Below are 111,432 nucleotides of genomic sequence, written 5' to 3' on the forward strand. Positions count from 1 at the left end.
AACAAAGACACAAACACAGACACAAATTCAGGTATCTAAAACATAATTTCATTTATTTACTTCCCAAAAAATAAATTTACTTTTGATGCAAAATTCAAATGAAACATACATACCTTTTGTTATTAATATAATTCAAATATTTCTTGAACTTTTGGGGAAAAGATATGCAAGAACTAAAAGGCAGTCATTTTGGTAATATTGTTTTGTCATAAATCTATTTTGTCTTTGCCAAGAACTTAAAATTTCACTTTGTCTTTCTCTGTACGGACTGGAAAAGTCAGGACAGTTTCAGAGCTTTTTGTAAGGCGAGTACAAGCTTAAGAAAGTGCTCACTTTCTCATGGGAATAAATGACTTGTCCAAGCATGTAGATGCCTCAGAATGGAGTTCATGGTGTTTCCTACTCCTTTGCAGCAAAACAAAATGCCAAACTTCAAAATTCTCTTCTGACTGAGTATAGGGCCTACTTCAAGTTTTTCACATCTAGACTTGAAATGTGGTGTGAACATACGGGAGGGGGCCATGGGAGGGATAACCCCCCCCCCCCCCTTGCATGGGCGTCGCCAGGATTTTTTCTAGAGGGGGGCAAAAAAAATTTTGCCAAAAAAATGCCTGTATTTCTCAACACATTCTCGATTTATCAGTTTTAGAGGGGGTCAGGCACATTTTGCCCCCCCCCCCCCCAACCCATTAAATTTACACCACTATGTCTTCGCGCCTCTTTTTCTTCTTTTTTTGCTTTTCCAGGGGGGGGGGGCAAGTGCCCCCCTTGGCCCCCCCTCCCGCGACGCCATGCCCCCTTGTGCCTGTGGCCCATACCCCACTCAGAAATGCAAAAAATAAGCTTTTCATTGTTAAAATCCCACTGAGTGCCCATACCCCCCCCCCCCCCCCTTACACACACAAATTTGTTGGACGGTTGAAACAGCGCCCCCAGTTGGCAATATACAGAGCAGGTAACAGCACAACCCTCCGGCATCAGTGCTGTACACTTGCTAATGTGGGTACACAACTACACGTCCTTGTTTTCCCATTGGTGGTGACCACACACGGGTTGTACGGTGGTCATTATGGGACCAAAAACGTTGGGATCCAACTCTCCAAAGTACCCGCAAGTTGCTTGACATTTTTTTCAAATAGAAATCTTGCCCCAAGCACTGCATGTCCCTGCCAGGGCACTAATTGCATACCAGCTTTGACAAAAAAACTTTGTTATCAGTGACAGTTTTGTAAATAAATCAACATACGACTGATGTTGAAACTTCGCCATCGGTTTTGCTGGATCTTTTCATGTCCACTGGTACCTCGTAGTAGGGATCAACTCGGTCAGCTCTCTCAAACAGTATGACCAGCTCACAGTGTTTGGTGTGTGGGAAGAGGTCAACGGCCACTGCCTTGGTCGGCCGGAATGGGATTCCCTTGATTCGATTTGAAATCGGTTGACGGAGACTGGGGAGGACAGAACATAAATGAGTAACTACCCCGAGGAGAATGTCATAACTAGTCATCCAGTCTCAAGTTAAGTCACAAGCTATTCAAATGAACTGTGAAAAGGGAATATAAGATTGTGATTGACTTGTGACTGGCTTGCGATTGGCTTGTGATTGAGTTGTGATTGACTTGTGATTGGTTTGTGATTGAGTTGTGATAAGTTTGTGATGCCTGTGATTGACTTGCGATTGACTTGTGATTGACAGGGGTGTGAGTGACCACTGATAAAAATAGCTGAAAACAGCTGGAAAAGGTGCAAAAAAGCTGAACTTTGGAAATCTCCTATACTTTTGAACACAGCAAGTGAGGGAAAAAAGCTGAAATCCAAAACAAAAAAAGCTGTAATCAGCTTTAAGCTGAGATTTCACACCCCTGGATTGACTTATGATTGACTTGTGATTGACTTGTGTTTGACTTGTGATCAGTTTGTGATTGGTATGTGATTACCTGCGATTGACTTGTGATTGAATTGTGATTGACTTGTGATGGACTTATGATGGACTTGTGATTGGCTTGTGATTGACTTGAATACATCTCAGTTTCACAATATCCAGAATCTTTGTTCAGGGTTCAAAAACTTTCCTACTGAGTAAGCTTGAAAAATCAGTGACAATTTATCTTTTGCCCGAATATTTTCCAAAAAGTTGTCTTCTTGTCTTCTAACAAAGTGAAGTTGTGACATCTCAGACTGGGATTCCAATTTTTGTATTAAAAGCTTGTGAAATTTGCTTTTGCTTTATTATAACTTGAGTACTGAGGTGGAAAATGGACATGCTGGGTTTGGGTTATACAGTTGTAGCCAGAACAGGAATTGTAACATTTTAGACATTTGATTAAGGGAAAAAGTCAACTTCTACAGAGATTTGACAGAGTTTGAATTTACCTTGCACCATTAATAGAATTCTGATGTACATGCACAAGTATTTGCAAACAGCAGGGTTTAGTCCATGTATCCATATTGCGTTTTTGTGCAACACATGCAATGTACAAGTATCACTTTGTGTGAAAAAGAAATATGTGCTCGCTCAGGGGCGGCGGAACCGGGGGGGGGGGGGGGGGGGGGGCATTTGCCCCCCTAGATTTTCCCAAGTGCCCCTTTTGCTGCCATAAATGTGCCCCCTCGAACAGTAAAGTGCCCCCTCAAGATACAAACAAAATGCCCTTAAAGTATCTTACTATTTCTTAGAAGTAACCATTTCCCAATAATGGTATAGTTATTTTTGATATAAACGAGGAATATGAAAACCAAGTCCCAAAACCCATACAATACGGCCCGAAAATGGGCACATAATGCATATTTAGCATATAATCATTGGTTTGGAAGAGCGCCCCTATGTTGAAGATGGTACCAGACCCCCCCCCCCCTCCCACTTTTTGATTTTACGGAGGCCAAGTGTCCGGTTAAAAAAATGTGGGTTTTTTTCAAGTTTCAATAAAAAAAGGTTCATTTTCTATTGGTCGCGAGCCCGTTACCTGGCTGGTCTAAAACGGATGATAAAGACATGGCTAGCTGGTCTTAAACACTTTTCCAGTGTCACATGAAATTTGGACTCCCATGAAATCCAGTGCCTTTTAACGTTTCATTGGTTGAACGTTCACATTTCTCACGTATGCATGCGCAATACTACCAGTGAATCAGTATTTCATGGTCCGAAATTCACACTACACCACAGTGTTGGAGCAAAGGCTTTGACCCTCAAGGCCAAGGCCAAGGCCAAGGCCAAGGCCAAGACTTTGACCCTCAAGGCCAAGGCTTTGACCCTCAAGCCTCGAGGACAAGGCCAAGGCTTAACCCTCAAGGCCAAGGCCAAGACCCTGTTTTATGAAATGACCATTGATATAGAACTAATTATAGTCACATGAGTGACACATCATCACGCAAGGGCGGATCCAGAACACAATTTGGGGGGGGGGGGCAACGAAATTTTGCCCCCACCCCCAAAAAAAGTGGGTCAAACAATTACGGCTTGGGCTTTGGGGCCCGCTCAAGGGCCCAAAAAAATGTTTGGATTCGAGATGCTCTGTGGTGCGATTTGAGGCAATTTCTGACCATTTTAACCGATGATTTTTGAGGAAAAGATGGTGGTGTACTCATTGCCTGCCTTTATTACGACGTCACATAAAAAAATGGTTTCATTTTTTTTGGGGGGGGGGGGGGGGGGCATGACCCCTTTTGGCCCCCTGGATCCGCCCTTATCATCACGAATTGCTCGTTACAAAGAACAACATTTCTTTAATTGCAATCAACATGCTCGCATAGGCCTACACCGTTTTATGACTGCACTGTATCTATTAAAGTATAAGTTCAGGTCTTCAATATGGTTTAACTAAAACAAAATAAAGATTTACTTCTATATTGACACACAATTCTCCCAAGTGTAACAAAAGGGGATCCAAGAAACTGATTTGGGAAATTTTTATTTGCTGGCCCAACATGGTCAGAAATATCAGCATTATCTAAAACAGATACATGCAAATCCTTAGCACTTATCAGGGAGACATATACAACAAATCAAATCTATTCCATAGTTATATGCAATTAAAGTGATCATCTCATTAGCCCCACAAGTGTACGGAATATTTTTGCAGCAAATCTACTACAATAGTAACAAAATGTGATGCTATAAAAGTGGAAGTGTACCCAACACACACATCTTTAGGGTGCTTCCCTCCTCCATGGTAATACGATTAAAATGGTAACAGCAAAATTTCGAACAGATTTATCTGGAAAATGCAAAAATCTATGGGCCTTGAAGAGTCTTGACTCAAGATTGCAAGGCCCTGAACCCTCAAGGCCAAGGCTTTTGCCCTCAAGCCTCGAGGCCAAGGCCAAGGCCCTAAAATCCAGCCTTAAGGCAGCCTTAAGGCCAAGGCCCAGCATCAAGGCACTACATCACTGCTACACCAGCCCAGCTGCGTTTTGCATGACATCGCGCAGTACGCCCAACATGCACGCCAATGTCCTTATAAGGTAACGAGTTGTGGAGTTGTGGAGGGGCATTCCATATTATAGTCAGAGGGGTGTTTCGTAAAACATGAAGTAAAATTGTTGAACACAATGGTTGGCAACATCTAGTTTTTGACTTGTTTTGATTTTTGGACCGAAAAGATTCGTTTTTTTGACCGAAAAGGTATTATGAATGGGAATAAATATGTGTTCGGTGGGTATTAAACACTCTGTTTAAGACCGGTTTGAGTCTGGATGGGCGATAATTACCCTCGGCTTCGCCTCGGGTAATTATCGCCCATCCAGACTCCCACCGGTCTTAAACAGAGTGTTATAATACCTCCCGGACACACGTTTATTCCCTTATTAAACGTTGCCTGACTTTGATTAAGTTCTCACGTGGAAGACTGTTTCCCGCCACTATCAGAATTTAAGTGAATGTTACTTTCCATAATCAGGAACATGAACAGAGGATTACACAATATGCATGCACGAAGGTATCATCTGAAGCAAATAATAAAAACTGAAACAAATTTAATTCTCAGATTTCATGTCAATGGCAGTAGCGAAACTGAGCTGTCTGCTTTGGTTACAGCTACTGCTATCATGAGATAAGTCACGTGCATATGTCTAAGAGAAATTAGGAAAAATAGGGGGAAACTTTCAAGAAACTTTCTGTTTTGACTACGCATTTCTTGAGGTCTTATATTTCCTGTTAGTATAAAACTGGAGTGATCTTGAAATAGGGCAGACTACATCTGAACAAAATGTTGGACGCACGAAATCAATGCCACACTGTACACGAACTATGGGTGATGGCTACCAAAACAGCTCCACTCCATCAACTGAAGTACAAAAGCATCTTGAGAACTTATACAAGAGTGACAAAAGAAGTCTTCAAATAATATGGTTAAGTGCTGAAATCATTGCACCAATCGGCCTCCTCATCAACTTTGTCTTTCTCTTCACAGTCATTCGAGTGAAGTCCATGCGTACAATCATCAACATCTACTTATCCAATCTGGCTGTGGCTGACTCGCTCTTCCTTTTGAACGACTTTATATTGGCATTGTTCTCACCCACAGAGTCCAATTTCTTAGCCAAAAGAACATTCACAAGTGTCCGATACATGTTCCTAGCTGCTTCTAATTTCTTTGTGATTACCATAGCAGCTGAGAGATTCTCTGCAGTGTGCAATCCTCTGACATTCAAAGAAAAAGCCTCTAAATCTCGAGCAGCAAAGATATCAGCAGGACTCTGGGTGCCAACAATTGTTGGTTGTGTGATTCTGATATTCTTGCTTGAAATTGTCTCCTATGATATCTTCATTTGGTTGCCTTCCATTTTCACCATTGTTTGTGTAGTTGCAACTCTTGCTTTGTACATCTATGTAGTACTGAAAGTACGCAAGCAATCAGCCCTGTTACCAAACCGTCCCAAGCTAGCAGGCAAGGTCCTCCGTATGGTTATCATCAATACTGCTGTTTTTTTTGCCTTGAACTCACTGCATACTGCAACTGGAATAATTACAATAGTGGCAAGAACTTATCCATTGCCTGCCCAGATTGTTGCCTTTCAAAAACTTGAAGAAATAGTCAATATTCTCATTATATGCACAGAAATTTTGCAAATTGTAAATAGCTCAATCAATTCCTTAGTCTACAGTGCCACAAACGCTGACTATCGTGCAGCTGTAGTTGAGGCTTTCTCATTCCTGAAACTGTGCTGTCGTTGCTGCCCAAGACGGAATCCCAGCCGACCATCGCAGCCAGGGAAGCAGATCGAGTTTCATGTGATTCCACAGGCAGAAAATGACCAAGAGCACCATGCTGCCAAGCCAAGCAGCAGCAAGCCACCAAGCCAAGGGCATGCACAACACACAGAGAGACATCAGTCACTGGAAAGTTGTCAAGAACAATGTTCCAGGCAAAGAAGCAGCAAGGCATCCATGCACGCTCAGCAGCATGTTCAAGTGCATGTTGAGGTACATGCAGAACCAGTGGGGACCCCAGCGCTTGCAAGTTCTCATCAGGAACAATGCTCTAGTCTGACTGACTGCAAGCCATCCATGCAAGAGGAACAGTGTGTACATCCAGAACCAGCAGAGAGCCAGCAGTCACTTGCAAGTACTCAGGAACAATGGCCTGGGTTGACTGGCACCGAGCCATCGACACAAGGGCAGCATTATGCACATCCAGAACCAGAAGGGAGTCAATCATTTGAAAGTTGTCAAGAACAATGTTCTCTGGTAACTGATGAGTGCAAACCATCCATATAAGGGAGCAGTGTATAAGGCCCAGAGCAGATTGCAACCAACTATCAGTGAAGGGAACATCTGGAACTCATTCAATGCATGCGTGCAAATGGTTCAGAAATTGCAAATTCCATATTGTAATTGTTAGTTGAATGAGGTTTTGTGTACAAGTTTCTTTCTTTTTTCTGTGTGAATATGTATTGGTACTAACATATGGAGAAACCTGGCATTTTCCACTGTAAAATACTTTTTAAGTGCATTTGAAACAGATTTTGTGGTTTTGATTCCAGGAAATGCACCTCTGTAATTTACGTCTGAGGATGTTTCAGGTTTTTAAATATTGTTATGTTATGACAGTGCCAAGTTGCATATTCATGAGCAATAGTGATGTCATGAGATGGAACTTCAGTGTCACTGCTGTTTGACGACAAAAAGTTACAAAAGTGCTTTTGTTGAGGTTGATGTCACTGATTTGTTCATTATTTAGCACATGGCAGGTAGTCAATGACATACTTTAATATATGCACAAACTGATATCTCTGCATGTATAAATTTTAGGGTCATAAATGACAAAGAAAATTCCAAAGCTGTAAAGAGTACAATACCTAACTCGACATCACAGCTACATTAGAAACAATTGTGCAAGTGCACAGGCATTGCATAAAGTGCGCTTAAAAAAGATACCAAGTGTGCAGCTATTTACTTTCATATATGATTATATTTCATGTTTCAGTGAAATTCATTCCACGGCCCTTTAATTCAGTTGCTGTATGATTATCGTTATCGAGTGTTGAATGTTTAGGGAGCAAACTCACTGCGAATCCAAAATGTCTTGGGACTCCCAAGACATTTTGGATTTGCGGTGAGTTTTGCTCCCTTAACATTCAACCCTCGATAACGATTTTGGGAGGTTTTGGATCTCAATCTTGAATATCTCTGAGGTGAAGTGCTGTTGCATCAGATAGTAATAAGGATCCATTATGGCAGCGCCAGTCACCGGTACGTCAGAGGTGCTGGTGGAATGGTTCTCTTGTGGGTCAAGACGTGATACACATATGAACAGATTAAAAGACCAACTCCAATTAGAGAAGAAAAAAAATTAACTTGGGGACGACAGCCCCCCCCCCCCCCCCCCCCCCCCACTGAGATTTTGAGTTTCTAAAAAAATTATCATTCATCTACATGACGTCCCCCCCCATGAAATGTTCCAGCCCCGCCCCCCTGAAAAATTCCTGGCTACACCACTGCTATAAAATATGAACATCCTTGCAAAATTAGTATCAGATAAGGTTGTATTTGTATATATGTATCTTAATTTGGACAGTATCCAAGGAATTGCTGCTTTCTACATGTTCATTAAAGCTGATATTTCCGACACTTAGCAATATTCGATTGTTCATTTTGCTGGCCGGCAGCAGGATGCAAACCATGTTTCTAAAAGTCACATTCTTTTACAGGACAAACAAATTTGCTTGTAAAGCAAGATCAGTGATAAATTAAATGTGCATGTACACTAGCAACTTTTAATGAAGCAGTGATTTTCCTGAATGTTGTAACCTCAATCTTGGTTGTAATTGTTGAAAATCCCTATTTAGTAAAAGTGTTTGCTGGTCAATGTACAAATATATACCCTTAATATTCATGCCACAAAAGTAAGTCAACATTGGTTAGGAAAAGCAATGAAAAGGGTTAAACTCTTACGTGGCTTGTTTCTTTCTTTTCAATAATTAATTCCCGACAGACATATTAGACAATGCACAATATGTACACCTGTCAATCTTTCTGTGTGCTGCATTCTGATTGGTTGGAGTTGATCAGCAGTATAGTAACTAATAGGCCACGCCCCTTGACAGCCGATCCAATCAAACATGAAAGCTGATCTACAGCTTTTGCAAAAAGGAAAGTTCAAAGAAAATACTTACCATTGTAAGCACCAAGCCGGAAACCAACAGTGTTATCTGTCAATGAAAATAATAATTTTCCCAAAATATTGCTGTAAATAGTCAATGTAATGTACATGTACTTCTCATGTACTGTAATTTGTATATTGGGATATAACACGATTTTTAAAGTTTCTCAACTTGTAAAGATGTTTGAACTCTAAAATAAGTTTTGTAATCTGGATTGCGGAGTTTGAAATTGTATGTGTAAATAACTGATTTATACATGAAATTCTGTCAAAATTTAATGTGAACATTGAAGAATCTTACATAAATGAGGTATCATCTTAAACATGAATCCATATTGTACAGTCAGTAGTTATAATTCTTATCAGGAAAAACAACATAATTTAACCTTGCCTTGATTTTAATCATGATTTCCCACACTTAGTGCCAACATCTACACCATTATTATGTAATGTAGAAAATCTGCTAGAGTCGTGTGACTGATTCAAATACTATATTATGTACTGATTATAAGCACCATTACATATATGGATATCTGCAGCAATTTGCTGTTTAACAGGATTGCAATCAGCCAGCTGACTCCAGCAAGCTTGGTGGTGGAGTTGGTTAAGATGCCTGCACTCTAAGCTGAACGTTCTGTGTTCACATCCAGTCCACATAGTAAGTTCTTTGAGTCCTACATTATGTACGCTACTGATTATCAGCACCACTCCATGTACATGGATATCTGCAGCAATTTGCTGTTCAACAAGATTCCAATCAGCCAGCTGACTTCAAGGGCGGATCCAGGGGGGGGGGGGGCCAAAGGGGGCCATGCCCCCCCCCCCCCCCAAAACGAAACCAATTTTTTTTTTTATGTGACATCGCAATAAAGGCAGGCAATGAGTACACCACCATCTTTTCCCCAAAAAAACATTGGTTAAAGTGGTCAGAAATTACCTCAGATCGCACCACAGAGCATCTAGAATCCAAAAATTTTTTGGGGCCATTAAGCGGGCCCCGAACCCCACGCCGTAATTTTTTTGACCCACTTTTTTGGGGGACCAAAATATTTTTTTGGCCCCCCCCAAAATTGTGTTCTGGATCTGCCCTTGGCTGACTTCAGCAAACTTGGTGGTGGAGCTGGTTAAGATGCCTGCACTCTATGCAGAAGGTTCTGGGTTCACATCCAGAAGTAGTAAGCCCTTGCAATCTCTCTTACAAAGACATTCCGTCAACAAAACTGAGAATATGACATCAACTTGAATGTCAGGCAAGGCAGAGTCTGATTTCAGATGACAACCAGCATCAGCTCCAGAAAGAAAAAAAGCAACAAATGAACAGAAATCAAATGATTATTTTAGAATGAAACTTTCATTTAAACTTTATTCCTTATCAGATCACATTGATTATCAAACAGAATAGAAGTACTGAATTGTTGTGATGTACGTGTAAAAAGATCAACATCCAAGGGTAGGACACAATTCATAAAAAAGACAGCATGGAATTTCAATAATAAAAGTTGTCTTTTTCATAGTTACCTACATTTCAATGTAAAATGTGAACTTAGTGGTTAAAGAAGTTTTGAGTAAGTGTTACTCTCCATAATCAGTAACATGAACAAAATTTAAACCAAACAATGGGAGGCTTTTGAGAATTGGTGGCAGCAAACACATTGGTCCTGTTTCCGTTGTTTGCGTCATAGTGAGCATGTGTGCTTTAGCTTAAACGTGACATAAACAATTGAAAAGGACCGGTGCGTTTGCTGTCAGCAACGCTTCAAAAGTCTCCTAATTTCACACTTGCATGTACAAATATATTGGTAGGCCTATAATCTGGAGCAAATGCTTTAAACTGAAACAAATTTAAATCTCAGATTTCATGTCAATACAGTAACGAAACCAACTTGTCTGCTTTGGTTACAGCTACTGCTGTCATGAGATATGTCATGTGCATTACAATGCGTCTAAGATAAATGCAGGAAAAAAGTAAGAAAATATGGAAAAACTTTCTGTTTCAACTGCCCATTTCTCAAGGTCTAATATTCCCTGTGCAGTATGTATATTCCCTGTTTGTATAAAACTTTAATGATCTTGAAATAGAGAAGAACTTTCTTGGCTGTATCTGAATAAAATGTACATGTAGGACACAGGGATTAATTGTACACTGTACATGAACTATATGGGTGATGACTACCAAGACAGCTCCACTCTATCAATTGTAGTTGAAAAGCATCTTGAGAACTATTCCAAGAGCGAAGAAAGGAATGAACATATGAACCACGACTTTGGAGACAGCAATCAATGTTACACTGTACATGAACTATGGGTGATGGCTACCAAAACAGCTCAACACTATCAACTGAAGTACAAAAGCATCTTCTGAGCTACTACAAGAGTGATAAAAGAAATCAACAAATAACATGGTTAAGTACTGAAATCATTGCACCCATTGGTATCCTCCTCAACATAGTCTTTCTCTTCACAGTCATTCGAGTGAAGTCCATGCGTACAATCATCAACATCTACTTATCCAATCTGGCTGTGGCTGACTTGCTCTACGTTGTGACTGAGTTTATATTGGCATTGTTCTCACCTATAACGTACAACATCCCTGGGCAAAAAGCAGTATTGAATATCCCATACATATTCCAAGAGACTTCTAATTTCTTTGTGGTTACCATAGCAGCTGAGAGATTCTCTGCAGTGCGCAATCCTCTGATATTCAAGGTAAAAGCCTCTGAATCTCGAGCAGCAAAGATATCAGCAGGACTCTGGGTGTCAACAAGTATTGTTGCTGTCAGTCTGATATTCTTACCAATAACAGAAATTATCTTTGCTCAAATACTCTTTTGGCTTGTTTCCATTATCAACACTGGCTGTTTAATAGCAACTCTCGCTTTGTACATCTATGTAGTAGTGAAGATACGTAACCAATCAGCCCTGTTGCCAAACCGTCCCAAGCCAACAGGCAAGGTCCTCTGTATGGTTATCATCAATACCGCTGTTTTCTTCATTCTGAACTCACTGAACATTGCAGCTGCAATTATTGTCATTGTCTCAAGGACAAGTGTGCCTTCCCAGAGTATTGAATTGATACAACTTTCAGAAAAGGCAAACACAGTGGCACTGGGTGCAATAATCATGCAACTTATCAATTGCTCAATCAATTCCCTGGTTTACAGTGCCACAAATGCTGAATATCGTGAAGCTGTAGTCAAGGCTTTCTCATTCCTGAAACTGTGCTGTCGTTGCTGCCCAAGACGGAATCCCAGCCGACCATCGCAGTCTGGGAAGCAGATTGAGCTTCGTGTGATTCCACAGGCAGAAAATGACCAAGAGCACCGTGCTGCCAGGCCAAGCAGCAGCAAGCCACCAAGCCAAGGGCATGCACAACACATAGATAGTCAGCAGTCACTGGACAGCTGTAAAAAACAATGTTCCAGGCAAAGCAGCAGCAAGGCATTTGTGCACAGTCAGCAGCATGTTCAAGTGCATGTTGAGGTACATGCAGAACCAGCAGGGACCTCAGCGCTTGCAAGTTCTCATCAGGAACAATGCTCTAGTCTGACTGACTGCAAGCCATCCATGCAAGGGGAGCAGTGTGTACATCCAGAACCAGCAGAGAGCCAGCAGTCACTTGCAAGTACTCAGGAACAATGTCCTGGGCTGACTGGCACCGAGCCATCAGCACAAGGGCAGCAGTATGCACATCCAGAGCCAGAAGGGAGTCAATCGTTGGAAAGTGGTCAAGAGCAAAGTTCTCTGGTAATTGAGTGTGAGACGTCCAAGTGAGGGGAGCACATGTGTGCTTTTGAACTGCTCTGGAATGTTCAAACTGTAGAGCAGTTTTAAGGCCTTTTCATACCTGTACTGTACACTTTCTTCATTGGAAAGCCAAATAGATTTGACGTCGAGAAACATTAACAGCATAATATGGTGGAGTTGAAATGTGTTTTACTTTAGTGGATTGCAATACATGAACCCACCATGACATCATTAATGTGCAGGCCCAGAGCAGATTGCAACCAACTATCACTAAAGGGAATAGCTGGAACTCATCCAATGTATGTATGCAAGTGGTTCAGAAATTACAAATCGCATTACGTTAATTGCTAGTTGAATGAGGATTTTGTGTGTTTCTAAATGAGCAAGTTTGTTTGTTTTCTGTGAGAACAAAAAACATAAACATGTATTGGCACTGGATAACCATGACATTTTCCACTTTAAAAATATTGTTTTAAATGCCTTTGAAACAGATTTTGAGGTTTATATTTTGGGACGTGCACCTCTTAATAAGTTCCAGGATGTTTCAGGCTTTTAAATATTTTCATGACAGTGCCAAGTTGCATATTCATGAGCAATACAGCGATGTCATGAGCTGGAACTTCAGTGTCACTGCTGTTTGACGACAAAAAGTTACAAAAGTGTTTTGGTTGAGGTTGACTGTATAGCACAGGGTCATAATGCACAAAGTGCTATGTGTGCATGCACAATGCAAAGAATTTTTGGTTCATAAATTTCACAGAAAATCCCAAAGCTGTACAGTGAAAATACCTATATTGACATCACAGCAACATAAGAAACAATTGTGAAAGTGCACAGGCCTTGTAAAAAGGTATGCAGTTGTTTACCAGTTTATGATTATTTCCATGTTTCAGGGAAATTCATTCCATAGCCCTTTAATTCGGTTAATCTATTTTAAAGGAGCCTGAAAGACAAATGAACAGATAAAAGACCAACTCCTATTAGAGAAGAAAATAGACTGATTTGCTATCTTTTTGTTAGCATTAGGTATTTTTAAGTCTAATATGAGCTTGCAAGTGAGATGTCTATGGCTACTGTCTAGGTCTTCACCCATTACAATTACATGGGAACAATCTGACAATAGCCGTAGCCATAGCTCTAGCAGCCTGTTTCAGACACAGCCTAAGTAGCAGACAAAACAAGTTGCAAGTTATACATTAGGAGCATCTGATTCCAAATACATTACCAAACTTTAGGCATACAATTAGAACGACGTGGAAAATGGGCTTTATTCACGAGTCGGCCATACTAAATTGAAAGCGAGGTAAATTGGAACTTGCGAAGAGAAATGAAAGCAATGACATAAACTAAATTACAAATTAAAACCAGTCTGCTGTGATTTAAAATTTGAGATTAAAAAATAAACATACCCTAATGTTTTAAGCCACATTTAAAGAAAAAGACAAAAGTGAGGATAGAATGCACAAATAGTCTGGCACCATCCCACTCAACAGTTCACAATTAGAACAAATACATGTACATGCAGGGAACACGACCAAAATGGCTTCCTCATGAAAAAAAGTCCATATAGTCTCAAGACCAAATTAAGTGCAGACCTTTCGTTCAAAGTTTTTAAAAATTTGTTTTAGCGAGGAAAAATCTATTAATGATGTGGGTTTTTTTTTCAGCAGAGCACAGACATATTGTAGGCTTTAAATGTACAGTATGGGATTTAATCTGCTTTCTTCATAGCTACTACATTCAGCTGGAAAAAATGTAGTTGATAGTTTAAGTCAGCAATTTGTACTCCACTTCTGTCGATAGAGCATGGCACCATGTATTATTGGAGCTACAACGTGTGTAACATCCTATTTGTGTGCATTTATTTTGTGTCCTGACTAGGTTTATCCAGTCAATGGCAATGAATGGGTTCTGAAAAAGAAAAGAATCATTCCAATTTACCAACACATTCAAAATATTGCCCATTGATTAGGTCTGTACCATAATCAATTGAAAAAATGTTGACTTCCGTTCAATCGATTACACAGACAACTATTGGGCAAATTCAAACACGGAAATCTGTGACTAGACTAGTCAGTGTTTAGTGCCAAGTTCACATGAAAAGTGAATGTGATCTGACAAGACTTGCACGCTCTAGAATTGTACATAAACTGTGTAGCACCAGTAGTCTGTTGTATTACATTCATGAGCTCCGTGTCTGTATGATGTTTAAATGCAAAGCAATATTTTACAATTCTTTCAGATGGACTCAAGTTTACTTAAAATTTGGACAATTGAAAAATCAATGCTATAAAATATGAATGTCTTTGTACAGTTAGCACAGACAAGGTTGTATATACTTGTATCTTAATTTGGACAGTATCCAAGGAATTGCTGCTTTCTACACGTTCATTAAAGCTGCTATTTCCTTGTGTAATTTAACACACTAAACACAAATAATACAGCAATGTACTATCAGCAATTCGGTGTTAGAGCTCTTACATCTTTCTGATACCCAGTAATATTTGATTGTTGGTTTTGTTGGCTGGCAGCAGGATGCAAACCATGTTTCTAAAAGTCACATCCTTTTATAGGACAAACAAATTTGCTTGTAAAAGCAAGATCAGTGATAAATTAAATGTGCATGTACACTAGCAACATTTAATGAAGCAGTGATTTTTCTCAATTTTGTAACCTCAATCTTGGTTGTAATTGTTAAAAAATCCCTATTAAGTAAAAGTGCTTGCTGGTCAATGTTGAAAGTACAAATACACAATCTTAATATTCATGCCACAAAAGTAAACCAACATATTGTTTAGAAAAGGGATTTTTCCTGACGAGGGCTAAAATATTTTGTGGCTTGTTTCATTCTTTTCAATAATTAAATCCTGACAGATAGATTAGACAATGCCCAATATGTACATCTGTCAATATTTCTGTATGCTGCACTCTTATTGGATGGTAACTTATCAAGTCCTTCGTGCGTAATAAATCAGCGTTATCTACTAATAGGCCACACCCCTCGACAGCCGATCCAATCAAAAATAAAAGCTGATCTACATCTTTTGCAAAAAGGAAACTTCAGAGGAAATACTTACCTTCGTAAGCACCAAGCCGGAAACCAACAGTGTTATCTGTCAATGAAAATAATAAGACATGAAACTAAAACGTTTGCACAACTTATCCAGGGCCAAGTTTCATGAAGACCTAACAAAAATTAGGGGAATAACTGAAAAAATCCTAAAACTTTCTGTTGCGATATTCAAAAGAGGCTCATTATATGCACTTGTACATGTATGCACAATTAATGTGCATTTAACATAATAATATAGTGCCAGGAGCACCAATAGTTGTGGACTGAACTCACTGGTGTGCTTCAATAACAAAAATGTGAAAAGAAACGATTTGAAATTTTATTTCATTGAACCAGTTCGCGCCGGTTGACGTGTTTGTATACATCCAAAGGTTTTGCGGGATTCGGAATGGATGACGGACAAACACGCTGACATATCTGTCAGCGACCTGCTCACAGCGAGCGAGGCCGGAAATATGAGTGTGCTGCCCGAGGGTGATGGCTTCAACCCGCCTGGCTTGAGGTTGAGTGAAAATAAATCCTGCGCCTCGATCCGTTCTTGTCAAAATATTCCTGGTTGAATTAGTTACGAGTCCCTAGGGTTGCTCTTTGCTTCTCTCAGAACTACAATCATTTTTCCCCAACACACATGATGATCGCATTGTCAAAACATGGGATGGCCGTGAGACCCAGTTTGCCAGTAAGTCCAGGGACAGTTGGTCTCAATCTGCCCCTGAATAAGAGAGTTTCTATAAGCAGGGGGTTGGGGTTCACATCCCACCAATGACACTTCAGAGTTGCCCAGAAATCATCCAATCCAAAGAATGCAGAACAAGAAAAATGAAGAGGTTGGATGAATAAAAATGAATGCCAGTTTCACTCACCGATGCCATCTACACTCTTGCCGATGGTAAACTCACACTTGTTGCGATAACTCTCTAATACTGGCTGTGATTTGGCACACAAGCAACGAAAATTTAAGGAACAAATGAGCCATCTCCAATGTCAGGAATATTTATCCCACAAAAGCTTCACACACTGTAACGTTTATCTAACAAGAAATCCAGGTTGAAATATTAATTCAAAGTAAAAGTAAGGTGACTCATCTATCTACCCAAGTTCACACCAGTCAAGCTAACCTAGCACTAACTATGTGAAAAAGTAAACTAACGTTGATATTATAATTCATAGAATCATTCAAAATACTACAGATAAATTTACATAAAAATCATGTCTTTGTTGGTGGTCAAGTGGTTAAAACATTTGCACCAGGAAGCAGAGGGTTGCTGGTGCGAGTCCCACTCAAGCAGTTTGTGAATTGATTAGGTTTGGGTTGAGGTTTTTCCAATGTTTTTGTTTTTTTCTTTTAATTCTTTGTGAGTTTTGTGTGCGGGGAAGAGAGCTTATTTCAGAAAATTGGACACAAACTTTGGTGATGAATTTTTACTGATTCTAACATTTTCTGGAGCTTTAACAAATGTTCAGGGCAGCTATACATGTAAGTCCACTTGCCAGAAAAAGTTGTCTGAAAACAGTTTTTGTCAAAGGAATTTACATTTCCATTCTGGCCCACAACCATCCTGTGTCTTTGGTGAGTAGCTCACCTTTGTTGCTTCAGCCAGGGAGACATCTCCCCAATATTCCGTCGCACCATCTTGGATAAATTCCTCAAAAACTCCCTGGTGTTGGTCTGTTTGGTGGATAGCTGGTCCTCATACGGCTGGTTCCATGGTGGAGTCACTGTGTTGTTTAACCTGCAGATTGGGAAAGGAGGCAAAAACTGCACTCAGTCAGAGTCTTGAAAATTGTCATTATCGTGAATAGTTCAACTGCTATTAGCCTTTTCGAGATAAGGCAGACACAATATCAAGGTGCTTGTGGGTTTGGGTAAATTTGGGGTCAATACAAAATACCTGACCCAAACCAAATAGCACCAATATCCATGATATCCGAGTTTAGAACTGCCGTAAATTTTTAATGAACGGTGGTTCGAATCCAGCCCAACCCTGCATTCTATCACAATGTCTTCACCTCTCTTCTACTGGTAAGCTGTCCTCCTCCTTCCTCCTCTTAGCTTCTTGGGTGTTTCCATCAGTTTCCTCTTGACTTCTCTTCAGAGCAAGGCTCTTAGTGTACGGGTCCTCAACTGGCTTGGCGAGCTACAGGAAAAAGTCAGTGTGGGAATGTGAACCCATAACCACAGCAATAGCAGCCACTAGACCCCTTGCACTGGTAGCCAATGCTGAGACAGTTTTTAGTAATTGAAATTCAATGACTAGTGCCAACAGAAGCAAGTGCCAATAGTAAAACCACAATAAGCACTTTCACGGTCATTGAGCCATCTTGCTTACGGGGCAAATTTACCAGTGTTGCTGTGTAATCATTGTCAATCAAAAACTTTCACGCTTTCAAGTCATGCGTTCCAAAATGTGCTTGCGTCTAGCAAATGAACAAGATGACGCATATACCGTGAAAGTGCTTATTGACTTTGTGAATACCTTGGTTCTCAGCACTTGTCCTTTCGTGTGTCCGTTGAGTAGTTTCAAGGCCTCCTCCTTATCTTCTTGGCAGCTGAGAGATAAAAATATTGATAGACAGTCGGTAATCACTTTGATTATTATCGATCAATCCATCACAAGCCACTGAGTATAACAGGAAAGGAGATCACTATCTGTACATTTGAATGTTTGTGTCAGGGGTGGGAGTGTACTTAAAGTTGCATGCAGGCCCCATGCTTTTTTTGAGTTTCATACCAAAAAAATAAATTTCTTTTTTAAATTGCTATTTTGCAAGCAATAAATAAGTTATTCCTTTTTGAATGAGACATTAAAAAATGACACAGTTTTAGCTTAGCATCTTTTCAAATATGGACACTCGACTGGGTGTAGATGCCTACTTAATTTTACAAGCAACAACTGATGACCTTGGAAGCAAAAATCAATAGAGAGTTAACATTCTTTACCTGAATGTCACAAAAGCATAGGTTGCCTTGTTGACTGCCTTGACTTTCTCGGGTTTCAGTTGAAGACCAGTCAACATCTTCAGTTGCTGTAAAAAAACAAAATTGCCAAATTGCCAATTGAGCTTGAGTCTTGCCAGTTCATGGTAACTTTTTATGGGAATGTCTTGGAAACAAACACTGATTAGTCTGGCCTCTGACCCAAACCTTTGAAATATAATAAGTTAACAATAAAAAAACGCACTAAATGTTGGAGACATTGAGATGTGCACCTTTATTGTGTTTATTTCTTGAGACCTAATTGGGTTTAAAGAACAGTGTGCACTATCTTGAGGGAAACACACACACAAACTTAAAAACGCATGTACCGAGCAGAAACAAAAAGTGGAAAATTCATGCCAATGACAATATAGTGTAAAAGTGTTGACTGTTTTGGTTACACTGCTGTCAAAATAATGGACAAAATTATCCTTGAATATCTTATAGATAAAGGCAAAGCTGGGAGAAAATATGAAGAAGCTTTTAGTTTCAATTTCAAATTGCTCGATGTCTTATATACTCGGTTAGTATAAAACCTGAGTCATCTTGAAATAGGACAGACTACATGTACCAATAATCTATCCGTATGGAATGTTGCAAATAGTTACACTGTACATGAACTATGGGTGATGGCTACCAAGACAGCTCCACTCCAACAACTGAAGTACAAAAGCATCTTGAGAACTTTAGCAAGAGTCTAGATAGAAGTGAACAAATAATATGGTTGAGTATTAAAATCATTGCAACAATCGGCCTCCTCATCAACTTTGTCTTTCTCTTCACAGTCATTCGAGTGAAGTCCATGCGTACAATCATCAACATCTACTTATCCAATCTGGCTGTGGCTGACTCACTCTACCTTATGAATGACTTTCAAGTTGCATTGTTTTCACATATAGAGTTCAGCATCCTTGTCCTAAATGCAGTCCAAGCTTTACGATACATGTTCCCAGCTGCTTCTAATTTCTTTGTGGTTACCATAGCAGCTGAGAGATTCTCTGCAGTGCGCAATCCTCTGACATTCAAAGAAAAAGCCTCTAAATCTCGAGCAGCAAAGATATCAGCAGGACTCTGGGTGCCAACCATTATCGTTGGTGTGATTCTGATATTCTTACCAATAGAGTACGTCTTCACTGACATCATCTTTTGGATGAATTTCATCATCAACACTGTCTGTTTAATAGCAACTCTTGCTTTGTATATCTATGTAGTAGTGAAAGTGCGCAAGCAATCAGCCCTGTTGCCAAACCGTCCCAAGCTAGCAGGCAAGGTCCTCCGTATGGTTATAATCAATACTGCTGTTTTCTTCATTCTGAACTCACTGGCCATTGCAGCTTCAAATATTCTCATTGTGGAAATGACTTATTCTATGAGTGTGCCTTCCCAGGCTGTTGAAAATCTCAAACTTGGAGAAAAACTACATATTGTGGTTACGTGCACAACAATCATGTATCTTATCAATGGCTAAATCAATTCCCTGGTCTACAGTGCCACAAATGCTGAGTATCGTGAAGCTGTAGTCGAGGCTTTCTCATTCCTGAAACTGTGCTGTAATTGCTGCCCAAGACGGAATCCCAGCCGATCATCGCAGCCAGGGAAGCAGATTGAGCTTCGTGTGATTCCACAGGCAGAAAACGACCAAGAGCACCGTGCTGCTAGGCCAAGCAGCAGCAAGCCACCAAGCCAAGGGCATGCACAACACACAGAGAGTCAGCAGTCACTGAACAGCTGTCAAGAACAATGTTCCAGGCAAAGCAGCAGCAAGGCATTCATGCACAGTCAGCAGCATGTTCAAGTGCATGTTGAGGTACATGCAGAGCCAGCAGGGACCCCAGCGCTTGCAAATGATTCTCATCAGAAACAATGCCCTAGTCTGACTGACTGCAAGCCATCCATGCAAGGGGAACAGTGTGTACATCCAGAACCCACAGAGAGCCAGCAGTCACTTGCAAGTACTCAGGAACAATGGCCTGGGCTGACTGGCACAGAGCCATCAGCACAAGGGCAGCAGTATGCACATCCAGAGCCAGAAGGGAGTCAATCGTTGGAAAGATGTCAAGAGCAAAGTTCTCTGGTAATTGAGTGTGAAACGTCCAAGTGATCAGGGAGCACATGTGTGCTTTTGAACTGCTCTGGGATGTTCTAACTGTAGAGCAGTTTTAGGCCTTTTCATACCTGTACTGTACATTTTTTTCATTGGAAAGCCAAATAGATTTGAGGTCGAGAAACATTAACAGCATAATATGGTGGAGTTGAAATGTGTTTTACTTTAGTGGATCATGCCAATAACTGTACATGTACCTGCCATGACATCATTAATGTGCAGCCCCAGAGCAGATTGCCACCAACTATCAGTGAAGGGACCAGCTGGAACTCATTCAATGTATGTATGCAAGTGGTTCAGAAATTACAAATTGCATTACGTTCATTGCTAATTGAATGAGGATTTTGTGTGTGCCTTAATGAGTAAGTTTGTTTGTTTTCTGTGAGAACAAAATACGTAAACATGTATTGGCACTGGATAACTATGACATTTTCCACTTTTAACATATTTTTTTAAGTGCCTTTGAAACAGATTTGGAGGTTTTTATTTTGGGACATGCACCTCTTAATAAGCTTTGAGGATGTTTCAGGCTTTTAAATATTTTCATGAAAGTGCCAAGTACCATATTCATGAGCAATACAGTGATGTCATGAGCTGGAACTTCAGTGTCACTTGCTGTTTGACGACAAAAAGTTACAAAAGTGTTTTGGTCGAGGTTGACTGTATTTAGCATGATCATAGCACAGGGTCATAATGCACGAAGTGCTATGTGTGCATGCACAATGCAATGAATTTTTGGTTCATAAATTTCACAGAAAATCCCTAAGCTGTACAGTGTAAACTACCTATATTGACATCACAGCAACATAAGAAAGAATTGTGAAAGTGCACAGGCCTTGCAAAAAGTATGCAGCTGTTTACCATTATATGATTATTTTCATGTTTCGTGGAAATTCATTCCACGGCCCATTTAATTTGGTTAATCTATTTTAAAAGAGCCTGAAAAATCCCAACCATGGTTGGCAATATGAACTCTTAAAAAGGGCAAACTGTATGATTATCGTTATCGAGGGTTCAATGTTAAGAGAGAAAACTCACCGCAAATCAAAAATGTCTTGGGAGGTTTGGGATCTCAATCTTGAAGATCTCTGAGGTGAAGTGCTGTTGCATCAGATCGTGATAAGGATCTGTTGTGGGACAAGACCTGATATGCAAATGAACAGATTATAAAAAGACCAACTCCAATTAGAGAAGAAAATAGACTGAATTTTTAGCTTTAGGTATGTTTAAGTGAAATACAAATGTATGAGCTTGCAAGTGAGATGTCTATGGCTATTGTCTGGGTCTTCACCCATTACAATTACATGGGAACAATAGCCATAGCCATAGCTCTAGAAGCCCGTTTCAGACAGTCTAAGTATTAGACAACACAAGTTGCAAGTTATGGATAAGGAGCGTCTGATTCCAAATACATTGTAGCAATCTTTGTGAATACATGTAGCACAACATGGAACATATTTTTTGAAGACCAAATTAAGTGCAGACCTTACGTTCAAAGTTTCTTGAAAAAATATTTTTGAGGATAAATCTATTACATATATGGTTTTTTGTGCAGAGCACAGACAAATGTTGACCTCTACTTCCGTTCAATCTATTATGCAGACAACTATTGGGTAAATTCAGTTTTTAGTAACAAGAAGTTCACATAAAAAGTGAATGTGATCTGGCGAGACTTGCACGCTCTAGAATTGTACATAAACTGTGTAGCATCAGTATTATGAGCTCCATCTTTTTATGATGTTTAAATGTAAAGCAATATTCTAATATTTCTTTAAGATTGACTCAAGTCAAGGGTACTAAAAATTTGGACAATTGAAAAATTAATGCTATAAAATATGAAGGTCTTTGTACAGTTGTTTTTGCATCAGACAAGATTGTATATGTACCTTAATTTGGACAGTATCTAAGGAATTGCTGCTTTCTACATGTTCATTAAAGCTGCTAATTCCTTGTGTAATTTCACACTCTAAACACACCTAATACAGCAATGTACTATCACCCAATGGGTATTTGAGCTTGTATGTCTTTCTGATATCTAGTAATATTTGATTGTTCGTTTTGTTGGCCGGCAGCAGGATGCAAACCATGTTTCTAAAAGTCACATCCTTTTATAAGACAAACAAATTTGCTTGTAAAAGCAAGATCAGTGATAAATTAAATGTGCATGTACATTGTACACTAGCAACATTTAATGAAGCAGTGATTTTTCTCAATTTTGTAACCTCAATCTTGGTTGTAATTGTTGAAAAATCCCTATTGAGTAATAGAGCTGGCTGGTCAATGTTGAAAGTACAAATGTATACCCTCAATATTCATGCCACAAAAGTAAGCCAACATTGGTTAGGAAAGGGGATGACAGTGGTTAAAGTCTTTTGTAGCTTGTTTCTTTCTTTTTAATAATTAAATCCTGACAGATAGATTAGACAATGCACAATATGTACATCTGTCAATCTTCTGTGTACTGCATTCTGATTGGTAGGTAACTAATCAAGTCCTTCGTGCGTCATCTACTTATAGGCCATGCCCCTCAACAGCCCGTCCAATCAAACATGAAAGCTGATCTACGTCTTTTACAAAAAGGAAACTCAAGTGGAAATACGTACATGTAACTTCGTAAGCACCAAGCCGGAAACCAACAGTGTTATCTGTCAATGAAAATAATAAGACATGAAACTGAAATGTTTGCACAATTTATCCAGGGCCAAGTTTCATGAAGACCCGATCTTAAATGACAAGAAATTAGGGGAATAACTAAGAAAATTCCTGAAACTTTCTCTTGCGGTGTTCATAAATGGCACATCACATGCACATCTCACATGTGTACACACTGCATGTCCATTCTAGGCAATGTGCACTTTTTGCCTAGAGCACCAATACCAGAGGCTAGGGTGCTCTAGCTGATCTTTAAAAAAAAAGGAACAAAACAGAAAAGTAACGCTATGATTTCCATTGAAGAGTGCCCCCTATGATTGCTCTTTGCTTCTCTCAGAACTACTTCAACGTCATGTTCACAGAATTTAATGATCAGCATTTTTTGTCAACACGTGATGATCCCATTGCAAATCCCTCCCCCCCCCCACGTACCTCTTGTCAAAACACGCAAGGAGGCGGAATAAATCCCCCACCTGGGGCATGCCGTGATTTTGGATTCTAGGTGCTCTGTGGTGCAATCTGAGGCAATTTTTGACCATTTATGTTTCTGAGCAAAAGATCATAATTTAAACATCATTTACGAGTTTGGAGTAATTGAATCAGCTATTCTGAGCTATAGAATCATATGTAGGCTACAAAAAGTGGGGAGGGGAGCAAACGATATGATATCCCCCCACTTTAAAAGGTGGGGGGATTTGTCCTCCCCCCCCCCACCACTCCCCCTTCCTCCAACGATTGACGAGATTGGAACCAGCCAGCCAGCCCCAGCAAGCTTGTTTGTCAAGTGGTTAAGACATCTGCACTAGGAAGCAGAAGGTTGCAGTCCCACTTGGGTAACTTGGGTAACTTGTGAGTTTAAAATTTTAGTTTTTCATTGGGGGGGGGGGGTTGCTTTATTCTGTTTTCCTTTTTTTTTCAAAAACCTTTGGGAATTTCGCGTGCGTGTGGACTATACTTCAGAAGATTTGATAATTTTTTTTTGTTAATCTTAAATAATTCTTAAGAAAGATAGGCAACATTTTCTGGAGCTTTAACAAGTTTTTCTGGGCAACCGCACATGTTAGTCGGCTGTGTCTGGAAGCAGTTTGTCAAGGAAGATCACATTTCCATTCTGGCCCGTAACCATCCCGTGTCTTTGGTGAGTAGCTCACCTTTGTTGCTTCAGCCAGGGAGACATCTCCCCAATGTTCCGTTGCAGCATCTTGGATAAATTCCTCAGAAACTCCCTGGTGTCGGTCTGTTTGGTGGATAGCTGGTCCTCATACGGCTGGTTCCACAGTGGAGTCACTGTGTTGTTTAACCTGCAGATTGGAGAAGGATGAAAACATTGCTCTTACTCAAGAGTCTTGAGAAACGTCATAATCGTGAACAGTTCAACTGCTATTAGCCTGTAAGTTCCTGACGTGTTTCATGTGTGGGACACTTCATGCATGCAACCGTTTCTCCTGCATGAAATATACATTTACACAAGTAATTATTTCAATTGAATTGAGCGCAAAGCCATATTGTATGTGCAACTGACAGAAATTACTATCTACTGTACAATACCTTCATGGCTTTTAAAGATATACAGTCTAAACTGTTTTCAAGGTTCAATAAAGAATATAGATTCATTGTTTAACTGTGATTTTTCCAGCAATACAAGAGTTATTCGCTTTTGAGACATCAAACAAAGAATCAATTCTTATTATTTAGTTTTTCGCATGGTAGACTGTTTCCCAATCCTATCACAATATGACATGTAGGGGAATGGGCCAGGAACCAGACCACTCACTCACCAGCAGGATCTCATTGTGTGCAAATGCAAGTGAATAAGTTTTTTTTTCAGAGGGTTGCAGAGAAGACCAAAATATCCAAAAAAGTAGGAGTTTTTCTCAAAATAAAACATAAAACGTGAAATAGGCCTATTCATCAGTAAAAAAAAAAACCATGAAATTCTTGATGAGGACAGGCAGCATGGATTTTTAATAATGAAAGTTGTCTTTTTGTTAACATAGGTCTACATGTACAATGTTAAGTTGGTGATTAATGAAAGAAGTTTTGAGTGAATGTTACTTTGCATAATCAGTAACTTTAACAATGTAAAAAGAATTCTGGAGCAAATACACGTCATAAAAACTGAAACAAACTTAATTCTGCGCGTTCATGTCAATTGCCCGAGTACAAAACTGAGTTGTCTACTTTGGTTACAGCTACTACTGTCATGTGCATTACATTATGTCTAGAGAATAGGAAGAAAATATGAAGAAACTTTCTGTTTCAACTACACATTTCTCATGATCTTATATTCCCTGTTAGTATAAAACTGGAGTGATCTTGAAATAAGACAGAACACTCCTTGCTGCATCTGAACAAAATGTTGGATATGGAGATCAATGCTACACTGTACATGAACTATGGGTGATGGCTACCAAAACAGCTCAACTCAATCAATTGAAGTACAAAAGCATCTTGAGAACTATTACAAGAGTGAAGACAGAAATCAACAAATACTATGGTTAAGTGCTGAAATCATTGCACCAATCGGCCTCCTCATTAACTTTGTCTTTCTCTTCATAGTCATTCGAGTGAAGTCCATGCGTACAATCATCAACATCTACCTATCCAATCTGGCAGTGGCTGACTCACTCTTCCTTACGACTCAATTTATATTTGCATTGTTTATTTCACCAATAGAATACAACATCTTTGTCCAAAAGGCAATCAGAGTTTTACGATGCATGTTCCTAGCTGCTTCTAATTTCTTTGTGGTTACCATAGCAGCTGAGAGATTCTCCGCAGTGCACAATCCTCTGACATTCAAAGCAAAAGCCTCTAAATCTCGAGCAGCAAAGATATCAGCAGGACTCTGGGTGCCAACAATTATTGTTGGTGTGATTCTAGTATTCTTACCAATAACACGGGACGTCTTCACTGACATCATCTTTTGGATTCCTTCCATTATCAACATTGTCTGTTTAATAGCAACTATTGCTTTGTACATCTATGTAGTATTGAAAGTACGCAAGCAATCAGCCCTGATGCCAAACTGTCCCAAACAAGCAGGCAAGGTCCTCTGTATGGTCATCATCAATACTGCTGTTTTTTTCATTCTGAACTCATTGGACACTGCAGTTGTAATTATTGTCATTGTGGCAGGGACTTATTTTACAAGTGTGCCTTCCCAGGCTGTTGAATTTCTAAAACTTGGAGAAAAAATAATTATTCTGAGAATATGCCTAGTAATCTTCCAACTGATCAATAGCTCCATCAATTCCCTGGTCTACAGTGCCACAAATGCTGACTATCGTGAAGCTGTAGTCGAGACTTTTTCATTCCTCAAACTGTGCTGTCGTTGCTGTCCAAGACAGAATCCTAGCCAACGATCGCAGCCAGGGAAGCAGATTGAGCTTCGTGTGATTCCACAGGCAGAAAATGAGCAAGAGCACCGTGCTGCCAGGCCAAGCAGCAGCAAGCCACCAAGCCAAGGGCATGCACAATACACAGAGAGTCAGCAGTCACTGGGCAGATGTCAAGAACAATGTTCCAGGCAAAGCAGCAGCAAGGCATCCATGCACAGTCAGCAGCATTTTCAAGTGCATGTTGAGGTACATGCAGAACCAGCGGGGACCCCAGCGCTTGCAAGTTCTCATCAGGAACAATGCTCTAGTCTGACTGACTGCAAGCCATCCATGCAAGGGGAACAGTGTGTACATCCAGAACCAGCAGAGAGCCAGCAGTCACTTGCAAGTACTCAGGAACAATGTCCTGGGCTGACTGGCACCGAGCCATCAGCACAAGGGCAGCAGCATGCACATCCAGAACCAGAAGGGAGTCAATCGTTGGAAAGGTGTCAAGAACAATGTTCCCAGGTAACTGATGAGTGCAAGCCATCCATGTAAAGGAAGCAGTGTGAACAGTCAGTGTGCTTTTGAACTTGCTGTGTAGTGTTCAAACCGACGAGCAATTTTAAGGCTTTTTCATACATCTTCTTCATTTGAATGCCAAGTGGATTTGATGTCGAGAAACATTAATTAACAGTTATCATGCTGGAGTTGAAATGTGTTTTACTTGAGCGGATTTCCAATACATGTATGCACCATGACATCATTAATGTGCAGGCCCAGAGCAGATTGCAACCAACTCTCAGTAAAGGGAACAGCTGGAACTCATTCCATGTATGCAAATGGATCAGAAATTACAACTTCTATTCATTTTAATTGTTAATTGAATGAGATTTGTGTGTGTGTTTCTATGAGCAAGTTTGTTACTTTTCATGTGAAAATATACATGTATTGGCACTAACATACAGATAACCCCGACATTTTTCCACTGTAAGTATACTTTTTTAAGTGCCTAATTGAAACAGATTTTGAGGTTTTTATTTTGGGAAATGCACCTCTGTATATTAAGTCATAGGATGCTTCAGGCTTTTAAATATTTTCATATAAGAGCCAAGTTGTATATTCATGAGCAATACAGTGATGTCATGAGCTGGAACTTTAGTGCCACTGCTGTTTGAAGACAAAAAGTTACAAAAGTGTTTTGGCCGAGTTCGATTATTTTTGTTCATTTAGCACATGGCAGGCAGGCATACTTTAACGTACAAACTGCTATGTGTGCATTTATGTACAATGCAATGAATTTTAGGTTCACAAATTACATAGAAAATCCCAAAGCTGTAAACTGTCAAATACATGTACATATACCTATATCGACATCACAGCAGCATACAAACAATTGTGAACGAGGTTTGGATATTGTAAAAATGCAAAAATGCACTTGACAAAAAAAGGATGTACATGTAGTTCTTACTTTCATAAAACAGGAGGCTTGGCTATTAAAGGGAATATACAACATTTGCAAACATCGAAAAATAAAACTACCAAGTTTTTGCGAAATACCTTAATAGGATGTTGGTAAATGACAGTCTAAAGCATCCTGTAAAATTATGGCACCTGGTATACTGTCATTTTCAAGAAAAGTGGTATTTTTGTATCAATTTCCAACGCTGATCGGCCGATCAGCGTTGGAAACAACTGGCTTTTTTTTCAAATACTGGCCCCAATTGACCATTGCACTTGTTTGCAATCGATTACAAACCTATGAACGGGTACGAGCCAGCTAGACTGGTTCCCTGACCTTACAATTCCCCAATGTATGTAAACTGCTCTGTTTCTTCTTATATGGAGTCAGGGGACCAGACTACAGGAAAATGATCGTTTTTCTTGGTTTTTATAGCATTTTCGAACCCAAAACCTCCAAAAAGTCAGTGTAACTATATTTGCTTTATATTTCCAACCCCCCAATTCCATCCATTTCTGAAAATTACAGCAAAAGCAAATGATGTATATTCCCTTTAAGGGCTGTGGAATGAATTTCACTAAAATACATGTATTACTAATACATGTATTTTAGTGAAATTCATTCCACAGCCCTTTAGTTTTGTTATATTATTAAAAGACCTTAAGACCCCCCAAAAAAGTCTCTGGTTTCTGGTATGGAGCTTGCCCCAAAAGTAGTGCGGCGACGCGGCTTTTTTTCCCTTCTCTTATGTCGGCTGATGACTGCAAATGGTGCCAGACTAAAGTTAGTGCAAAATATGGGAGTCCAGAGAGGCTTATACTCGATCATAACCCCATCTAAAAACACGTTAAAATTGTGCAGCAGCAGGATTCCAGTCAGACCAGTGAGTTTGGCAGTTTTTAGACATAGGCCTATCACCTTACATTGAAAAACTATCTTTTTCATTTTGCCATGGTGACCGTTTCAGCCGATTTTCGGCTAACTTTGACTTAATTTTTTGTTAAAGAAAACGAGTTTGACAGAAAATTTGACAGAATGGATTTTTTAGCAGATTTCTGGCAGAATTCTGCAAAAATGGTTATTAGACAGAAAAACATAGAAAATTTGAAAAAAAAGGGTACACTTGTTTAAAAAAGCTTCAATCTTTTCAAACACACCCTTCCATAATGGGACAGGTTTGCTGGTCTAGGTGCTGAGGTTCACTGGGAACCGGACTTCGTCGTGATGCAACCGCATTTTGCCTGAAATTTACGCAATTTCATAACATCTGCATGTGACTATAGATTGCCTATATTTGTAATTTGAGCCTTAATTTAGGCAATACTACAACATCTGCATGTGATATTTAGTGTTTGTAGTGTATTTTGAGTAACTATGGGGAATTTGGCAGATTTTTGATAAATCTGACAGCCGGATTTTTGAAGTGCATTTAGCAGAATTTGGCCATGACCTTACGGTCACCCTGCATTTTGCTGACAGGCATGGCTACAGCGATGCGCGCACATACCAGAAACTTAATTTTTTTGGCCTAAGACATTTGAAGTCCAACCATGGTTGGCAATGGCAACTCTTCAAAGAGCACAAACTGTATGATTATCATTATTGGGGGTTCAATGTTTAGGGAGCAAACTCACCGCAAATCCAAAATGTCTTTGGGAGGTTTTGGATCTCAATCTTGAAGATCTCCGAGGTGAAATGATGTCACGTCAGATAGTGATAATATGATCTGTTATACATCAATGGTGCTGGTGGAATGGTTATCTCGTGAGTCAAGACCTGATAGACAAATGAACACATTAAGAAAATAGATTGAATTGTTCTTTTTTTTAGCATTAAATATATTTGTAAGTTTAAATATGAGTTTTCAAGTAAGCAATGCACAACAAAATAATCCCACAGACACAAGCAGATCAATAAACTTCAAACTTTGAATTAGAAGCATTCCAAAGTTCAAAAGTCTTAATATGTACCCATGAACTTGAGATTGACTCAGGCGTATTTACATTTGGATAAGTGAAACATCAATGCTATAAAATATGTCTTTGTGAACTTAGCAGACAAGGTTGTACATATGTATCTCAATTTGAATGTTTACCCAGAATTTACCTTCTTTCTTAAGAACGAGCGCGCATTCATAAGAATGAACACGCTATCTGAAAATTGAGCACTCATTCTTACGATTGCGTAGGAATATCACGTGCGCAATCTATGGATTTTGCACAATCTTAACAACATTGCACGGCATAATTGTTAAATGAAATGTATAGCGGTTAAAGGGGAAATAATTCATATAGCGAGGAAAGAAAATGATCTATGCTTCTGTATACTAGTACAACTACGATAATTTGAATCAAATTTAACCTGCCTTATTGCTTTTTTTTCTGCCCACATATGGGAAGTTTTGTAATAACGGAGGACTGGGAACTAGTCAGGTTTGCATAGGCCGTGCTAGACAAGTTACAAGTCCCTGTATGTATCATATGCATGCTGAGAGAACACATGAGGAACACGTTATACATTCCAGTAAGCAATGTTTTATAATATGACTCTGACAAGGAGAATGGGAACATATTGTCATTGTAGTACGTTTAAGTGGTTTTGTAGGTTAATAATAATAGGTATATAGTACAAATTAAAAATATTTTACGGTTTCTAAAAACGTCATTCATGTGCGCGTGTAACCGTGAAAAATGACAGACTTGGGGATTCAACTCGACACAAATAATTTAATACAAGACCAGGATCTAAGAACAAGTCGCGAACTATTTTATTAAGAAAAGGATTTTAAAATGAAACAAACTTGAGACCAAAAACAACCAAGTTAAAACTACAAAAACTGAGATAAAACACTAAAACCAAAAACCAACAGTAAAACCAACTTAAAAACCAACTTAAAACCAACTCAAACCCAAAACCAACACAGAGCGTCAAAATAGTGAACTTTAAATGCACTCTGACTGAAACCAGGTGACTTGAGCAGATAAACACACAGGGCAGGCGCTCCCAAGGAAAGGAGAAAGAGAGCAACTCGCCAATAAAACAACTCTCTTCTATGCCGCTGGTCCGCTAAGTGAGGGGCTTTGGACTTACAGGGTGGCAGAGCACATGGTCTTATCAAAGGGGCCATTGTTCTAAGGGATAACTGGGGAAGAGGGAAAAGTTAATCAGGGGTATACACTTCTATGAAAGGGTAGGGGACATCTAATAAAAAGGGGTGATTTATGCAGGGGAGCTACACCTATACTTCAACACTAAAAGCAATACAGTAAAAACTACAAGTTAAATTTGGCCCTGCCACACGCGCACACCACCAAAGTGGGTCAGCGTGCATACGCGGCACCTACCATTCATAATGCGGGGTTTTAGTTAATTACATCCGTCAAGCAATTCGTGAAGATTGTGTGTCAGGTAGTGTTTGGTCAGGGTAAATTAGTGTTTAATCACATTTTGGGCTAAATTGTACACTTTCCCGTCCTTGTATCCATGTTCTTTCATTTACTCAAACCAATCTCTCAATTTCACTTTCACACCCACGGCAACTCACCCAGCTACACGAACTACATGTACGTGGCCGGCGCCATGCGCATAGGCAAAGTGCAGCACTGCCAGCAGAAGAAACTACATTATAACAGCTACCTTAAGCTTCGGGGTGGGTGGTGGCATGCCCCCCCCCCTCCCCCCCCCCCCCCCCCCAGGCCCTCCGCCCGGCCCCTGGGCATTACCATGATCCACTGGAACTGAGAGAGCCAACCTCTGACACTCTGAAGGTCATTTTTTTTTCTCGCGGTTAATCCTTGACCCCCACAAAATGTAATCAGAATTCCAGAAAATCCTATTTAACCTACATTTTCACGCAAAAAAAACCGATGTCCAGAAGCTGCCAAAATTGCTCATTTGACTAGACAGAATCCAGCTCTGCGGCGTAATGGTGGGGGTGTGAACAATTAATTGGAGGCAAGGTGGCAAATACTACGCTATGGGATGTCACAGTTTTTATTCTCATTCTTCACATTCTTCATTTTTAGGTTCCCCCCCCCCACCCCCACCCCGCTTTTGTTATCCCAAAAATCAGAATTCTTTCTTTGTCATGTCTATTATTTTTTTCCCGGTCCCCCGAATACGTGTAGTCGTGTTCCCTAATGTGGCACACTTCGAAGCTTACCCAACTTTCCTCGTGTAGTGTTGCCAAAGCTCTTTGTTGACAAACCTCAAATTCATGCAGTTAAATACTGGTACTTTTACCTTATTAATGCTTGCTATTTAACCCCTGTGAACAATTTCGGTTTCATAAAATTAAGGCCGAAATTTAAAAAAACGGTGGCGTCCGGAAATTGGGCACAAATTGGCGGAGTGTTCTCTAACGTGGCGCACTTAAATAAATCTCGGAAAATTCCAAATTAACATTTAAGAATTTTTGTAAACTTGATAAATTCTGATAAATCATTATTATCTCTACTTACATACCCAGCCAGATGTTTGTCAGAAAATTATTTTCTTATTTTTCGGGGCATTTTCAAAGGGTTCACTTTGCACTTGAAAATAAAATCGGAAAATCACGCCAAAATACATTTTTCTTTTAACTTTGTAGCAGGTAAATTTACCCGCGATTTATGAACGGGAGTGTTTCGAACTTGATGAAATTTCACTTTCGGTGAAATTTCAGTTAAAACTTTTGCTCTAGCTAGGCGCTACAGGCGAAAAATCAAAGTGCGCCACATTTAGGGGCCACGCCACGTTAGGGTACATCAACAATGTATACTTTCATATCCACTCTACTTTTCATCGTTAAGTCTTTATCTAGGTAAGTGACCTTGTGTTCCAAAAGTATAATTATTAAGAATCAGTGAACGAGGATGCACTTGCCAAGCGCAGCCGGTGCTCGGCATCGACAAGCCTGTTATCTTGTTCCGCATTCTTAAGAATGTGCGCTCAATCTGGAAGATTTTTTCTTCGAAGATTGCACAAGGATCCAGTTGCACAATTATAAGAATGCGCATTCTTATGTGATAGCACAAATCACAACGGAAAGCCACAACAGGGTCATCCCTACCCGGACTAGATAAAACTTAAAACAAAACAGCTCTGATGGAGAAAAATCCATACTGGGCCACCACTCATATTCCTTAATGACCTGAAAAGTACCAAAAGTTGTAAATCTGATGAAGAAACACTGTTTAAGGAGTACAAACATTCTTTGATAATATAGTAAATGTTCTGTCACTGTCAGTGTCATGGCCCATAGACTTTGTGCAGGGAGCAATCTGTGGTGGCCCAGTAGTATGGATTTTTTTCCCCGTTAGTTCTATCTATCATTTTAAACAAATCTCTTTACTGACTTTATTTATAGCAGCAGTGCCGACTGTGATCAATTCGGTGTTTCTAGCCAACAACGCGGTCATATCGCGATGTATATGACTGATGACAGTTTGACCGCTGGTACAGTCATGACAGTTGACTGACAAAAAGCCACGTGTTTATGTTTTCATTATGCTGCCCTCATGCGTCGCTCGAAAGGCATTTGAGAACTTTCCAAAGCTCGGCTTCGTTCCAGCTGAGCTTCATCACTGGCATCACTCAATTTCCACACAAAATTTATATAAATGACTGTAATCTCTAAAAAGCCACACCGCAAACCAAGCTGACGTTTTGCAAATGGTGTACAAAAGTTGAGTTCAAACATTTTCGTGAAGGGGTGGTTTGGAAGAGAGAAATGCATTTTCCACCAAATGACAATGATTTATATGTCAGAAATATGAACCAAATATTAAGTGGCTTTAAATTATGAAATGGGAGGAATATTATCGCTCGGTAAAATCTGGACTTTTCCAGTTCACTCGGCTTCGCCTCGTGAAATGGAAAACTCCAGATTTTACCTTGCGATTATATTCCTCCCATTTCATAATTTAAAGCCACTCAATGTTTATGTACCATGTGACTCGCTATCGGCCAATCAAGACATAGAATGTGTGGGCGAGTGGTTATAATATTTCCCATTCCCCATGGGCGAATGGGACGTTTTGACCCCCGGCGTGAATGGGAGCAATAACGAATGCCACGTGATGTGAGTTCCACCAATCAAATGACAAGGATCTGTCTGTCGGTTATATAAATACAACTATAATAATTTCTAATTCTCGTGGTAGGCTTCTGCTTCATGTTTTGTTTCACATTGGCGGTGGACAGTGCACGCGCACGCATTATGCATTATAATTCTACGGTTCATAATTCCCCCCCCCCCCAAAAAAAAAAACCCCCCCAAATTTTGACAATGTGTAAGGCTATGAACTGAGACTTTTGTCTTCTCTATTGTCTTCTGTATGGTTAGTCGCATTTTGTAATGGTTCGCCACGATATACATTGTTTTTTACCGTCTACGTGTACAGGCACATCCTGGCTTTTGTATCCTGTCGCACGTAGGCCCAAATGTTCATTCTTACCCGAAAAGGAAATAAATGTTCCAAATTCACTTTAGATTAAAACCAAACGGCATCCGTTGATACAATTTTGCCAGGAACGATGCAACCAAAACATCCGGTGGATTTCTTAAAAAGCCCAGGTTTAATAGGACTTCGACAGAAACACGTCACCAGTTAAAAAATTCCAAAAATATTTGGGTTGCAAAGCTGTAAATTATAGTCATTCTCATGCCAGGCTAAATACTTTAAACGCAAGCCATTCCAAAACAATGAATACAATTAATGTTTGAAACGATTTAGTTGATTGGTATACAATATGCTGGTATCCCGTTACGGTATAACAATATTGACATTTGGAGGATTTCTAATTAAAAGTAGAAAATGTCCCGTCAAGCTTGCAGCACCCTTCGTGTACTAATTAAACGCGCAGCGCTCGTTCTATATACGTGTTATTAACTTAGACTTGAATTCCAGCCATCTCAAAACACGACTGGTGGACGCTGAGGGAAATAATAACCGGTACGATAATGTTGCGACTGAATGCAAAAAGTTCAGACTGGATGTGAAGTCTATAGCGAGAAACTGAGTGGTGGTATTCCGGGTAATATTGGATTAGTACTGGTACCGAACGTTGTTTGGGGAACATTATCATCATCATCGCATTACTGTCAACTCGGATATCATAAACTTGCCATTGGAGCAGATTCGGGCGGAAACGGTGTTGCCGGTTCTATGATGTTAAAATTGGCCATTTTGTTCATAATAGTGGGTTTTGTGGCCAAGCTTAACTGCGACCCAGCGCGATATGATGGGTGAGTATCTTCGTTGTTCTAAAATGTTGACGAGCAGTTGTCAGTCGGATTAGTAAACCAAACATATGTTTGATACTAATTTAAGTCCTCTGTGTAATCTTTATCAATAACATCTGCGGAGCTTCAGGAGCGGATCTAGCTTTCAGATAAGTCGATTTGAGTGAAGGCGTGCCGAAAGCACGGTCCAGTCCGGGGCATCCCCAACCGGAAAATTTCTGAAATCTACGATGCTTTCTCCTGCATTCTAAGGCAATTTTAGAATAACTTTAGAATGTTTTTCGTTTTCAATGTATCATAACATCAGTAAGCGGCAGTGAACGGTGGGGGGGGGGGGGGGGGGGGGGTGCAACCCCCATCTTCTCTTCACATGAATTTAAAAATAAAACGACAAAACCCAAATATTATGTAGTAGTATGTACCAGATAACAGACAGACAAAGCAGTAATATGCACACGAAGCAATCGAAGTGAAACAAAAACAAAACTCCTAAAAAAACAACAATCCGGTTTCAGTTACTACAATTAACATATACACAGGGTGCAGATTACACCAAATCCCTTAAGAAATCATTATGAAAACAAATTGCCATCACATGGGGAAAAAGTGATTTCAGACATCCACCAATGCAATCACTAATGCGGTCATCCATAGAGGAACCCATACGAACTGTGATAACTATTGTTTTGACAATTTTTTGTTGTTGCTTATATTCTTACCATGTAGTCTTTTTTGCCATGTAAAATACTGTACCTATACTTCGGGTAATTCCATTGGACACACTTCCGCATTGCAATAAAAAAAACATAACGCACTTCTTCATTGAAATAAACATATAACACACTTTGTTGCTAGAATTGGTCGATATTTAATACTGTGTGACGGAATACAGGGTTAGTCAGAAAGATATAGGTACCTGTAAAAAGGATTTAATTTTTTCGTCAACTTAAAGAAAAGCAATTTAAAGAAAAAACACAAACTACAAGGTTTTAACAATCATCTGTTTTTTTGTTTCATCAGTTTTGCTTTTGTCGGGTTCGAGAGACACAGAGTTCACCCCCCCCCCCCTCCCAAAAAAACCCGTAAAATAATGAAAATCAATTTTGTCCACTCGGATCATTGAATCAGGCGGGGGAAAAAAGCCGCGCACTTTAAACCTTACACATGAAGGGAATGGCTATTGATTGAGTCAATCCCTGCGGTATGTTTCTGATTATTGCAGAGCTGATAGATTACAAACATTTGTCACGAATGCAGCTTTCTGAAACCACTTTCGTCTCCTTTTCGTTTTCCTTTCACATGACCGAGAATGATTAAGGATCACATGTAACTATGTGCGTATGTCATTCATGCCTAGTCTGGAGTAAAACCGACACGTCTTTCTGTGGACAACTTTGTTTTTCCCCTATTAGGATTTCGAAACTTGTAAATTTCAGAAATTGTGTCGCATCGTATTATCCATTTCACCAGATGACAGCTAATTAATAGGGGTTTCCTATGATGTACTATTTTCAATCGCATGTCTACAAAAAATGTTTCAAATATTTTTTTTTTTGAAATCGGGTAGGCCTATCCATCTTTCACAAAACTACATGCATGCAGTTTTGTGAATGTCCTTTCTGTTACATAATTATTATGTTAAGTTCGACGAGACAAGGTGCCTTTCTTGGTTAGTTACAGTATAACGTCCTTTTTCAAACCCTTTTTCTCCATAGAGACGTTTCTTCTAGCTTTGTAAAAAAAAAATGCACAAGCGCACAACATTGTAACCAAATATCCTAGAGAAGTCCATGCTCAAAAAGATTAGCCACAACATACTCATTTTTGCAGAGCGGGTCCAGTGGCGTCGCCAAGGGGGGGCCAGGGGGGGCACGTGCCCCCCCTGGAAAACCTAGTGCCCCCCCCCCCCCCCGAGTGCCCCCCATCTGAGATTTGGGTTGGTAAAAAAATATATGTATATTTTGTTATATTCAACTCCCATCATTTGAGTTGGTTAACTTAATAGCAATTTCTGGAGATATCTTCAGATCGAATTTAGCATCAAATGTGGCACCATTTTGCATCTAGCCCATCCTCCGTATGCGAAAATTTTCCAAAGGGGAGGGGGGCACCCCCTCCCCTTAGACCCCTCCCCCAGGACGGCGATCCGTATCCACCTAAGTGCCCCCCATCAAATGCTGGTGTCCCCCCTGTGCCCCCCCAGACTGAAAAGTCTGGTGACGCCACTGAGCGGGTCACAATGTCATATAGGATTTAGATTTCAAAAAATGATAGGAGTTTGAAATGTGATTACCACGTAACGTCAATTAATGAATGGGCTAAATCCAGAAAAAAATTCGAGTGAAAAATATTTCTCAATCCCCCCTCCCTCTCCCCTCTCATTCCCCTGTCTCATCAGCTACAAGCTTCTCAGGGTGCATACCCGTCATAGGAGGGACCTGGAGGCAGTGAAGAGGATCCACGATGCGGCGGATGAAAGAGTGCGTATAGCTTTGAACTACGGTCATTTCATAAATTCGGGGTCCATTTGTGTTTCGTGTATATGTTACATCTGCCATTAGATTTTGTAAATGCAAGACACATTCTTTAATGCTTTCTATCTCCAAGAGTGATTATGCAAAGCAAAACACATAAAACATGTTGGAAGTCAATTTTAATGATACTTGTATGGCAACTAACACAGGTCAGGTGTAACATAATATACACACACAAAAAGTCACACTTTTGGACCCCACAGTATGGTAAAGCACTAAGGAAGCTAGTACATGCATTTGGTAAAGGAGAACTTGTATTCAGTTGCATTTATACCAAAGTGCACAAAATGTGCACTCAAAACGCCCATCATTTCCTCTCAAACCGAGCTTGATGGACATCGTTTCAGTAACGGATTCTAAGTTTGAATAAAGACACGTTGAAACCATTTTAACTACACCCCATTCCCGGCTTAGTCTAAGGATCAGACATTCGCGTGATATGCAGAGCCACACGAACTAACGTCTGATAGCATGTACATTTTACGCGACCCCGCGAACCAGCCAGTCGGAGTCGACTTTAGAAACTGTTTAGTCATTCCGATCAGAAATGTGGACCAAGCTGTTGATTGGTCAGTTTAGCTGCCATGTTTCTGTAACACAACAACGGGTTACGGATAACTTATAGAATTAGAAGGCGACAGCTGAATGGTCAGAATCTCGAGGTCAAGGCGCAGTTCAGATACCGTGACATCTTTCGATCAGAAACGTGAACTAAGCTGTTGATTGCAGGGTGACCGTTTTAGCCGATTTTCGGCTAACTTTGACAGAATTTTTGTTAAAAAATAAGTTTGACAGAAAATTTGACAGGATGGATATTTTTTGGCAGATTTCTGGCAGAATTCTGCAAAAATGGTTAATTGACAGAAAAACAGCAAATTTGAACAAAAAAGTGTACATTTGTTTAAAAACGCTTCAATCCTTTCAAACAAACCCTTGCATAATGGGACACGAATGGCTGGTCTAGGTGCGTGCTGAGGTTCACTGGGAAACAGACTTGATCGTGGCCTGATCTGCGTTTTGCCCGAAATTTAGCAATAATTTCACATCTTTATGTGACTAGTAGATTGTTTATTATGTAATTTGAATCTAAAATTAAGGCAATACTACCTACATGTGATTTTATGTGGTTATAGTGTATTTCGAGTAATTCTGGGGAATTTGGCAGATTTTTGATAAATCTGACAGATTTTTGATTTGCATTTAGCAGAATTTTGCTCTGACCTTACGGTCACCCTGGTTGATTGGTCAATTTGGCTGCCGTGTTTTTGTAATACAACAACGGGTTTACAGAAAATCAGACAGAAGGCGCCCGCTGAATGGTCAGAATCTCGAGGTCAAGACGCAGACTTGTTTTGCATAAGTTATCGCCGATTCTGCTCGCAGTATCATAGACCCTTGCTGTGCAAGAGGATATTCGATAGACTATTCCCGGCTATGGTATCCTCGATACTGGAAGTGCCTTATTCCTCCGTGTTTTGGCCTTACTAAAATGCACGAAATGCGGTTTACTCCTCAAACACTGCTATGTGGTCCATAGGCATAATCATTACTCTAACGTATATATGCCAATATTAGCGGAAACAAAACTGTTATTTACATCCACCACAGGTTCAGTAAAATTGTGGATATTAAGGACGTGCATATACGGCGCCCACAGATGCTGACAAATAGGCAAACAAGTTTTATATAAACAGGGTATGGATATTTTTCACGAGGTGGCCAAAATGTCTTAATATTATTCAAGTACTTATGAGCGTGCCTTAATTCACTAATGCGCAAAGTTGCCATACAAATATGTGACGATGGTAGTGCTCATCTCGCATCCAAATTATTATTTTACTCTCGAAATGATAAAATGATATATTTTTTTCATCCATAATGACAATTATTCGTCAGGGCACAAACTCGTGGTCCTATGATATACGGTGTTGGACCAATGGTAAATGGGTTCGAACCTTGACGGGGAACACGGTGCTATAGTGTCCTTGGGAAAGACACTTTACTACAATTGCATCTCTCCACCCAGGAGTATAAATGGGTACTTCTGATACCAGATTGCGCTGATCGCTGCTGCAAAAAAAGTGGTCTCATGGCCCAATGAACAGAGTTAATAATCCTGAAGTGCTTTAGGACCTACCTTTGGTATAAAGCGCTATATATAAGCACCACACATTATCTCACTCATAGAGGAATTTCGAATTGGAACTGAAGCCGATGGCCTTAGTGTTGTCTTTTGTTGAGGGGATTTTCTTTTTTTTAAATGTCCTCAATTCATACAGTGGTTTAGCACTGAGAGCCTCTCTTTCAGAGCTAAGTTTGGGATTCGTCTGTTATCATCCGTTTTTATAACATATTCCTAGCTCCATGTACTCACGTTGGGTGGGTTTTTTTTGGGGGGGGGTGAAAATTATTTTACAACTTGCGGTTATTTTCTTTATTTTAAATGAGGCCATTCAGTATTGGGTTAATATACGTGACTGTTCAAGTTTACTTGGGTGTCTAAACAGACCGAACCCTCACAGCCCCCTCTTTTTCACAGCTTTAGAAAAATACCTCGCAACTATCGAAACATATCTGGAGAGTGCAGTTCATGAGCTTTTCACCCAACGAAACAATCTTTCCAATCAGGTAAATACTTATTGATTTATGACGAATTCAAAACAAGTGCCGATTTTTCAATCTGTCCATCCACGGTCTCAATTGTCATTTATTAGGAATGTAATAGATTTGGGGTGAGGGTAGTTTTGCTTTCTTTAATGTTTAAATTTATTGTCTTTCTTTATTTCGTTGTTTTTTTTTATGTCTTACTATTTGTTAACAATAGTCAATATCCTTTTGGAAATAATGGTAGTCCTGAAAAGGACTGTTTGGTTATTTTTCTTAGATGTTTTACTGTGCTGCTCTGTCGCTACCCCCAACTTGGTATAGCCTTTTTTACAAATGCAAGTTTCGGACTTTTTTTTTGTTGTTGCGGCATGCAAAATATCAGTCGTCGTGGACAAAACGAAAAAGCGGTACTTGTATTCAATTGATCATAACTCAATAAATAGTTACCCGATTGGAAAGATTTTTCTGTGTTGAAAAGCTAATGAATTATACTCGCTAAATGTAAATCAATATTTGCGATGCATTTTTTGAAAGATGTGAAAAAGAGGGGGCTTTGAGGGGTCGTTTTTCTTTTGTGTGGGACACCCTATATTTTATGATTTTTAGTTGGATTTTTGGCGGGAGCCGAGGTCGGTGCACGGGGATGTGGACATCATGGTCTCTGCCGAGCACCAAGACTACCTCAGCGACCTCCTCCAAGATGGCGGCCTGGAAGCTAAGACGATCATAGAGGACATACAGGAAGCCTTTGAGGAGCAGAGCGCGATCAACACCGAGGAGGAGAAAGAGTTCTTTGGAAGTTACCAAAATCTCTCCCAGGTATGGATCGTTTCAAACTCTTCTTGCGAAATTTGAATCACCAAAGTGGGTGGACTTAGAATTTGGAAGGATTTTCGAAGTACACAGATATACATTTTCTACTCGAATAAATCTAATTCATTTCTGATATGATTAGAAACAAATTTGCTACATCTGCATTAAAAAAAAGAAGGTTACATTACATGTATATACCAGTGAGGGTTTGTGGATATCTGCATGGAATAATATGTTTTGAGAAGATGTGTAGTTCTGAAAAGAACCGGTTGAGAGATTCGTCCACATGATGTTGCCGCAAACCCTCATTAGTTTACACCACCGCCATGCAAGGTTTCAAATCTTATTTATATTATATACCAACAGTTATATTTTGTAAATATAAATTAAACAAGAAAATGCAAGCCTAGTAAGCTGGTCCCAAAGCTCACAAAATGTTATTGGATCGTTTCAAAATGTCTATTCGCTGCATGGGAGTCTTTTCAAGCATCTTGTTTACACAATGGGTCGGATTTAGTCTGGCCCCTCTTCACCAGCCAACATCCAGTTTGTCACGAGTGGTAGTCAGTAAGTGAGTCCGGGAGCCAGTCGGGTAAAAAGTGGTTTATAATAGGCTGTCCCCTCTGGTACTAGCAACAATAAATACATATAATAACAAATTAGACCCACTTTTACTATGACGGAAATTAAAGTGCATGTATCCGTACAAATCCATTTTAAATCAGTTTATATACATAAATTTGACATCATAACTAAACTCTGCTCAAGGCTTTTATAAAGAGAGATCGTTGAAGAAAAAAGGTTCAACTCGTTTCTAGATGTTTAATTTCCATGTTGATTTTGTTCTTTGGCTCATAAGATCAACGAATGGATGTTCACGTTGGGCGCCGATTATCCTGACATCGTAACAGTTTACGAGATAGCGACGTCGTACGAAGGGCGACCCATACACTGCCTAAAGGTATGTGATACATCCATCATCCAAATTACGATATTTTTAGGCACAGATTGGAACGCGTGTTGAAGTGTATAACTTGTCGCGCTTCTGGAAAGATACTAAGTGGTTTAAATTTTTGTAGATACGACTAGAGCATTCCGACTTGAGTCAAGTCTTAGTAAGGAGAAGACAACGTGAAGAAATTGCAGTTTAAGACGTGATGGGGGAAAACCCCAGAAGAATAGTCTGAGGAAAACCCATCAGGCAGGGTCTAAGAACCAATCCATGCACACATTGGCCTAGGCTCGACTACAACAACACTGGTATATGAAGATACTATCCCCATTGGTTGACCCGGGTAGGAGCAGAGTAATTTTTCCATCCACTTTGTTTTCAGAAAGAAAATGAAACCCGAAAATATTGGCCCCTAAAATGTAAGTTGCTCGTACACAGTCATGTACTAAGAGTTTAACAACCCACATTCCGCCGATTCTGCATCCTACCCCAAACGAATGATGTCACACCACGGAGGGGTGATATTACAACAAATCTGTCGACAGACCGCCATGCTAACAGACCCCCGCGATAAAAGGTAGACATGATTTTTTTCCCGGTGAAAAACCCAGCCTCCATAAAATCGAAACACGGAAGGGGGGTATAGGCTATAGACACCATCTTTCTATAGGGTGCGATGTTCAAATCGGACGGTCGTGTGCCAAACTGATCAGCAATTAACATGTGTTAGAATGATCAGCAGCACTTTCAGTTCCTTAATTTCAGTTTCTTATTTACTTTGCGACTCCATCTTCTGCAAGATGTCTTTTTGAGGTTTACATATCGCGTGCGGGCATAACCCCATGACGTTGAGGAAGTTAAGGAAAACTGTAGCTTGTTCTCAACCTCATGGTAACAGTGCAAGACCTGCTGATGTCGTGCTGGCTTTGACTAATTTACCAAACGCAATATCAACTTCAGACGAACTAGACAAGCCGCTGTGAATGAAACAGCGAAGTCGCACCTGATTGGTTAATTCGTCACTGATGCATGACGTGGGCAGGTTGACGCGACGCATGATTGGCCGGCTTATTAGAGTTACTGCGCATGTTAAAACAAGCGTATCACGATGTAGGTTTTTCAAAACGCATTGAAAAACACATGATATTTACATTACAAGATATAATTTGTAGAATAAAGATTGAGTAAGCGTACTTGAACTCATTTTTGTTCGTCTTATAAAGGCGTCGCCCAGCATGGCTTTTTGGCCATTAGAGTAATCCATACTTTCTGTGAAGACAAAATTCTTCTTTTTTTTGGCAAATTCTTTTTGCAAAATACATATTCTAATAAAGGTTAATTTTTCAAGTCAAATAATACCACTGCAAACTGTTTTTCAATTGGAGTGCACTTATTGTACCAAAATAATAATCATTTTTAAAGGCCTTTAAGGTATCATGACATGAATTTTACTTAGGACACATTTTTGCAACTTTCCAATCCCTAAAATTTGTGAATACTATTTGACGTACCTTTTTTGGTACAATGGCTTTATTTTGTTTTAAAAAGTGCACTCCCTTAAACATTAAAAACGGTCCATGCTTTCCTGAGGGCGCTCTTGCCGCGTACGGCACACTTTTCAGTTGAGGGTTTTCTGTTCAAATTGTGAACACGAAAAAAAATGCTCATTGAAAACATTAAATTGTGAGAATCCGTTTGCTCATTGACTTACTGTTATGTATTAAAACAACAACAAATCACAAAAAACAGAAAATATCCAAAATTCTGGCAAATTTTGGTGCTGTAATAGGCCCTAGCTACAATGAGGTTTCTACATAAGTGGCATCTCACTTTTTATCATGAATAATGGCAATTCACACTTATCATAGAAACCAAAAAGGCACCAAAATACCCTTGAAAAAACAAGTCAACTCTTTTTTCTTTTTTTTGAATTATTGATGGCGATTTTTGTCCGTCTTTTCCCTTAGTTTGGTTCATTCATGGAGGTGGGAAAACGTCCATGTTTCATTGTATGTTTGTATTTAATGGGAACTCATCAGTTCAAAGAACGGTAAATGACTCGGTGGTTGACAGCTGAATTTTGTTATCTTTTTTGGCATAACTACAGAGCTGCCAACTTTGCATCAATCAGGGAGATTTTGTACAACAATCAGGGAGATACTTAGAATTATGAATATGATACAAGGGGAAAAGTTCCATTATCAGGGAGATTTTCAAATTGTGTTCATCAGAACATGGAAAGATTAGTTTATTTTCAGGGAACTTTCTGCAGAATCAGGGAGAATTGGCAGTTCTGTAACTAGTACGCAAATTACATTAAACTTTCAGAGTAATGCCCCCCCCCCCCGAAAAAAATAGTTCTACCCTACCTCCCCTATGTTGACAGCCCCTACCCTAATTTCTTTTGGGGAATATGATGGAAAGAACCAAAACCATCAATTACTAACTTTTACTCTTACTACACGCAGACACCTCACACCTCCATGAGCTTGTACACAAAAAGAATCCCCCCCCCCCCGAAAAAAATCCCTACCTATCTATACCCTATTTTCAAATGGGAAGCAGAACTATTTTTTGGTCATACTGGTCAATATTACGTACTTTGTCCCTACGTTAATTATATGAAATGGAGCGAGCCAGATATACCTTTGTTTAATATTTGTTTTTCTAATTCGGTCACTTTCTTTATTGACTCACATAGGCCTATGGCTCAATATTGGTGCCAGTGCAAGTTTGACCATAGGGAACAGGTGTTTAAAATGAGTCCGTGTATAAACAATATTCGTAGTTACTATAAGACATATATTATATTATTTCTGTCATGAAAACTCGGCCATGATGGATTGGGGGTGGACGTCATAAACCCAATCAACCAATCATCCGTTCATCCCTTAAAGGGAATATACATCATTTGCTTTTGCTGTAATTTTCAGAAATGGATGGAACTGGGGGGTTGGAAATATAAAGCAAATATAGTTACACTGACTTTTTGGAGGTTTTGGGTTCGAAAATGCTATAAAAAACAAGAAAAACGATCATTTTCCTGTAGTCTGGTTCCCTGACTCCATATAAGAAGAAACAGAGCAGTTTACATACATTGGGGAATTGTAAGGTCACGGAACCAGTCTAGCTGGCTCGTACCCGTTCATAGGTTTGTAATCGATTGCAAACAAGTGCAATGGTCAATTGGGGCCAGTATTTGAAAAAAAAGCCAGTTGTTTCCAACGCTGATCGGCCGATCAGCGTTGGAAATTGATACAAAAATACCACTTTTCTTGAAAATGACAGTATACCAGGTGCCATAATTTTACAGGATGCTTTAGACTGTCATTTACCAACATCCTATTAAGGTATTTCGCAAAAACTTGGTAGTTTTATTTTTCGATTTTTGCAAATGTTGTATATTCCCTTTAATAATGATTTACAAAGTGACGCAAAGCCTTAAACTGCATGCTTGGATGCGGATACATAAAACATGCACGCAGAAAATATCACAGACACAGCAGACACGTTATCGCGGCTCACATGCATTTCTTTACAATCAAATTACCAAACTGTGCTTCCAATATATTGTTTTCCGGATCCATTGGCTGGAGTAGGCCTATGTGTTAAATAATAACTGAGTTACATTTTCCGCGAGGTTGCTATATTAAGCACAAATACACACAAAAATGCTTATTAAAAAATGGTCACCATGCAAACGGTGACCATTTTTTTTGGCAGGCCAATTATACATATATGACTGTTTTTCCACTTCAACTAAGCCTAAATTACTTGGGCTTGGCAGTAAATGTTCAGACCAGCTGAAAAAGCCTGTTTCCTTACAGAAACTACAACTAAGGCAAAAACACATTTTGTGCGACTCCCGAGCGCCAGCCAATCGGAGCTGCCTTTAGAAGTTGTGACGTCATTTCGAGCGCAAATTCGGCCAAAGCTGTTGATTGGTCAATAGCTGCAATGTTTTTTCTCATACAACACCGGGTTACCGAAGACAAGATAGAAGACGCCCGCTGAATGGTCAGAGTTTGAAGGCCAAGCGTCCATTTCATAGAATAGAGGTCAGGGGAGGGGGAGAATCCCAGTACATACCGTTATTTCGTTTGACCGTTTGGGTTTTCCTCAAAAACAAAAACAGTAAAACAACCATTGACCGTTTTGTCGTTTTACAGTTTTGTAAAACCGTCAAACGGGGACAAATACGGTTATTCCGTTTTATCAGTTCAGTAAAATTCATTACAGAACAGGCCCTAACGATTTTTGTTTTACAGTTTTTCGCAAATAACTTTGAAAAACAGCAAAACGGTCAGTATTGAATGCTGACTTTTTCTGCTTTTAAAACATCTTGGTTTGGAATATACTTTGATGACAGTAACATCTGTAGTTCTGCAGATATCGAAGCAGCATGATTCAGGAACCACAATTTTGAAAGGCCATGGTGCGTTTTACTTCTACGCGAACAATGCTGTAACGTTGCCAGTCGTTGGCAACGTTTGCGCAAGTGGGGCAGACTGGTCAGTGCTACCGTAACGTTCGGGGACGTTAGATACCAACGCGAACGGTCTTACTATAAGTCGTTCGCTACTTTTGTTTTTCCAAAATGGTTGACACACACAATTAACGTCATGACTCTTTCGGGGCTGAACATTTCCCGTTTTCTACACCCCAAGTCATTTCATAAAAATACTGGCACCATTTCACCTCCAGTCACAATTAATTTTCGAGGAGTATAGAACAGTGACAAACTGTACTATGACTATGATTGGCATACAGGGCGCCACCATTTTTGACAACAGTTGTTTGCGTTGACATGATCGTTCCAGTTGAGGTTGGCACGTTCGCATGGGCCGAGCTAACGAACGCAAACAGGTTTCTGAAACGCACATGACTGAAACGCACGTGTTTGGAACTATAACACAACCAAGGAGGTCGGTTAAGCACCCAGGCCCGTCCTGTGCACACAACTCCAATGATTTAAAAATAAAAAGATTATAATTCTGTTTTACACTATAAGGTGTCCGATCCGTACCAAGCCGCAGAGAGCACGAAGCCAGCCATCTTCATCATGGGAGGGATCCATTCCAGAGAATGGCTGTCACCGGCTACCGTCATGTTCATAACCAATGAGGTAAAACCGGTAAAATGAGGTCATGCACGGTCATGGTATCATAATCACTGTTCTCCATGCAAAAAAAATCTGGATAGCCCATTGACTGTTAGAAGTGAATTCACCGTCCGCCATATTGCTGCTCCAAAAAAACAATAGATTTGTTTGCAAACATTATGCAAAGAAAGATATCTTATTAAATTGACATATTACAATGTACACTTTTTTGCCCAGCGTATTATTTTTTATTGACAAATGTATAAATGACAACTGCGTAATATGTTTTATATGCAGTTTCTGTTTAAAAAAAAAAGTTTGTAAACTTTAAGACAAGTCTATTTTTAGGTGTTTTTTTTATCGATGGGTGTGGTTGAGACTGGTTCCCTCCACATATTCGAATGACGGGATCGGGAACCAGCGCGTACCTTTAATTCTTTGAACAAATGGCCAACGAGCAATCCAGACTTTTTACATGGAGATCAGTCGCATCATTATAACTGCTCGAGATAGCTTAAATCATTGCTTATAGTACGTGTATTCACTAAGCAGGCAATCAGCTGGGGACCAGCTATATGCAATAGGCAGCCTGTGATATTTCACTTGTGACCTGTTTTGCTAAGCAGATACTTTCTGTACTTAGCAAATTTCTGTGATTAACAGCTGCATGACTTTGGCCCTCTGATTCTTTTGAGCTGCACAGCAAAAAAAAATTGCAACGCGAATTTTCGGTAGTCGATCGTGTAGTATAGCGCCATGGTGTATACTTTAGGACCCCGGTCCATAAGAGAACAAAAAGATACTTTTATGTTTTGGGACTTAATACCTAAACATTTGGCTGTGATACAAGCAGGAAAAGTAACTTTAGGTGTTTGAATCATCTACAATAGTTCGCTAAGATATCATATTGAAAATCAGCTACCTTAATTTTGTGGAAGGAGGGCAGGGTTTTGAACGGAACTTGTAAAACATACGAGGTGTTCTAACTACACGACTACCAAATGTTCGTACAAATATCAGGAACAGTATAGGGTGTTGCCTCAATTTTTTTTCTGGAAACCAAGAATTCTTCTTATGAAATCTATGATGTTCAGTAATTATTAAAAGCTCTCGTAATATCCGTACACAGTTAGTGGAAAACTACGGCATTGATTCTGAGATCAAGGAACTGCTGGAAGGATTGGATTGGTACATCGTGCCCGTCTTCAACGTGGATGGATATGTCTTCAGTTGGGAGAAGGTGATTTATTTCCGAATGCACTCTATGTGGATTGATTGTCCACTCTGTCACTCGATTGGTGCCGTGTAGACTGAACATGGCCTCAGTAATGAGACAGATGACGGCTAGTCTTAGTTCAAGTCTGGATTTTTGTTGGTTTTTTTTGTTCACGGGTCCTTGGCAAGCGCAGTCGCTAAGGGGGGAGGGGGTCCAGTGGGGCCGGGACCCCGGCGAGCAACTGGCCCCCATCGGCAAAAACCATAAGCGTAAAAATTGTTTGCAATTGTGTTTTGCTCTTGTGGTGTGCCCCCCCCCCCCAATGCCAGGAGCTGGCGACGCCGCTGGGTAGAGGGCGCTATTCCAGTCTTTGGAACTTCGGCAACGCTACCCAAAATGAACTTAACAGTATTTCGTGCCGCGTCCGCGCCTATATTATATTAGCAAATCACAATATTTATTTTCCAGTTTGCTGATTACTTGTGGCTTGATTGTCAAACATTGTTTTTCGTCCCTATGCAGTACAGATTTTGGAGGAAGACGCGATCGGAGTACGATCACAATCGATGCAAAGGGGCCGATCCGAACAGAAACTGGGACTTCGAATGGGGAGGTCGGTAAATGAAATCAACAAACAAAAAGACAATTCAACTTATTTCCATATTTTATTTCATCACAATTACAAAACTTTAACGGTGAAATTCATCGTCCCTATAATGTGCACATAAAACAGTACACTTAATTGAAACACATAAGAATTTACATTAGGCGAAAAAAACCCAATTTTTCAGAAATTTGACAGAAATAAACCTTTTATATACGACACAAGTTCATTTTAAACATTATAGATCTAGAAGGTATGAATCACTTATAACAGGATGGGCGAAAATCCCGCAAAAACCCTTTCGGGAAAAACACGGGGAAATTCCCGATCCGGCTCCACCAGTTGCAACCAATTTTATAACTCCGTAGATCAGCGCATTTTTGAACTAGCGTGACACCTTTGTACATGACGGATGACTGACTGACTGATTGTCACGTGTTAGCCGGGCAGTGCTGTCATACATGATTACCCCGCAACGCCAACTGAATGTGGTAAATCCGGCCCAATGCGTGACAAGACTTCCAGTGAATAGCCAATATGAATCAAATGAGTATAAAATATTCTGTGCCCTGGATGGAACCGGCTTTACTAGGGCTACGTGGAGTGTCATGGCCTAGCGGTTAAGAGCACCGGACTCATGCTCTGGTGTTTCAGAGGCAACAGTGGCGTGGGTTCGAGCCCGGGCCCGGACACTTGTGCCCTTAAGCAAGGCACTTAACCATGATTGCTTCGTCCTTCGGATGGGACGTCAAGCCGGAGGTCCCGTGTGTTGTATATGGCCTAACGCACGTAAAAGAACCAAGTAACACTCCCTTGTGGAAGTCCTTATACTCCCTTGTGGAAGTCCTTAGGAGAAGAACCAACCAAGTATACATTGTCTTGTTATCGCCTCACAGTCAGCGGCGTGAGTGACATGAGCTGTGACGACACCTACGCGGGACCCTTCGCCTTCTCGGAGACCGAGGTCCGTCAGATAGCCGACTACCTGACGGATCTGAACGCCAGGCAACCCATCAACGGCTTCATCGACTTCCATGCCTACAGCCAGCTGTGGATGACACCATACGGCTATGACACGGTGCTACCTGACAACTACCAAGAACAGGTGATTGTGAAAGTTCTGCTTAAAGCTGTCTACGCTATATAATTAGGAGTCCTCTTTTATGCAACTTTTGTACGGATTGTTTTTTTTTATTATTAATTGAAAATAAAACAAATAAAAAGAGAGGGACGTTTTGTAATTACCCGGAAACGATTTAACGAGGAAACTCTCGCTCAAAGTGAAGATAGGGCTGGTACTAAATACTCTTTTAAATTATTCCACTTGAAGTGTCTTTTTTTTAACGTACATTTTTACCATCATGATAGTTATTTTTTTTATTCTTATTATCTTCATTGTTAATTGTTAATTTTATTATTTTATCATTTTAATTGCTGTTTTTTTCTCTTTTTTAAATGTTTTTATTTCTTATCACAGGACCATAATGTAAAATAGCCTTTGAGCTGATATTTTGTATCCTGTATAAAGATTTTGAAATAAATAAATAAATAAATAAGTGGTATCAATTGGAAGAAACTCAGTGCACACGGGCACCGATTTTTAAGTGCGTTTGCAGCGAATCAGTTATACGAGCCACATAATTGTGTACGCAGGCTACAGTATCAACTGAGCTGAGAATTCAACAACTTAGTAGTTATTCACACTTTTTAAAGCTATAGTCCATCATTTGCAGCCATCCGAAAAGTAACTGGCGTAATTATTGTTGAAAAACAAACTTGGTTGAAAGATAGTAAGGGAACTAAACTCCCTGTGAAATTATTCTTTCTGGGAAGCTGTCATTTTGAAGTAATCAACGAAAGAAGGCATTTCCAACGGTGATTCTTAAGAAGCACCGTAGGAAAATTTAAATTAGTAGTTCGTTTGTTATGCAGCGCAGCGCGCACAAGTATTGGAACGACGCACACGCGCGCGCGGTTGTTATAATTCGTCGGATCAGTGCGCTACGTCGCGTATAGCTGCAATTCAAAACAATTCAAAACATGATTCAGTAACTTTTGATTTGAAATTGAGATCTTAGAATGCTGTTTTTCTCGGAAAGTACAACTGAAACTTAGCTGAAACTTCATCAGGTTAGTTGTTCAGTATCCTTCATTAGATTTTGAACTCTTTTGTTGCTTCAAACGAACAAAATGCACAAATTACAAATGATGGACTATAGCTTTAAGTATTTGAACACACTTCTACGCGCGAGATCGAAATGCGTCAGTCCACAATTATCATATTGCGGCCGTCTTGATTTTTCCCATTCAAATCAACGTAACCAAAGCGAGGCTGGAAGGAAAAATAGTCTTGTTCCTTTTTGCACCAAAAACATTATCATTCAGTACTGTTATTGGATAAAGAGCACGTCATGGTGGCAGCGTGATAAAGTGCATGACGCAGCTAAGTCCTAATTTGAAATTAAGTTCTTCTCAATTAGTCTGTTCGTTATTTTTTTCTGATATTTCTTTCGTTTATTATTCACAGTATAACTTAGCAAAGGACGCAACAGACGCCTTGAGGAAAGTCAACGGAACAGACTACACCGTCGGCAACATTGCAGACGTTATATGTAAGTCCTTCAAGTATTTTGATAAATCTCTACAGAAGTATTTCCATTTTGGCATTTCTGATGGCAACTGCTGTTCTAACATCTTCAGTGGGTAAAACTTGTTATATCACAACTTCAGTTTGTCTTAGCGAGAAGGTCCAGTGCGGTCACAGAGGAAAGAGGTCATGGCCAAACGGATGTGGGCATGTTATTAATTTTAAAATATCGCAATGGCAATAATTACTATTATTCAAATGCAAAGTCTGCTTACTTTTAATTAATATGCGTTTAATTAATGGTTTTATCAATTCAAATAAAGTAATTCTATATCCCTTTATTTGCTTTATTGTACAGACAAGGCATCTGGCAACAGCGTAGACTGGGCCCGCGGAAAGCTCCGTGTCCCTTACACCTACGCAGTCGAGTTACCAGACAAGGGACGGTACGGCTTCCTGATGCCTCCCCGCTACATCATCCCGACTGGAGAGGAGACTATGGAAGCCATCAGGGTCATAGGTCAAGGGGTCATGGCGTATAAGGGGTCGGCATCCAAGTTGGACGCTGGTTTACCGACGGCTTGATTTGCCTACGTGTGCTTTAGAGTGCTTCGTGAAGTGATCCCTGTGTGACGTCATCTGGTTATACCCGCAATAAATGCTGCACTTTTAACTAAATTATGCAAAATAAGTTCGCAATTCACATCCCGACCGCACAAAATGTACTTACAAAGTATAAGTGTAAATACATGTGTAGGTACATGTAAATACAACAGGATTATGTATTGTTTGTTGAGCTTTTGAGAAATTATTTTGAAAGGTGCATTATAGGCCCTATAGGCCAATAAGTTTAAACACGTACAATTTCACAACCGTTTCTGCACTCATGATCTTGCCAATATAATTTTATTATCCAAATGCCACAAAATTAATGACTTCAATCGGAATTCATTAATTAACCCATTATTTAAAGGAATTCATGTTTGAAACCAAATCAAATCAATCCACCTTTAATAGCGGCGCAAGGCCGACTTGTGGTTGGATGTTTGGAAAACGATAATTAGATCTTAGCTAAAGTCTCAAATCTCGCGAGAGTATCTCCCAAAGTCCCAGATTACGTCACACACACTCACTTCTAAATAAATCAGGCTTGTTTCTTTCCTTCTTACACTCCAGTTAGTAACGAGCGTTAGGGGGACTTGAACAAGTCGAATACGAAGCACTTTAGTGCGCGTGGCGGCAAATAACGCAGCCGATAAACGAATCTATTATACAAGTCGTAGTTTTGTGGACGAATGGAAAAAGCAGTAAAACAATGGCCTTAATTCGTCGACCACAAAAATACAACTGGCAACGCCGCACCCGCATACCCACCGCAATAATTTAATTATTAGACTGATGAAACTGAAGATTAGTTGCAAGTTAAGTGCGATATTAACAGGGCTGTAAATATCGCCACCACGGATATAAGCCTTATATACGAGTCGGCCATCTCAAATTGAAAGTGAGGTTAAACCTTCCTTTTTTGGGACTTGCGGAAGAAATGGAAGCAATGAAATAAAGGTAATTACTAATAATACCAGTCTGCTCTGATTAATACTTTAAAATTGTGATTAAACATTGCCTACCCTAATGTTTTAGGCCACAATTTAACAAAAACTGAAAGTGAGGATTGGAATGCTTAGATAGTTCACAATTTATAAACTATATTCAGGAAAAACAATCAGAATGGCTTCCTCGTGCATAAGGTTTATATAGGGCCTATTATTGTTAAACTTTAGGCTGTCTGAATACGGGCTTCCAGCGCTATGGCTACGGCTACTGCCAGCTTGTGCCCACGGTAGTTGTAATGGGCGAAGACCGTGTATAAAATCTAGACATTACCTTTTGCTAATCAACGTCAACCTCCACCTCAGAGTCTACCTCATCAAGCAGAGAGCGGACTTGATTATTGTACATGTGTAGTAATTGTGGAACTCGTACTCGTACATTTTTTTTTTATCATGCCTTCGTGTTCGCACTGCTCTAAAGGCTATTCTCGTACTCGAGCTCACACACGCATTCGTATTCGTTCTCATGACAAGGTACCGTAGCCACATGGCAAAGTACTCGTACCCGTACTATATACCCGAACTCGTACTTGTACTCGTACCCGCTAATACCCGTACTCGTACCCATAAACAGTCGTACCCGTATTCGTACTTACGGAAATGCATTCGACTACGTCAGTGTCATACTGTGTAATGAGTTTGGAATACGAGGCACGAGCCTTATTATGTATACTATTATGTTTCCCGGCTATTAAAAACATTTTTCGTTCGAATTCACCGATGCTCATATTCAAATTCGTTCGGCAACATTGATTTTGTGCGCCCCCAGTGTTTAATTTCGTCTTTTGTGTCAGACAATTTCAAATTTAGTTCAACAATGAGCACACGCTTTTGACCCGGAGTTTTCGATTACCTTCAGAGGCATATCTAATAATTTAATATAAGAATAAGTCTTTACTTTTTTCTTTCCGTATTTCTTTATTACTCCTTGTGGTTTATCTTCTTCACTAATGTTACAGACTCAAATAGGCATTTTGCACATGGATATATGGGTTATCGATTTTGTGGCTTTTTACATTTCCTTTTTTTCATTGTAAGGCTTTTAATTCTTTTCTTTCGTTTGTTTTTAATAACGTTGTATTTCAGTGCTCTGCTTTGGTCCGAAAAAATCACGCGAACGAATGTGCCAATTGTGCTTGGGGACACAAGGAAAGTGCTTTAGAACACACCAGACTAATGCACCTTTTACAAGTTTTAAATTGATTGAGAAAATAGTAAAAGAGCGATGTGCTCTCTGAATGCTGTCATTCTGCAACAGCCTAGACAACTTTGATCTGTAATGACGAATATTCTCGACCCGGAAACTAAAGAGGGTGACCAAACTTTGAAATTGAATGGTACATGACTAAATTGGTTTTGTTAAAAGCGTGTGGATTTTTTTCTCGGACGAAATGGAATATTATAGAGTTGGTGAATTTGCATGAGTATGTTTCAAAATAGCCGGGAAAATATATTTTAAGAAAATGCATGTTACCTGTCATTAGAGAAAAACAATTCACTTTTTCAAGTTTTCTTGAGGTATGGTAACTTGAATTACACCGCAATGTCGTGTTAATGGTCTTCTACTTAGTATAAATGAAGAAATCCTTGTAACACTGAAATCACCTTGTAATACTGTCTGTATTTAATAGGCCAAAAAAGTCTCCAGTTTCTGGTATGGAGCTTGCCCAAAAAGTGGTGCAGCGACGCGGCTTTTTTTTTCTTTTTTACCTGATTTTTTTGCTTCAAATGTCGGCTGATGACTGCAAAAATGGTGCCCGACTAAACTTAGTGCAAATATATGGGAGTCCAGAGAGGCCACATAAAGCTTATTCTCGACCACAACCCAGTCTAAAAACACGTTAAAATTGTGCAGCAGCAGGATTCCAGTCAAACCAGTGAGTTTGGCGGTTTTGAGACATCATCTTTCATTGAAAAAAAAACTTTTTCATTTTGCTGACGCGCATGGCTACGGCGACGCGCACGCATACCAGAAACCGGAGACTTTTTGGGGGGCCTTAATTATACGATCTCTGTTCTTTCTCATCTCTAACTGAAATCTCAACTATATACAGTCTGTACCATGCAAGATCTGTATTATATAATCTTGAATAGTCTATAAGACAACTCCATACAGCCGTAGGCCTACGTATGTGTGCAATTAAACTTAATTATGAAATGCAAACGCTATAGCTTCTGGAATTTTTTGTTGCAGGCATAGAGAAATTTTGTTTGCAAGAGTATTGTGTGCATTTCTTGCGACACACAATTATTTGAAATAATTTTGTGAGTAAACCATCAAAATAATCATTTTTGTTAGGCCAACAAAAAATATACTCGGTCTCTGGTCAGCGCGCGCGTCGATTTTAATCATGGGCGTCAACCTTTTTTTTCTTCAAATTGACACGGAAGCTACAACAGCCGCACCTCCTCAAATTTTTGAACCAAGGAGCACCAAAGAATGGGGAAATTGCACCAAGGCAAATGATAAAGGGGAACAAGGCAAATTATGGAGGACACCAATGTATAATGAGGACACAAAAAAGCAAAATAAAGTACCCACCTTGTCTGTACAATTCAAGCTTGAAAAAAAAAGCCACCAACCCCCCCCCCCCAAAAAAAACCGCGTCACTGCATCAATTCCGGAACTGCGGTCTGACCAGAGACCGATTGTTTTGGGGTTTTTTTTTTTGGCCTTACTCCGGACTATAACGCGCACATGGTGGTGCATGCCTACCTCATGATTCCTCGCCGAACCGGCCCCTGGCTATAGCTTCGATTCGGCCCAACCCACTAGCGTCCAGCTAATGCCGGCCTCAGCCTCATATAAGCTGTGTTTTAAAAGATTATCACATGATTTCGTTGCATGATGGTCTACCTAACTAAGTGTTTTGATCAGATTCTAGTCGAGTGCACCAAAACTGCAATTTAGTACATAATTAATAGCGCACCGTGCAAAGGCGTGTGGTTAAAATCCAGCGCACAAGGCACGTGGCTAAAGTAATTGCAGTCACCAATTGAGGGCGCCCTTCCAGCCTACTCATCATTGTTTACTTCCGGGGTAGTTTTTGATCATCGTTCATGTGTCACACACGAGTCATTTATTCGCGGGACTGAATCCAGGTTGCAGTCATACATTGTTTGGGGTCCTACTAAAGCGCGTCAACAAGCGTCAACAAGCGTCAACAAGTTTTAGTAGTCGTTAAGTGCGCGTCAACAAATTTTGTATAGGCCTTTGAACAATAAAAACAGCTTTATATGGTAGAAAAAGCAATAATGAACATCTTCTGCATATCAATTAAAGTTAAAATTACTTAAAAAGTGGTTTTCCAGCGCGAAATCTACGACGGGTTTTTCGGTTTAGTATTGGCCGCCATCTTGTTTGAGATCTACATACTACGCATGCGTGGAGTGTACCATTCACGCATAGGGGTTTCTTTGCAGGGAATTTCTTAAAATAGCACTAAAATGTCTCTGTACTTACCACAAGTAGCAGTAATCATGACTATCATATCAGACATTGAACTTTCTTGAGCTTCTGAATGTTGTCCTCAGAACAGCTGGCAGTCCAATTAGCCCTCTGTTGCCGAAAATATTCAATTCTAGAAATTAGGAAAACTATTTATTTTTTTCAATTATAAATTATGCAAAACTTGGTCACGGTACTTGGCTAATTATTTGAAAAATATGCCGACTGACACTGTTCACAATGTCTGCCAAAAAATCCCAATGCAAAAACCAAACGAGGTTTCGCAAAGCGTATAGTATAAAGAAACCCCTATGTGTGAATGGTACACTCCACGCATGCGTAGTATGTAGATCTCAAACAAGATGGCGGCCAATACAAAACCGAAAAACCCGTCGTAGATTTCGCGCTGGAAAACCACTTTTTAAGTAATTTTAACTTTAATTGATATGCAGAAGATGTTCATTATTGCTTTTTCTACCATATAAAGCTGTTTTTATTGTTCAAAGGCCTATACAAAATTTGTTGACGCGCACTTAACGACTACTAAAACTTGTTGACGCTTGTTGACGCTTGTTGACGCTTGTTGACGCGCTTTAGTAGGACCGATTGTTTGCAACCATTTTGAGATTTAGATGAAGCACAATGGGTGCTAAAGAATCCCATCAAAGACATGAAGCAGGCAAGGGATCGCGGGAGAACAACAGTCAATTGAACCACTTCTTTGCGGTAAGTCACAACGGGTTAATATGGATCAGAAATTTCACTAAAGTTGTCGTTTTATCATTTTTATGGAGAAATAAAACTTATGAGTGACTTGCACTTTATTGCAGTAAAGTTCTTCAGCATTACATCCGTCTTTGAAATGCATGCTTTTGTGCCACAGGGATATGCATAAGGTGACTCATTCTCATATTACTAGTGGCCGTAGAAACCTACCATTCTTCAAATTAGGTTTTGCCCTTCACCGAAGTACAAACAATGTATACTCATTGTTTGTACGTCAGTGAAGGGCAAAACCTAATTTGATTTACATCACCCTGACGCAAAATTCCATCTACATACCATTCTTTTTGTTTTAAGTATGGAAAATTTGATTAGAGTCCAAACTGATCCATCTAAAATCACCTGACAACAGTTGATTGATTATATCAAATAAAGTCATGGTAGGGGCAAGTTCTCAGGAATAACTCTTCAATCTCGTCATCTTTCCTTTCCTCCAGGTTGTTTCACATAGTGACAGAGTAAGCAGAGACGATTTCATTGTAAGTAACATTGAGCAAACCAACCAATTTTGAATTTTAAAAAAATGAACAAACAAACTCTGATGGTGACAGAACCTTCACAGTCACTGCAGCAAAGAATATGCTGCCCTCGTCAATTAAACATGCAAAACTGTTGAGCAATTTAACTACGCAGTGGCTATCGTTACGGCAGCCGTTGCTTAGCGCCCTCTACGATACTTTTTTGATACGCACGCAGGTATATAATTATTTGTTTCCCCACGTTTTAGCGAGCAGTGCGACAGCAATGGCCAAGTTCGGGCAAGGACCATTAGTCGACTAGTGGTTGATTTGTGACGTACCTTACGCCTGCGCACTAATAGCAAAGTGCGAACGTCTCTAGTCGAACGCTGGTCAAAATGTCATCGCAAAACGTCTGGATCCTGGCTCCCTGCTGTACGTTATGAACGCGCGCGGCTATGGTTACCAGCGAAGCAACCAACCCCAGTAGGTTGGTTCCAAATAGTCGACTAGCGTAGTTAACCATCGTCGACTAGACAGAGTTCGGGCAAGCGTTAGTCGACCAATGGTTAACTATAGTCCTTGCGCGAACTTGCCCTCAGTCGATAGAGGGTAGGATTTTGCACCGCGAGGTTGCGGGTTCGCATCTCAGTTTTGCACTTGAATTTTTTTCCTTTCTAACCTGAGGCTTTGGAGGATTTTTTTTAAAAGGGAAATAAAGTCCGAATTTCATAACGTTCAAATTCAATTTTTTTCCTTCTAATTTTATATTTTCTTCTCATGCTTTTATAAAAGTTGCAGTACTACTGTAACGATAGAAAATGGGAAATGCGTTACGGCTGCCGTAACGATAGCCTAGCCACTGCAATTTAACTACATGTATTGAATTCAATCCAATTTTTTTTCAAAGTAAGGCAGTTCTTTTTCTTCTGTGAGTTTTCTTTTTGTGGTTATCAAATTTTTGATTATTAATTTAATTTTAATTACTTGTTTCATTTCATCACATAATCATTTAGGTTTTGAAGACACTGTTTTCCTAATAAGATATATTTAAATCCATATTATTTTTATTATTACCATTGTTTTTGTTTTAGTAAGCTACTCTATATGAAAATCGATCAATGAATCTTTGTATTATGTAGCAAAGTAAATAAAGCAAACACCTCGTCCTTGCCTGCTTAATTTTTTCCTGCCTGCCTCCTTTTTAATTGTTTTTTAAATTCATACATTTGCAGTGTATTTTGCAAATATATTGTCAATAAAGTGTCTTTTTCTGTGTTTCCAACAAAATTGCTGCTATGTAGAAAGGATAACGGCTCCTTTGGACACAATTTTATATCAGTAAAAATCAAGAAAATGGAAGAATTCATCTGCAATAATGGAAAACCCGACATCTTAGAGGGAAAAAAATAGAAAAACACAAGCTCCCACCTCCTACATTTTTCCAAAAAGCCAGGACGAGAAACTGTTTTATTTTTTACTCGGCCTAAGGCCAATTATACAAAGTTTAGTTTCCCTTTTTGAGAATAGCAAGGAGGAGGCCCTTTTTTATTCCTCAAGATAGCAGATATTTCAAGATGGCAAATGGATTCTTCGATTTTGTCGACTCCAAAGAACACAGCCCTTTCTATCCGATAACTTGCATACCTGGCTCAAAGTTTGCTGGAAACAAATACAAAATAGATATTGCAAATGTATGATTAAAAAAAAGTGGAGGGAGGCTCATTTTTTTGATTTGGCATAAATTATTTAAATAAAAGTACTTTTTTTTTGTATTTTCAGAATTATTTCCCGGAGGTTGGTCGACCACTCGCAGGGAGACTGTTCACACGGATAAGTCCTTCAGACTCTGAATGCACAAAACTGAAATGCACCGAACCGTTATCCCAGATCCTCTCTGTAGCCACAACGTCGGCACAGAATAGCTTGTATATTGCTGTTTTCAGTGGTATAAGTCTCAAACTTCAAGGTGAGATCAATGGTTTGTTTGGCCAAGAGAAAAATACATATGTTTTCTGTTATCCCATCCAACCTAGAAAATTATGCAGAACCTGAAGGCACCATATGTTCGTGCAGATTCAGAAAAAAAGAAGTCACGCATGCTTTGCACCGTATGAGCGCGCAACAGTACGCTCATGTGGGGAGTCCCTCCCATTGGGGCTTTCGAAACTAGTTACAAAGTGTCGTCTACCATATGCGCACAGAGTTCGGAAGTGGGATTAAAGTCTCAAAATTATATCACTGACATTGTAGATGTGACCAACCTTCTGGAAACGGCCCTCATGTTCTTCCTCAACAATGCCGGGGTTCCGGCGCGGCGCAGCGGTGCGGACGACACAGCCATTCAGGCACTAGCGAAGGTGCTGACTTCCAAAGGCATGGTAACGACGGCGGCCGAATGGATGGATGCTATCTGCCCGGAGCTCTTCACCGAGATGCACAGGTGCCTCGTGGGATGGCTGCGGGGAGAGGAGGTAGGGCATTAGTCGATGGTACTTGTGTGGATCATAAGTCATTGCAAGTAAATCATAAGTCATTCAGTCCCAAGTCAACTCACAAGCTATGCAGTCGAACTCTGACAAATAGAGACATTCTAGCTACTCCATGTGACAAATAAGTGAACATTTGCCTGCTAGGCTCATTTCATTGGATCCGGTCACATGTGTGTTGAGCTTACAACATTGGGGTGTCAGTTTATAATAATAATAATAATGTGGGGCTTATTCATAAAGTGCTTTATACCAAAGGTGTCAAAACGCTTCACAAAAAAGTACCCTTGTTAATCAGGCCATGAGACCAGTTTTTGCAGCAGCTCGAGATCAGTGCATTCTGGTCTCTACCTTCACAGGTACCCATTTATACTCCTGGGTGGAGAGAAGCAATTGTAGTAAAGTGTCTTGCCCAAAAACACAAGCACCATGTTCCTCGTCACGTACCACGGCACGAGTCGAACACTGTGACCATTGGACCACAGCGCTCCAGGTTTGGGAGTCAGGTTGGCGTAGCAGTACTTTCCTCCTTCCACTGCTGTGACCCGGGTTCCATTCCTGCCTGGGCCATTTTATGGATTGGGTTTTCAGTCCCTACTTGATTCTGTGGGTTTTCCCCAGAATGTTCTTCTGGGGTTCTCCTCCCACCTCTAAAACTGTTATTTCTTCACATTGTCTTCTCTCTGTGGGTTTCTTCAGGTACAGTGCCTGTGGCGGTTCTGAGGAATCCTGGGTTTCATTACCAGAAATAAATATTGATAATTAATAATAATGACATATTTGTCAAAGAGGAACCTCTTACAGGATTCATTTAATTCTTGCATCTTGAGCAGAAGCCTTCTGATGTTTCCGGTGTTGAGGATGAATTCTCGGGACGGTTGCTATGCAGAGCCTGGTGGTGGATTCTCCAGTCATCTCTCTCAAGTGTCTTCACTAAGAAGAGCAAGGCTAGGTCAGCTCAACAGTCTGAGGAGGCTGCAGAAGTAAGTTAATTTTAACATTTTTTTGCCGGACAAGAAGGGCAAGCCTGTTGCCCCCTGACTGACTGAGTCACTGACTGACTCCCTCTTACCCCCCAGTACTTCCCCAGGACTACCCTGCTAAATCCAACAGAGTCTGATGGTTACTCATATGAGTTTCCTGCTCAATCCAACACAGTCCCACGCAAACGCTCTTGTTTTACTTTACTCCCGAGGACAATGCTTTGTGTTTTCCTTTGTCCCTGTAATATAACAAACTCCCATAGACTAAGCCCACAAACCTACCACAGAGGATTGTTTTGAACAACAGACCCAACTCCCAAGGACTGAAAGGATCTGTTGTTCTCCCTTTGTGTGTTTGTCCTCGGGGGTTATGTAGAACAAGTACAACCCAACTTGCCAAGTTGTTGGGTACCTGAAAATATCAAATGACTGGCATGCTCAATCCAACAGAATCCAACTGTCCCTTATTTTTCTGTTTGCTGCTGGATCCAACAGAGTCCAACTTGGCGTTATTTACCAGTACCCAACAGAATCCGACTCTGAATGTTTTCAGTTGCTTGCTGAATCCAACAGATTTCAACAGGAATACATACAAGGGTTTACTGCTCAATCCAACACGACCCAGCAGGTATGTCAGATAGTTGGATCCTGTTGGATTGAGCAGGTTTAAGGAATGCATCCAAATTATAAAATCTAAGATGTCAGATGTAACAGGGACAGAAAATTCTTTTTTAGAATGACCGACATCTTAATCATTGAACACATTCTCTAGAGTACTGAATCCATTAAACAGGTGCTACTCACCATTGTACATGTATGTCATCTATTCCTAGGAGTCAGCTTTGGACAGTGTATGGGATCTTCTCTACAGCAGCTCGGACCACGGCCTGAGCACCAATCGTCTACAGCACCACGTGTTCGGCTACCGGGGGCCGACGCTCATGATACTGAGCTGTGACCAGGGGGACGTGTACGCGGTGGCAGTGGACACAGAGTGGAGGTACGCATATGGGAACCGGTTGAATCGGGAACCGGGGTAGTGAGTGCAATTGCAGCTGTAGGCTCAGGCTTTCCGAATAAAATTTTTTTTTTGAAAAAGACAAATATGTATTTGCAGGAATTTGAGCGACATTGTGTGATGTGCCCCTTTGCGTGTAATGGTTAGCGCTTACAAATGTGGAGCGTGCATGGCCAGGGATGTGTTCTAATCATGCTTACATGTTAAATAATCATACAGGATTTCTATAGCACCATTCCATCTAGATCATGGCGCTTAGAGCAACAACAACCAATGATAAAGGGAAAAGAACCACGAATTGGCTGCAGTGTAAAAGATCTATTGCAAACAATGTTTTGCATTATGGACAGTGTTGTAGTACTCGTACTCGGTACTCAAGTACTACTCGAGTACTTTTTTGGAGTACTCGTACTCGAATGTCAGAGTACTCTTACTCGAAATGACGGTACTCGTACTCGGGCAGCAAAGTACTCGTCATGTCAAAACTGCTTGATCATCAAAGTACTTGTACTCAAATAGCAGTACTCGGGGGGGGGGGGGGGGGAATGGTAAAGCTTGACTTACCACGGCCTTATTTTATCAGTACTTTCAGTTTGAAATGGTTGATTGGCTTGTGGAGAAATTACAGTTTCCTGATTTTCCTCTGGGCACGTCGGGTCTGTATATCGGTCTGACTGGGCCTGGGCCAATTAGGCACAAACCATTTGCCGTATGGCTGTATTTGGAAGTACAAGTACTCGTACTCGTACTCGGAAGTACGAGTACTCGTACTCGTACTCGTACTCGGAAGTACAAGTACTCGTCCTCTGAGACCTGTTCTTGTAGTCGGAGGTACAAGTACTTGTACTCCGTAACCTAAGTACTCGGCAGTACTTGGTACTCGGAAAAAGTACTTGACTTCATCACTGATTATGGAGTTCAGCAAATTTTACGGTAGAATTTAAATTTTGCTTCCGCTCATAATCCTCTTTTTCAGGGAAGGAACGCAGTCTTGGGGAGGCAGTAGTTGCTGTGTCATGAGGCTAATGCCAGATCTGCAGAAACTTGAAGGTAAGCAAGGCTCAATAGACCTGATACATAATGACATCACGTTGTGTTTACATGTGCGCTTCCTATGGAAGCCAGGTGGGCACGAGAGCCCACAAGGTCCCATAGGAAAGCGTAAAGAAAGCGTGATGTAAGTAACCAGGGAACTGCAATCCGTTCTCTCCAGTTTCTTTAATAATAATAGTGGGTAATTATAAAGCGCACATATCCACCAGGACTGGTGCTCAAGGCGCTAGATCATTATTACCCTGCTCATCATTGGGCCCATGAAACATTCCAAATACCATCTCAGCTCCCTGGGGAGTATACAGCTCGATGCAGCCTGTTAGGCGCAGGGAAGCTAATTCAATCTCAATAGCCATCTCTGCCCTCACAGGTACCCATTTACTCCTGGGTGGAGAGAAGCAATGAGTGACAAAGTGACTTGCCCAAAGCTGGACTCGAACCCACAACCTGCAGCTTTAACTGCAGACCACGAATCCAATGCCCTTAACCACGAGGCCACAGCACTCCATTTTAACCCTTAGCATATGATAAAGCCAACTTATATCGGCTCAAAATTACACTGACTTGAGACGGAAAGTTACAGTGCCAGTTACAGTGTCACAGGGCATCGTTTGAATTCCTAATTTTGTCCTAAAGAAATTAATTCCGTAGTCAAAAGAGTTTGCGAAAGCGAACTGCTTGGCATCAACTTGGTACCACAATCAATAACAGATGACAGAAATATAAAATCTTTTACAATTTTACAATGTTATAGAATTAAAATGTATTATTATCGACAATGTTGTCATGGAATTTCTTAAATGTACTTTTTTTCCCTTAGAGGGTGAAAACATGATTTTTTTCAACGATCGATCACGCAACATGCCCCGTGGTATAAGTATCGGACGGAACCCCAAAAAGAAGATTTTGACTTTCAAGGAAGGAATGGAAGTTGTTGAACACAACCACAGGAGTGAATCAGTGCGTACGCTGGAGGTGAGTTTGATTCAGTAGATTACCAAAACATGTCCAGTCAAATCTAGCCCCATATAGACCGTTATCATGCTGCCACCATTTCAGTCATGTTCCCTGTCTCCAATAACAGTACTGAATGATAATGTTTTTTGTTCAAAAAGGAACCAGACTATTTTTCCTTCCAGCCTCGCTTTGGTTACGTTGATTGAATGGGAAAAATCCAACTGGCCGCAACATGATAATGGTCTGTTGTGTCTCCAGTACTGGATGTCCTCCAGATTAAGAGCCATAGAGCAATACATGCTCAATTTTCTGAAAGTTGCGCACGTGAATTTGAAATAGAGACTGTATTTTCACTTGATATTCGCTACATACCCAGTAAATAATCAGGGAAAAATCAACAGATTAAAGGTCCATGACCTCGAGAAAAGTCCAGCAGTCATTTCAGACTCTCTCGGTACTTCCCCTGAAAATTACAGGATAATGTTTAGAGGTACAGAATTCAATTTTACGTAGTCGCTAACATGGTCAGTAGCTTGCATAGCAAATATTAAGTAAAAATGAAGTACAGACTTTGAATTCAGGAAACACAACTTTTTTCAGGAAATTCAGTATGCATCACTGTGTGGCTCTAAATACGGAGGACAACTGAGACACATTTATTGGGCTTAGTTAAAACCAGAGGTCATTAGTTGAATTCATGCTGCTTTTCTTTGGGGACCCATACACAGTCCTGATATTGCATCTTATATGTTATTTAATTCTTATATCTTATTTTCACTGGGTAGCCCATTCAGTGGAATCCACTGGTCTCCAGTAAAGAGAAGACTAGTATACCAATGCAGATATAAAAACTGTGTACAATTATAGTTGATATACATTACAGCGTTCATGAAGAGATATTTAACTTGTTTGCTGTTTTTGTTCCATATGGTGTTTAGATTTGGGGTTGTGGCGACTCTGGAACAAGAACAGCCCAAGCTAAACTGAAAAAGATGGAAATGAAGGATGCTGAGAGAGCAGCAAAGGTAAGTTGGCAGAATACTACAAGATGGACTTTTCTTTTTGATAAAGATAATGAATTTTTGATAATGAAGATTGCAAAGTTCAAAGCAAAAGTTCCTGTCATGTGAAAGTTACCGTTACTGTCATGTGATGTGAAAGTTACTGTGATGTGAGAGTTACTGTCATGTACCAAATTTAAGTGTCATGCGAAAGTTAGTGTCATGTGAAAGTTGCCATCATGTTAAAGTTGCTTTCATGTGAAAGTTGCTGTCATGTGAAAGTTGCTGTCATGAATGTGAAAGTTGCTGTCATGTGAAAAGGTACTGTCATTTGAGAGGTTCTGTCATGTGAAAGGTACTGTCATGTGAAAGGTACTGTCATGTGAAAGGTACTGTCATGTGAAAGGTACTGTCATGTGAAAGGTACTGTCATGTGAAAGGTACTGTCATGTGAAAGTTACCGTCATGTGAAAGTTAATGTCATGTGAAAGGTACTGTCATGTGAAAGTTACCGTCATGTGAAAGTTACCGTCATGTGAAAAGTAGTCATGTAAAAGTTAATGTCATGTGAAAATAATACCTTGTAGCTCAATGGGCTGAAATTTTGGTAATTTGTAGAAATTGTGGGGCCCACTTCAAGCCAGGTAATTGCTAAGCTTGTATCTGTGAGTAGGACACTGCTTAGAACTGCTTGGAATCTTTCCTACCAGAAAAAGATCCCAAGTTAGGGCTGTGGTGGCTGTGGGTTTTGTAAGTCAAAACTTGTAGTTAGAATTGTATGCTCTTTACTTTCGAGAGATTACTCATTAGGTTTAAGTACATGACTGATTGGCTTAATTGCTGTAGGGATAATAGTGAAACATCTTCAACACCACATCCTAGGCCAAGTTCGGGCGCAGGTATATTAGTCGACTAGTGATTGATTTGTGACGTACCTTACGCCTGCGCACAAATAGCAACGTGCGAACGTCTTCTAGTCAAACGCTGGTCAAAATGTCATCGCAAAACTTCAGGATCCTGGCTCTCTGCTAGCGTTATGAATGCGCAAGGCTATTGGTTACCAGCAATGCAACCAGCCCCAGTAGGTTGGTTCCAAATAGTTGACTAGCGTAGTCAACCACCGTCGACTAGACAGAGTTCGGGCAAGCGTTAGTTAACCATTGGTCAACTATAGTCCTTGCGCGAACTTGGCCCTATTTGAGTATGTGGGTATATTTAATTGCACTGGTGTACGAATTGAGCGAATTGTGGCAATGATTGGGTATATACCTTGTTAGCATTCTGCCTTTCTCCCACCTATTGCTAATGCCTGTCCATATTTGATTGCTATTTGCCATTTCCTTTTTTCTATCACGTAGGTGAAGTTGCCTGGTCAGTGGGAGGACAGTCCCGACAGGATGTTACTGGAGATGGGGGGAGTCAAAGTCAACCACGCTGAGCAATTTACCAGGGATTGAAAACAATCTGATATCAATTGATAACCAAGCTGAATGTGGTTGAAATCTCAGCAATGTACACCAAAAGCAATGGACTATGGGCAGGACACACTGCTTCCGCACACTGGTTCATGCGCATGGCAGGAAATGGTGTGACATTTATATTCTGAATATGTATTTATATATAGGATGGCTTTGAGGGGGATACAAGAATATATTGCTCGAGCTATTTTGGCATGAGTCGAAAACGAGTTCAGTTTGTATCTCCCCCCAAAAAATCCTATATTATTATTATTATTTATATCAGGCTGCAGGCTGCAGGCATGCAACTGGGAAGTCACAAAAAAAGAGGAAATTCAAATCTTTCCAAGACTTTGTACAGTGTTTTTCTATTTTCAATGGCACACATGGGAAGTAAAAAAAGAGGAAATCAGCAGATCCGAGGAAAAGTTACATGCCTGAGGCTGACTTGATCCGCAAGAAAGAAATTTCAGGACAGTGTCTTCATTTCTCAAATTTTGTCGAATATTTGTCGCTTACCAAAATATATTTCGCGCCGCTCGAAGCTGCCATTGTGGTTGACAACAGTACGTGTACACCCTACAGCGTGTTGCATCTGCGTGTGAAGGTACCGCACCGCGTGCTACGCTCTGTTGACTGGTTGACGACCGTGAGTTTCTACTTTCTTGATTGTGCGGGAACCAGCGAAATGCATTAAAATGCACAGGTGCTGACAATATCAAAAATAATATCGTCCTCATCCAGGTACTTTTACTGACATATTATTGCAGTCGTCCGGGTACTATTTACAACAGCACACAATACGCTGATATATTTTCACCACTGGAAACCTGATATCACAGCAGTCAACAATTGTTTTGTTATATCATGCCAATAAATCAAAAAGATAAATGGTTGTAACTTACTATGCACAAAATAAATTAAATCACTGCAGTGTAATCTTTTGGTTACTGTGAGCTTTCCTGCCAGACCTGAGGATTGAAAGGTTGTAGTTCTCTGTTGCAAGGTGCCTGGGTCCTACACACGCACCCAATTTAGGTAGTGTAAATGATGTAATTTATAATTATGCAACACGGTGTATATGAGGTAATTTACATGCAACACAGTGTATGTGAAGTAAACAGTCATTATTATAGACCAATGAAATTACAATATCCAAGACACGATATAACAAACTTTGATGTTGAATATACATGTACAGTTGAGTCTCGTAACAAACTCGTTCGGACCTAGCCAAATTGTTTGTTATATCAGAATTTTGTATTAAGAGGAACATCAGTCCCATTCATTGTGCACATGAATGCACAGTCGGGACTAAGGCTTTATGTTTGTTATAACCAGAATTTTGTATTAACAGAGTGTGTACTAAGGAGAGTCAACTGTACATTCCGTGTTCAAAGTTTTTTACTCTTGGAGAAGATCTTGGTACCTGTAATCTGATAATGAAAAATCATGAAATGGACAAAAACGATAGTGAACTAGTGCAATGCTGCAACGGATGAAATTGAACTTCAGTGATTGGATTAGCATTTTGTCATAATAATATTACAACACCTCGCCCACAGGTTCTGATATCATGATTGGCCGAGAGTGAGTCACATGGTATTCGCTATTTTTGCTATCTTGCTGTGCACGGCCGAACAGTACTCTGCACATAACAACAAAAATACTATATGCATAGCAAAAGCACAAGGGCGTTCGTGTTGCGCGTATCGTTCCCAAGTACTAGCGCTACAGAGCTGGGTTCAAACAGTTTGTGAAGGAGTGGTTTGGAAAATGTTCAAGTGAATTTTCAACCAATTTCTTATTGAAATAGAAATACATTTTAATTGCATTTAAATTAATTAACTATCGCTTAAAATCAACAGAATCTGTGAGCGAGGTGCTATGAAGCAAATATTGACTGCTTTAACTTGTGGTATGGTAAAACTCGGTGATCCATGGAAAATTCTATTTCAGAAGGTAGATAGAACACTCCAAGGATCAGGTCCGGTTTTACTAAACTACTCGAAAGCAGTCAATATTTCTATAATACACTCAACCAAAAAAGGAAGTCCCCCTTCCAATACTTTTTTGTCTAACTCAAAAACTACTGGGCACATCTTGCTCAAATTACGACTGATCAGTACAGAAATTCCTTAGCAATCCAGCCATACTCTTTGTTTGGCCCAAAACAGTAATAATGTGTACGAATTTATGTAATTTATGACAAATGATACCGAAAACAGTTGCACTTTTGTATACGTGCATGTTGCGGTTCACACTCACCTTGCAAGTGTGTACAAAAGTGCAACTTTTGTTTCGGTACCACTTGTCATAAATTGCATCATTTTGTACACATTATCACTGTTTTCGGCCAAACAAAGAGTATGGCTGGATTGCTAAGGAATTTTTGTACTGATCAGTCGTAGTTTGGGCAAGATGTGCCCAGTAGTTTTTGAGTTAAGACACAAAAGGATTAAGGCCAAAAAAAAAAGTCTCTGGTTTCTGGTTTGGAGGTTGCCCAAAAAGTGGTGCGGCGACGCTGCTTTTTTTTTTTTACCTGATTTTTTTGCTTCAAATGTCGGCTGATGACTGCAAATGGTGCCCAACTAAACTTAGTGCAAATATATAGGAGTCCAGAGAGGCCACATAAACCTTATTCTCGACCATAACCCAATCTAAAAACACGTTAAAATTGTGCAGCAGCAGGATTCCAGTCAAACCAGTGAGTTTGGCGGTTTTGAGACATCATCTTTCATTGAAAAAAAAACTTTTTCATTTTGCCGACGCGCATGGCTACGGCGACGCGCGCGCATACCAGAAACCGGATACTTTTTTTTTTGGCCTAAGGGGGGACTTTCTGTTTTGGTTGAGTGTAGCTGTGTATGTCATTTGTAGTGCAGCTTTTGGCAAGGTGAAGTCCCAGGGAGCAAAAAACTGAAAATTGTGCAATGTTGTAATGCAAAAAGAGTTCATATTGGAAGTAAAGTGCATGTATTTTATAAAAAAAAATAATGGTTTGATGATAAGGGAATAAATGTGTGCTCCGGAGGTTTTATCACTCGTTTAATACCGCTTAGAGTCTGGGTGCTGATAATTACCCGAGCCGGAGGCGAGGGTAATTATCAGCACCCAGACTCTAAGCGGTATTAAACAGAGTGATAAATACCGACCGAGCACATATTTATTCCCATTCATAAATACCTTATCCATAAAAAAATATCAAATAATTCGTTCAAAAAATCCCGATTTTGTTCAACAAGTTCACTTCATGCTTTTTGAAACATCCCTCTAGCAAAATAATGGAGTGTTCAGCTGGCGAGTAAGATGTAAACAACCCTTTTATGGAGATTGACGCGCGCGTAACATGTTCTGCGCGATGTCACGCAGAACGCACCTGGGGCGTTGCGTTTTGAATTTAGAACTATAAAATTCTGACTCGCTTGTAGTGTTGCGCATGCCTACGTGAGGATTGTGAACGTTCAACCAATGAAACGGTAAGAGGCACTGGATTTTTTAGGAGTCCACATTTTATTGTGACACTGGAAAAGTGTTTAAGACCAGCTAGTCATGTCTTTATCATCCGTTTAAGACCGGCCACGTGACGGGCTCTCGACCAATAGGAATAGCTAAACTGTCTGAGGTATTTATGAATATTAAATAAAACTGCCAAGTGACAACACATAGCTTCCACGGTGGTATTTATTTCGAAATGGTACAGAAGCGTGACTCTTTATTTAAACGCACAAAACAGTGTAAGTTTTGGAGACCTTTTTCCATGTAGGGAATTTCAAGTTTGTGGAAGTCAAATTGGAATTATTTTTTTAACAAAATGTTAAGGTGAAAAAGGCCTGTTTAAGTTGACAACTATAGGTTGTTAACAGGGATGCCAGTGGGTTTTGCTCCAAGGTCTGAAAAATTTGACATGCAAAAGATGAGCAAATGCACAAAACGATTGCAATACACCATAAACACATTGCAATACCACGCACGTGTACATATACATGTGTGTGTCTGTAGACATTAGGGAGGTTTCGCAAGCCAACAGATACGCTTACACTTACGCTTAGCTATCCGTATCCGTTTTTTACTTACGTGTAGCGAGCGAGATATGCGTGTCGTCTGCACGTTTAGCGGATAGTGAGTGGCGTATGACGTCATACGTGCAGACGACACGCATATCTCGCTCGCTACACGTAAGTAAGAAACGGATACGGATAGCTAAACGTAAGTGTAAGCGTATCCGTTTGCTTGCAAAACCTCCCTATTGAACTTACAATTCATACTGTTAGTTATCCCACGAGCGCGAGTAGAACACGGAATAATGTAGCGCGTCTGTGGCCCACATCTGGCCGGATAGTCTGTGGGACACAGACGCACTACATTTTCCATGTTTCATGAGCGGGAATGCGTTAACGAATTTATCTTTAAGCAAACGTGACGCGAAGCGGGCACGGTCAAGTTGGAACTAGCACACTTTACACCGAACACATGCAGCTGGAATGTCGCTCGCATCTTGGAATAGCGCAATAAGCAGAGTATGGTACAGACTGTGCGATTAGGTATATCACACTGTTGCCATGGATCCACCAATCAGGATCAAGTGGTCAAGTGTTCTTGAAGATAAATTCGTGTATCGAGCTAGCATGGGGATTGCCATGGGGCATCGCATGCGCAATATTTTTTCTGTGCGTGTTACACATGATTTTTCCAGCCTGCAAAGGGATGGAATGCCTGAGTTTGTTTTTCCAAAACATGAAAAAGCCTGAATTCAGGCTATGGGCTCCGTGCGCCAACAAAAAAGGGTGCCCTTCTACCTAGCAACGACGTCCCATGGGTGGGACAATACATTTTGCTGGTTGACCCGCGCGCACTGTTCCTTGTGTGTGACGCACACGTACACCAGGGGATTTGTACTATGTACACGCAGTGGCTGTGCTTCGCAGCAAAATATTGCAGTCAGGCAAGATGGCGTCGATCGGTCACCCCCAACTGTACTTTCTTTGCCGGTGAGGGGGTACTTGTGAACAGAGCAGATAGCCTGACAACTGGCATCCCTGTGTTCATTCATTCCTAAGGAGTATCTTTTTTGTTTTTTTCACAGAGCAAAACACGTCCATCAAAAGTGGGCCAGAATTAGCAAGCAGCTCTTTTGCCAAATCTAATTCCCAACAGAGAGAGGTTTGCAAAGTTTGAATTGGCATACGGCAATTCAAGTCTTGCAAATGAAATGCCTGCAACAAAACACATAATTGTACAAACGACTTCCCATTGACAGCTTGTCGTTCCTTTCGTCTTACAGCTCAACTTAAATAGAAAAACACAATGAAATGTAACAGCTTTAAAGTGCTTTTTTCTATCATATGTATCGTGATAAAGTATAAAGAACAAATAACATGCAAATCATAACATTGTTATTTAGGCTCTGAAGTTTAACAAAACTAGAACAAAACAAAAGTTAAAAGAACAAAATAATAAGTGATGAAGGTTTTCAAATACATGTACAAGACTGTTACGTGTAAATATTATCTTCTGAATAACATTTGATGTGAATACAACAGAAATAGAGCAACTTGCTTTTTACCTGCAAATAGTGAAATCAAATTTAATAGCTGTTTCTGTTCAGTATTTCGAAGCGACGGTGATGGCAAAAAAGAGTAATGGTTGTAAGATTAAAGATACCATCTTTTAAGGTAGAAGCACTATCAGGGTGATGTCATTAGGTGATGCTTTATCAGGTGATGCTGTATCAGGTGATGCCACATCAGTTGATACCATAATCAGGTGACTCCAAATCAAGTGACAGTATCAGGTGAATCCACATCAGGTGATACGGTATCACATGATGCAGTATCAGGTGATAACCCTATTAGGTGATGCAGTATCAGGTGGTGCTGTATCAAGTGATGCCACATCAGTTGATACCATAATCAGAAGACTCCAAATCAAGTGATGCAGTATCAGGTGATACAGTATCAGGTGAATCCACATCAGGTGATACGGTATCACATGATGCAGTATCAGGTGATATCCTATTAGATGATGGAGTATCAGGTGGTGCCATTTCAGGTAATGCTTTATCGGTTGATGTAGCATCAGGAAATGCAGTATCAGGTAATGAGTACCAGGTGATGCCATATCAGGTGATGTATCAGGTGATGCCTTGTCAGGTGATATATGGTTTAGGCTGCAGCCAAGGTCCTGATGTCCATGATCAGCTTCTTGGATTGTTCCTTGACGTCGATGGGCTTGACACTCATGCATGTGCACTTCAGACGAGCCTCCTCCTATGGTGAGTTTAATCAAACCAAATGATTCAGAACTTGGAGCCATTTCAACATACTTTCTGACCTTTGAGTATGTTTAACTCCATTACCCAGAATATACATGTTATTACAATCGCAAAGAGGTTTGTAAAAGTAGCATTTCGTTCACATCAACACGTCTTGTCAGTGCAACAAGGTCGTAACTCGGATTTCACTCATCTGGAATAATTCCCATGTTAAGCCCGGTTCATACTTCACACAGAAGTGAAATTTGTGACATCAACAATACGTTAGAAGCGTGTCTACTGTAGTTGACGACATGTCAACACTTGCTTTTGTGTGAAGTATGAACCCGACTTTAAACTCTTGTGGTACCATGTGAATTTTTCTTGCTGTGAATAATGTACAATAGTCTACGTTTCATATCAAAGAAACATTTACGTTGTGCCACAAAACTTGAAAATGGGAAATATTCCAGACGAGTGAAATCCGAGTTGCGACCTTGTTGCACTGGCAAAATGTTCAGATTGCAGATGACCCAAGTAAGCATCAAACTAATACCCCATTGTGCTTAGCAATGCCAGTGTCTTAACTTATCAATGTGGCAGCTATTGGCAATTTATGGACTATTTTATTGCCATCTTGGTGATAGGATGGGGACAAATTATCACCTACAGAAAAAGTCAGTTGCACCAGCGCAAATCATGTGATTGGTTCTCTAAAAAGAAAAAAGAAAAATTGTATTGACTTTTTATTTTCAGGGTCTTTTCACAACTATTTTGTGTGTGAACTTCAAAGTTTCTTGTTTCCTCAATCATCTTTCCAATAAAACTCACATTATAAGACTCCATCTTGATGCGCATGCGGAAGACGTAGGATTCAAAGCTGGCCTTCTCGAAGACGTGATTGAAGGCTTGCTCGTCCTAATGGTACAAATCACAAAATGACAAAAACGAGTGCAGCTGACAAAAATGTCTGATTGCTAGTGCATGAAAAATTACACTATCTCATGTATTTCTTTCTTTAAGCACGTTTAACCAGTTTTTGTTCCCGGGTCTAAACTGACCTCCAACTTGAGACGTCCCAATTCGTCTGCCTTCATGCCCAGGATGGTTTCTGCTGTCTCCTGGAAGCAAGTTGTCCACTGGGTGTCGGTGGGATCAGCAACGTTGGCCTGATGATGGAAAGCATGTAATGCATACCACATGAAAGGTTTCCAGACAGATATCACAAGAAGCAATTACAGGATTCGTTAAAGCCCAACACCAAGTGTGTCCCAAACTCATGGACTCTGAACGATATGAAAGGGCTATTCCAGCGTTATGTAAAGCCATTGACAGAGCTTTTAAAGAGGTTGTGGAATGCTCGAAGTCATTTCTGTCATTTTTCGGGTATATGTAGCCTCAGGTGTGATGAAATAAAAACGACTATTGTTTCTGTCATGAAATGAGTACAAAAGGTACTTTTGAGAGCTGTTTTCCAGGTCCTGTTTCGACCTGAACGTGCAATTTGTGTAAAAGTCGTCGGGGGGGGGGGGGGGGGGGGGGGCAGCAAACAAAACATAGTAAATCGTGACGTAATAAACAGGATTCTCGATGCAGCGTAGTATACGAGTCCTGTTTATTACATAACGATTTTCTATATTTTGTTTGCTGCCCCCAAAGACAACTTAACACAAATTGCACATTCGGGTCAAAACAGGACCTGAAAAACAGCTCTCAAAAGTACCTTTTGTACTCATTTCATGACAGACAAAATAGTCGTTTTTATTTCATCACACCTTATGCTACATATACCCGAAAAATGACGGAAATGTCTTCGAGCATTCCACAACCTCTTTAAAAGCAGTTATGCACGCAAGGGGGGGGGGGGGGGCTCCCCTCCCCCCAAGAGGTTGTCCATTTTTTCAAAAGTAAAACCTAAGTAAAGTAAAGTAAAACCTATATTTTTGCCTTAGAAATATTTCCTGACATAAAGTTGGCTGATGAAAACAGAAAAATTGAATTATTCAAATACAGCGAATACTCACTGAAAGCAGAAGTCTGTACTGGAAGTCAGGGTAGTCCTTGCCACATTTCTCACAGTGGTACGATCCATCCCCGTTATCGCTGACTTTCTTGTTGCATTCTGAAGACGGGCAGGCCTGATGAAGCAAGGAAACATTTGATTAGATTTAAAATTGCATATTGCTTTGAACTGGCACATTTTATGTCTTACTCTACTACTCGTGTGATTCTTAAAATCGATCAATGTGTTGAGCAGTAACATAAACAATAGGTCTCGTTCAAATGACATCATTTCCTACAGACCATCCACGTGCATCGGCATTTAGAGCGTCAACTTGCATAACGCTGCGTCGTGTTTCGAACGCATTTGGAGCAACAAGCGTGTGTGTTTGGAACATTTTCAACTCTGCGCAATGCGTGCTTGATTGCGTAAAATACGCAGTTGCAGTTCTCCTACTGAGATGGCCATCATTGAATGAGCCCTATACATACATGTAAGGACCTTAATTTGGCGAAGCGAGTGAATATGTTTAACGGATATGACAAAGCTAAAGACAGGGTTGTCAATAATGACAAGATTTACGTACCATGTACATGCTGTTTTCCTTTCTCATGAATATAATTGTTCCCTTGGTGGTAAAGTAGTCAGGCTGTAAAGTGGAAACCAAAACAACACTGAAAGAACATTGTCACATACAGTGGAAGTCGCTATAACGAACATCGTGGTATCCACAGAAATTGTTCGTAATAGCGATCGTTCGGTATAGCGATTTTCACAATTGTTCGCGCCCTCTTTTGATGATTGAGTCGCCAAACTTGTCCATTACTATTTTCAATTCCGCAGCAGAACTTCACCAAGTTCGCCCTGGTAGTTACTGAAAGACGACTTCGAACACATGCGACTATTGAATCATGTAATTACACAGTTTTTAATAATAGCCATTTGTCGCTCTTCTGTTGACATTTCCAACAACAATGTTCAGTACTTTTGAACACAAAAATTGGGAGCCAAGGATGATGTTTGGTATAGCCGAATGTTCGGTATAGCGGTGTTCGGTATAGCGACGTTCCACTGTATTTGGTCAAAAATTACGTTGTCAGACCACAAAATGGTGCATCATAGATAGCTATCACCAAGAAGTGAAGCACAAAGTTCATAGAAGATCCATCACTTCAAGTGTGAAACACCATGTTTTCAACCCCGCACCAACCCCGAGATTTGTCGAGTGTGAAATGCCTAATAGTAGTTTAAAATTGGACTTTTTGAACCATTGGATCTTGTTTTTCTGAACAGGCTTCTCACTTGGGCAGGGTTTAAAGACAAAATGTACCCTGGATGCTCTTCTACCCATCCCCATCATTCCTACCTTCTCTCCCTGGCCTAGATTCTGTGAGTAGACCTCTTCCAGTGTCAGCCAGTTGGAGTTGGCCCCAGCCCCGGCTCCCATTCTCTGCTCCGAGATGGACTGGGCATCTTGCGTGTGGCCAACAGTATCGTACCTTTATCAAACAGCAAAACAACAACAAAACTTTAGATAAACAGATTCATATTTCACAGTCCACCGACCTCCAATTTGCAAATGAGTTTTTTTTTACAGATGCAACTGCGCTGCCTGGGATATCCTGGGAGAGGTGATCTTAATGGTAGAGTATATCATTTGTCCTTCTTTTTTTTTTTTCGTTTGGAGCAACAAAAGTGCTCAAAACCTAAAGAAGGGTGCTTAACAACTAACCTGATAAAGTGTTTGCCAGGGGTGTGAGTGACCACTGATAAAAAATAGCTGAAAACAGCTTTAAAATGTGTAAAAAAGCTGAACTTTGGAAATATCCTATACTTTTGTACACAGCAAGTGAGGGAAAAAAAGCGGAAATCCAAAACAAAAAAAGCTGAAATCAGCTTTAAAGCTGAAATTTCACACCCCTGGTTTGCTCAGTGAATGCTGTATATTTAGAGAAAACAATATTCTAGGATCTCGATTCAATTCAAATTGCAAAGTCATGTTTTGAATTGTGGTCGAAATCAGCATCCGGGACACGTTCTCAATCAGCCGATTACTGCTACATGATGTCACGCACTAAACCAAGGAATAATAGCGACCACACACGTATGCATCATGTCAACGCTTGCACGCACCCATTCACGGCTTCGCTGAATTAAAAAGGATGCATCTTTAGATGCATCTTTGGAAATAACATTCTTTTATTGCTTTCTTCAAAATGACAGCATGCCAGAAAGAATAATTTCACAGGGAGTTTAGTGCCATTACTATCTTTAAACCAAGTATGATTTTCAATGAAACAATAATTTCGTCAGTTACTTTTTGGATAGCTGCAAATGATATACTCTACCTTTAAGTTGAATTCATCAGTATTTGATGAATCAAGCAGTTGCTAATGAATTTTTTTCCCCAACACGTCCGGGACAAATGCAGAGCTTCTTCCAGACAAAAGGAATGATTTTACCAGCAACCTGTCCGGAACTCGTCCCGGATATGAAATGAGACGGGCCCTAAGCAACAGCTTACCAGCCTTTCAGGTGATGTGCCCTGGGTATGTCTGGGTTGATCATCAGGGTACTGGACATCAGAACAGACAGGGAGCGGCCACCAAAGTCCGACAGTCTAGCGCCCTTGACTGCAATGACTGGGTTGCTGGTCCCGTCAAACTTTTCAGCCTGCCAACAGGTCAGAATGTACAAACACATCAGAGTTCTCCAACTTTGAAAATTAAAGGTCGGTGCGCCGTCAAAAAGCGGATGTTAGGGGCGCAGTCATACATTTCTTTATGCTAGGGGGCGTTATTTGCAGATGAACATGTAACTTATGTATGGATAACACATCTTAGGCCATTTCTAACACAGTAACACTATAACTCTAACAGTTAAGTACAATACTGGCTCAGCATCATCTTTTTTAACACATCAGTGACCAGGGACTCTGAGGCAGTTTGGCCTTGAGACTTTTGATCTGAGGGACTGCTACAATGGGCAGGCTTGTCAGTTTGACAAGTGTTGCATGTTTGACAAGTGTTGCAAACTTTTGGCAGAGTTTCTGGCCAAAATATACCATGGAGGGAAAGGGTAGTCCCACTTGTTTGCCTTTTTTATTATTTTTTCCTTTTCTTAAAGCATCTCAGCAGCTTTTGAAGCATGGCGGGTGCCTCGGAAAGCTTGGTTATTTTTACAGGTTGGAGAACAATGAGTTATAGAAATACATTTTGAGGTAGGGGTGTACATTTACAGGTAGTACGGGAATTGGGGACCCGATTGAAAAACAAAACAAAAAACATGGGTACATGTTAAAGAAACCCAAGCCCAAAATTTAAATCTCGGAAATCGCTGTACAGATTAACCATAAAGGTCCGCACGATAGTACTACCGCATCAGTGCGTCGATACAGCAAGATACAAGTGTGTACAGTGAGCTCAATAGGCCAACATGTAGCTTTTAGGTGTAAATTGCAACATTGTTTTTTCACGTAGCCTGGTTTTCATTTTGAAAATTCCCCACAAATTTTATTCACAACCTTTCGTTTTCACCGTCTGAGAAGTTTCTATTAAAGTAGTATGTAAAGTTGTTTACGGGTACTCGATTCCATAATCTGGAACCGGTTCCCGACATCAGCGGTCGGGTACTCAGGTACCCGGTTCCGATGCACAGCCCTATTCTAGAATGCTTGCTTCAATAACAACAATAATTTAAAGGATCTGTTTCGGGGCACAAAAGTAACCCGAAATAGATTCACATGCCCAAATTAGCAAAAAACAAAAGGATTTTTTTGGGGGGGGGGGGGGTTAAAATAAACCACAGAGTGAACAAAAGTTAGCAGCAGAAAAAAAATTATCAAATTTGTTGCAGAGCACGGGATGACCAACTCAAATTTAAAAATAAAAGGTCTTTCAAATGAACAAGAAGTCCAAGATAAAACTTTTGTTTTACCTCATTCCCCCAGAGTGTGAGCGTGACCACCTTACTGCTGTCATCAATGATGTGCAGTTCTCTCTTTGTCAGTTCCCGGTTTGTCGTCTTTGTGGTGATCGTCGTCACGTCGCTAGCACTCTTGACAACACCAATGACGTCTGAAATATCAATCCAAAGTCAACGTGATGAATGGCAACAACTTCTTTATCTGAGGCAAACGGGAACAACATTTCAGTGCCCTGCTTCTGACTGTGTTGCGGTCGATTCCACCACAATTCCTTGACAAAAGTCTTAAAAAATCATCCAGTCCCTTGTCAAGTCACAATAGGGCTCTCTCAAAGACGACCATCTCTGTAGAACAACTGCAACTGCGTATTTTACGCAATCAAGCCTGCATTGGCAGTGTTGAAAATGTTCCAAACACGCGCGCTTGTTGCTCGAAATGTGTTCGAAATACAACGCAGCCGATGCGCATTATGCAAGTTGATGCTCAAAATGCCGATACACGTGGATGGTCTGTAGGAAATGACGATTTGAGAGAGACCTATAGGGCTGTCCATTTTTGAATAATTTGGTATTCCATTATTCGAAACAGCGTTTGACCGAATATTCAAACATTGGAAAATCGGCGGTCATAAAGTTTACACATGCCAGCTGCAACTGCATGCCGCACACGTCAAAAGTTGCACGCAACGCACGCTGGTGATCAATGTGATGGGCCATATGAGTGCTTTGCAGTAAGTATTATATAACTGTCAAGGGTTTTAAGCTGCTAAACGGATAGAACCATGAACCGCCGTCGACAAAAAAAGTTACTGTCAACATAAAGTGGCATCTGACAATAAAGTGCAGCAAGTTTACGATTAAATTAACATCAGTCGTATGTGTGCATGCGTAGTTTTTTTATCTTTCGAATATTTGAACCAGCAAAAAGCTACTGGAATATTTGGTTGATGATCCACAATTCAGGACAGCCCTATCAAGTCACAAGCTATTAAATGCACAATGACAAAGTCATTGTTTTGGTTTTGCAGCTATCCAAAAGGTAACGGACGTAATTATTGTTGAAAAGTTTACTTGGTTTATAGATAGTAATGGGACTAAATGCCCCGTGAAATGATTCTTTCTTGCAAGCTGTCACTTTGAAGAATTCAATGCAAGAAGGTCTTTGAAAGTTCCCTTAGTAGTTCATTTTTTTATTCTATTTGGCAAAGCATGCATGCGCAAGCGTTGACAGTCACACTTGCGCACTCGATTGCTATAATTCGTAAGTTCAGTGCGCGACATCGCGCAGCTGCAATCGATTCAGTGAGAACGTGTCTTGGACGCTGAATTCAGGCCCAATTCAAAAAATGACTCGGCAACTTTTGATTTGAATCAAGATCCTAGAATGTTGTTTTTCTCGAAATATACAGCTAAAGCTGAGCTGAAACTTCATCAGGTTAGTTGTTCAGCAACCTTCTTTAGATTTTGAGCACTTTTGTTGCTTCAAATGAACATAATGCACAAATTACAAATGATGGACGCTACCTTTAAAAAAGTGGTCAATCAGACTTAGAACAAAAAGAAAGCAGTTGAGGTATTTTCTTGTGATATACTCATGACATTTTAATTGTACAATCAAATCCACTATGCACTTTAATGCATGCATACAGTCCAGTAAAAATCAAATTCCTCCTTTTTTTTCTCTCAATAATGTAATAATAATTTCTGGATACGTTTGTTACTTGTCAAGAACTAATCTATGTGTTCATAGGTAATATGAATTCCAATGATTGTATGAGTTTCAATATCTGTAGCAGGGATCACACAAGACAAGATCACTTTTGGGGCTGCACAGTACGCATATGAAATGTTCCCCTTAATTCATTGGCTCCCTCCATTATTTTTAAGTCTAAGCAAGAAGCAAATTATTATTTTGTTTACAGCAGTTGCAGCAAAAGTTAGAAGCTAGGGTGGCAGCACCCCTTAATGACTTCAGGCAATAAACTACATACCTAATAGGCTTGGGCGGTATATCAAATTTGAGATTCCACGGTATACCGTCACAAAAATACTGATATTCGGTATTACCGGGTACTTTTCTGGGTAGACTATTATGTCATTGAAATACAATAAGACAACATGATGATAGGTAAACTGCCAACAGGCAGCATGGGCAAAACTTCAAAGGACAACTGGATGACTTGTAAGCACAATTTTCATCCTATCTAGACACCGCGATCACAAGGAATTTAAACAATAATGGCCTATACAAATTACAAGGAAGTGCAGATTTGGTCCAGTTGTCTCTGTCGCTCATTTCTTTTTCTTTCAAAGGGCTTATACCCACATCAGGTCAAATTTAAGAGGGAAAATGGAAGTAATGAAATTACTCTCCGAGATTGTTGGTGTTTCGGTATTTTGACATTGTTCGGTATTTTGACATCATTTGGTACTGTATGGTATCAATAAACATATTGGTAAAATACAGTATTATTGAAATATACAATGTAGTTCAAGCCTAATATCTACATGTACTTTTCTTGTCCAGTGTTAGAAACCAGCGAAGCAGATCAGAGTAAAAGGGGCACTAGGTCCTGGAATCCCCGAAAATTTCATGTTTTGGATTGTTTATTTATCATCTTTCAAACATCTGGTTGAAAGGAAACCAACCTAATGTCTTACCATTCCCGAGAAAAGACAAAAAACCTGGTTGTTTATATCGGAGTATCGGAGTACGATTGCATTTTTTCCTGTCGATATCAGTCAATGTACGATACACGTTGTGTGTGTCTATACAGCACCGTGCTCGCGAACAGCGGTGACCAATCACCATGTGCACAAAATATGGTTTCTTACACGTCCGCAAACAGTGAACACTTTATGGATGAAATCACAAACTAGCACCCAAACAGCTCGACTTTTTGGGGTCACAAAAGTGGACGCCGAAAGTCGTTCTCACATACATCATGCAGGAATAACACAAAAACGCCCAGTTTTTAAAGGATAGTTGTGTGGATCGTTATATTCTTCTTTTAAATGTTCTTTTCCAGTAACATCATTTTGTTCAAAATCGCGTTTCGTAGCCCAATTTGGCTGTTCCAGGACGCAGTGTCCCTTTTACACTTAAAGGAACATGAGAATTTAATGGACAATTTAAAATATTCAAACAGAATGTTTACAACGGCCACAAACTGCTGCCATAGGCACATGTGAACAGCAGTTTTTGAACATACTTTCGATAATGCAGATTTAACGCTTCCAATAGTTACAATAAAGACTCCTGACAGAAAAAGTCTCACTGATTTCATTTCAAGATTATTTGTTGTAAATGAACAGCAAACTTAAACATCACATCCTTTACATAAAAATGAACAGATTTTGTTTTTATTATTCATACTATAAACTCAACAACTGAACATTTTAAAAGTAATACTTCTCACGCAATTTTATTTTCTATGACTGATGCATGCTGAGGTACAATAGTTGCAGTAATGGTTACCCTCAACGACTGATGCCACAATCACTTGAAACTTGACTTTACTTACCGACCATTTTTTTCTTTGATATGTATGTTTTAAATCTGTCTATCACAAAAGCCTGACATTAGTCATATTATAGACTGATATTTATATTCTAACAAATTAAAGCATTGTACCGTATTTTATTTCAATAAAAAAAATTTGGTCAAAGTTTATTTTACTCAAAATTAACAAATACCATAATAACATGTAGGGTAAAAGATATTATACTCAGCGAATTATTGTCCCATTTTTGCGGCAGTGTCTTTAATAAATGAACAAATTTATTCCAGCTTCGGCACTATGCATGTACAAACAAACCTTTCAACATGGCCGCTATTACAACTTTTAACAGACGGGCGGGCAAGTGGTCGGCACGGCGCGGCCTTTACTTCCATAAAGTAAGGTCGCGCAATGGCGTCTTTCCTTCAAGGGTGTAAGTTTGAGTCTGTGGTTAATGAACTGCAGCTCTACAATATTAATTCATTCACAGAATTTTGCATATGGATAAAAAGCATACATACTTACAAGCATACATTGCTTCGACAACCAAGTGAAAAAAATGAAAAAAAAAAAAATTCCAGCATTAAGGCCAAAAAATAAAAGTCTCCGGTTTCTGGTATGCGCGCGCGTCGCCGTAGCCATGCGCGTCGGCAAAATGAAAAAGGTTTTTTTTCAATAAAAGATGATGTCTCAAAACCGCCAAACGCACTGGTTTGACTGGAATCCTTCTGCTGCACAGTTTTAACGTGTTTTTAGATGGGGTTATGATCGAGAATAAGCTTTATGTGGCCTCTCTGCACTCCCATATATTTGCACTAAGTTTAGTCGGGCACCATTTGCGGTCATCAGCCGACATTTGAAGCAAAAAAAAACAGGTAAAAAAACAAAAAAAACCGTGTCGCGCACCACTTTTTGGGCAAGCTCCATACCAGGAACCGGAGACTTTTTTGGGGGGCCTAAACTTCACTGCTGACTTTGATCTTATGAGGATTCTTTCACTTTTTAGGATCCGTTTTTGGCTCATGCTGCTTCCAATGCTTTCTATCGCGCCCCCTTCGACTATCCGGCCGTCCTTGTCTGTACTCTCTCCGATTTGGATTTTGCCTAGTTCCCTGTCTCCCTTGTATGCTGCTCAGTCCATGTACAGGTGACAAACTCCGACCTTCACCTGACTTCTGCGCCATGCCAGGCTTTTTACCCTTGAAGTCCCCACTAGGTTCTTTGGAGCATTCAGTTTTTACTAAGTGTTGCACTTGATGTGTTGAAGCATCAGGAGGCATTTCTGGACTTGGTGCGGCCGGCTCGGGGGGCCAACCACCTTGTGCCAAGGTATCAGCGGTTCCTTGAGACGCTATAGAACCTTCTGGTGTGGACCAATCCTGGACGCCTGAATGCAAACTATCATGCTGATGTGATGATGTTCGCGTCCTACCCACAACTGTCCACTCATCTCCCGAGTCTTCGGGAATTTCTTCATCCGAGTTGAATGTACCTCCACCTACAGCACCTTCTCCAGGGATGTTTGTGTCTTCAACAGGCCATGCCCCTTGTGGTTCGACTTCCAAAAAGCTCTGCTGCTGCATGTACTCATTAGCACTTCCTTCAGCTGTCTCGTAGGACATTGGGAAGCCATACCCCTGGAGAGAGAGATTGACGGACATCTGGAGAGTCTGACTGATCTCCTGCAAGCTCTGAAGAACCATCTTGGAGTCCTCACCGCGCTGCTCCTCTCCTTGGAGGCGGTGGCGTTCGACTTGGAGACGTTCTCGATTGACCTCGAGATGGTCCCGCTCCAGATCAAGACGGTTTCTATCCAGTTCAAGTTGGTCTCGCTGTAGCCTCACCTGTTCCTGCAGGGCCTCCAGTCTTTCCCGCTCAGTCTGAAAACGATCTTGCTCGATCTGCAGTCTCTCTTCTTTGAGCAGGAGATTCTGCCGTTCGCAGTCTAGACGGTGGCGGTCAAGAGCAAGCTGCTTGCGCTCCAATTTGAGATGATCTCTTTGCAGTTCAGCATTATTATCCTGTTGACTGTGCTGTTCTGAAGATGGAGTCAATAATGGCTCAACTTGTGGGCCTTGTGATGGTCTTTGAGTCAAAGTCGCACCTACTGGGTCTAGTTGAGAGCTAGGGACTCCATCAGTGTCCTTAGTGGATACATTTTTAGACACAGCACTTGTCTTTTTGTTTGATTTTGCTTTAGGTTTTATGCTTTTCTGTGAAACATCACCAGACTCTAAACTCTTAGTTATTTCTAAGATTTCAACAGTTGCTTCAGACTGTGTATCTATGGATGATGTCACATTGGGAGCCAAGACAGCTGTATCTGATCCAGGACCACATTCAGAGGCCTGTCGTTTTTCATTATCTGAGCTGTGATTTATGCCCAGCTCAGGTTTGATTTCAACACTGGTGTTTCCATCTTGAATGGTTTCCTGAATTGGCACAATGGCAGCTGTTTCTTCCAGGTCGTTTTCCTTTGAAGGATGAGCAATTGGATCAGATTGAGACCTGCTTCCAGAAGGTTCCTCAGAACTGGCCGGTGGATCTACTTGGGCATCAGGAGCATGATTAGAGCCAGGGGCCAAGGCTTCCTGTTTTTTAGTAATGCTAGTTGTGAGCTGTTTAGTTGAGTGCTCAATTGATACATGGTCCCCACTAGCTTCAGGTGATGACTGTTGTCTAACATTTGAATCTGTCATTTGTTCAGTGTTTGAAGCAGCGGCACTGTCTTTGAGTGCATTGCTAGGTTGAGAGCTGAGCTGGGTACAGACTGTGTTTTCAGCAAAGGAGGGTGAGATGGACCTATCAACAATGGGACAGGCTGGTTCAGGGCTAGCCCTTGAGTTTTCATCAAGAGTTTTTACCTCTTCACTATCAGATTCTGAGCTGGTACCATCATCTGAAGCACATGCAGGATTTTCTTCATCAACAGGTTTGGAGCTGGGTACCAACTTGGTATCAACTTCTGGCTGAGTCTTGTCTCCCAGTATGGACTCTTCCTTTTCTGGATCAGAGTTGGTCTTGGCATCTTTGACAGAAGATTCCGAAATACTGTTCTGCTGGGATTCATCAGGGATTTGCAATTGTTGCTTGCCTCGCTTGCGCCGTTTACGTCGTCGATTAGAATCGTTGCTGCTGCTGCTAATCTCTGAAGCTTCAGCATCAGGTGCAGGTAAGTCAGTGGATTCAGGTTCCTTGGCACTTTGAGAGTCTGTTGCAGCGTCATCTGCTTGATGGGTCTTGCTCTTGGCCTTAATTTCCTTCCTTCTGGCACTGCTGGCCTCGGCAGCCTCTCTCCGCTGCCTCTCTCTGGGATCCAGGGGTACTCCCCTACTGCCTGGTTTGATGGTCTTAACGTCAGCTGAGATGTTTCGGATACGTTGTGCCAACTCAGCCAGTTCTGGCTTGTCATCTGGCTTGTCATCTTGTGGTCCTGACGTCCTTTGGGGGAGGACTTGACTCTGACCTGATGTTGTTTGCTGGGCTCCTTGAGGAGATGGTGTTGCTGCTGCTGCAGCCGATGCCGCAGATGCCACTGCTGCTGCAACTGGAGCTGGTACTACAGGTGGATTTGGGGACTGTGTTGAGATGCGAGTTCTGGTGGGTGGAGCTGGCGTGGATTGTGCTGTAGTGGCTGGTGTTGGGGTTCTAAACACTGGCTGTCCATCGTGGGCATGGGAGCATCTGTGGACCCCTGGTGGGGGAGGGGGCCCATCCTGAACTAAACGAATCACAGGTTGTGGGGGGTATCCAGGACGATGATGGAAATGGATATGAAATGCCTGACCCGGGCCAGCTACAGTGGATGTGGTGGTTGTTTCCGATGCAGTGCCAGTCACGGACGATGGTGTCGTGGGTGTACCTGGAGGTGGTGGTGGACCCCTCGGGCCCGGCATGCCGGGGTGATGGTGGACAAAACGTATCACCGGGGGGGCAGATCCACGGAATGCAAACGTCTGTTGGAACACACCCGGTCCAGGGGCCCGTTGTGAGGTGAAAACAGGATACCCAGGGAGCATTTGCTGATTTGGGCCGACCCCCTCAGACATGGGTCTGATGAAAGCCACCTGGTGGGCTTGGACTTGTGGTTGCATCTGAGGACCTGGTGTCCGGCTTGAGGTTGTTGGTGTTAAGACAGCAACGGGGGTAGCTGGGTTTGAGGTTGCTGGTGCTAGAACAGCGACAGGGGTTACCGTTGCAGTTGGCTTAGCAGTAGTAGTTGAGGGATTAGCAACTGTGTCTTGGTCTGTTGAATCTGCAAGAAAATGTGAAAAGCCTTGTTACTCATCAAGTTTTGCCATCCATTTCTTAATGCAGGCATTTTTATTGCATTAAAGTATATTATCGTGAATAATAATTATTAAAATAATATATAAACAAAATACAAACGTTTAATTTATGAATGTAAAAAAATTTTTTCTTAATACTCATGAAAAAATTATCAAAATTAAAACCATCTCAAGAAAATTCCAATATGGGGGATGGAATGCTAGAATTTCAAGCAATTAACTACCATGCATCCCGCCACATAAAAACAATATTACCCCAACGTTTCCAAAATTTCTACAAAAAACTACTTCTTATTTTGGTCTGAATAGGGGGTTAATACTCCTCGTCGTATAGTTTGAAAGAAAATGTTTGATATTCAAGTTGGGTTCCTTATCACCAACAGATCTAAAGATCCAAATGGACATTTTTTTGAACATTCGACAACATCAAGTCCTGTGACAGTTCATCTTCTCCTACAGCAAATTTGGTGAGCTCAGAGAAATTGTGAAAACTTTGGGTGAATTCTGACACTTTTTTTTCAAAAATCAAGAGGGTAAAAAAAATAATATGGTTCATACCTTGTCCTGGAGAATATTGCATCGTGAGAAACAATTCATCAGCTTCTTAATTAAGAAGTTGTGGCATCTGTTACAGACTTGATCCACACAGTGCAAAGGGTGTGCAAACCAAGCAGGATTTAAGAGTTTCGGCAGGTTTTGAAACTTCGCGCCTAAATCGCGTTTCCTTATCAATTTGTTGTGTAATGTAATATCACGTTTGCATTTTTCTTATACATAACGTAGGACAGTGGTATGAAAAGTACACAAGAAAGCTTGTAAGCCGTCTGACGTAAAGCATCATGCACGCATTCTCGTCATTGAATTCTCATTAGATTTCTGCCGAAGTTAACCCTTTGTTCTATTTTATGATGTACAAGATATCTGAAGTTGAGTGTACATTTTGTAAGATGTACTGCAAATTCCAAGCATTTTGTTGTGTGACAGGATGTTCACACGTGGCATGTACTTTGGACATGTTATATAGGCTCAACAGCAATATGTGTACGTAGAAGCGCAATGCAAGACCTGGAAAGTTTAACTCGACATTAGGGGTGTGCATTTGCGGGTAGTACGGGAACCGGGTACCAGATTGGGAAAAAAAACAGGGGTACCCATTAAAGAAACCCAACCCCAAAATTCAAATCTTGCAAGTTGCTGTACAGATTGTCCATAAAGGTCCGCATGACAATACTACCACATTGGTGCATCAGTGCAGCAAAGATATAAGTGTGTAGCTTTCTGGTGAAAACTGCAACTACCGCAAGCGTCATGAACATGAAACCTGCTTTGTTTTTCTATGTAGCCTGGTTTTTCATTTTGAAAATTCCCCACAAATGACATTCAAAACCTTTTTCTTTCATTGTCTGATAAGCTACTGAGTAATTTGTACAGTTACTTATAGGTACTTGATTCCATAATCTGGAACCGGTTCCAGACATCAGCAGTCGGGTACTTGGGAACCCGGTTCCGATGCACAGCCCTCCTCGACATTGAGTATGCTATATGTATTGGTCAAACGAGTATGTGACATATGTTTCTTAGTATTTAAAGGGAATGTGCTTTTGCTGCAATTTTCAGAAATAAATGGATTTAGAGGATTAGTATGTTGTAGTAAATACTGTTAAACTGACTTGTTTCACGTTTTGGGCTTGTTTATGCTGGAAAAACCAAGAAAACCAATCATTTTCTTGTCAGCTCAAAGAATCACTCTAGCAGGTTTGTACCCCTTCACAGGTGTGTAATCTATTGCAAATAAAATGCAGAATAACTAAATATGAAAAAATAGGAACAATTTTTGAAAAAAAGCCAGTTTTTTCCAACGCTGGTCGGCCGACTAGCGTTGGAAAAATACTGTTTTTCTTGAAAATGTCAACACACCAGGAGCCACGATTTTACAGGATGCTTTAGACTGTCAATCCCTAACAATTCTGTAAGGTATTTCGTGATAATTTGATCATTTCGTTTTTTGATGTTTGCAAATGTTGTATCTTCCCTTTAAAGGGTCTATTGTTGCAATTTTGTGGCTTTGTTTTATCTAAGTTTTTAAATATTGTGGAACTTCCTGCTACAAGGACACTTTTAATCCATTCTCAAAACTTATACTCAATAATGCTGTCAGAACACCACTGAGTACACAATATACATCCCTTTATGCATTTGGCAAATTATATACAACAGTTATGGGCACGTTTCAGGGTAAATAGAAGCAAAGTATTAAAGAATGAATAAATAGACTTCAATTCTAACCACTGCGTGTTTACAAAGTCTGTATTTTGTTACACTTAAAACACCAGCATTTCATCCCCATATTGGTTTTTGTGTGCTGACACATTTCAACTCACCCAAAATGGCGTCTTTGTTCATGTCTTCCAGCTGGCCGATGGTCCGGAAGTCAAACTGCATTGTGGGAATGGAGTCGTCTTCCTCCTCGCAAGGAACCATCGTTGTGTCGTTGTTGAAGGTCATCTCGTAGTCGTTGGTGATGGACGTGTACTGGCGGTTGGCTGTCTTCAGGGTGCCGCGGGAAATGAAGTAAACCTGATGATATACAATGGGATGGATTGGTTATTGAAAGGTAGAATATGTCATTTATCATTTGTGCATTTTTTTCGGTTGAAGCAACAAAAGTGCTCAAAATCTAAAGGATGCTTAACAACTAACCTGATGACGTTTAAGCTCAATGAATGCTGCTTAGGCCAAAAAATAAAAGTCTCCGGTTTCTGGTATGCGCGCGCGTCGCCGTAGCCATGCGCGTCGGCAAAATGAAAAAGTTATTTTTTTCAATAAAAGATGATGTCTCAAAACCGCCCAACTCACTGGTTTGACTGGAATACTGCTGCTGCACAATTTTAACGTGTTTTTAGATGGGGTTATGATCGAGAATAAGCTTTATGTGGCCTCTCCGGACTCCCATATATTTGCACTAGGTTTAGTCGGGCACCATTTGCAGTCATCAGCCGACATTTGAAGCAAAAAAAACAGGTAAAAAAAAAAAAAAGCCGCGTCGCCGCACCACTTTTTGGGCAAGCTCCATACCAGAAACCGGAGACTTTTTTGGGGGGCCTTATTCTGACAAAACAATATTCTAGGATCTCTAGTTCAATTCAAAAGTTGCCCCCGAAATCAACGTCCAAGACGCGTTCTCATTCAGCCAATGTCAGCTACACGATGTCACGCATTAAACCAACAAATTAAAACCACGCACGCGTCGTGTCAAGGCTTGCGCACATCCATTCACGGCTTTGCCAAATTAAAAACGAACTACTAACAAAAATTCCCAAAAAATTTGTCTTTAAATGCATCTTTGGAAATGACCTTCTTTTGTTTTCTATAAAATGACAGCATGCCAGAAAAAATCATTTCAAAGGGAGTTTAGGGCCATTTGTATCTTTAAACCAAGTATGCTTTTCAACAATAATTTCATCAGTTACTTTTTGGATAGCTGCAAATGATCTACTCTACCTTTAAAATGAGTAACACCCGTTTGAGACTAGTGTTCCAAAGAAATGCCAAACCAAATATATTGAGAGTGATTCAATTCAACCCGATTGAATATGGTTTTATTTACTAAAGGTTTAGTCGGGCACCATTTGCAGTCATCAGCCGACATTTGAAGCAAAAAAAACAGGTAAAAAAAAAAAAAAGCCGCGTCGCCGCACCACTTTTTGGGCAAGCTCCATACCAGAAACCGGAGACTTTTTTGGGGGCCTTATTCTGACAAAACAATATTCTAGGATCTCTAGTTCAATTCAAAAGTTGCCCCCGAAATCAACGTCCAAGACGCGTTCTCATTCAGCCAATGTCAGCTACACGATGTCACGCATTAAACCAACAAATTAAAACCACGCACGCGTCGTGTCAAGGCTTGCGCACATCCATTCACGGCTTTGCCAAATTAAAAACGAACTACTAACAAAAATTCCCAAAAAATTTGTCTTTAAATGCATCTTTGGAAATGACCTTCTTTTGTTTTCTATAAAATGACAGCATGCCAGAAAAAATCATTTCAAAGGGAGTTTAGGGCCATTTGTATCTTTAAACCAAGTATGCTTTTCAACAATAATTTCATCAGTTACTTTTTGGATAGCTGCAAATGATCTACTCTACCTTTAAAATGAGTAACACCCGTTTGAGACTAGTGTTCCAAAGAAATGCCAAACCAAATATATTGAGAGTGATTCAATTCAACCCGATTGAATATGGTTTTATTTACTAAATTTCCATTGACTTAACCCTGGAGTAATTTTGCATCAATGCAACAGTCATTTTTTATGTGCAATCACAACTATGTTACGAACGACAAACTTAGTTCTAAACTTTGGAATTACGTCCGGTGCAAATCTAGAAAGCTAACACCACACCTTTCCGACTTCAATCAAGTCGTAGAACTTGTCGCACTGTTCCTTGAAGGCCGTGGCTCGGATCTCGCCGGACTGATCGCACAGGTCCATGGAGAACAGCTTGCCCTCGCCGCGGGAGTTGCTCCAGGTGCGGACGGAGGATTTGTTGGAAACGCGAGCCTTGATGGTCCATCTACCAAAACAATGCAATTCAGTTTTAAAATCGTCAAATATTTGATTGAGCTTGCAATATTCATGGTTTTCGACAACTCAAACATGGGAATGATTCTTCCCTTCTTTCCTTGAAAGAATTTGACAATCGAAAGATTAAGCTCTTTAAATTTTTTAAAAATTCCCATTAGTGATCAAGCCAGGCCGTGATTTCAAACTACATCTAAGTGAATTTAATGATTTTGCAAACCTCTCCCTGCAATGACCGACTGTTATGAAATTTGGTATGCTTTTTGGGACATTCGTGGTTAGTACCCCTCAGGGGGAGTGTGTGGCCTAGTGGTTAGGGTTCGTGACTCCTGATAAGAGTGTCACGGGTTCGATTCCAGCTGCTGGCCATGCGTTGTGTCCTTGGGCAAGCCACTTCATCCCCACTTGCCTCTCCCCACCCAGGAGTACAAATGGGTACCGGCATTAGCTGGGGAGAAACTTGCGATGGACTAGCATCCCATCCAGGGTGAGTAGAAATATTCTCAGTCGTTTCATGCTACTATACTGATACCAGAGTTAAACGCTGGCCTGATGGGCCACATTGGCTTGTGACAGACTTTACTTCTTCTTTTTTTACCCCTCAGTACCCCTAGTCATAAATATTTTGGGGGCAAACACACCCATCCCCCACCCCACACCCACCTGTTCTGATATGGCGTCAGGCTGCTGATTGGCTGGGCTTGTTTGGGCGGGCTCATCATGCCAGTGGAAGGCCCCGCGCCTCCATAGTTACCCTGCTTGTTGAAGCTACCACCGGCGCCGGGGAAACTGTTGGCCTTGGCAACCCCCATTGGTGATGCTGTAAACATCAAACACAGATGACAAATAAAATTCAGTTAACTCTAATCTTCTATGGCATTTGGGATTTAAACCCTGCTTAGTGAACATCTCCAAAGTCGGAACGTTTGGATTGTTTCAACGGGGAACATTGCCTGTTCCAATTGGGAACATGTGTTGTTCCCCCAGGAACGCCAGGTCTATGAGCGTTGGTCTATGCACATGCGCGCTTACGTTCTTTCCCACAACTGCCAGTGAAATGTATCACTTACGTTCTCTTTGCCATCCTCAACTTCATCATCGTGATTTAGCATTGCGTTTTGTTCAAATAAATCTGAAACCTCCGAAAATCGCGCAACATGTAGATTTTATTGCAGTCGAACTCCATGTGCAACAGCAATGAGGCTCTGTACATAGCTAGTCATGTAATGTGTTAATGCTTAAACTCATTTCCAGCCGTAAATTACTTCAATCCGAGCTTACTTATGTGCATCTACCATTACAATCTGTGCACTGACGACTGGTAGAACAGATTATAATTGCACTCGCAATACAAATGTTGCGGCGCCGTTTTCATCAAATTCTTTGGAATTCAATTTTAAAAATCAGACTTTGCAAGGAAAAGATCGTCAGAAAAATTGGAAGTTTGGAAATAAAGTTTCATCACAAGTATTGAAGCCTTTATAGATTTTAGTCTAGTAAAATTTGATGTGTATGAGTCCGAGCATCAGAACAGAAACAGAACTCGAGTTTAGAGGCATTTTGGATCATTTGCTTTCATGCATTTTTGTTTCGTTTCCAATAGTAACATACCTCAAATTAAAAGAGTTCTGAAATTTCAGCTCAGTGGCACTGGATATCACACTTTGAGAAAACAGTGAAAATTCATCCACAATCTATGATCACGAAATACGATTTTGTCAACAGAACTCTTTATTTCTAACAATCAGTCAACTAACTAAACAACAGCAAGCCGGACGGAAAAATTTCACGGGGTGTTTAGTACAAGTGCGATCTTTAATCCGAGCAAGCCTATTGATAATAAGTTGCCATGTTACTTTGGGATAAATGCAAATGATCCCATGTGCCTTGAAGGTAAGGGTACAACACTGGTCGATGAAAAACTCAGACTACTGCACAATTGATTTTGAAGCTCGAGTTTTTGTTTTACTTTAGTGAGTGGGCAATTAAACCACCGTTAGCAAATAAGCTTTATTTTGTTACACCCCGCAGCCCCTACCTCCAGCTCTCATTGGTTGCTGTGGTGTGTGCTGCAGCGCCGGTGCTTGCTGCCCGTTGCTGCCGCCCCCACCCCCCAGGGGGAGGGCGATGGGATTGCCGATCTTCCCACCAACCTGGCTTCCCGGTGCTACGACAGTCAGCTCCAGGATGATCACCACACGTCTGAATGGAAAAATCAGCTTGTGTAAGGCCACGTCCGAATTACTTGGCTTCGGCTGGAAATAGCATACGGGTCTATGGGAAGTGGCTGCACCAGCTTCCATAGGTCTATGGGAAGTGGCTGCACCAGCTTCCATAGGTCTATGGGAAGTGGCTGCACCAGCTTCCATAGATCTATGGGAAGTGGCTGCACCAGCTTCCATAGATCTATGGGAAGTGGCTGCACCAGCTTCCATAGGGCGTGTGTAATCTGCAGCCATAGCCAGGTAATTCAGACACGGCTTTAACAGTGATGTAGTCAATGTGCATGTGTTGGATCACAAGTACATCTGGGGATGTACATCGGAGCCGGGTACCCGAGTACCCGACTGCTGATGTCGGGAACCAGTTCCAGATTAAGCTTCATAAATTGTATTGAGCTCTCTGTACACACTTATATTGCTGTATTGACGCACCGATGTGGTAGTATTATCGTGCGGACCTTTATTAACAATCTGTACACAGCAACGTCTGCGATTAACATTTTGGGGTTGGGTTTCTTTAACGGGTACCTGGCTTTCTTTCACTCTGAAGAGATCCAAAAAAAGAATTTTTGAAAGAAAGAGAAAAATGCAATGATGTTTCTCACCTGTTTCCGGCTAGCTTGTTGCAGACATAACGGTCCAGACAGATCACCGTGTTTGGCTCTAGCTGACCGTCGGCCACCATCTGATTCAGCTGTACGGCCAACATGGCTGCAGGCAGAGACAAGACAGAAAACGATTAAAAACTTCCTCATAACGTGGTTGCGGCTCGCCCAAAATACCTAGTTCCGAACAAGCTCCGCTTAAGATACATGAACATGAACAAATCCTAGGCACTTCAGTTCGGTTTGTTCTGGTGCATATCGTGAAGATCATCAAAGACTAGCCCAGATCTGTCTAGCCACGCCCTGGAGTAATATTTTTGTGTGTCATTCAATACGTTTATTATCCATGGTACAGGGCCAGCATTGGGTTCAATGCTTTATGCCTCGTGGCCGCAAACGACTCAGCCAAGCGGTTTGTCTCAGACGCTCCGCCATTGTTTTGACTAGCCGGAATGAATGTCCCTGGCCTTCATGCGATTGAATACCTTGTTATGGAGCCAATCATGGCTCTTGGCTTTGTGCACAGAGAATGGGTAATTTACTCAGGAACTGATTCTTTTGGCGCTGGAACTGAGCATAGCGGGTACCCGGTTCCTGAGAAGATTGGACTCGCGGTTCCGGTTCTCAGACTCATATTAGGACTGGATAGAACCAGGGAATTGCCGGAACTGTCAGAAGCAATCAATAACTTTGCCTCTAGTGTGCAGCTTTCTGTAATTAAGAAAATTACTGACCACATTATCGGAATGTTGTGGGAGACCAACTGCCACATGTCATCCGTGTTCAGCAACAGTCAAGGCAGCGAAATATAAATGGAATGTTCACAGCATTTTCACTCGGGTTACTGTGGGAAGAGCAGTCACAATACGTACCTGTGTTGTTATGGACGCCGTCTGACAGCATTATTCTGTAGCGGTCAACAGTAGTGTTGGTGGAAGCAGCAGGGTTCAGCTTCTTCAGCGCCTAAGAAATGAAGACAATACGTTATGAATGCTAAAGTAGGTGCTATGTGTTAAACATGCAAATGTTACCAATCTGCAAAATTGTGGGAGCATGCGGTGTAGTGTTGTGCAATCCCGACCTGAAACTGACCCGACCCGAAACCGCCTTTGGGTCGGTTGGTTTGTCCATCATTTCAGTCAGGTCAGGTCAGTTCCGGTTTTGCGTTTGCGAATTTCGGGTTGGGTCCGTTAAGCCATTTTGGAAAAACCCCACATAAACCGAAATAAACCGGGAAAAAAGTGAAACAGTTGAGAAATTCACATGGTGTAAGTTTATTGAAGATTCACTGTGCTCGGTACGACCAAAATCAGTCCTCCTGATTTGAAAATCACAGGCGTGTGGAAAAAGGCACACCTGGATTTTTCTAGGCGTGTGTTTTTTCTAGGTGTGTGATTTTCTAGGTGTGTGATCTGTGGTCCAGGGAAATTCAGGTGTGCAATTACATGTATTCACACTTCTCATTAAGCTTTTAGGTGTGCGATGGTGTGGGGGTGTGCACGCCTCAAATCAGAAGGACTGAAAATGGTTTGTGGTCTGCCACGCATGGTCTATAACATATAGGCCCACCAGTAGGTCACGTTGTGAGTGCTGTACGGTATGATTCAGTTACTGAGAGACGACAGTTTTCATGGGATGAGGGTAAGTTCAGGCACAAAAAGTGCACACAGTTTCCCAAGCCAGAAATTCGGGGGGGGGGGGGGGGAGTTTCCGGGCGGTTCGGTTTCGGGTCGGTTTCCTTGAAGTTTTGGCCGGTCAGGTCGGTTTGAGGAATTCAGATCGGTTTCGGTTCGGATTCGTTTTAACTCTATAATGTTTCGGGTCAGTTTGTCATGGTCAACCCAACCCGATGCAGAACACTAATGCGGTGCAGGGTGGCGAGCTGTTTTCTGCTTGATGCCCTCCCCCCTTTCTTAGAATTTGGGAAAGGCAAAATGCTATTTCTTGTTCAAAAATCAAAGCCATGAAGTGTATGAAAAGGCTTTATAGCTGTTATGTAAAGTGTCAAGGTTGACATGTTTTAGTCTTCTGTCATGGAGACTGCCCTAAAGGTTCTTTCTATAATGCTGTTTTTCTATAAACCTGGCCAAAATAAGTTCGCAGTGTTCATCGTTACCACCTACCAAAAGCTGAAACACTGGCTTGTCAATCTGCTGTCCGTCATTTATTGCCTGCGTGTAAAAAAACAACAACAATAAAGCATAGAATTTCAGGTAGGCCCTACCAATCAATGTTCAAGCTGAGATCATCTTCTATAAATTGATCAATCACTAGAATCACAATCAATCCCAGATTGGAGAAATAATGTAGCTTTAGAAACCTAAACTGGGAGTGAATGTTGCATCCCGACGCCACTTTTTTAATCACATAGGCCCTATCAATGAAGGTCAGTCATTGCAAAAGTGTTGAAAAGACATGAATCTGGGACTGGGAAACATTTCCAATTTTGTTAGATTAGAAAATACTTTGAAAATGCACTCAATTCTCCACAGACATTGGGAAAAAATTCCATGCATGGGCATCACTCATTTTTCCATGCAGTGACCTATCATCCATCAGAAAGCGAGAACATGTCCTAAAAGTCAAATTTAGCAGGGAATATATTGAAGTATTTACTAAGAATATTTCAGACCAGTCTCATAGTTTGTGCACAGGGTGTCAAGTATGTCCAGGCATGGAAATCTTTCCAGACTTTGTACACAACCAAAGAAGTGGTGTCTGGATGCGAGGCCTCCATTCTAAACATTGAGAAGACACAATAAAAGAGCTGACGCAAGATACCAAAAATGAGTGACATAATCATGGAGAAAGGAATAACATCAACGATATATAAACTGGTAACACTTAACAAATAACAATCATGACAGTCACAGATTATCTTGGGTTAATCACAACTTCCCCACTTGTTTGCGTACAAAGCATCAAAACGTCAACTCAAGCTCCATGACCTAAGTTTGGGGAAAAGGCATTATTCTAGAATGTTGCAACCATACGCCACTTTTCTTCTTCATATATCCTCGATTTCCGGTTTTCGAGGGTGTAAGGATTTATTTCAAGCAAGAGAAAAACACCGACATAGCCTTCTGTTTCCAAATTTTTGGGGCTGGTGGTAGAACACGTACTGCACATGACACACAACAAATCAACTGGTTGTGTGTAGCTCTACTGAGTGGAGCGTTGAAGACTACGGTACCCTCCGAACTAACGCTCCACCGATTTGGCATACTTTCATGACTTTGGTGACATGTACACGGTATGCATTTTGTGCATATCCTCGCGAGGGCCTTTTGTCCTCGCGAGGGCATGCACAAAATGCATACCGTGTACCTGTCACAAAAGTATGCCAAATCGGTCACCGTGGAGCGTTAGTACGGAGGGTACCGTAGTTCAATGCGTGTTCAAATCTGCGCATGTGCTTCGCTACACAACCATGACAACTTCAACAAAATCAAGCCTCGAAAACCGGTACACGGACAATATCATCTCAACGAAGGTCAGTCATTGCAAAAATGATAAGACGTGAATATATATGGGGCTGAGAAACATTTCCTGAAAGATTCCCATATCTGGACATCACTTGTCACCCTGTCACCGCCTAGTGCACAAACCCTTGAGTCTGGTCTGATAATAGTTTTCTCAGTAAACCCTAGGGCCTACTTCATTTTTATTTTCCCTGTTAAATTTGACTTTTTTAGGACATTATCACTTTCTGATATACTGAGTGATCAAGGAAAAAATAGTGATGGTCAGATTAATAATGGGCAAGATGCCATTGATGGGAATCTTTCCACATTTCCAATTTTGTTAGGAAATACTTTCTTGACTCTTGTTACTGTTACTTTAGTGTTAGGAATATTTTCTTGACTCTCCATACTATTACTAGTTGTACACAACCGCTGAAGTGGCATCAGGTTGCAACATTCAGTCTTTCCCCGTTAGGTTACTTGAGTTTGCACAGAGCTAGCTAGAGAAGAGACAGTCATCGACCAAGTCGACGCCCGACAGGAAAAAAATATGATTTGTTTTCCCAAACTTGACACTCACACTCACAGCTAGCTCTACTGAGTGGAGCGTTGAATTACGGGTACCCCTCCATACAAACGCTCCACCGATTTGCCATACTTTGGTAGCACCATACACGGTCGTCATGACGGTATGCATTTTGTGCATGCGCTCGCGAGGACAAGGCCCAAAAAAAACGATAAAGAAAATACAAATGAGGAAGACAGTAACCCTGGATAGATCCACACATTCATGACATTCCATAAGACCCCTCAAATTGTTTCAAACAACCGGTAATTTTGAAAAAAGAACACAATAGTCTGAACTTACCGCTCACAATTAAATGTGTCTGCCGAGTTGCACAGTCTATTTCACTGACATGACTGATGCATAATTCATTGCGCGCGTGTGTGACGTCACTATTGAAGAAAAACAAGTCGCGCTTAATCAATAGCTGTTTCATGTAGTCATATGTGCCCCGCGCCGTCTGACTGTGGGTTTTTGGTGCGGGGCACATATCAGTACATGAAACAGTCATTGATTAAGCGCGACTTGTTTTTCTTCAATAGTGACGTCACACACGCGCGCAATGAATTATGCATCAGTCATGTCAGTGAAATAGACTGTGCAACTCGGCAGACACATTTAATTGTGAGCGGTAAGTTCAGACTTTTGTGTTCTTTTTTCAAAATTACCGGTTGTTTGAAACAATTTGAGGGGTCTTATGGAATGTCATGAATGTGTGGATCTATCCAGGGTTACTGTCTTCCTCATTTGTATTTTCTTTATCGGTTTTTTGGGGCCTTGTCCTCGCGAGGGCATGCACAAAATGCATACCGTCATGACGACCGTGTATGGTGCTACCAAAGTATGGCAAATCGGTGGAGCGTTTGTATGGAGGGGTACCCGTAATTCAACGCTCCACTCAGTAGAGCTAACTCACAGCATGCATCATTTTTTGCATGTCACACACACACTCACAACCATGACATTCAATCTTCAGAAGAAAAAGTTTTCCTACCTCTAAGGCTCCAGACGATAGCTGTGTGCTCATTTTGCCAAGGAGAAGTTTGAACGAATAATGACGAAAAGATGGTAACAAATACCGGGCAAGTACGAACACGAATGAGTTCGTATTGACTCCTATTGCTCAACGCAATCTCCCGCCATTACCACGGTATAAAAATTAGCAATGGCGCGCTATCGTTCAACAAGAACGTAATTGCGCATGCGCAATAGAATCTAAAAAAAATCGCGGAAAATGGGGATTCGACGACTATTTCATGTATTCATTTGTTTGGTTAAAGTCTGTGTTCACAATAATCTTCATTCTCAGGATACGGGCACTCTGCGGGGTAGTTCACAGTTTCAAAAAGTTCTTAATGAAGAGCGGGGCACAATGAACGCCACGAGTCGAGTGGGTGACTCGTACCCCCCTCAATTTACGTCATCATTGATAGTATATACCAAAATAGGGTGGTCATCTCACTTCCCTTCATTGTGTATGTGTCAGTGGCGTAAATCTGTGCCGGCGAGTGGGGGCCGGGATGGGGATGACCACAATCTAAACATTGCCCGGCCGTGGACATTTGAAAAGCGGGGGAGGGGGGGGGGGGCACATTACACTAGGTTGCACTCTTCAGGATATAGATGTATATCAATATAGACGTATACTCTCGATCACATCAAAAAGGCTTTGTACTTTGTTTCTCCACTTTTCAGTGCTATTAAATACATTTTTGTTATTCTAAAAATACCTCGAAATCTGCATTTTTTTCTAAAAACGAAAACGTTGGGGGGGGGGGGGGGGATGATTTGATAGGCCCCCCCCCCGGTCAAAAGTGTGGGGGGATATTCACCCCCCCCCCCCCCAGTATTTACGCCCCTGGCGTGGGTCAAGGTTAATGAATTGATTCTCTGGAAGAGAATCGACAAAATCATTGAGGCAGAAATGTCCAGGTCGGACCTATGGCGTCAACGCAGTTTGTGAAAAAAATGCCAATTCCATACCAATGGCATGGACGAGGGCCGGGACGAGCAAAATCTGAAACAAACAAAACGTACAAAATTCCATAATGGTTGGCTAAAGGGCGTGGCTAACTCGCAAACACGTGTGCGCGCTGTGCATACAACACGAAGGGCTACCTAGATATTGAATTTCTTGTTTTTAATTAATTGCTCTGTGAGACACAATTATTATACGCATATGTGAACGTGTTTCAAACGGACTGTGTCTTAAACGGACACCTTCGAGCAGAGTGCAAACGTTTGGGCTATACACTGCGTTTCTCACGAAATGATAACAGCTGGAACGCACGGTTTCTTCAAACACATAATGTTGCTTCATTTTGTGTTGCCATTATTGTGGTATTAATACGGTGTGTTCCAACAGCAAGTTGTCACTTCTTCGCATATTATAAAATGACGTTCAAGGGCGGATCCAGGGGGGGGGGGCAAAGGGGGCCATGCCCCCCCCCCCCAAAAAAAAAAACGAAACCAATTTGTTTTTGTTTTTATGTGACATCGCAATAAAGGCAGGCAATGCCAATGAGTACACCACCATCTTTTCCTCAAAAAAACATTGGTTAAAGTGCTCAGAAATTGCCTCAGATCGCACCACAGAGCATCTAGAATCCAAACAATTTTCGGGGCCCTTAAGCGGGCCCCGAACCCCACGCCGTAATTTTTTGACCCACTTTTTGGGGGGACCAAATTTTTTTTTGGCCCCCCAAAAAATTGTGTTCTGGATCCGCCCTTGATGACGTTAGCCTGATTTTCAGGCTTTGGCTCATAATTCGATGATATTATTTTAACAATTTCAATATTTTCGTATATAGCTTAAATATTCTCGAAATATGGTATAATCATAAAGAGAAATTCATTCTGAACTATACATCTCCGGTTGAATGTCTACCTTTAATCAGGCAAAAATAGGTAAAAACGTAGGCCTCTTTCACAATGGGCCTACGGAAGCGAGAGGCGAAACGTATTGTCGTGATACCATGGTGATACCAATGTAGGGCCGTCTCATTGTCTGGCACGCTCTCTTCGGAGATGCAGCCAGGCGCCAATTGGCGCATTGATATTCTTCTCCTAGTTACAATGCTGATGAACCACTGTTCCGTGCCTTTAATTTTTTCTTCATCTGCAGATCGCATTTTTGAATTTGAACACTCTCACATCTCTCCTCAGTGAAGTACCGGGAATTATGTTGCTGATAACTCTCATACTTGTCTGCCCCTGCATGGGGGCAGCTGTTGTCGGAGAGAAGTGCGATGGGATCCGTGGTACTTTCGAGTATTTTCCAGTCGAAGGTCGCACTCTTTCCGGCAGCGTATACCGGAGGTTTCGGCCCGTCAGCTCGGCCACTTGCGGGCAGAGATGTCACTTTTCTCCGGAGTGCGCGTCCTTCAACTACTGTCCGCGGAGCCGAAGATGCGATCTCAACAACAGCACGAGAGCTTCACGGGAGTTGATTCAAGATGAATTTTGTATCTACTACGATGCTAATAAGGTACCCTGAACAACAACCATATGCCTTCTGTTCGTGTAAGAACAAATATTTATTAGCCTTTTTGAAATAATGGTCTTGAGCACAATTGGAAGGAGAAATATTAGTTTTGGAATACTAATTCTATACATTCCATTTTACTAAAATCAAATAGCATTCTCCCATCGTGGCCGCTTTATTATCTAACTAAAAGGCTAACGGTGATATGATGCCATTGATGTCTTGCTGAGGTACTCTGTTTCAACAGTTTTCTAACTCTACACCCCTTGCAAAGTGCGTTGGGCAGAATCGCTTTTATGGGCTGCAATTTCTGAACAGATACTGGGGAAAGGGCTAAGGCCCGTAGGCCTATACCACCCGAGCACCATACTGTTGAAGGGTTCCGGGTCCAAGTTTTTGACGATAGTGCATAATGGATCCATCATGGCATCTATGACCATGCGCGCCAAGTTTCCATTGTGGCCGTCAGTGCCAATGTGGGTGCTATACTGTGGCCAATAATATTATGTTGCCCGCCACCTCTCCTATAAATTCCTGGAGACGCTCCCATCCCGAAAACTTGTGAGCGAAAGGTGACGTTTGTCTCTTGTTATCTGGGCCCTAGCAAGCTAATATAATAACTGCACTTTGAATTTGTCGAAAGTAGTATTATTAAAATCACTATTTCAAATTCATTTTCTTCTAATTCTCTCGACAGACAACAGCATTTTATTCATACATCCCTGGCCCTGGGCCGACAGTCATGCCACATGTCGTAACAACGCCAGGTAAATTAAAAGATTTCTGATTATACCGGTAGTGATGCACATTGAATAGAAGCATGAGGGGACGTGATTGTGGGTCTTAACTTTTAGTACCTCAATCCTTACTTGGAAAATCTAATAATTCTTTCTCTGATTTCAGTGTCGTGTTCTTATGTGACCACACCAATGACACCTTACGAGTACACGTACGTGCTGCCGCACGTGAATTTGGGAACGAATTTCCGTGTGAATTTCTCATTGCGTGCCCCTCGGAATGGTAACATCGCGCTGTCATCACTGCCAAACGACTCAGGAGTATTCTACGAAATAAGTAAGTGTGACTCTTCATCTTTAACTTTTCTATTACAGCGATGGTTTAATTCGCTGCTGGGGCGAGGCATATATATTAAATAGCTGCAGGGTTTTCCCAACACATTGTGTGAACTTCTTAGAGACCCAGACCTTGAAAGGGTTAGTACAACAATCGAAGCAATCCGTTTATGAACGGTGTACCTTTTACAAGCTGATAAGTTTGAGTTATTGTTTCATGGGATATCTTGAAATGTTGTGAATTTCGGGGCGAGGATTGGATGCTCAAAGCAGCCAGGGGCGTGGCAAACGGAGGGGGTGTGGCCCTTTAAAAATCGTACTCTGTTTTTTTTTAACGACTGAATGGAAATAGAATTATCATTTGTTAATATAGAACCAGGGATTTGGAACGTTCATTCTATTTCACACGAAAACGATTGCTTCTTTTACAAATTCATGTACACATTTTCCAAAATTGTCCAGGAAAACCTATAATAAGATTCGATAAAACTACATGTATATTAAAACGGCGAACCATAGTTTCAATCTTTGTCTCATTCATGAAACAGTTATCGGTGGTTACACGAACACGAAGAGCGCCATCCGTACGTGCAAGGCGTGTGATGCTGGTCAGCTACAGATTACTACCAACGGAATCCTTTCAGATGCGGAGGATCGTCTTTTCTGGATCGAGTACAATGATGGGAATGTGCAGGTTGGGACGGGAGGAAATTCTCCCTCCCCGATGATGAGTAAGAATTGGTACGGTGGGCAGCGTCCAAGTACGGTTTACGTGGGCGTGTCCACGTGGCAAGACGCAAGCGGTCACTGGTTCTTTCTGGACTTTTGTGAATGAAAGGCATATTGGGGCAGATATTAGGCCAAAAAAAAAAATAAGTCGGTCTCTGGTCAGCGCGCGCGTCGATTTTAATCATGCGCGTCGATCTTTTTTTTTCCCCCAAAATGTTCCGTGGTAGCTCCAACAGCGCCCTCTATTTCCGCACCACCTCATTTTTTTTTTAGCAAAGAGCACCAAGGAATGGGAAATTGCACCAAGGCAAATGATCGAAAGCACCAAGGCAAATTATGGAGGACACCAATGTACATGAGGACACCAAAAAAGCAAAATAGTACCCCATCTTGTCTGTACAATCAAAGCTTGAAGAAAAAAAAAAGCAAAAAAAAAAAAAAAAAAGCCTCGTCGCCGCGTCATTTCCGGAACTTTGGTCTGACCAGAGACCGAATATTTTTTTTTGGCCTTATAGGGGAAATATTTGGGGGAATAGTGCATTGGCAAAGCTTGGCAGTTGGCACACAGTCAGGGTATGTCTTAAGAAAGATCTTTGACTATGGCCATCGCAGATTTGTCCTCTGCAAAAATTATAGTTGGAGTAGCAAGCAATTTTCGACATTTCCAAAATGGCTGCCATTGCTTGTTATTCTACCTTTATTTTTTTCAAAGGACCAATCTGCGATGGTCCTGTAGCCAAATATCTTTCTCATGACATACTCTGACCGTGTGCCACATTCCATACTTGTATCATCAAAGGCACAATTCTATCACCTATCTGCCGTACAATTACAGGATCATTTGCTTTTTTATCCATTTTGTTAGTTTCCAACAATAACACCACTCAAAATCCAAAGAAGAATGTTCATATAACCTAATCTGTTGAACTTTTAGCTCAGTGGATATAACACTTTTCGAGAAAATAGTACTTGAAAAACAAGGCAAAACATGCGCAGCCTTTTGATCTCGAAAAAAGATTTCGTCTATGCACATATTAGCACTCTATGTTTTAAAAAATCAGTAAATTGACTAATCGGTGAGCTCCATGGTGAAAGTCCCCTTAAAGCTACAGTCCATCATTTGTAATTTGTGCATTTTGTTCGTTTGAAGCAACAAAAGAGTTCAAAATCTAATGAAGGATACTGAGCAACTAACCTGATGAAGTTTCAGCTAAGCTTCAGCTGTACATTCCGAGAAAAACAGCATTCTAAGATCTCAATTTCAAATCAAAAGTTGCTGAATCATGTTTTGAATTGTTTTGAATTGCAACTATACGCAACGTCGCGCGCTGATCCGACGAATTATAACAACCGCGCGCGCGTGTGCGTCGTTCGAATACTTGTGCGCGCTTCGCTGAATAACAAAACGAACTACTAATTTAAATTTTCCTACGGTGCTTCTTAAGAATCACCGTTGGAAATGCCTTCTTTCGTTGATTACTTCAAAATGACAGCTTCCCAGAAAGAATAATTTCACAGGGAGTTTAGTCCCCTTACTATCTTTCAACCAAGTTAGTTTTTCATCAATAATTACGCCAGTTACTTTTCGGATGGCTGCAAATGATGGACTCTACCTTTAATTATCTTGATTTTTTTCTAAATGACAGCAAGCCAGATGGAATAATTTAACGGGGTGTTTAGTACCAGTATACAAATATTGAATGCTTCGAGTGGTGTAGTAAAACTATCCTCCCGAGGTGATCCATGGATATTCTATTTTCCCGAGGCGAAGCCGAGGGAAAATAGAATGCTCCATGGATCACCGAGGGAGGCTACTTTATCTTCATCACGAGATAAAGCATTCAATATTTGTTTTATAACACTTCACCCACAGATTCTGCTTGATTTTAATATTTTACATTATTTAAATCTGAACACAGTTGAAATAAACTTCAATTTCAATACAAAATTGGTGGAAAATGTATTTCTCTCTTAAAAACTAACCCTTCACGAAATGTTTGAACCCAAGTCTGCGGCGCGCTCTCTTTGGAATAATACGCGCTACGCACAACGCGCAACGCGCACACCAGCATGCATTTGCACACAAATACCGCGCCGTGGAAATAGACCGCTTGCAGACGCGTTCGATAAGCAACGCGCGAAGGCGCGCGACGCCATGTTGTGGGACAGGCGTATATCTATCCACGCACACTTTGTCCCATAACATGGAGCGTTTTCGAATCCCTGTTCTTGACAACACTCGGGTTAACCCGACACGAGAACAGCGGTCTTGAACGTGACGAACAGACCCGAGAGGGCGTTCGCGGATCGATTTTTTCACTCCCCGGTTGATGGAGGGTTCGGCGAGGTGCAGCTTGAACAAAATGGCGGACTGTGCAGATTCGAAAGTTGTTTTGTGGTTTTTTGTGTGTGCTAATACCCTAATGATTGGAATAAGAATACCATTATAGTGCAGGTCTGCAATTTTGGTCTGTTTCACATTCATCTTCAGATTCGTCCTCGTTCATTTGGAATAGGCCCAAGTACAAATTCAGACGATTGTCGGCCATTTTGCATTGCTTTATATCGATGCGACACGCACCCGCGCGTTCGTAACAACCAGCTCGAGAACACGTTCTCGTGCTACACGCGCGTTGTCAAGAACAAGGATTCGAAAACGCCCATGGCGTCGCTTACCTTAGCGCGTCAATTATCGAACGCGTCTGCAAGCGGTCTATAGTACTTTGGTTGCTAATGGTATAGTACTTTGGTTACTATGCGCATAGTACTTTTGGCCGTGCACAGAAAGATAGCAAAATTAGAAAGTAACATGTGACTCGCTCTCGGCCAATCAAGACACAGAATCTGTGGGTGAGGTGTTTTAATACGATCTATAATCCAAGTAAGCTTTTTAGTAATAATTCGGAATGTTACTGTTGGCATTTATGCAAATGATCCAAATCTGAGTGAGGCAGGGGGCGAATATGGTGGGGCAGATCAATGCAGGTTTGTGGGATGGGTCACGTGGCCAGTGCATGCTGCCCGGAATAAAAAAAAACCCTAATTTTAGATGCTTTCTCCTTCATTCTGAAGGCATCGTTTGTTTGAAGGGTTTTTGTTAAGAGAATTTAGCAATTATATATTATAGAGGTCGTACAGTTGAGGTACTGAAAACAACATTTAGGACGGCAGTCACGTGACGACAGTCACGTGACTGCAAGACATACAATCTTTGAGAGCAAAACGAATATACAGCTCTAGAATGAAACAGGGACAAACTGGAATATATCAAAAACAAGACGTAAAATCGTTACCTATAATACAATCAAATAAACCAACAATGCACTCAACTTGTGTTTTTATAGTAGATATCTTATGTTAAAAAAAAAATACTACTTTTGCTTTATAAATAATAAAGAACTCTAAAGCGAAGCTAATTTAATAGCCAGGCCGGTTTGTCCTTTAAATTTTATTAAAATTGGCATTTGAAACCCACACGTGGATAACCTTTCCAGCGGCAAGGACGTACGTCAATTACTCATTTGCTAAAAATTAATATCTGTTCGTCTGTTTCTCAGGTTTGTGACATTGACCACACTACCACAGGACTTTCCACACGCCAATCGATGAGGCAAGTGAGCGTTATAAATGTATCGAGATAGTTACACGTAAATGACCACGGTACAAAAACACACCTTTTTATTAAAGGACACTTCGACATTTCTCCTGGTTTTTTTTTTTAGCTCATAATTATTTATTTCATTGAAATTTGCTTGTACAAGCGTTTGGGTGCATTCAGGCATGATAACAGAACTGTCTTTAATAGAATAATTCAATAAACTAGCAAATTAACATTATTATATTCCCAAATAAATTAACAGAAATTCATAAGTATGCTTATTTTGTTAGCGATATTTCTGCAACGAGCAACAGCACAAAAAGGATGGGGGAAATCAAATTGCCGAAAGTGCATACAAATAAACCTGTTGTAATAGTAAAATTGCAATTATTTCGCATCTTTTGACATAACATTTAACTAAAATTTGATAATTAATAACACATATTCCTATATTTTTTTTCAACTGGACACAACCTATCCGATTTACGAAAACACCAACACCCAATATAAGGGGACAAAGACAGAAAAATTACCATTTGTAAAATACATAAAATACATCGTTGGGGCGTTTACGATTACTTAATGAGCTACATATACTCCATTGTTTAAGCTTACAGCTGGCATAGTCCCACAACTTGAAACATAACCTCTTAATAATAAAAATTAAAACTCATTTCTTACTAAATGCTTATGACGATAAAACCATTGTTAAACAACTTAATTGTTTATCACTCACATACTTTATTTTGGAATTACAATTGGGTATTTCCACAAAATGGTATCACCAACACTCGAAAGTACAGCTAAAGTATGTTAATAAGCAGAACTAGATCACATAGACGCAAGGGATCCAAACGTTAATTTTTATTTAAGCAACCATTTTTTTTATTTAGAATCCTACAATCAGATTTTTTTTAAAAATATAACCAAAGAATGTATAAACTGCACTCGTTTGTTGTCGAAAGAACTAATGATATGACAAAAGACGATTTCGCCAAACTCGCACATGAACCCATGCACTTGTTAAACTGATTTACATGTACAGTTCAGTTTGGAGTTTTTGATCGATATTGCATCACTGATGAACCAGTATACATGATGAATTGTGATCTTAGTGAGAAATACACCTTTTACATTGCAGGTATCTACATTGTACGAGGGTGTCCCTTGTTATTTCAATTTAGTAACGATGAATGCAACAGGTTTTTCTCATGCCTATTCAAATCTATGCAAATTTGCTCTCTGATTCTGCATAAAGGTCTGTTATGGGCCTATGGTTGACTTTTGTTATTTGCTGATTAACAAAGTTAAAACCCAAACCCAAGTGGATGGAAACAAAGAGAGCTTATGACCATCAGATAACAAATACCATGAATAAAATGGTTGCTTTGGGAATTGGCCCGTTAACAAAAATTATGTTAAAACAGCATTTCACAATCAGTTAAGAAAAAAGCCAATCTTGATCTGATGACACACATTTTCAACTTAATTATTTTTTTTTGGAGGGGGGGGGGCTCATCAGATGAAAGTGCCCCCCAATTTAAATTTCTTTATACTCTCTTAAAAGGGAGTATTAAGCTGCTATGCAAGCAGTAAGCACTAAAATTGCTTTAAAAAGTATTCTGTGATGTATGTTGCTTGTGTCAAGTTACTAGTCGTTTCAGCTTAGCAAGATTATAAATGATAGTTGCAGCACAGCTCGATGAAATTGAGTCCCTTATGGGTTCTCTGTGAATAAATTTTACTGGATATTTTTCAAGGAAATCACGTATTGCTTGCTTGATACAATTCCACAAACATCTAAATTTCTGTTCAAATAATTGGCTCTAGAACCTGCATTGTGATACCTTTCTCTGGACATTTCATTCGCTTCGGCTAAAAACGCTATATGATCACAACCTGGTATGTGGTAGTTTACAATTTTCCTGATAACAACTACTTGAAAATAATAAAAGATGAGTATTGATGTCTGTTTTGGTTATCATATATCATTTCACTTCAATAATCGCACCATCAAAAAGAAAGCTCAGGACAATAATCAAAATTTGACATTTACTTTGAAAGAAAATAAATGATTTTCGCAAGAATTGCAAAGCAATCACAACCAAAGTGTTGAAAGGAAATATTACACGACCTGAAAACAAAACTGAACACTGATATTATAAAACTGCTGAAATGACACAAGAAAAGCGATTTTTAAGAGAACCAATATTTTTAAACTAAAGTCAGATACAAATACATATGAAATGTATTAACTACACAAAAAATTCAAGAAATTAAATGCACGTGCAGGCCTTTGTCCCCTTTTGAAAACTTAAAATGCTTAACTACTTAACTTAACACTAGCAGGAAGTGAAATCGAAATGATTCAGGGACGCTCAAGAAGTGATTTTAGTTGTTTGCATCAAACACATCAATGCATGAATGGATGCCTGTTTTTCTTTTATAACATAGTTATTATTTACTGCAGTCAAGAAGTTACGCGGATTACCAATTTGTTTAATAAGTAGTGGGAGTACTGCAGTGTGGTAGAATTTCTCAATAAAAAAACACAATGTGTAGTAGGGCTGTGCATCGGAACCGGGTACCCGAGTACCCAACCGTTGATGTCCGAAACCGGTTCCAGATTATGGAATCGGGTACAGATCCGGTACCTGTAACCAACTTCACAACTTACTTAGTAACTTCTCGGACAATGAAAAAGCAAGGTTTTGAATGTTATTTGTGGGAAATGTTCAAAATGAAAACCATGCTATATGGGAAAACAAAACATAATTCATGTTCATGACTCTCGCATAAGTTGCAGTAACACCGTAAAGCTACAAAGCTCACTCTACACACTTGTATCTTTCTGTATTGAAACACCTACATGTGGTAGTGAATATCGTGCGGACCTTTACAAACAATCTGAACAGCAAATTCTGAGGATTGAATTTTGGGGTTGAGTTTCTTTAACGGGTAACCGGGTATTCTTTCAATCCGTACCCGATTCCTGTACTGCCCGTAAATGCACACCCCTGATCTGTAGCTGGCTATAAGCCAGGATATTGGGATAAAGTGCAGTCGGTATAAAAGAAAGATTGAACTGATTCAGTGTCAAGGAGGAAGTGTAAGTCTGAAGAAGCTTGTATCATGACATTTATGCTTGCTGGTGAACAACAACCCTTGCGCAAACTTAAGTTATCGTGAAATCAAATCGTGTAAACAGGCAATAGGGCTGATGCAGAACTTAGAATATTTATCACAAAACTGTCTAACGAAGAAAAATCTTAAAAGCTTTTAATGTAATCTACTGTGCTTGTGCAGTTAAGCTGATTGCAAAATGTAAACCAAAAACTACTACTAACCAAAATACGCATTTTCAATAAAGAAAATAATAAGCACCGCTGTTTGGTTAAGCATGTATTATTAGACAATGTATATTGTTGCGGCAACTTCCAACAGGATTGAAATGTGGTGATATATAGTACAGTACTAACTTTTAAGATAAACCATTTATATATTTTATGAAAATATTAAACTTAATTAATATAATGTTCAAGTTTATTTGCTATTTTTTTTAGACCCACAATTAAAAATAATTTTAAACCAATGAAAAAGGAAGTGCAATCTGCATGAAAAAGTTATTTTCACGAGACATACACCGAACACTTTATTGTTGCAGAGAAAACCTTATATTGAAAAACACACATAAATAATTTATTTTTTATTAACTTCAACTGCAAACCCATTCAAGAAGAAGTATTTGTTCAATCTGCCAGAACAGATTAAGTCGAGAAGTTGTAATAGAAATCATTTTTAATGCTAACAACGACTGAAAATTGATCAAGAACCAGGGTACTATAAACCTTTTTTTTTTTGCTTGTAATTTTCACACTGTTAGGCAGGTTTCATCACTCGCCGAGCATAGTTCAGTATTATGATAGGGGTGTGCTGAATGCACCAAATATTTGGATATTTGATCATCCACCGAAACTCTGAATAGCATTTTATCAATTCAAACATTCGTAAAATGTGAGCAATCTCAAGGAGGTGATGAAATATGTCCATAATGTTATCTGTTAAGCAGCATGCTTTTTACTGTTTGTCGTTTGTCATAGGTGCACACAAATCCCAAGCAGTGATAAATTTGATTGATGAGCGCATTTTGAAATTGAATATATTCAAATATTTCATGAAGTCCAACTTAGAATAATCAAATAATACTAAATCATTTGCACAGCCCTAGACAACACACAGGAGGCCTGTTATGCTTGTATTTTCATTTGTATACACTTAAATCACACTTAGAGCTAATAATTCAAAATGGGGAA

General features: G+C 40.5%; 5 protein-coding genes and 4 pseudogenes across 11 annotated transcripts; 7 read left to right on the top strand and 2 right to left on the bottom strand.

Annotated features, from left to right (window-relative positions):
* Positions 1-739: 739 nt before the first annotated feature.
* Positions 740-33,400, bottom strand: LOC119730863 (tRNA (uracil-5-)-methyltransferase homolog A-like). 4 transcript variants are annotated; one of them, XR_005271401.1, is made up of 9 exons: positions 33,272-33,400; positions 29,570-29,711; positions 18,359-18,444; positions 17,895-17,967; positions 17,428-17,555; positions 17,001-17,150; positions 16,281-16,344; positions 8,614-8,649; positions 740-1,448 (listed from the first exon to the last, which is right to left on the bottom strand). XR_005271401.1 is itself a non-coding variant. In XM_038203914.1 (7 exons), the coding sequence occupies exons 3-7, from the start codon at positions 18,433-18,435 to the stop codon at positions 15,454-15,456; spliced, it is 432 nt and encodes a 143-aa protein (XP_038059842.1). In that variant the 5' UTR covers positions 18,436-18,444; positions 29,570-29,711; positions 33,272-33,400; the 3' UTR covers positions 15,412-15,453. The 4 variants fall into 4 exon arrangements, 1 of the variants encoding a protein (XP_038059842.1); XR_005271399.1 differs by lacking the exons at positions 740-1,448; positions 8,614-8,649 and adding an exon at positions 15,420-15,457; XM_038203914.1 differs by lacking the exons at positions 740-1,448; positions 8,614-8,649; positions 16,281-16,344 and adding an exon at positions 15,412-15,457.
* Positions 5,246-7,518, top strand: LOC119730122 (annotated as a pseudogene).
* Positions 10,759-12,429, top strand: LOC119730123 (annotated as a pseudogene).
* Positions 19,415-20,495, top strand: LOC119730124 (annotated as a pseudogene).
* LOC119730125 lies at positions 24,208-27,076 on the top strand (annotated as a pseudogene).
* A 1,452-nt stretch (positions 33,401-34,852) lies between the features above and the next one.
* LOC119729929 (carboxypeptidase B-like) lies at positions 34,853-54,055 on the top strand. Its single transcript, XM_038202710.1, has 10 exons — positions 34,853-35,163; positions 37,559-37,640; positions 40,908-41,120; positions 41,974-42,075; positions 47,078-47,191; positions 48,297-48,407; positions 48,906-48,996; positions 49,884-50,092; positions 51,515-51,599; positions 51,933-54,055. The coding sequence occupies exons 1-10, from the start codon at positions 34,892-34,894 to the stop codon at positions 52,157-52,159; spliced, it is 1,506 nt and encodes a 501-aa protein (XP_038058638.1). The 5' UTR covers positions 34,853-34,891; the 3' UTR covers positions 52,160-54,055.
* A 2,150-nt stretch (positions 54,056-56,205) lies between these two features.
* Positions 56,206-67,079, top strand: LOC119730751. 2 transcript variants are annotated; one of them, XM_038203775.1, is made up of 11 exons: positions 56,206-56,299; positions 57,238-57,358; positions 57,853-57,894; positions 59,656-59,842; positions 60,127-60,347; positions 61,193-61,345; positions 62,179-62,345; positions 63,340-63,413; positions 64,237-64,391; positions 65,312-65,398; positions 66,733-67,079. In XM_038203775.1, exons 2-11 carry the CDS (start codon positions 57,275-57,277, stop codon positions 66,829-66,831), a joined length of 1,269 nt encoding a protein of 422 aa, XP_038059703.1. In that variant the 5' UTR covers positions 56,206-56,299; positions 57,238-57,274; the 3' UTR covers positions 66,832-67,079. The 2 variants fall into 2 exon arrangements, with proteins under 2 accessions (XP_038059703.1, XP_038059704.1); XM_038203776.1 differs by having other exon boundaries at positions 61,196-61,345.
* A 5,040-nt stretch (positions 67,080-72,119) lies between these two features.
* On the bottom strand, positions 72,120-99,433 carry LOC119730223 (replication protein A 70 kDa DNA-binding subunit-like). 3 transcript variants are annotated; one of them, XM_038203018.1, is made up of 16 exons: positions 99,230-99,423; positions 96,330-96,377; positions 95,079-95,169; positions 94,207-94,312; positions 93,418-93,581; positions 92,043-92,199; positions 91,200-91,371; positions 89,181-89,376; positions 79,023-79,162; positions 77,611-77,759; positions 76,453-76,585; positions 75,673-75,735; positions 75,109-75,222; positions 74,146-74,253; positions 73,916-74,002; positions 72,120-73,100 (listed from the first exon to the last, which is right to left on the bottom strand). In XM_038203018.1, the coding sequence occupies exons 1-16, from the start codon at positions 99,260-99,262 to the stop codon at positions 72,996-72,998; spliced, it is 1,866 nt and encodes a 621-aa protein (XP_038058946.1). In that variant the 5' UTR covers positions 99,263-99,423; the 3' UTR covers positions 72,120-72,995. The 3 variants fall into 3 exon arrangements, with proteins under 3 accessions (XP_038058946.1, XP_038058945.1, XP_038058944.1); XM_038203017.1 differs by lacking the exons at positions 72,120-73,100; positions 73,916-74,002; positions 74,146-74,253; ... (3 more) ...; positions 77,611-77,759; positions 79,023-79,162 and adding an exon at positions 83,463-86,756 and having other exon boundaries at positions 99,230-99,433; XM_038203016.1 differs by lacking the exons at positions 72,120-73,100; positions 73,916-74,002; positions 74,146-74,253; ... (3 more) ...; positions 77,611-77,759; positions 79,023-79,162 and adding an exon at positions 83,463-86,765 and having other exon boundaries at positions 99,230-99,433.
* A 1,821-nt stretch (positions 99,434-101,254) lies between these two features.
* On the top strand, positions 101,255-103,693 carry LOC119730848. The gene is made up of 4 exons (XM_038203901.1): positions 101,255-101,722; positions 102,417-102,486; positions 102,623-102,793; positions 103,341-103,693. The coding sequence occupies exons 1-4, from the start codon at positions 101,417-101,419 to the stop codon at positions 103,625-103,627; spliced, it is 834 nt and encodes a 277-aa protein (XP_038059829.1). The 5' UTR covers positions 101,255-101,416; the 3' UTR covers positions 103,628-103,693.
* The last annotated feature ends 7,739 nt before the right edge of the window (positions 103,694-111,432 follow it).

The sequence above is a fragment of the Patiria miniata genome, unplaced genomic scaffold, assembly GCF_015706575.1.
Source record: "Patiria miniata isolate m_02_andy unplaced genomic scaffold, ASM1570657v1 HiC_scaffold_22, whole genome shotgun sequence".
NCBI classification, from domain to species: Eukaryota; Metazoa; Echinodermata; class Asteroidea; order Valvatida; family Asterinidae; genus Patiria; species Patiria miniata.

What these genes read in the sequence shown, in the direction of transcription:
- LOC119730863 (XM_038203914.1), bottom strand. Translation starts at nt 18,435, where the DNA reads ATGTTGACTGGTCTTCAACTGAAACCCGAGAAAGTCAAGGCAGTCAAC. An exon ending in TATGCTTTTGTGACATTCAG is followed by an intron (nt 17,968 to 18,358) that starts GTAAAGAATGTT and finishes TTTATCTCTCAG; the next exon opens with CTGCCAAGAAGATAAGGAGG. An exon ending in AGCTTACCAGTAGAAGAGAG is followed by an intron (nt 17,151 to 17,427) that starts GTGAAGACATTG and finishes CCCAATCTGCAG; the next exon opens with GTTAAACAACACAGTGACTC.
- LOC119730223 (XM_038203016.1), bottom strand. Translation starts at nt 99,262, where the DNA reads ATGAGCACACAGCTATCGTCTGGAGCCTTAGAG. An exon ending in GCAACCAATGAGAGCTGGAG is followed by an intron (nt 92,200 to 93,417) that starts GTAGGGGCTGCG and finishes TGATGTTTACAG; the next exon opens with CATCACCAATGGGGGTTGCC. An exon ending in ACTTGATTGAAGTCGGAAAG is followed by an intron (nt 89,377 to 91,199) that starts GTGTGGTGTTAG and finishes GTATATCATCAG; the next exon opens with GTTTACTTCATTTCCCGCGG.
- LOC119730751 (XM_038203775.1), top strand. Translation starts at nt 57,275, where the DNA reads ATGGGTGCTAAAGAATCCCATCAAAGACATGAAGCAGGCAAGGGATCG. An exon ending in GCAGTGGACACAGAGTGGAG is followed by an intron (nt 62,346 to 63,339) that starts GTACGCATATGG and finishes CCTCTTTTTCAG; the next exon opens with GGAAGGAACGCAGTCTTGGG. An exon ending in AGATCTGCAGAAACTTGAAG is followed by an intron (nt 63,414 to 64,236) that starts GTAAGCAAGGCT and finishes TTTTTCCCTTAG; the next exon opens with AGGGTGAAAACATGATTTTT.
- LOC119729929 (XM_038202710.1), top strand. Translation starts at nt 34,892, where the DNA reads ATGCAAAAAGTTCAGACTGGATGTGAAGTCTATAGCGAGAAACTGAGT. An exon ending in GACCCAGCGCGATATGATGG is followed by an intron (nt 35,164 to 37,558) that starts GTGAGTATCTTC and finishes CTGTCTCATCAG; the next exon opens with CTACAAGCTTCTCAGGGTGC. An exon ending in TCATGTTCATAACCAATGAG is followed by an intron (nt 47,192 to 48,296) that starts GTAAAACCGGTA and finishes ATCCGTACACAG; the next exon opens with TTAGTGGAAAACTACGGCAT.
- LOC119730848 (XM_038203901.1), top strand. Translation starts at nt 101,417, where the DNA reads ATGTTGCTGATAACTCTCATACTTGTCTGCCCCTGCATGGGGGCAGCT. An exon ending in TCTACTACGATGCTAATAAG is followed by an intron (nt 101,723 to 102,416) that starts GTACCCTGAACA and finishes TTCTCTCGACAG; the next exon opens with ACAACAGCATTTTATTCATA. An exon ending in AGGAGTATTCTACGAAATAA is followed by an intron (nt 102,794 to 103,340) that starts GTAAGTGTGACT and finishes TTCATGAAACAG; the next exon opens with TTATCGGTGGTTACACGAAC.